The 144,179-nt window shown below is 32.0% G+C and overlaps 14 protein-coding genes and 1 pseudogene across 16 annotated transcripts; 9 read left to right on the top strand and 6 right to left on the bottom strand.

Moving 5' to 3' along the window:
* The first annotated feature begins 36,048 nt into the window (after positions 1-36,048).
* LOC108455368 (protein HOTHEAD-like) lies at positions 36,049-38,642 on the top strand. Its single transcript, XM_017753938.2, has 5 exons — positions 36,049-36,467; positions 36,569-37,210; positions 37,284-37,681; positions 37,755-38,296; positions 38,391-38,642. The coding sequence occupies exons 1-5, from the start codon at positions 36,386-36,388 to the stop codon at positions 38,446-38,448; spliced, it is 1,722 nt and encodes a 573-aa protein (XP_017609427.1). The 5' UTR covers positions 36,049-36,385; the 3' UTR covers positions 38,449-38,642.
* A 1,984-nt stretch (positions 38,643-40,626) lies between these two features.
* Positions 40,627-47,865, top strand: LOC108455855 (MADS-box protein SOC1-like). 3 transcript variants are annotated; one of them, XM_017754421.2, is made up of 7 exons: positions 40,627-41,463; positions 45,766-45,850; positions 46,452-46,513; positions 46,615-46,714; positions 46,819-46,860; positions 47,315-47,351; positions 47,460-47,865. In XM_017754421.2, exons 1-6 carry the CDS (start codon positions 41,282-41,284, stop codon positions 47,348-47,350), a joined length of 507 nt encoding a protein of 168 aa, XP_017609910.1. In that variant the 5' UTR covers positions 40,627-41,281; the 3' UTR covers position 47,351; positions 47,460-47,865. The 3 variants fall into 3 exon arrangements, with proteins under 3 accessions (XP_017609910.1, XP_017609909.1, XP_017609908.1); XM_017754419.2 differs by having other exon boundaries at positions 40,638-41,463; positions 47,310-47,351; XM_017754420.2 differs by lacking the exon at positions 47,315-47,351 and having other exon boundaries at positions 40,631-41,463.
* A 1,768-nt stretch (positions 47,866-49,633) lies between these two features.
* Positions 49,634-50,954, top strand: LOC108455918 (cytosolic sulfotransferase 10-like). The gene has a single exon (XM_017754494.2). The coding sequence runs from the start codon at positions 49,751-49,753 to the stop codon at positions 50,699-50,701; it is 951 nt and encodes a 316-aa protein (XP_017609983.1). The 5' UTR covers positions 49,634-49,750; the 3' UTR covers positions 50,702-50,954.
* Positions 50,955-53,357: 2,403 nt separating this feature from the next.
* Positions 53,358-58,219, top strand: LOC108455367 (cytosolic sulfotransferase 5-like; annotated as a pseudogene).
* A 632-nt stretch (positions 58,220-58,851) lies between these two features.
* On the bottom strand, positions 58,852-60,330 carry LOC108456066 (3-ketoacyl-CoA synthase 5). The gene has a single exon (XM_017754659.2). It carries the CDS (start codon positions 60,328-60,330, stop codon positions 58,957-58,959), a length of 1,374 nt encoding a protein of 457 aa, XP_017610148.2. The 3' UTR covers positions 58,852-58,956.
* Positions 60,331-62,581: 2,251 nt separating this feature from the next.
* LOC108457008 (DEAD-box ATP-dependent RNA helicase 7-like) lies at positions 62,582-67,131 on the bottom strand. Its single transcript, XM_017755800.2, has 14 exons — positions 66,459-67,131; positions 66,030-66,164; positions 65,800-65,940; positions 65,569-65,680; positions 65,401-65,471; positions 65,105-65,259; positions 64,885-64,996; positions 64,687-64,788; positions 64,537-64,597; positions 64,293-64,461; positions 64,117-64,213; positions 63,877-63,971; positions 63,430-63,563; positions 62,582-63,189 (listed from the first exon to the last, which is right to left on the bottom strand). The coding sequence occupies exons 1-14, from the start codon at positions 66,933-66,935 to the stop codon at positions 62,963-62,965; spliced, it is 2,088 nt and encodes a 695-aa protein (XP_017611289.1). The 5' UTR covers positions 66,936-67,131; the 3' UTR covers positions 62,582-62,962.
* Positions 67,132-69,661: 2,530 nt separating this feature from the next.
* Positions 69,662-71,760, bottom strand: LOC108455734 (xyloglucan galactosyltransferase XLT2-like). The gene has a single exon (XM_017754274.2). It carries the CDS (start codon positions 71,305-71,307, stop codon positions 69,904-69,906), a length of 1,404 nt encoding a protein of 467 aa, XP_017609763.1. The 5' UTR covers positions 71,308-71,760; the 3' UTR covers positions 69,662-69,903.
* Positions 71,761-75,867: 4,107 nt separating this feature from the next.
* LOC108456095 (CDGSH iron-sulfur domain-containing protein NEET) lies at positions 75,868-76,731 on the bottom strand. Its single transcript, XM_017754690.2, has 2 exons — positions 76,313-76,731; positions 75,868-76,233 (listed from the first exon to the last, which is right to left on the bottom strand). Exons 1-2 carry the CDS (start codon positions 76,555-76,557, stop codon positions 76,131-76,133), a joined length of 348 nt encoding a protein of 115 aa, XP_017610179.1. The 5' UTR covers positions 76,558-76,731; the 3' UTR covers positions 75,868-76,130.
* Positions 76,732-84,842: 8,111 nt separating this feature from the next.
* Positions 84,843-91,177, top strand: LOC108454136 (LRR receptor-like serine/threonine-protein kinase ERL1). The gene is made up of 28 exons (XM_053022030.1): positions 84,843-85,023; positions 85,091-85,140; positions 85,261-85,398; positions 85,819-85,957; positions 86,057-86,128; positions 86,209-86,280; positions 86,355-86,426; positions 86,520-86,591; positions 86,690-86,761; positions 86,888-86,959; positions 87,048-87,119; positions 87,234-87,302; positions 87,394-87,465; positions 87,580-87,651; positions 87,724-87,795; positions 87,905-87,976; positions 88,052-88,123; positions 88,211-88,282; positions 88,377-88,448; positions 88,551-88,622; positions 88,706-88,777; positions 88,860-88,931; positions 89,022-89,093; positions 89,177-89,248; positions 89,331-89,404; positions 89,483-89,950; positions 90,039-90,409; positions 90,497-91,177. Exons 3-28 carry the CDS (start codon positions 85,287-85,289, stop codon positions 90,869-90,871), a joined length of 2,976 nt encoding a protein of 991 aa, XP_052877990.1. The 5' UTR covers positions 84,843-85,023; positions 85,091-85,140; positions 85,261-85,286; the 3' UTR covers positions 90,872-91,177.
* A 2,475-nt stretch (positions 91,178-93,652) lies between these two features.
* On the bottom strand, positions 93,653-95,355 carry LOC108455959 (protein PSK SIMULATOR 1). Its single transcript, XM_017754543.2, has one exon. It carries the CDS (start codon positions 95,181-95,183, stop codon positions 93,798-93,800), a length of 1,386 nt encoding a protein of 461 aa, XP_017610032.1. The 5' UTR covers positions 95,184-95,355; the 3' UTR covers positions 93,653-93,797.
* Positions 95,356-109,291: 13,936 nt separating this feature from the next.
* Positions 109,292-111,168, top strand: LOC108456370 (carnosic acid synthase-like). The gene is made up of 2 exons (XM_017754964.2): positions 109,292-110,289; positions 110,364-111,168. The coding sequence occupies exons 1-2, from the start codon at positions 109,312-109,314 to the stop codon at positions 110,982-110,984; spliced, it is 1,599 nt and encodes a 532-aa protein (XP_017610453.1). The 5' UTR covers positions 109,292-109,311; the 3' UTR covers positions 110,985-111,168.
* Positions 111,169-115,424: 4,256 nt separating this feature from the next.
* LOC108455366 (carnosic acid synthase-like) lies at positions 115,425-117,409 on the top strand. Its single transcript, XM_017753937.2, has 2 exons — positions 115,425-116,595; positions 116,675-117,409. The coding sequence occupies exons 1-2, from the start codon at positions 115,651-115,653 to the stop codon at positions 117,290-117,292; spliced, it is 1,563 nt and encodes a 520-aa protein (XP_017609426.1). The 5' UTR covers positions 115,425-115,650; the 3' UTR covers positions 117,293-117,409.
* Positions 117,410-129,925: 12,516 nt separating this feature from the next.
* Positions 129,926-131,593, top strand: LOC108455365 (carnosic acid synthase-like). The gene is made up of 2 exons (XM_017753936.2): positions 129,926-130,880; positions 130,973-131,593. Exons 1-2 carry the CDS (start codon positions 129,936-129,938, stop codon positions 131,591-131,593), a joined length of 1,566 nt encoding a protein of 521 aa, XP_017609425.1. The 5' UTR covers positions 129,926-129,935.
* Positions 131,594-135,418: 3,825 nt separating this feature from the next.
* Positions 135,419-136,286, top strand: LOC108456461 (uncharacterized). The gene is made up of 2 exons (XM_017755033.2): positions 135,419-135,475; positions 135,561-136,286. Exons 1-2 carry the CDS (start codon positions 135,419-135,421, stop codon positions 136,137-136,139), a joined length of 636 nt encoding a protein of 211 aa, XP_017610522.1. The 3' UTR covers positions 136,140-136,286.
* Positions 136,287-139,696: 3,410 nt separating this feature from the next.
* Positions 139,697-141,803, bottom strand: LOC108454702 (40S ribosomal protein S20-2-like). The gene is made up of 4 exons (XM_017753243.2): positions 141,727-141,803; positions 141,268-141,398; positions 140,797-140,910; positions 139,697-140,140 (listed from the first exon to the last, which is right to left on the bottom strand). The coding sequence occupies exons 2-4, from the start codon at positions 141,377-141,379 to the stop codon at positions 139,998-140,000; spliced, it is 369 nt and encodes a 122-aa protein (XP_017608732.1). The 5' UTR covers positions 141,380-141,398; positions 141,727-141,803; the 3' UTR covers positions 139,697-139,997.
* Between the last annotated feature and the right edge of the window lie 2,376 nt (positions 141,804-144,179).

The raw sequence follows: 144,179 nt of genomic DNA, 5'->3' as shown, positions 1-144,179 counted from the left end.
GGAAAAAAGTGCTCAGATTTGGTCGTAAAGGCAAATTGAGTCCGAGGTTCATCAGGCAGTATGAAATATCCGAACGAGTTGGGCCGGTCGCATACATATTGATTTTACCCCCTGAGCTTGAAAAGATTCACAACATTTTTCATGTTTCGATGCTTCGACGTTATATATCCGATCCATCGCATATAATTAATCCATCAGAGGTCGAGATTCAATCTGATTTGAGTTACGAAGATGAACTGATTCGTATTTTGGCTCGTGAGGTAAAAGAATTACGAAATAAGAAAATCTCATTAGTGAAGGTACTGTGGCTTAAACATGGGGTTGAGGAAGCTACTTGGGAACTGGAAGACTCTATGAAAGATCGATATCCTGACATATTTTACCGGTAAGATTTTCGGGGACAAAAATTCCTTATGTGGGGGAGAGTTGTGACAGCCCTAATTTGACCCTAGTCAGAAAGTAGTTTCGGGACCACAAAACCGAGTCATAAAAATAATTAACCTTTATATTCTATGCTTATTGTATGTGTACATGCATGTGTGAAATTTTCATGCTTTCATTTTGTCATTTATAAGTGAAATTTATTAAATAGGACTCATGTGAGGCAATTGTGAAATGTGATAGGTAAAATTGAAGTGGTCTATTAATGCATATTATAAAAAGGTTGAACTTGCATGTCAAATATCCCTTTTTGTTGTTATTGGCCGGCCATGATGATGCTTTATATAAAAATATATTATTTATCACTTAAAATGGATTTATATTTTATATTTAATGAATAAAAAAAAAGAAAAATGGGTGATGAAAACAAAGCTTTATGTTTGTTTTTCTTGGCCGATTAGAAAGAAAGAATTTGGGGGAAAACATTCGGTCATTTTGAAGCATAAAGAAGGTTAGTGAATTGTGTTAGATTTTTGAAATTTTAACTTATTTTAGGTTGATCATCTTGATTCTTACTTAGCCCATGCCAAAGCTTTGAATTTTGATGGATAAATTTGCACATTCGGTTATGGTTAACAAAGAAATAAGTTGATTATAGCCTTTAAGTTTTGAAGAAGAATTTGTTGATAAAAGAAGTTAATCTTGTTAAAAGTATGAATTGTCATTGGTTGGCATAGGTGATACTCATACGAAATTGCTACATTGGTCATGAAATGGAATTTTTAAATGGAGGCAAAGTTTGTTTAGTTAGGGCTGAATGGGGTTTACATGATGTCAAGGCATGCACTATATATATATATGTATATTTATGCCTTATGTATACACCTTGCGTCATAGAGACAATTGAATATATATATATATATAGTTAAATTCATGTATAAGGTAACATAATAAGTTATGTAAATCTTTGTTGTGCATGCGAATTAGATAGGGAATAAATAAGTATGAAATTGAGTCATGGCCTATTTTATAAAATATAAACATGTATTGGAGTTATGTATGATTGTTATATGCGACTACTAAGAAGTATAGTTGAATAAGTAATTAAATAAATTCATTTTGTTTAAATTAAGCTCAAGAGCAGGGAGGAGCTAGATCAGATAAGGAAAAGGGGAAAGCAATCATATAGCCTATCCGCAACTGTTCAAAAAAATATCCGAAGTAAGTTTTGAGTAGTCTCATTTATAATATAATTGATGATGCCTCTATATAAGTATATTAGGTGAATTACGACCTTTTGGTTTGTACGTGAATTAGGATGTGAAATAAATAATTCGTGTATATGATTGATAGTCTAATGGTCACTTTGGGTTTAAGCTTGAATGGTGAAATGAATATGTAATATTAGGTATGACTCTTGAGCCGAATTGTATATGATGATGTACATGTTGAGTTTATATCCGAATGTATTAAATGACTTCTAAAGTGATAAGTCAAATGAAATGTGTTCAAATATGACTAAGTATGCATGATACTTGGAAACATATCCAGACTTGAGGTCCGCAGGCTACGTGCTGGAAACATATCCGGACTTGAGGTCCGCAGGCTACGTGCTGGAAACATATCCGGACTTGAGGTCCTCAGGCTATGTGCTGGAAATATATCCGGGCTTAAAGTCTCGTAGGCTTTGTGCTAGAAATTGGACTCGGGTTTTAAAAACCTAGCAGGCTTAATGCCGGTGATTTGAGTAAGATTGTGATTTTGAATGTTCGGAGGAAACCACCATTGAATATGTTCAATGCATTAAGTTGGTCAGGTATGTATTATATACTTTTATATGTTAGATTGATCGGAATTGAATCATGAATGTGAAATGAGAAGTATATGTGAAAATGTCATATGTGTATGTGTGTATTCGGTTAAGGTGAAAGGTTACATGAGATTGATTTGGTGATATACATGTTAAATAATATGAATGCAAAGAATGTGTAATAAATCTGCTTGAGACAGCAGCAGTAACGTGATTTCAGAAAATCACCATAAATTGTGGAAGTTGAGTTAGAGGCTGAATAAATTATGTCATGAAATCTTAATGAGTCTAGTTTCTTATAAAAGAAAACGTGTAAGCAAAAGAATTGCCAATAATGAGATATTTGAAGTGGCATGGAATAGAGTCAAAATAACTTCGAGGTCCTCTGTTCTGTTTTCAGAAAATCATTATAAAATGGTTGTAAGATAAAATTTATATTCTTAGACTCCTTAATGAGTCTAGTTTCAAATGAAATAAACGATAACATATTTTGAATTCTGTATAATGAGAAATTTGATTCGTAGTGAAGAGTGGTAAGAATAGTCAAACAGTGAAACAGCGGAAAACTTCAAGAAAAAATCTGGTATTGATTGGTCAAACGAAAAATTCTGAAAATTTGATGGATGGAAGATATATGAGTCTATTTTCAGGGAAAATTAACGGCACTTGATTTGGAGTTTCTTAGCTCCAGTTATAAATAATTTAGTGACTGTTGCTCAGGAAGATAGCTTGTAGTAAATTTGTGATTTTGTTGCAAACATGGTTAAAACTTGTTAATGAGTTGCTTTTCGAGTTCTTATGATCTTATTTTTTATTTCAATATTTGGTTTTAATTCAGTTTAGATTCAAGTGAGGTGAATTTGCTACATATGCATTATGTTCATGGATACTTGGCCAAAATGGAAATTATCTAGGAATGATTTCTTGAAAATTTGAATAATCGATCTATAAGTAAATTAATTGTTTGCATTGCTTAAAACTTACTAAGCATAGTAATGCTTACTTCGTTACCTTAATTCTCTATTTTGTAGATTTTGTTCGTCAGCTACGGTCTCGGGGATCTCAAAGTCGAAGTCGACCACACTATCTAAGCTTCTTGGTACTCTAGTAGTTAACTTTCGATAATGGCATGTATAGGCTTGACTTTTTGTTGTTAAATAACTATCTTTTTGATGATGTATATATGGGTAGCCATGCGAAAATGGCTTGATAAGTTACTATATGTGTTCCAAATGGTTAATGTGAATGCGTGGTTGAGATTTGCTTAATGTTTTCAATGTCTGATTGAATTGAACTTAAGAATAAATCGTTATACCTAATTATCTTGATATGACTCTTTTGTATATGATAATACTCTTTAACCCTCTGGCGACAGGTACGGGTTAAGGGTGTTACATTTTTTAAAGTTATTGGAAAAATATTTTATGCGTGAGTTTTTTTTTAGTTAAATATTTTTTAGGACCTTAACCTTTTTTTTCAAGTTTTTCTTGTATTTGACAATTGTTTTTATATTTAGGCTCGAATTTTTTTATTCAATTTAGATTTTAAACTTGACAATTATTTTCATATTGAAGGCTTGAACTTTTTTTGTCAAAGTTAACCCTTGATATTTCTTTAAAAATCTTAAAGTTTAAGCTTCAATATGTAAACAATTGTTAAGTTCATGGATTAACTTGAATGCAAAAAAGTTCAAATCCAATGTACAAATATTTACCTAGTTCAAGCTTTAATATAAAATCAACGGTGAAATTTAGGGCTTCATTTGAGTAGAAAAATTTAGACCTCCAAATTTAGTCCAATTTAAACGTCATTCCTTAAATACTCAAAGCTTTAATAAATAATAATGAGAATAGTATGTTGAATGGTTATGAGTCACAAAGTGGTCCTATTTGACCTCATGTACTCGTTCAAAAAGTAGAACAATTTACCTTAAGTACAAAGTCAGGTCGGGTTTATTCCCGTAACCGACCTGCCTCAAATATCATATCCCTCTCGGAATTAAGACAACCTTTTATAACATGTCTTATTGTCACGAGGCTAGACCTTTCATCTTGCAATCCGTGCGGCCTTAGGCGATTTGCTCGTTCAAACTCGCCCAAGTCAGCCTTTACTCGAATGAGGATTCCTTAAGAACTCCTCCAAGGCACCAACTCGTACAGCGGAAGCAAACTTATGCCAAAAGGCTCTCTATTTATACTTAAGCTCCCCTAAAACCGACGGTCAAGATACAATTACATCGACGGACGAGATTAACCATATCCCCTAATTTAAGGGATTTACAAGATATTGCAATATCAAATCCTATCTAATCTTACAAGATATGATTCCCTTTATCTTTAAAGATTAGTTACCATAGTTGCCTAAGTTTCCATATCTTCGCTATCAGGCCAACCAGGCTTCAATCTGACAGGCTTCTCCAACAGTTCCTTGAATTGGGCCAGCTCTCGTGGGCCAAATGATCCTCATCTAAGTAATAGACCTCCATCGGATGCATTTAGTTCAATGGTCACGGGCTTTGAACTTTGGCCCGTGACATTCTCCTCCACCCATTCTCATAACGTCCTTGTTGCGACTCTTAAATGGCACTGACTTGATTCGCCTTGGATCCCACTCGTTGCCTTGGCTCTTCCTTTCCTTCGGGACTTCTGGCTCGGCTTCCGTCTCTTCTTCACTCGAGCCGTCCTACTCGTTTGTACCTCTCGACGACAAGGAGTTATATCACTCCCTTGCCCACATTCTAACTTCCCTTGAACAGAATCCTCGTGATTCACAACACTTGGCTTCGCTTTGCCCACAGTCTCTCGGCCTCCTTGCTCAAGAACTTTGAAAGGGCCCCTACGTTCTCGCCAAGTACACAAGTTAGTATGCAACACACTATTAGAGTGTTTCGAATGTACCTTTGCATTTACTAGAGTCAACTATCCCACATGCATCACTTCTTTTTCCTTGAAGTCCATTGCACCACCCACCTCTCCCATAGGTGGAAGCCTTGTCGATGACTCGGCCAACTCTGACGCTTCACTCGATTCTAGCCTCATTGTAACAGCCTAATTTTCAGTGGTATCGGGAATAGATATTTGAGATCACTAAATCCGACGGGTGAGTTGAAAATTTAATAAATTAATACCTATGAGTCAAATGTAAATATAAAAGCATTTTTGAATTAGTGAATTTGGTGATTTAAAAGAATTAATTAGGTAAATTGTGTCGAGAATGATGTATCGAAACCTCGACTTATAAATCGAGCCATAAATATTTTTAGAAATATTTATGGAGTGTTGGTGAGGTAGTAATAAAATTTAGTTAGAAAATTTTGACGTTTGGGTGGTTAATTAAATAAAAAGGACTATATTGAAAAGGGTGTAAAAGTTACTAAAATGATTAAATAGCTCAATTGTCAAATGAGGAAGGACCTAAAGTGTAAATAAGCCTAAAGGAGATATTTTGGGCGGCAATAGTTGAGAAAAATCAGGAAATGGGTGAAATAAGGGCAAAATTAGAAAATTGCCAAAATTGGCTAAATAAAAATGGGATTAAATTGGAATATCTAGAATTCTCTTCATTTCTCTTCATATTCATCAGTTGAAAAATAGGCATGGAGGAGGGTTCAAGTTGGTTTTCATACTCTAGCTTCATGTAAGTTTAATTCTTGCTTTCCCCTTGAAATTTTTATGTTTTTGGACTTTTACAATTGGGTCCAACTTACTATTTCATTAGTTTTTGATTCCATGTCTAATTTTTGAAGTTGTTATGGATAAGTGCTGGAAGTATATGATGATTTGGCATGGAATTATAGCTTTAAATTGTTTATATTCTGATTTTATTGAAAGAATTGAATAGAAAGTGAATGTTTGGGACCTAATTGTAAAAGAGTTTGAAGTTAGAGTTTTATGTGGAAATTCTGAATTTAAATAGTTATGAAATAACTTATAATGTCTAGAAAAAGTATTAATTGAGAAAATTATCTTAATTGAGGGGTTAATTGAGCAAGGACTAAATTGTATGAATTGTGAAATTTGGGGTAAAATGGAAATCAATATTTTGCACTAAAACTGTTTTGGGCAGCAACAGTAGTTTAACTTTGAAAAATCACCAAAAATTGTAGAAATAAAATTATAGGATGAATAAAATATGAAATTATATTTTATTGAGTCTAGTTTCTTATAAAAGAAATTATGTAAGCAATGGAATTATAAATCATGAGATAGAATAACTTTTGTGAGACAAGGTTAGAATGATTTCGGGTTCCCCTGTTCTGAATTTGTAAAATCATCAAAAATTGGATAAAAATAATTAAAGGCTTAAATTTATATGTTTAGAATCCTAAATGAGTCTATTTTCGAGAGAAACAAACGAAGACATCATTCGAATCTTGTACAAGAAGATAATTAATTTTTAGTGAAAAAGGGTCGGAACTATCAGACAGCAGAACAGGGGAGACTTCAATGAATAAACTGTATTAATTGGCCCAACCAAAAATTATGAAATTTTTATGGTAAGAAGACATATGAGTCTAGTTTCTGGGAAAATTTATGGATCTTAATTTTGAGTTCTGTAGCTCAAGATAAAAAGAATTTAGTGACTATGACACAGATGGACAGCTTGAATATTCACATAAGTAGATAATGAAAATTATGGGTAATATTACCTACAAGTGTGTTGTTTATACTAAGGATGTGGATGGAGAGGAGGAGGAAAATATAAAAAAATATATGAATGACTCGTGTATAAATTGATCACATGCCCGATTATAATCGATAAGTGTTGGATTAGAAATGATATAATATTTTAGTTGGAATATTTATTATGAAATTATGATTATCGTTATAATACAAAAATTGAACTTGTGAGTTTATATGGTTAAGTTTTAGTGATTATTTGTTAATTTTATGAATTTCATAACGTGTTATTTCATATGTATTGATGATAAAATCGTGAATAATGTAAAAGCATAAAAATTGAATAAATGATCAAATTGAGCATTTCAGTTCAGTGACAAGATGAATTGAAAGAAAAGACCATGGTTGGACAATGGCAACAAGTGATAAGTGATAGCTTCGGCTACACTTATCTGATCAAGGATAAATTAAAGTGATAAATAATAGCTTCGGCTACACTTATCTGATCAAGGAAAAGTGAAAGTGATAAGTGATAGCTTCGGCTACACTTATCTGATCAATGACAAATGACAAGTGAAAAGTGGTAGCTTCAGCTACTTGATCAGTGAAAAGTGGTAGCTTCTGCTACTTGATCAGTGAAAAGTGGTAGCTCCGGCTACCTGATCAGTGAAAAGTGGTAGCTCGGCTACGATCGATGAAAATGGTAGCTCCACTACGATCGATGAATAGTGGTAGCTTCGGCTACAAGTGACAAGTGACAAGTGATTTCCGTCTAAGACCATATCTGGGATATGGCATCGGTGTGATATATGCTACTGTATAAGACTATATCTGGGATATTGCATCAGTGAGATATGTGATTCGTGTAAGACCATAGCTGGGCTATGGCATCGATATATGAATATGTGTAAGACCATAGCTGGGCTATGGCATCATTATGTGAAGATGTGTAAGACCATAGTTGAACTATGGCATCGAGAAAACGAAGTACTCAATACCGTAAGACGTTCATTAATTTGACAAAGTTTGGTAAGTGTTACATGGAATTATGTGATACAAGGAAGTACGAGTTGATAAGATACGAGTATAGAACTTGGTTGATAAATGAATTCATTTGTGATTATATGATTGTTCATCTTGAATGTACTGTCCATATGTATTGATAATTCAAATGTTTTAATGTATAAAATTTCGATATGGAATAAATTGAACACGAGACAAATAATTATGAACGTGAACTCGGAATTCATGAAAATGACGGTTATTGATATATGGAGACATGAGACATTGATATATGAATATGGAAAATGTTTGATAAATGTGTTTATTCATAATTATAGAATTATATACCTCATGTGTACTATTTGCATAAAGACGATATTTCAAATACTTTGGTTATTTAAGTTTAAATATGAAATAGTATGAAATCAAGATAAATTGTTATGAAAATATATTTAGATTACAGAGATATGGCTGATATATGTTGTATGATTACATAACGAGAAATTGTGTATATATATGGGAAATTTAATGAGAATTAAGCCCATACACGTTTCTTGTTATTTATATGAAGTGTACGACTAACAAGGGTGATGAAGTTATAAACAGAGAGTTACACGGGTTGAAAACACGAGCATGTGACTCTCTAAAGTGTGAAAATTTTTGAAGTGTTGCAAAAGTTTTATATGTTTACGGTTTGGTCCCGAACGACCCTGAATGTATGTTTGGGCCCCGTAGGCCAAGATAAAGGACATTAAACATATGTATGAAAGTTTTTAATTTAGAAAAAAAATTTTATGGCTGATTTTTTTTACATGATTGATCATATTAAGTTCGGTAATGCCTTGTACCCTATTCTAGGCTCGGAATACGGGTAGGGGGTGTTACACTCATTGGTCCCAGCTTCACTGTTTTCATTGCAACTTCTTCCTCTAAGTTCGATGACAAACTCACCTCTTCCTTGGGTGGAAGCCCCTCCGACAACTCACTATGCTCGGACGTTACCTTTCCTTTGACCACGGCTTGCTTTGGACAGTTTCACAACTCATGTGGACCACAGCACAAGAAGCACTTTACTCGCTTCTTTTTGCTCCTCTTAGCCCTCTTGGCTTCAGCTTTACCCTTGCTCGAACCAAGTTTTTTGGGCTCTTTGTCTGCTCTATCGTTCCCTTCGATGACAGACTTGCTCCTCTTTGCCCTCTTGGCTTCGGCTGTTCCCTTGCTCGAACCAAGCTTCTTGTGTAACAGCCCTATTCTGACCCTAGTCGGGAAGTGGTTTCGGGACCGCTAAATCGAGTCGCAGAAATAATTGAATATAATATTTTATGTCTAAAATATGTGATCATGCATGTGTGAAATTTGAATGCTTTGATTTTTGTCAAATTGAATGTGTTTCTAAATAAAAAGGACTTATGTGAGAAGCTTTGAATATATGTGTGGCTTATTTTAAGTGATTAATTATTGAATGATGCAAATAAGTAGGTTTGCATGCCAATTTGCCACTTTTAATGCTAGTGGCCGGCCAAGCTCATAAGTATGGACATTATATGCATGATTTAATATTATTATATTTATTAGTGGTGAGAAATATGTAATAAAAAAATGTATTAAATGAATTAAAGATGAATAAAAGAGTATAGGTAATAAAAATAATGTGTTAGTGGGAGGAGAAACCAAAGTTAGTTTATTCCTCCATTCTTTGTAACTAGGAAAGGGGAAGAAATTTCCTTGGGTTGTTAAAATTTTCGGCTAAGGAGATTGCTAGATGAAGGGCTGTTCGAATAGAGAGGGAAGAAGAGGGCTGCTGCATGTTTAATTTTAAGCTCACTTAGGAGCTGGTTCTTTAAGAAACTTCTTGAAGGTGGCGACAAGAAGGGAAAAAACCGCTCAAGAGTAGGTTCATTCTTTGTTCATGAAGTCCTTGCAATGAAACTTTGAAAATTTTCCATGTTTATACTGTGTTTAATACATGTTAGTTGTTACCAAAATATTGGTGTTAGAAGTGAAGAAGAGTTGATAAATAAATGTATAAGTTGGTGTTGAAACTTGCTGTTGAAGGCTAATAGTTTCAGCATGTAATTGATGTAGTTTATCGTACAATAAATCCTGGTGTAATTGATCTGCTGCTGCTCTAATTAAGGTAAAATGTTGGTTAATCAATGTCCTGTTTTGTGGTAATAAGCAAAATATAAAGATGGTTGAAATTAACATGCATTACTGTTCGGTTTATGTTTGAAGAGTTATTAACTTTTGGAGGTTAAAACAGTTTAATTTGGGATTTACATTTTCAAATTTCAGTTTTAGTAATGTCCCATTATTATTGGTTGAAGCTAAGGAAATAAGCATTTTTGAAAGGATGTAGGGAACTGAATTGTCGAAAATTATTTCTTGTCGACTAGTGAAATTTTAATGTTCGAATGTATGCTGAATTTTTAAGTGTCCGAATGCATGCCAGAATTTAACATGTTCAAATGCACGCTGGAGTGTTTTGTTTAGGTAGGTTAAATGTGTCTGATATTCAAACCGTCTATACACTAGAGTCGTTGTACCGTTTCAAACAGGACAAGAACTCATGTACTTAAAATTGAGCTATCATGTTGCATAATCTTGTATGGTAAATTAAATGAAAATCGGCGACATTGATATCAAATTTTAATACAAAATATAGGTGAGTACTGGATATATGAAATTATGTAAATATTTAAATTATGATGCATGATTTATGTGTATAGAAATGAAATGTCTTTAGTGAGAACTCGATGATGTGTATTTGTGAGCATGCATGTGCATTAGATGTTAAGTGGGAAAATCGGTTAACATGTTGTGTGTATTATGGCCGAATGTGAATCTGGATAATATTGAGTAATGTTTGTGTTTAAAAATGATAAAACGAAGTTTATGCTTAAGTGAAATTATAGGTATGTGATGATTGATTTGTGATATGCATGTTTAAATAACATGCATGCAAGGTATGTGTGAAAGAGTGAATTGGTAATAAATCTGCTTAGGACAACGGCAGTAACGTGATTTTGGAAAATCACCATAAATTTTGGGAGATGAGTTAGAAGTTGAATAAATTATGTAATTAAAGCTTAATGAGTCTAGTTTCTTATAAAAGAAACCGTGTAAGCAAAAGAATTGCCTATAATAAGAGATGAAAAGTTTGTGAAGAGATGAAAGAAACACGTGAGTCTTGACGTCATAACTGATGCTATTCCCTTCCCATGGTGGACCAACAGTATTCGATCCTCATTGATGAGCCTGGCTATTGCAGAACCACTGTCATGTATTCCTTAGACACCCTTATAGACCTCTTTCAAGATGTTCCTAAGTGCGTCTTAATATGATTGTGCTAAAACATCCTTGAATTCTTGAAAATAACTCAATAGTCTTGCCTTATTTCTGTGGTGGGCTAAGTTTCGATCTTCATCTCTTTCCTAAGCTCACAATGTCAGCTGACCCTTTATAAGTTGGGGTCTGTCTTTTGTCTCATTCTGTCATCTTCACGATCGTAAGATAGACACAATCTCTGTCATCTTCGAAGTCCAGAGATCCTTCTAGACACATATCTTGCTCCAAAGGGAGTTAGTAACAGCGTCGCTCGTGACATTGATATTTGGGGACCTGCTGTGGGTGCGAAGGCAAATTCCAGAGAATAAATGATTCTAAGGAATCATGAATGTAAAATAAAAGAATAAAAATCCAAATAATAAAAGAATCTATAAATAGAATAAAATTTACTCAAAAAGATGCATTTCATTGAAATAAAAATCTTGGACCGGAACCTATTTCCCAAAAGAAGACTTATCACCTCTAGGTCTTAAGGCGATAAGTATGTTTCGAATATTACTCTAGATTAGCTTTAAAAGTACACGGATCTCTTCCACTGTCCCATTGTTCAAAACACTCTCAAGTATGTGAAATTTGGAGGTGGGTGATGGTTGAGTTGGGTACGAATTAGAAGCATAGTGGCTTCCTATTCCCACCACTTGGGTTTCTGGCTCCTTTTTTCTTCATGGGTGCTGCCCTTTTGGGCTCTCAGGGTATTCCATCCTTCCATTTTTGATGGCATTCTCTATAAGTTCCCCGGATATCACAATGTTCGCAAAGTCTTTTGTAGCACTTCCTACCAACTTGTCATAGAATGGTGCTCTCAGAGTATTGATGAAAAGGACTGTTATCTCAGTCTTAGTCAATGGTGGTTCCACTTGAGCCGAGATATCTCTCCACCTTTGAGCATATTGCCTAAAGGTTTCTGCTGGTTTCTTTTCCATCCTTTGTAGAGTCATTCGATCAGGCACCATGTCAGACACATACTTGTACTGTTCACAAAATGCTGATGCTAAGTCTTTCCATGATCGGATCCTTTCTCTACTAAGTTGATTATACCATCGAAGAACCGATCCGACCAAGCTGTCTTGGAAACAGTGTATTAGCAACTTCTTTTTATTCACGTGACTCGTCATTTTTCGGCAAAACATGACAAGATGCATTCTCGGACATCTCGTTCCGTCGTATTTTTCAAAATCTGGTGTTTTAAACTTCGGAGGCAGAACCAGATCAGGCACCAGACTGAGCTCCTTGGCACTTAATGCAGAGAAGACTTCAGCGCCTTCGATTGCCTTGAGCCTTTCTTCAAAACTCCTATACTTGCCCCAAATATCATGATCGTCTAATTTCAACTTGGCTATCTCTACTGGGTCATCCCGATCTGGAATATTGGGATCAATGGGATTACTTCCGGGGTTTGATACAGATATACCTTGCCCTAAATGAGTAGGTGGTATAGGTCGTTGCTCCAAGCCTACAGGCTCCTTTTGAGGACATTTTCTTTGCGTTATATGAACGTGAGGTGGGGTGAATCTCTAGGGATAAAATGGATCCTGATCATGATTAACTCTTGACTGAGGTTCCATAACGTCAAGACTCTGCATAAGTCCCTTCCCTTTAACTAAAGCTGACATCATATCCATCATTTTGGCCATTTGATCCCTTTGCTTGAGTGATTCCTCTCAAGACCTTACCATCATATCTCTTATTTCCTGCTGTGATTTAGCCAACTGTTCTTGTAATTCCCTTTGGGCCTTTTCCATTCTTTCAATTCTCTCATTGAATTCGGCCTCCATAGTTCTAGCTCTTATTCGCGTCTTATATGAATGCGTGATTCCAGACTCGTAGCGTTACAACTGTAGATCATACGGTTTCAGCCTCAGTGAATGATTAAGGGATATGTACATGCAATGAATGGATGAATGAATAAATGGCAGATGAATGTCAGTCATGAATATGCAAAAATTTGGTGTTAATTTCAAGATATCCCCTATTTAGGCATTTCCTTAATCAAAAGAGCCTATTACACAACATTTCGGTCATTCGTATAATTGACTCCTCCATCAGAAACCCGTTTTTGGCAACCAATCTCTAATCAATGCCTTAATGCATGATGAAAAATAGAAATATAGACAAACAACCTTGGTTAGCACAACACATATGAATAGAGAAAAACTGTGGAAAATCTAACAAATTAAGCTACTTGGTCCAATGGGCTCGATTCCCTTGCATAGAAAGTGTAAATGTAAAAGAAACAGAAGGTAAGATGTGTTTTTCCCCCGTACTTATTTCGGTGACTAGTAAACGGACAAAGGTTAGGCATGGCTCTAGTTAGGTGGCTCGTACAGTTCACTATATGCGGTTTTAGCTCTAGATAGGTACTCGAATTGTCCATACTGTCATCTACTAAGATTAGTATATAGCCTCAGTCATTGCCCATCATAGGCTCACGAGTTCAATTCGAGGATTACATTTACTTATGCCTATCGGAGGACAAGTTAACTCACAAAGCATAAGTCATATGTAACCCGAAAGTATTCACTAGCTTTGTCGCGGAGGGACGAGTTAACTCACGAAGGCGTAGCGTTTACTTTCACTTAAATGGACGAGCCGGGTAGAGAGCTCATGTTATGCGAAAATGCAAGTGCATAGTGTGTGGGAAAAACTCGTAAACCTTTACGTTTTACTTAAAGAAACTAAACCAAAATTAAAACCATAAAAATTGAAAACTGAAAAACAACCAAATAAGCAAGTTAGAAGAAATATTTACAGTATGATACAAATGCATGAATTTTGAAAACGAGATTTTCGAATCACGACCAAATATTTACTTTGAATAAGGAAATTTGAAAATTTTGACAAAATGTGTTTAATTCCAGACAAGACTCTCAAAAATGCGGTCCCTAGTGGAGTCGCCAACTGTAGCGACGTAAAAATTTTGGGTTCGGGTCGCTAATTGTGGCGATCTATTGAAAACTTAAAAACTTAAATTTTGATTTTTAAAATAAACAGGGAGTCGCCACTGATCCTTTTTCCTAGGTGGGATCGGACACCTATTAGATCTCCTATTAAAACAAATAAAAGGCTGAGTTTAGGTCTACTTTAAAGTCCAAAGAAAAATTAGGGTTCGGGAGTCGGTTACGCGCGAGGAAGGTATTAGCACCCTCGCGACGCCCAAAGATTGGTATCTCATAAACAAGTGTTGTCTTGATTTTCAAAAATATGAGTTTAAAGTAATATTCAATCGTGATCCGATTCAAAAGATGAAAACTTTCAATTTTTGATTTCCTTTTTTTGAGAAGGGTATACCGATTAAACACGACCCGATAAATTCCACTCAACATAGCAATGGAACCGTCGACTTGGTATTAAACCGATATGTTGCCTTTGATTATCGAAATTAATTTAGAAACAAGAACGTGATTTTTAAAACATGTAAGACATAATGAATACAGAAATAAATAAACAAATGGAAGGACTAGGTATACATATTGAAGCAAATGATAAACATAACAAAAATATTAAAACAATAACCGTGCATGCAAGACTAAATGTAATAATAATATTTAATACGAGAAAACAATGAATATATATACATGATATTAAGAATATATACATAATATAATTTGCACACACATATATAAGTAATAATAATGTTGGAAATGTACTACATATATTATTTGAGCTAGTAGTGATAAAATAAATAATTAATAATATTGAAGTATATACATAGTAATAAATAATTAAAATATATATATATATATATATGTATACATAATTTCAATGTTCAAAACATATTAATATTAGTAGTAATAATATTACATAAAGATGTACTTATATATATACATAAGAGATATATACCTATAGAGTAAAATACATAAATAACACAATATTTAATATATACATAATACAAAAATAGTAATGTACGTAGTATAAATATAGAATACACATAATATATACATATAGAACAAAACACACACTCAGTATATTACAATAGTAATAGTATTGAGACACAAAGAGAACAATATGATATAATTAAAACACCATATACAATAAAAGTATTAAAATAATGGGAATAAACCTACATGTAAGAGTATATATATATATATTTAAGCATACATATAATAATAACAATATTAATAATAAGTATAATAATAGTATTGAAATATGAAAACAAGTAGAGCATTAAAATACTAAAATAAAATAATTAGAAAAAACTAAATATGAATACATACATACATACGCATACAATAAGAGTATATGCCAATATATATAGTAACAACGATAATAATAATAATAATAACAATACTAATTATAAAAATAAGAAGGACATTTAATAAATATATGAAAATAAACGGAAAAAGGACTAAAATTAAAATAAAAACGAAGTTATGGGGCCAATTTAAAATAAAAACAAAGAAAAGGGACTTAATTGTAACACGCGCATAACTTGGAGGGTCAAAAGCGCAATAAATCCGGTATTAAACGCTGCATAGCGTGGGGACCAGGATGAATTCGGGGCAAAACCACGGGGCCAGATTAAAAATAAAAAAACCTTGATTGCAAACCCCCAGAAAAGCGGAAGGGCTAAATGCGCAATTAGCCCTTCCATTCAAAAACACGCGGACCCTAGACTGGACGGGTCGGGTCGACCGACCCTAAGCCAAACGACGTCGTTTTCGCTAAATGGGAGGGACCCAAAACGCACCGTTTTGGGTCCCTATATAAGTTAAAAAAATTTTAAAAAAAATCATTTGATGCCTGGAGAAAGAAAAAAAAAGAGAGAAGAGAGAAAAGGGAGGGAGGAAAACCGAGCGATTTCCGGCCGGGGGGACGACGGTCCGATCGCCCACCTTAGGTCTTACCATTGTGTAAAATTTTCAAAATTTTATTTTTTATATTTGTTGTATATTTTTATGTTAAATAGATAGAAAATAAAGAAATATATATATGTATGTAAAAATCGAAAGGAACAAAGAAAAAAATACAACCTTTTATTTCTTCTTTTTGTTTTTTTACAACCACTGCTATCTGTTTATTGAAGATTGTAAATTTCCCTTTAGTGTTTACAAAGTAGAAAAGAAGAAGAAGGAAAAAAAAAAAGAGCCCCCCCTTTACATTGCTTTTTGAATCGGGTTTTATAACCCATTTTACAAACTTTTTCTATTATTCTTGTCATGCTTTTTGCCTTGGTCTTTGCAAAGTGCGAGAGGCATGGTGGTGGCGAGATGGTATGGGGGTGGTCAAGGGATAGTGCTGAGTTGTCAGAAGTATGGGCAATATTGGGCTTGTACAGCTGCCCCTCTTTGCTCATTGTCGTGTAACGAAAATAGAGCAAAGACACAAAGAAAGACCAATTTTGCCCTATCTTGCCAATTGTTGACTTCTTTGGCACTCTTCTTTTCCGGGCAGTCTCTTTCTAGTCCACCGCATCTTGTGGCTTTGGTTCAGTTCATTGCATCTTCTGATATGGGCCTTGTAGTTTCAATCTACTTCAACGTAGTTTCAAGGATATGAGATTTGTGGCTTCCCTTTGCTTCACTGTAACTTCAGAAGGATAAGATCTACAGCTTCAATCTTCTCTTCTATTGCTTCCGTGAGATAAGGTTTTGGTCTTCTCTTCTGCCACTTCAGAAAGGCAAGATCCGATATCCTCGACCAGCTCCACTGCAACTTCAGGGAGACAAAATCTGGTGCCTTCAATCGGCTCCAATCTTTATTCTTTACTCGGTGTGTGATCCTGAGCTCAACTTATTTCTCGCAATATGAATTGACTTTTAAAAACTAGACATTAAAAACAGAAATTGAAAAATAGCTCAGCACGTGAGCAAAGGCTCAACTCACTTCTCGCAATATGAGTTGATTTTTGAAAACAGAATTTGCCAAACAGATTTTGAAAATACATCGGCATGTGACCCGAGGCTCAACTCACCTCTCGTAATATGAGTTGATTATTAAAAAGCGTAAATTGAAAATACCTCAGCGTGCCTCGAGGCTCAACTCACCTCTCGCAATATGAGTTGATTTTGACGAACAGAAATTGAAAAACAGAAATTGAAAAGACCCTAGCATGTGAGCCGAGGCTCAACTCACCTCTCGCGATATGAGTTGATTTTTGACAAACAGAAATTTAAACTACTTCAGCGTGTCCTGAGGCTCAACTCACCTCTCGCAATATGAGCTGATTTTTTTTGAAAAGTAGGAATTGAAAAGCAGAAATTGAAAATACCTCAGCGTGCCCCGAGGCTCGACTCACCTCTCGCAATATGAGCTGATTTTTGACAAACAGAAATTGAAATTACCTCATCGTGTCCTGAGGCTCAACTCACCTCTCGCAATATGAGTTGATTCTTGACAAACAGAAATTGAAATTACCTCATCGTGTCATGAGGCTCAACTCACCTCTCGCAATATGAGTTGATTCTTGACAAACAGAAATTGAAATTACCTCATCGTGTCCTGAGGCTCAACTCACCTCTCGCAATATGAGTTGATTCTTGACAAACAGAAATTGAAATTACCTCATCGTGTCATGAGGCTCAACTCACCTCTCGCAATATGAGCTGATTTTGAAAAAGTAGAAATTAAAATGTTCAACCCACCTCTCGCCATATGAGTTGATTCTTAACAAACAGAAATTAAAATTACCTCAGCGTGTCCTGAGGCTCAACTCACCTCTCGCAATATGAGTTGAAATTAAAACATAAACTAAAAAATACCTCAGCGTGCCCCGAGGCTCAACTCACTTCTCGCAATATGAGTTGATTTTAGGAAAGTAAAAATTAAAAACAGAATTTGAATAACAGAATTTGAAAATACCTCGACATGTGACCCGAGGCTCAACTCACCTCTCGTAATATGAGTTGATTCTTCCAAAAATAGAAATTGAAAATACCTCAGCGTGATCTGAAGCTCAACTCACCTCTCGCAATATGAGCTGATTTTGAAAAAGTAGAAATTAAAAGGTTCAACCCACCTCTCGCAATATGAGTTGATTCTTGACAAACAGAAATTGAAATTACCTCAGTGTGTCCTGGGCTCAACTCACCTCTCGCAATATGAGTTGATTTTTTTGACAAACATAAATTGAAATTACCTCAGCGTGTCCTGAGGCTCAACTCACCTCTCGCAATATGAGTTGATTTTTTTGAAAAGTAGAAGCAAAAATTGAAAATACCTCAACGTGCCTCGAGGCTCAACTCACCTCTCTAATATGAGCTGATTTTTGAAAAACATAAATTGAAGAAAAGCAAATTGAAATTACCTCAAGATGTCTTGAGGCTCAACTCACCTCTCGCAATATGAGTTGATTTTTGAAAAGCATAAATTGAAAAACGGAAATTGAAAATACCTCAGCGTGCCCTGAGGCTCAACTCACCTCTCGCAATATGAGTTGATTTTTTTGACAAACAAAAATTGAAATTACCCCAGCGTGTCCTGAGGCTCAACTCACCTCTCGCAATATGAGTTGATTTTTTTGAAGAGCAGAAATTGAAAATAGAAATTGACAATACCTCAGCGTGCCCTGAGGCTCAACTCACCTCTCGCAATATGAGTTGATTTTTTTTGACAAACATAAATTGAAATTACCTCAGCGTGTCCTGAGGCTCAACTCACCTCTCGCAATATGAGTTGATTTTTTTGAAAAGCAGAAATTGAAAATACCTCAATGTGCCTTGAGGCTCAACTCATTTCTCGCAATATGAGTTGAATTTTGAAAACAGAAATTGAAATTACCTCAATGTGTCTTGAGGCTCAACTCATTTCTCGCAATATGAGTTGAATTTTGAAAACAGAAATTGAAATTACCTCAACGTGTCTTGAGGCTCAACTCATTTCTCGCAATGTGAGTTGAATTTTGAAAAGCAGAAATTGAAAATACCTCAACGTGCCCCGAGGCTTGACTCACCTCTCGCAATATGAGTTGGTTTTAGGAAAGTAAAAATTAAAAACAGAATTTGAAAATACCTCGACATGTGACCCGAGGCTCAACTCATCTATTGCAATATGAGTTGATTTTGACGAACGGGATTTGAAGAACAGAAATTGAAAATAGCTCAGCACGTGAGCCAAGGCTCAACTCATCTCTCGCAATATGAGTTGATTTTTGAAAAACAGAAATTAAAAGGCTTAACTCACCTTTCGCAAGATGAGTCAATTTTCTAAACATAAACTAAAAATACCTCTGCGTGCCCCGAGGCTCAACTCACCTCTCGCAATATGAGTTGATTTTGGAACATAAATTGAAATTACCTCAACGTGTCTTGAGGCTCAACTCACCTCTCGCAATATGAGCTGATTTTTGAAACAATAGGAATTAAAAACACTTCAGCGTGACCTGAGGCTTGACTCACCTCTCGCAATATGAGTCAATTTTTGAAACATAAACTAAAAATACCTCAGCGTGTGACCTGAGGCTCAACTCATTTCTCGCAATATGAATTGATTTTTGAAAACATGAATTAAAGATACCTCAGAGTACCCAAAACATATCATCTGGTGGAACTCATGTGTCTTTTCCTTTGATTCAATACAACTATCATCACGTCCTTTGCTCTATTGGATTAACTGTATATGCCATGCATGATGTTATCATGATATGCACATGTTTGTCTTAAATGCCTTTATGCCTACATGATTATGCAGTGTTCCTTAAGTATGTTTGTCGTATGTCTTTTTCGTCTCGATTCTTGTGATGGTCCGCATTCATTACTTCGGCTCTTTACTTTCTCTTTACGCCATGTACACGTCTTCAAGCTTCACGAGTAATCGACGTTTCTCAGATGTCACTCTTTTGCCCCTTGTTGAACTTTGTTATTGCTTTAAGGCTCTTTATCAAATTCTTATCCGGGTAATGCTCAACATTTCTTTTGTTTGGAGCATGTCATTTCAAAATACTCTAGATCTTCAATGCATGAACTCTTCCACGTTTCTTAATCAAGAATATTTTTGAGTATGTCTTCTTGCGTATAAATTTTCGAGCTGCTGAAAATGCTTCAAATACTGTAGTCTTGTTGCTTGACTCACTTCTTGAATCTTTTTACTCATTGGGCCCAAACCTGCTTCATTAGGATGCCCTTTCGGGTTTTCATCCTAATTTTTGTTTATCAAGACGCCCTTTTCAGGTTTTCATCTCGATCTTCTTCTTTTTTTTTTAAAGGCGTCATCACTCATTGCCCATCAGGGCTCTATTACTGACGTAGTATGCTGCCCTAATGCTCGGTTGGTATTTTGACCCAAAATCTGAAAAAATAATCGCGTTTTGCTCAACCAGCTTGCCCCACCATAACTTCAGGGTCCATTCCACTGTAATTTGGGGATACAAGGTTGGCACTATCCTTAAACCATTCCACTGCAATTCCTGGCTATAGGATCTGTATCCTACTATAACTCAAGGGTGTATGATCTGTAACTTGTTCCATCGACTGACTTTTTTGATAGAAAATCCGAGGAGATAAACTCAATTTGAGCTCCAAATATCTCTAACCCTTACACTTGGTGAGCTTCTAACCAACCGACTGGTTTCAGGTTCCTGTACTATTTAGAAGCTTTCAGAGTAATACGCAAAAATCCTTTTACAAAAGTATGATTAGTCCATTAATAATTATTTCAATGCGAAATGCTTGAAAAGGATCGAACTGATGGACAAGAAGAAAATTGATTAAGAGCATAGCTCGAAACAAAAAAGTTGAACAATGAGAGTAAATGCAAGTTTTTTTTTTAAAGTCCATTTTGAAAAGAATAAGATAATCAAAGATAAATTCAGAAATGGGTAAAATGAAAAGCTAAGTGCCCTAAATATCGCAGCCTGAGCTTCTCTGTACAAACTCCTTTGAGACCATTTTGAGTTCAACATGTGTTTAGGGGATTCAGAGTACTTTGTCGATGCCCCAAGACGTAGTATACTTCTTCACTGTCAATTCCAGTATAGCAAGACTACCATATGCCCCACCTTTGAACAAAATTTGAGCTGCCTTTTTCAGGTTTTCAACTCAAAACCCCTTTGGTCTCAAGGTGCCCTTTGCGGGTTTTCACCTTGGCCACTCCTTTTCAAGTATTTCTGGACTGAATCCGAATTTAGGATTGGATCAGTGTTCTTTCGGGGGAAGCCTCCTTTACCTCATAAAGTTCTTAAGCATCCATTTCCCTTTGAAATCCTTTCGTATAGAAAGGATCTTCTGCAATACCAAGTTCCAACTATGAAATTCCTTTGGGTGAACCATTTCCACCATAACTCAGCATCATACGCGTTTGACCTTCAAACCCTTTTCTGCAGTCAAGTTTAATGAAGACATTTTACTTCATCCAATTCTTGATTCAATGCCAGCTTGGAGAAAAAGAATCTTAATTTCCATGGACAGAACCACCTCCAATGCCCCAGTGAAGGTCCTGGTCAACTTTAATAAGCACAAAGAGTAAAAGGCAGCTTCTTATGTCAATATTTACAAGTCTCGGTCACCTTCTATAACTTTTCTTGATTTTTTTATCTTTCTTTTGGCAGCCTTTGTTGCATTGTGATATGATATTGTACAGTTACGCATTAAAACATGATTCTTTCTGGCTTTTGATTTCTTTTTTTCTTGTCATTTTTTTCTTTTCGTTTTTTTGTTTTTTTTTCTTTTTCTTTTCATGACTATCGACCTTATAATATTGGCATATGAAGCTACATTCATCTTCTTAGTGAAGCAATTAACGGCCACGACGATGATGTCGACTGGAAGCTTTTGATGAGATCATCCCCAGAACATCTATTCCCTACGTATTGAAAAGTTTGTGAAGAGATGAAAGAAACACGTGAGTCTTGACGTCATAACTGATGCTATTCCCTTCCCATGGTGGACCAACAGTATTCGATCCTCATTGATGAGCCTGGCTATTGCGTAACCAACATCATGTATTCCTTAGACACCCTTATAGACCTCTTTCAAGATGTTCCTAAGTGCGTCTTAATATGATTGTGCTAAAACATCCTTGAATTCTTGAAAATAACTTAATAGTCTTGCCTTATTTCTGTGGTGGGCTAAGTTTCGATCTTCATCTCTTTCCTAAGCTCACAATGTCAGCTGACCCTTTGTAAGTTGGGGTCAGTCTTTTGTCTCATTCTGTCATCTTCACGATCGTAAGATAGACACAATCTCTGTCATCTTCGAAGTCTAGAGATCCTTCTAGACACATATCTTGCTCCAAAGGGAGTTAGTAATAAACGCTCGTGACATTGATATTTGGGGACTCTTTGTGGGTGCGAAGGCAAATTCCAGAGAATAAATGATTCTAAGGATGATTATTTGTATAGGATGATCATGAATGTAAAATAAAAGAATAAAAATCCAAATAATAAAAGAATCTATAAATAGAATAAAATTTACTCAAAAGATGCATTTCATTGAAATAAAATCTTGGACCGAACCTATTTCCCAAAGAAGACTTATCACCTCTAGGTCTTAAGGCGATAAGTATGTTTCAATATTACTCTAGATTAGCTTTAAAAGTACACGGATCTCTTCCATTGTCCCATTGTTCAAAACACTCCCAAGTATGTGAAATTTGGAGGTGGGTGATGGTTGAGTTAGGTGCAATTAGAAGCATAGTGGCTTCCTATTCCCACCACATGGGTTTCGGCTCCTTTTTCTTCATGGGTCTGCCTTTTGGGCTCTCAGGGTATTCCATCCTTCCATTTTTGATGGCATTCTCTATAAGTTCCCCGGATATCACAATGTTCGCAAAGTCTTTCGTAGCACTTCCTACCAACTTGTCATAGAATGGTGCTCTCAGAGTATTGATGAAAAGGACTGTTATCTCAGTCTTAGTCAATAGTGGTTCCACTTGAGCCGAGATATCTCTCCACCTTTGAGCATATTGCCTAAAGGTTTCTGCTGGTTTCTTTTCCATCCTTTGTAGAGTCATTCGATCAGGCACCATGTCAGACACATACTTGTACTGTTCACAAAATGCTGATGCTAAGTCTTTCCATGATCGGATCCTTTCTCTACTAAGTTGATTATACCATCGAAGAACCGATCCGACCAAGCTATCTTGGAAACAGTGTATTAGCAACTTCTCATTATTCACGTGACTCGTTATTTTTTGGCAAAACATGACAAGATTCATTCTCGGACATCTCGTTCCGTCGTATTTTTCAAAATCTGGTGTTTTAAACTTCGGAGGCAGAACCAGATCAGGCACCAGACTGAGCTCCTTGGCACTTAATGCAGAGAAGACTTCAGCGCCTTCGATTGCCTTGAGCCTTTCTTCAAAACTCCTATACTTGCCCCAAATATCATGATCGTCTAATTTCAACTTGGCTATCTCTACTGGGTCATCCCGATTTGGAATATTGGGATCAATGGGATTACTTCCGGGGTTTGATACAGATATACCTTGCCCTAAATGAGTAGGTGGTATAGGTCGTTGCTCTAAGCCTACAGGCTCCTTTTGAGGACATTCTCTTTGCGTTATATGAACGTGAGGCGAGGTGAATCTCTAGGGATAAAATGGATCCTGATCATGATTAACTCTTGACTGAGGTTCCATAACGTCAGGACTCTGCATAAGTCCCTTCTCTTTAACTAAAGCTGACATCATATCCATCATTTTGGCCATTTGATCCCTTTGCTTGAGTGATTCCTCTCGAGACCTTACCATCAGATCTCTCATTTCCTGCTGTGATTTAGCCAACTGTTCTTGCAATTCCCTTTGGGCCTTTTCCATTCTTTCAATTCTCTCATTGAATTTGGCCTCCATAGTTCTAGCTCTTATTCGCGTCTTATATGAATGCGTGATTCCAGACTCGTAGCGTTACAACTGTAGATCATACGGTTTCATTTCATGAATGATTAAGGGATATGTACATGCAATGAATGGATGAATGAATAAATGGCAGATGAATGTCAGTCATGAATATGCAAAAATTTGGTGTTAATTTCAAGATATCCCCTATTTAGGCATTTCCTTAATCAAAAGAGCCTATTACACAACATTTCGGTCATTCGTATAATTGACTCCTCCATCAGAAACCCGTTTTTGGCAACCAATCTCTAATCAACACCTTCCTAACAAGATGCCTTAATGCATGATGAAAAATAGAAATATAGACAAACAACCTTGGTTAGCACAACACATATGAATAGAGAAAAACTGTGGAAAATCTAACAAATTAAGCTACTTGGTCCAATGGGCTCGATTCCCTTGCATAGAAAGCGTAAATGTAAAAGAACCAGAAGGTAAGATGTGTTTTTCCCCCATACTTATTTCGGTGACTAGTAAACGGACAAAGGTTAGGCATGGCTCTAGTTAGGTGGCTCGTATAGTTCACTATATGCGGTTTTGGCTCTAGATATGTACTCGAATTGTCCATACTGTCATCTACTAAGATTAGTATATAGCCTCAGTCATTGCCCATCATAGGCTCACGAGTTCAATTCGAGGGATTACATTTACTTATGCCTATGCGGAGGGACAAGTTAACTCACGAAAGCATAAGTCATATGTAACCCGAAAGTATTCACTAGCTTTGTGGGAGGGACGAGTTAACTCACGAAGGCGTGGCGTTTACTTTCACTTAAATGGACGGAGCCGGGTAGAGAGCTCATGTTATGCGAAAATGCAAGTGCACAAGTGTGGGGAAAACTCGTAAACCTTTACGTTTTACTTAAAGAAACTAAACCAAAATTAAAACCATAAAATTGAAAAGCGAAAAACAACCAAATAAGCAAGTTAGAAGAAATATTTACAGTATGATACAAATGCATGAATTTTGAAAACGAGATTTTCAAATCACGACCAAATATTTACTTTGAATAAGGAAATTTGAAAATTTTGACAAAATGTGTTTAATTCCAGACACGACTCTCAAAAAGGCGGTCCCCAGTGGAGTCGCCAGCTGTAGCGACGTAAAAATTTTGGGTTCGGGTCGCTAATTGTGGCGATCTATTGAAAACTTGAAAACTTAAATTTTGATTTTTAAAATAAACAGGGAGTCGCCACCGATCCTTTTTCCTAGGTGGGATCGGACACCTATTAGATCTCCTATTAAAACAAATAAAAGGCTGAGTTTAGGTCTACTTTAAAGTCCAGAGAAAAATTAGGGTTCGAGTCGATTCGCCGAGGAAGGTATTAGCACCTCGCGACGCCCAAAGATTGGTATCTCATAAACCAGTGTTGTCTTGATTTTCAAAAATATGAGTTTAAAGTAATATTCAATCGTGATCCGATTCAAAAGACGAAAACTTTCAATTTTTGATTTCCTTTTTTTGAGAAGGGTATACCGATTAAACACGACCCGATAAATTCCACTCAACATATAAATGGAACCGTCGACTTGGTATTAAACCGATATGTTGCCTTTGATTATCGAAATTAATTTAGAAACAAGAACGTGATTTTTAAAACATGTAAGACATAATGAATACAGAAATAAATAAACAAATGAAAGGACTAGGTATACATATTGAAGCAAATGATAAACATAACAAAAATATTAAAACAATAACCGTGCATGCAAGACTAAATGTAATAATAATATTGAATACGAGAAAACAATGAATATATATACATGATATTAAGAATATATACATAATATATTTTGCACACACATATATAAGTAATAATAATGTTGGAAATGTACTACATATATTATTTAAGCTAGTAGTGATAAAATAAATAATTAATAATATTGAAGTATATACATAGTAATAAATAATTAAAATATATATATATGTATACATAATTTCAATGTTCAAAACATATTAATATTAGTAGTAATAATATTACATAAAGATGTACTTATATATATACATAAGAGATATATACCTATAGAATAAAATACATAAATAACACAATATTTAATATATACATAATACAAAAATAGTAATGTACGTAGTATAAATATAGAATACACATAATATATACATATAGAACAAAACACACACTCGTATATTACAATAGTAATAGTATTGAGACACAAAGAGAACAATATGATATAATTAAAACACCATATACAATAAAAGTAATAAAATAATGGGAATAAACCTACATGTAAGAGTATATATATATATATATATATATATTTAAGCATACATATATTTAAGCATACATATAATAATAACAATATTAATAATAAGTATAATAATAGTATTGAAATATGAAAACAAGTAGAGCATTAAAATACTAAAATAAAATAACTAGAAAAAAACTAAATATGAATACATACATACATACGCATACAATAAGAGTATATGCCAATATATATAGTAACAACGATAATAATAATAATAACAACAATACTAATTATAAAAATAACAAGGACATTTAATAAATATATGAAAATAAACGGAAAAAGGACTAAAATTAAAATAAAAACGAAGTTATGGGGCCAATTTAAAATAAAAACAAAGAAAAGGGACTTAATTGTAACACGCGCATAACTTGGAGGGTCAAAAGCGCAATAAATCCGGGTATTAAAACGCTGCGCAACGTGGGGGACCAGGATGAATTCGGGGCAAAACCACGGGGCCAGATTAAAAATAAAAAAAACCTTGATTGCAAACCCCCAGAAAAGCGGAAGGGCTAAATGCGCAATTAGCCCTTCCATTCAAAAACGCGCGGACCCTAGATCGGATGGGTCGGGTCGACCGACCCTAAGCCAAACGTCGTTTTAAGCTAAATAGGGGGACCCAAACGCACCGTTTGGGTCCCTATATAAGTTAAAAAATTTTAAAAAAATCATTTGATGCCCGGAGAAAGAAAAAAAAAAGAGAGAAGAAGAGAGAAAAGGGAGGGAGGAAGACCGAGCGATTTACGGCGGGGAGGGACGACGGATCGATCGCCGTGGCCAAGTGCCGCCGCCGTGTAAAATTTTCAAAATTTTTATTTTTTTATATTTGTTGTATATTTTTATGTTAAATAGATAGAAAATAAAGAAATGTATATATGTATGTAAAAATCGAAAGGAACAAAGAAAAAAATACAACATTTTGTTTCTTCTTTTTGTTTTTTTACAACCACTGCTATCTGTTTATTGAAGATTGTAAATTTCCCTTTAGTGTTTACAAAGTAGAAAAGAAGAAGAAGAAAAAAAAAAAAAGAGCCCCCCTTTACATTGCTTTTTGAATCGGGTTTTATAACCCATTTTACAAACTTTTTCTATTATTCTTGTCATGCTTTTTGCCTTGGTCTTTGCAGGTGCAGAGGCATGGTGGTGGCAGATGGTATGGGGGTGGTCAAGGGATAGTGCTGAGTTGTCAGAAGCATGGGCTATATTGGGCTTGTACAGGACCGTCGCAGAGAAAGCATTTCAGCTTGTCCCTTTTCCTCTTGGGTTTCTTCTTCCCAACTCGTGGTTTCCCATTACCACCATTGTTGCCATTGCCATTGTCATACTCATCTGTATCTTCCTTGTGATTCCCTTCACATACGCCCCTTTCCCGAACTTGGAAGATCCAAGCTTGTCTTTCCCTAGACCAAGCTTAACCACAGATATTGTTACCTTCATGGCTTCCGACAGCTTTTGGACACCTCTTTGTTCCATCTCCTGTCTGACCCACGGCTTCAATCCCCCTTGAAAAGCAAGCATTGCTTCTCTCTCGGTCACATCCGAAACTTGGAGCATGAGTTCCTTGAACTCACAAACATATTCCCCCACTGTGCCCCGTTGTGTTATCCCTTGCAACTTTGCTCGAGCTTCTTCCTCAGCAAACTCCAGGTAAAATTGTCCCTTCAACTCATATTGAAACTTTTTCCATGTTCCAATCTCACTTTGCCTTTTATCTGTTGTCCTACCTTGCCACCATAAAAGCGCAATATCAGTAAGAAATAATGAAGCAGTTTGTACCTTACTCGCATCATCCACGATGCCTTTGGCACAGAAGTAGTTTTCCATCCTCCACAAGAAATTGTCCACATCACATGTAGACCTTGTCCTCACAAACTCTTTCGGCTTCAAGACATACTCGTTACTGAGTGCTGCACTTGACACTCTTTCCCCCACCGTTGCTCAACACAAGGCCAGCTCTCCCTCGAGCTCCTCTATTCTTGTGCTTAAAGCCAGCGTCGTGGCCATTGTTTCCTCCTTCAAAGCCATCAACATTGCCTCAAGGGCATCGTTCCTATAACACCCCTCGCCCGCATCCGACGCCGGGACGGGGTTCGAAGTGCTACCTGACTTTTACTAACACTTCCATACTAAACAGGGCCATGAAATCTCAAATAATTAAAAACTTTTCTTTTCACATGCAATTTGTCCCTTATGCGAGCTTACGAGGCCCAATACATGCATTCGGGGCGGTTCGGGACCCAATCGAGAACTCATGAAAAACTTAGAAAAATCTCTTGCGTTAAGGCTTCACACGCCCATGTGCTCGGCCGTGTGGCGAAATAGTCTAATTATCAAGCCTTTTGTCACTCTCACACCACATGCATAGATACATACTTATCCAATAACATACAACGTGGCATAAATGAGCTCTTAAACATCTACAAACATGTTATGCTCGAGTTATTTTCTTATGTAATAAATATTATAGAATTTGCCCATATCATTACCACATACTAGACATAACTATCATTACATCACAAACCATTCATGAAGCATTATTAACTATTTACCAATCACTTAATCCTGCATTAGTTACTAGCTCATCAATGAATCTCAATTCAATCTCTAGGCATACATGTTGTAAGCCACATCACAAGAGATAATAACATACATGCATAAGAATAATCATATGGGCCCATAATGTCATTAGCGACATAGGCCAATTTACATGACTAATACTACCTTAATAACAAGCCAATGCCTTTGGCTAAATCATAATATTACATACTCACATTAAAACCCTATACATGCCATAGACTCGAATCACTTGAGTTTACTTACTCCGATAACGTTAACTCGATAGGGTGATAATATCTCGACGGCCTCCAACCCGAGCTAACACGGAAACTCTAGAAAACATGGGAAAGAAGGGGGTAAGCTTTCGCTTAGTAAGTTCATATGAAAACAATTAGCAACTCATTAACTTGTTTTATCAATGTTTACAACATATTTTACACATTTACAACTCATTTTACAACTTAGCAATTTAGCCCTTTTTAAGGTATTTTCTTGCAATTTCTTTCACAAAAGTTGTTTATTAGACAACTAGGACTTATAATCTTCCATAAAAACACAGCAAACAACACATATATATTCATGGCAAAACCCTAGACTCTTTATCATCTTGCACAAAAGTCCCCTCATATGAAAGCTTATGCTTTAGGAGTTCCAAAAATACAAAAATCATCAAGCAAAGACATTAAAATCACTTACAAGCAAGGGAAATATGTTGCTGAAATTTTCCAGCTTCAAAACTCTTTCTTTGCTGCATATTTCGGTGAAGGGGAAGAGAAAAATGATAGCTTTTTCTTTTCTTTTTTTTTATTTGTTAATAATAAAACTATTTTGTCTAATTTTGACTTTTCAACTATTTTGTCTCCCATGGCCGGCCATCACACTTTCAATGGCCTAATTTCATTTTAAAGACCCTAATTTAAGATACAAGGCAATTTAACACCTTTAGGTATTAAAACACAACTTTTACTTTTTACGATTTAGTCCTTTTTGAAATTGGACTAGAAATCGCTAAAGTTAATATACCAAAATTAACATGCACTTATAAAATCATATTATAACACATAAAATAATACTAAAATAATTTTCTCGGCCTCGAATAGTGGTCCCGAAACCATTTATTCGACTAGGCCTAAAATCGGTCATTACATTTCTTCCCTTTAGGGATTTTCGTCCCGAAAATCTTACCGAAAAAGTTATTCTCTACTTTCACGAGTCACTTATATCTTTTTCTCACAACTTACAAAACAACTCCGCACAAGCTCATACTCAAGATTTCCTATAGCTTTTCCATAGTTGAGGTATAAACCTCGGAGCTCAATTTTAAACACTGGAGACTGACATTCTTGGAACTATAAACTCAGAAACATACAACTCAGTCACATCTGTTGAATAATATATCTGTACATACTAAAATAATCATGCAGACTTCCATCATCAATCTTTCACAATTCAACTTACATCTCTCCTTTTTCCTGGAAATGAGAGACATCCCGATACGAAATTCATAACAGTCCTTTCTCATTTTCTTCCCACTGTCATCACTGACAATAATAATCTCAAATACATTTGATATTCGGCTTTACCCTATAGACAATTCGACATCCTTTGAACGAATAAACAAGATCTCTTGTGAACTCAGACTCAATTCTCTCAGATACCCGAGTTTCTCAAGATCAAATCTTACTCAATTAATAGTAATAGAAACCGAAATCAAATCCTCCCGCAATTCCAAATTAAAAGTCGAATCATCTTTGTACTTGTTTAATTTACCACTTATAGCCACATTTCTATACTCCGATCATCAACTGTTTAGAAACTTTACTAACATGAATCAAATGATTCCAACTTCATAGATGTGGTCTTTTATTAATCAGATAACTATACTTATAACATCTCTCGAACAAGAGAAATCCAACTAATATGTTTCCATAACATACTTTCAAGAATAAAACCCCATCATTTCGATTATCGACTACTTACCAAAGAACACGTAACGGTATTCTCGAACCGAGAATAAACTTAAATGCACATAACTCAGATTTACTTTTGCGAATAACCATTCTTTACCCCGAAATTTTAAAGAAATCTCGACATTTGAAATCCCCACACTTCTATGGTCGAGCCGTAAGCTTAATCATAACAGATTCTAATATCGCAAGTCAAAGATTACTCGTAAAGATAAACTAAGCTTGATAATTCTCAAACAAGAACGATAGAAAAGCCAATATAAGAAATTCCAAGATATAAAGACTATACCGTAAATCCGAGAATATAATCCGAAGAAAATCATAAAGATGATCCAAAAATCCTCGAGAAAACCGAAGAAACTACATCATGACGCTTTAGAATTTCTCATAATAGAGATAATATAATTCTCGCATATATAAACCATAATCAATAGAACATCAGAATAATCTCACATAGATTTTTTTTTTTTTTACTATCAACTTCATTCCAATATATCGAATAGAAATCAAGAGATGGGAAAATGTCAATTATAACTAATCGGACCAATAGAGCTTTTCATCTAATATCACAGTCACTAGCATACTCGTATGATAGAATTTCCATTCGAAAGGGATAACCATACGTATTTCCCCAGAATTGAGGAAAACATAGAATACTCAGAAGAGAAAGATAGCCATCACTTTTATTTGATTGAATCCGACATACCTAAACATCAGTGCAAGTTCGACATTATTCCTCTAACTAATTACGCCTTCACTAATCCCATACTATTCCATTATTATACTTTTAGTTTCACTTTTGCAAGCTTATGCAACATATCTCTCGAGAATCTCATCGTATAACTCTATTACGGTAAGGGGCGAAGATTGTAAAGCCTCTAAACTTTTGACTCTCAAGCAAATACATATTCAACAACAATATAGCTTTACGCATATTGATTCAAACATTTCAAATTTCTAACTTGTTATGAACACATTTTCACATATCTCAGTAATACATGCAACTTTATTCCATGCGAATATTAGCTAAACATAAGTGAATTTATCATAACTCAAACTTTCATTTCTTTTCTCAAATTACCCTTAATGTTTTATCAAATTCCCATATTTAGTCTTAATCACTTGCCAATATTTATCAAATTGGAGAACGTCTTATGGTTTTGAGTACATCGCTACTTGATGCCATAGTTCAACTATGGTCTTGTACTAGCTCTCATCCATCGTGTCGATGCCGTGTCCTGCATGTGTCTTACATCGACACATGTAACCGCGTCTTGACGCATGTCCCGGACATGTCTTACACTAGCACATCTCGTAGCCGACGATGTCCTGACATGTCGACATCGGCTATCATCTCGAGGTCGATGCATGTCCTGGACATGTCTTACACTAGCCCTCGCCTCAATGCCGATGCCATGTCTCATACATAGTCTTACACTGGCACACAAATCTCATGTATTGCCATAGTCCAACGATAGTCTTTTCCGTCAATTCATTAGTGAACGATCGTACTCATTCCCTGCGTTCCACCCAATTTGATCTTTCATTACAACTTTCATGCTATTGTGACATTTATGATTCTGTAACTGAGATTATAAAGCATAACATTATTGCATATTGACTTCATCAATCTAGACATAAATGTCAACCTCATGTATATACTGATTATTAATCATGCAATAAAAGCATTCATACATACATTCTGTCATTTCAAGCAAATTTCTTTCTTTTCCTAAACACTTGGCCAAATCAAGTTGGACATTTAACATCGTATGAATACTAACATGCATAAAAGCGCTTTTCACAACTTAACGTGTTTTACTCCACTATTTCACATTCTTTATCTCAAGAGTATCACATAATGAAAACTAGTTCATATAAAAAAATCATGGATTTCTTTTCATACCTTTCCAAATTTTCAGCATATCATAAGCATGATTCAATAATCTCAACTTTACTCTTATCTCTATCAAGATTTGCTCGGTTGGAACTCATTCTGTCTTAATCAACAGCTTTGTTAGGGTAGAGATATCACACTATCACGAGTAATACTATGGCATGTATAACTAGACTCTCTTACGCTAGGTTAGTCGAGAACCGACTAAACCATGCTCGATACCACTAAATGTAACACCCTCGCCTCGCATCCGACGCCGGACGGGTTCAAGTGCTACCGACTTTTACTAACACTTCCATACTAAACAGGCCATGAAATCTCAAATAATTAAAACTTTTCTTTTCACATGCAATTTGTCCCTTATGCGAGCTTACGAGGCTCAATACATGCATTCAGGCGGTTCGGGACCCAATCGAGAACTCATGAAAACTTAGAAAAATCTCTTGCGTTAAGGCTTCACACCCCATGTGCTCAGCCGTGTGGCGAAATAGTCTAATTATCAAGCCTTTTGTCACTCTCACACCACATGCATAGATACATACTTATCCAATAACATACAACGTGGCATAAATGAGCTCTTAAACATCTACAAACATGTTATGCTCGAGTTATTTTCTTATGTAATAAATATTATAGAATTTGCCCATATCATTACCACATACTAGACATATCTATCATTACATCACAAACCATTCATGAAGCATTATTAACTATTTACCAATCACTTAATCCTGCATTAGTTACTAGCTCATCAATGAATCTCAATTCAATCTCTAGGCATACATGTTGTAAGCCACATCACAAGAGATAATAACATACATGCATAAGAATAATCATATGGGCCCATAATGTCATTAGCCGACATAGGCCAATTTACATGACTAATACTACCTTAATAACAAGCCAATGCCTTTGGCTAAATCATAATATTACATACTCACATTAAAACCCTATACATGCCATAGACTCGAATCACTTGAGTTTACTTACTCGATAATGTTAACTCGATAGGGTGATAATATCTTTGACTGACCTCCAACCCGAGCTAACTCGAAAACTCTAGAAAACATGGGAAAGAAGGGGTAAGCTTTAGCTTAGTAAGTTCATATGAAAACAATTAGCAACTCATTAACTTGTTTTATCAATGTTTACAACATATTTTACACATTTACAACTCATTTTACAACTTAGCAATTTAGCCCTTTTAAGGTATTTTCTTGCAATTTCTTTCACAAAAGTTGTTTATTAGACAACTAGGACTTATAATCTTCCATAAAAACACAGCAAACAACACATATATATTCATGGCAAAACCCTAGACTCTTTATCATCTTGCACAAAAGTCCCTCATATGAAAGCTTATGCTTTAGGAGTTCCAAAAATACAAAATCATCAAGCAAAGACATTAAAATCACTTACAAGCAAGGAAATATGTTGCTGAAATTTTCCAGCTTCAAAACTCTTTCTTTGCTGCATATTTCGGTGAAGGGAAGAGAAAATGATAGCTTTTTCTTTTCTTTTTTTTATTTGTTAATAATAAAACTATTTTGTCTAATTTTGACTTTTCAACTATTTTGTCTCCCATGGCCGCCATCACACTTTCAATGGCCTAATTTCACTTTAAAGACCCCTACTTTAAGATACAAGGCAATTTAACACCTTTAGGTATTAAAACACAACTTTTACTTTTTACGCGATTTAGTCCTTTTTCGAAATTGGACTAGAAATCGCTAAAATTAATATACCAAAATTAACATGCACTTATAAAATCATATTATAACACATAAAATAATACTAAAATAATTTTCTCTGGCCTCAGAATAGTGGTCCCGAAACCACTGTTCCTACTAGGCCTAAAATCGGGCTGTTACAGTTCCTGTCCGACAGTTTATCTTTATGTGAATCAAACAACTCGTTTACCTTATCCATGGTCGAATTAAGAGACATCTTTACATTGTCTCTGGACTGTTCCTTCCAGTTGTCTATGTGACCCTCGAACCCATCGAGTGCCTCCTTTACGTCCTCCATGGATCCCTCGAGTTTACCCACACGTTCCTCTACTGCTGACAAAGTCTCCCTCAAAGACTTTCTCGCCCATCTTTGTTCGAACTCTTCTTTCGACATCCCAACAGTGCCTTCGAACCAATAGCTCTGATACCACTTGTCACGGGGCTAGACCTTTCGTCTTGCAATCCGTACGGCCTTAGGCGATTTGTTCGTCCAAACTCGCCCAAATCAGCCTTTACTCGAATGAGGATTCCTTAAGAACTCCTCCAAGGCACCAACTCGTACAGCGGAAGCAAACTTATGCCAAAAGAAGCTTAAAAAGAACAACAGAAAGGGACGCTCGCAAAGTGTTTGAGTAAATGCTCTCTATTTTCTTATTCACAAAGAATAATGAAACAATTAATGGAGTGAGTACAAATGAGGGGGAGGCTCTCTATTTATACTTGAGCTCCCCCAAAACCGACGGTCAAGACACAATTACATCGACGGACGAGATTAACCATATCCCCTAATTTAAGGGATTTACAAGATATTGTCATATCAAATCTTATCTAATCTTACAAGATATGATTCCCTTTATCTTTAAAGATTAGTTACCATAGTTGCCTAAGTTGTCATATCTTCGCTATCGGGCCAACCAGGCTTTAATCTGACAGGCTTCTCCAACAGTTCCTTGAATCGAGCCAGCTCTCGTGGGCCAAATGATCCCCATCTAAGTAATAGACCTCCATCGGATGCATTTGGTTCGACGGTCACGGGCTTTGAACTCTAGCCCGTGACATTATAATGTGGTAGCTAATCTCAAGCAGTTAGATATATTGTTGGGTTATCCAATGGTATGGAACAAAGTGTTTTCCTTTTGGATTAATTGCACCAAAACACCTTAAATTGTGATACTAATTTTAAATTCATTTCTAAAATTATAACATCCTAGATAAGTTTTGGAAATATTATTGTCATATCAATTGGGTCATTCTATTACCTTAACTAATAGCCTGGACATTAAATGTGAAATATTTTTAAGACATATGGATTACATTGTAAATATGTGTACCCATTGCATGGAGATCAAGAAAATTTAATTGCTTACAAAATAGGTACACACTTGTTTATAGTTTGATCTACGTATTTTAAATATGTTTCATGGTAAATTTGAATCAGTATTCAATATCTAAATTGACAACCAAGCTGATAGAAAAGATTTAATTGATATAATATTGATCATTTAACAATTCAATTAGAATGTTTTGAAATTTAGGGGCTAATTTAAAATATGAACAATAATTTAGGGATGTTCAGTTGAATTTAAAAAAAAAAAAAACTTCTTTTCCATTTATAAGACGTTTGATTGTGTGTACAAGATACCAAAAATATCAAGAGATTCGATCATAGCCAAATTACTGTACTTTCCGTTTGTGAACACTAAAGTAGTAAAGGGTCACCAAAAAGGAAAAAAGTGAAAATTGATCAACACCCAAAATACATCTTCACCGGCAGTTAAGGTTTTACAACAATAAATTCAGACCAGGTTGCAAGCATTTTAACAAGCTTGAATCTTTGGTTCTAACCAGGTTGCAAGCATTTTAACAAGCTTGAATCTTTGGTTCTAAGGCAAGGAACAAAAAATACATTGTTGTTGAACTAGAAATCTTAAACATTGGGGCATTCTTTGTACCTAAAGAACGTTAGGGTCGTAGTAAGAGGAAATGACAGATTATTTAAAAGCAGAGTAGATTGATTGATGTTCCATCTTTTAGTGAACACGACATGGGTTTCGAATTTTGGATGTTTCTTTCACTTGTTTATGTCTCTCATTTTCATTTTCATGGCCTCTCTCTCGCAGAGAAAGGTATTCTATGCATACATACATATATATATGTATATGATCTTATGAACGTAAAAGTTTGAATGTAACACGTAAACAATTGGGTTTGATTGTTTTGGCTGCAGCTCCGTATTACAGCTTTGTTCATGAAGCAGCGATGGCGCCAGAAGTGTCGTTTTACGACTACATAATCATCGGTGGTGGGACCGCAGGTTGTCCCTTGGCAGCGACGTTGTCTGAAAGTGCGAACGTTTTAGTCTTGGAAAGAGGAGGGTCGCCTTACGAGAATCCTAGCAAGCCGGACAAAGGGAATTTCTTCCCAAATTTATTAGACGTCTCCCCCAGTTCGTATGCTCAAGAGTTCACCTCCGAGGATGGTGTGTACAATGCCCGAGCGCGTGTGCTTGGTGGTGGATCGGTGATTAACGCAGGGTTTTACTCGCGTGCTGAACCTGAGTTCTTGAAACAAACCGGTTTGAATGAAGCTTTGGTTAATTATTCATACCAATGGGTTGAAAAGAAGATAGCTTTCGAACCATCTATGTTACAATGGCAATCTGCATTACGAGATGGGCTACTCGAAGCCGGAGTTTTGCCGAATAACGGGTTTACATTTGATCATATTTACGGGACTAAAATTGGTGGAACTATTTTTGATGGGGATGATCATAGACATACAGCAGCAGATTTACTAGAGTATGCTAATCCATACAGGATTAAGGTTTACTTGCATGCCACGGTAGAAAAGATTATATTTGAAACAAAAGGTAAATGGAACTTGTTTTTGTTTATGTCGTAGGAACCCTAACATATATATCTAATATGTTGTGTTTGATTCAGTTTTTTCAAGAACAAGAGCTCAAGGGGTTGTTTTCGAAGACGAATTGGGGAAGAAACATTGGGCGTTGTTGACAAAAGATTATAAAAGCGAGGTGATCTTATCGGCAGGTGCCCTTGGAAGCCCACAGTTGTTGATGTTAAGTGGCATAGGCCCTTCTCAGCAGCTTAAGAAATTTGGTATCAAAGTGGTGATGGACCAACCCCTGGTGGGTCAAGGACTGGTTGATAATCCGCTCAACTTTCTGTTGGTTCCATCTCCGAGTCCTGTTGAGCTCTCACTCGTTTCGTTCGTTGGCATCACCCGGTTCGGCAGTTATATTGAAGCTTGTAGTGGGATAAGTTTCACTCCCTCTTGGTCTCGTAGTGTTGCTAAAGCCTTGGCTGCTATCTTAAACCAGGTTTGTTACTTTTAACTAAAAAAAGGCTCTGTTTATTTAGAGTTCAATTTTTAACTATGGTTGAAAAATGTAGACCGAGCAGAGTAGTACTAAGCTGTTTCAAGAAGGGATACTGAACCCCGAGTCACTCCTCGACACGAGGATACGAGGCGGAATTATTTTTGAGAAAGTGAAAGACCCGATTTCCTCCGGTTATCTTGAGCTTCGGAACATGAATCCCCGTGACAACCCCAAGGTGACCTTCAACTATTTCCAGGCACCAGAGGACTTGATGAAGTGCGTGCACGGCGTGAAAATTGCTATAGACGCTGTATATTCCAAGTCATTCTCGAATTTCCGTTATGAAATCTTGTCGGCTAAGGCTCTCCTAGAACTGATCGTTAACCTTCCCCTTAATCAAAGACCTAGGCACCTTACTTCGGCATTCTCCTTGGAAAAATTCTGCATGGACACCGTGATGACAATTTGGCACTATCACGGAGGCTGCCGCCTTGGCAAGGTTGTCGATCGCGACTACAAGGTCCTCGGTGTGGAGGCCTTAAGGATTGTTGATGGATCCACGTTTACTTCCTCCCCTGGGACTAATCCTCAAGCTACTGTTATGATGCTTGGAAGGTAAACAACATTAGCACATCAATGTGTGTGTGTGTATGTATGTATGTATGATTCAAATTAACATGGGTTTTGTTCAATAAATCATGAGATGCAGATACATGGGATTGAAGATACTGCAAGAAAGATATTTTGGGAAGTATCGGAAGAAATAGTTGGATGTTTGGGAATGTGCAATGCAATGCTGATTTTGGTTTTTTGATAGAAGGCAAGACATGGTCCTGCTTGATTTGTGCTATTTTGGCTGTCTGTTTTTATAGTTTTTGCTGTTTGATGCAAATACTTGTAGCTCTGTAATTTCTGTTTATAAGTTTGATTGATGTGATGCCCATTATTAATGTTTGATTTATACATGTCTTACTACTATACTTACAGTCAACATTCTTTATTAAAGGAGTTAGAATGCTTACAAGCTCAACCGATACGACCATATGCTTAACATGGAGAAGTTCCACAATACATTAATAATTTAATTAAATTTTAATGAATTGAGATATATCGTTTTATTAAAGAGTTATCGTCACAAGAGAAATAGATTAAGGCATTTTTTCTCTAATAATATTTTTATAATTAGATGAAAAATTGAACCAATAAGACAATTAATTTACTATTTGATCAGTTCGTTTTGTTAGATTAAATAAATTATTAATTATTTTATTGATATTTAAAGAACTTATTGGGGTTTTAATGGTAAAGAGAGTCAAAGTTTGGGCTTCCTAATCTTTCTTTTAACATAATCTTGGACCAACCGAATGTATGTATTAATTTGACTGCACTAACTTCCTTTGTTTTCGTATATTTGTAATTAATATATGTTCTTTTACTCTAAAATCTACTATTTCAACTAATTGATTTTCCTATACTTTGATTCAACATATAAAAATATCTCCTTTACTTTTAACCCATCACCTAATGATAGGGATGATTTTTTAAATAAAATTTCCTATATCTTCGCATATTATTTTGGTAAAATAAGTATTTTTATTAAAATTTATTAATTTAGCATATTGATTAAGCTGCATTTATACGACGTGTTATATAATTGACCAAAAATAAATTGGTTAAGTTAACAAATTTTAATAAAATTATCAACAATAATAATTATTGGATTACGATTTTAAAATTGAAAAGTAAACTAATAGTTATCCATCTATTTTAACTTTTGACTTTTTTATTTTGGGTAAAGTACACCAATAGTTATCCAATTATTACTATTCTTTTTCTGATAATTTAATTATAAAAGCTATAAAATGATCGACAATTTTTTCACTTTTATTTTTGGGTCATCCTACTATTTAATTTTTTATTTGTTGGTCATCACCCATTAAATTACTAAGGAAAGATAATTTGGTAACTTATAAAATTGATATAATAGTACCTTTTAGCTCTCAACATTTATAAATTGTATTAATTTAGTATTGGTTTCAAAATCTAACCATCAACATTTATATCTTGTCTAATTTGATTTTTTTAATTTTACTTTTATTTGTGACATTAAAGGCTAATTTTAAAAAACGACAAAAAATAAAAATTATTATATTAGACTTTCTAGTGTTTCCTTTTGGTTGTTCTTGGTCAAATTTAGTTGATATTTTTTATTTATTTTTAACTTTTTAAGTGAAAAGATCATAAAGTAAAGTAAAATTAAAAAATAAATTACATAATTTATAAACGTTGAAGGTTAAATTTTTAGAATCAAGACTAAATTAACCCAATGTATAATGTTGAGGGTTAAAGTTACTATTATGCTTATTTTAAAAGTGACACATCATTTTTATTTAACAATTAGTGACAAAAATTAAATAATTAAATAACTATTTTGTAATTTATTATAATTGAATGACTAAAAAACTTACCAAAATTGTGCAACTAGAAATATAATTTATTCTTTCAATTTTTAAAATACAAAGAATAAACCTCAAATTCTATAAAAGTTGATAGAATAATAACAGATTTTAACGTTCTTGAAATAAATAAATAAAAGTCACAATTCCCGCATCATTGTCCCACACCTACTTCGGTTGTTTTCCTTTAATGCAAAAAATACTCTTTTAATTCAAAAAAAATATAAAATAAGAAAAACATTAGGAAGTCCAATTAAAGCAAACCCCCACACACACTAAAAAATAAGTATAATATTATACATATTTGGTAAAAGCTATGACTGAACTCTCCATACAAGACAAGACACGTGACATGTCTGCTACCAACATATTGGCGTGTCGACACACCATTGCTCCAAACCTCACGTCATTGTACGATGATGTTCCTTTTATATATTTATAAATTAAAATATTTTAATTTTAAATCATTAGTATTATACTTATTTTGCTACTATACTCCTTTCAATCTTTCCTCTTTTTTTCCTTAGTTTTACCAAAAACAAAATGATGCCCAGACCCAGTCTTTTGAATCTCTTTTGATCACAATTTATTTTATTTTTTATTTGGGATTTGAGAGGTTTTTTTTTTTTTTAAAAAAAATTGTTTCCATTCTTAAAGTTTTGGAGATATAAAGAGAAAAATAGACCTTAGGGTTAATTTGTGGTTAGAAAATAAAGAGATTTTCTTCTCTTTTTTTTTTTTGGTCCCAAAATAAAGAAATTGATACTTCAAAAATAGAAAGATTCTAAGCGTTTTTGTTCTGTTAATCCTTTTAGGGTTTTTTGAACTTTTTTTTTGTTCCTTTTTTGCCGTTTTTACAGCTTTGATTATTCCCTTCTTCTTCCTTTAACCTGAAATTTTTTGTTCTATTGACTGTAGTACGTTCTTAAGTTGTGAATTCCATTGGAAAATCTATCTGGGTTTTCCTTAAAATATAATTTCTATTGAATATCTATACATAATTTTCCTTTATATATCTGAGCCCAACTAGAAGAACCATTTGAAGTATTTTTTATCTTTTATTTTTAATCTTTGGTGAGTTTTTTTTTTTTTGGCTGTTTTAAGCTTTTAGGGTTTTGCAGCATTTTTTTTTTAAAAGTAGGAGATGGTGAGAGGCAAAATTCAGATGAAGCGAATTGAAAATGCAACGAGCCGGCAAGTCACCTTCTCTAAGCGACGAAACGGGTTGTTGAAGAAGGCTTATGAACTATATGTTCTATGCGATGCTGAAGTAGCTGTCATCATATTTTCTCATAAAGGAAAACTCTACGAGTTCTCAAGTTCCGAGTAAGTTCATTGTTCATTGATTTCCCTTCATTTTTTTCATTTCCCCATAACGTAGATTTTCAAGAACTTTTGCCGGAGTTAGTATATATGAATTCGTGTTGTAGCAATAAAGTATGGGTTAAGTTTCATTAGTTGAGGATAGTGGTAGAGGCTGTTTTGGGCTATAATTGCTTTGATATATAGGATTAATTTCATGCCTGTCTCTTCTGACTCCTTTTTTCTCGTTTGGTCTTAATCATATCTTTCTGTACCAATTAAGTTTTATATTTTTTGTACGGTTAAGATTTTATGAACAATCTTCAAATCTTGTTCACTTATGGTGAATTTTGTTTTGGTGCTTTGACTAAATATAATTATACCCTATTTGGCAAATCTTTTCTTTTATTTGTTTGTTTTTTTGGTTTTAGCAAAGAAAATTAAGAGCAAAAATTGTATATAAATTCTATGATCAAGTACTTGAATCCTTATTATATTCATGTGTTTCTGCTTTTTTGTTTACGAATTTTTTAGTTCTCTATCCTTGCTTAAGAAAGTAGATCATCTCATCATCCCTTGAAACTCTGTTGACCTGTGTCTTCTAATAAATTGATTGTCTTTTAGGGTTTTGCAAAAGGTTTTTGAACAGCCGGTTGCAAGCCTAGCAAGTGTTGCTGGGAACCATCCATTGACAGAGTTTTGGTTCAATGACTAGATTTTCAGTAGGGCAATCTTAACTTAATTAGTGCATATTAGTAAAATGGTCACCCTTTTGTGCCATAGGATAGCGTTACCAGCAACACCAGCCTTTGTATAAGAGGTAACTAGATTCTAGTTTAAAACAAAGCTTCTTTCATTCATGGTAGTGAATGCTAAGCTCACACACTAATGGATCATAAACCATGCAGACTCTGCTCTTAAAAACAATAGTCATTTCTAATAGCTCACCAACATTAAGGGTGTGTTTAATCAGGGGTGTGCAAATTTCGGGTAAAATCGAATTAATTCGGTTAACCAATCGAATTCGGTTAATCGGTCAGTTAACAGAATTAATTCGGTCGGGGGTCGGTTAATAATTTTTTGGAAGTTCGGTTAACGGTTAATTCGGTTCGAAATCAGTCGGTTAACCTAATTAACCGAATTTAATAAATAATATTATAATATATAAGTATTCGGTTGGTTCGGTTAATTTTTTGAAAATATGAATTAATTGGTCGGTTAAATCGGTTAATTTTTATATGTTTTATACTTGTTTTAACTAAAAATAAAAATATATATATACATTTCGGTTAATTCGGTTAACCGACAGAAATAATCAAAAAAGTTCAGTTCGTTTAATTTTTTTGAAAAATTTTCGGTTCGATTAAAGGTTAAGGGTTTAAAAGGGACGGTTAATTCAGTTAATAGTAGTCCAGGTCGGTTAACCGATTGAACACCCTTATGTTTAACTAGGTGGAAAAATAGAATGATTGGTTGAGGGAGTGATAAAATGAAAAGAAAATAAATTTTGAATATGTTTGATAGGAAAGAGAAGTGAGATTAAGAAAGAAAATAAGAGAGAGAACCATTTTTCCTCATAATACATAAAAATACATCATATAAAATTGGAATATTAAGCACACTAATGAAAAGAAATTATATTTTACATCTTTTTATTTTTCTTTTTGTAACACCTCTATCTGACCCAATCGTAGGGTTCGAGCTACAAGATGTCACATTTGTTATTGGAGCAATTATGATTATTTACAATCAATTTAGACTATTAGATTATTAAATTTAACCAATACATGCATTCAGTACAATATACAATCATTTTCGAGTCTTACATGAGCTTAAGAAAGTCCTAAAGCTAACCCTAGATAGAAATAAGATCAAATTGTAAATATTCAAAATAGAGGGTCGCCCGTCATTGTCCACTATCATCTAATGAAAATGGTTTGATTACCATTTTGGACCTTGATCAATTGCAATTTAAGTCCCTAAGTCTTTAGCCAATTAAAAATATATAGTGATAAGACCTACAATATAGTCCCTATGCCTTAATTACTCACAATTTCGACTAAATCGCTTAATCAAATTTCAATTCATAAATATACTAACTCTGTAAATATGCCCATTTAATATTTACAGATTCGGTTTATGGAAATGAGATCTTGAAACACTCAATTTTCGACACCACTGATTTTCGAGTCATTTTCATTTTTTAATTTTCTTTCTGCTTTACCAAGGAAATTAGAAATAACTGATGGGGTGGTTAAAGACACATCTCCTATTGTTGATTTTCATCCGCAATCTCAGCTTTAAATTTTCCTTTGCTATTGCCCTTTTGTTCTTGCAAACTCTCGGCTTGTGACCCTTTTGCTTGCAAGACCTCTTTCAAAGTGAATAATCTTTTGACAGTGTCCATAAGGTGGATATTTCTTCTTTCCACCATCATTTGCATTCTTTGTATCTTCTTTATTTGTCGCTTTCACCATCATGTTTTCCTTATTGTATGAATTCCCTGGCTATTCTTTGCTCTTAAGCCTGAACTGCACTCTAATTATCATGTTCTTCCTAATTAGCATGTTTGGTCTTGTTTGATAAGATATGCTAGACAAGTCCCTTGGATCTTCAAGATATGTAATGATTTTTTTTACTCATACCTGTAAAATTGTAATGACTTTTTCCACAACTCTTTTTTCACTAAACTCATCTCCAAGTAGCCAGGTGCTAATGACAATGACCATATTAGCTTCATTATACTTTTATCTTCAGGTTCTCAAAATCTCTTCTCAAGAGTTGTTCCTGTCAGGGTTTTCTTTGAAACCTTGTAACTACTCCTTCAGCATGTCCATGCCTCCTTTAACACATTAATATATAACAAAAGATATCACATGTCAAGCAAAATATAACAAAGAAATACGGAAAAATCTCTCTAACAGCAAAGTGCCACAATACTTTAACACATTGGCATTGGTACTCCTTGATGAAGAGGCTCCACTGGCCATTAGCTAAGATATGCTACTCTAGTAGGCAATAATCTATCTATCTATATGTATAAGGAGGCATAGGGAAAGTAAGGATTGACACTAAGTTGTTGTCCTTAGATTAAAAGGTTGTTGATGTTATTACAAATTATCTTGGCCTCCTATAACCCTATAACGTGTTCCATAAATGAGATGATGAGAACTTAGAACTGTAGATAAATATCTTGGTCTCCGTGTCAAATGGTAAATCTAAATCTAGTCAATGAATATGTATTTTTAATGTTTGTAAGAGGAAGTCGTAGTTGTTCATTTGCAGATATATAAGGTTTATGGGTGGTTTTCTACCAAGTAATTAAATTTCATATGCTGCATAGATGAATATGGGTTTAATTAGACTCAAAAGTATCAAATACAAATGAAACTAGAAAATTTATTGGCCTTGCTTGGAACTGTTTTGAGAATATTGTGATTCTAACTTTGATGGCATGCTTTGTTTGTTTTCTTTATTTTTATGTTCCTAGATTTAGGTTACTTCTAGATGGGTTGTGAACTTACTTTTAATGAGATTAAAAATAGTACCATAATTGTAAAATTAAAATGAATGGTTGGTTATGTGATTGAATTTAAATATGAATATAAGGATGAGATGAGAATAGAAAATAATTATTAAAGGTATTAATATGAAAATTTTAAGTGGTGTTAAATTATTTATGTATTTATATTTAAAATTTTAATAATTTTACTCTACACATTATTTACTATAAAAATAAATATTATAATTTGAGTTAAAAATATAAAAAAATAAAACTTGTAATATTTGAAGAAATGATAATTATGATATTTATAAAATATTCTTTTAACAAAGATAATATTAACAATTTGCATCGGTGAAGCTGGAGTCATAACGCACTAGTTAATAACTGAGGGTGCAATGAGATTTATAATTTATTTTTCACCACACTGATACTTTCCGAACAGCTACCTATGGTGGGATTGGATGGAAAGAAATAGCTAAAAGCACCGTATTGGAGTTAAACGATTATCTAAAAGGAGTTTTAGTCTTTATATTTATTTTAATTCATGTAATTTTTAAATTTTTAAATTTCGGTATTTATCAAAATGATTGCAGTATGTTAAGTTAAATATTGCTAGTAATTTTAGATTATATATACATGTGATTTTCTATAAGTGTTATGTAAAATAATAAATTAATATAATATTATACATGTGATTATATGTTAAAATTTTCTTTTATCATTTGTTCATTTTTCTTTATTAAAATATAATGTCGCCATTCATGTATAAATAATATTATAATTTTATTTAATTTATAAATAAAATTTGATGCTTTATGCAGCAACATGCAAAACACCATAGAACGATACCGTCAGTACAAGAAAGATGTCCAGAGTAACATCCCTGAATTTGACAGATACACACAGGTTAAACCTCAACAATATTATTTCCATTGTTTTGTTGGCATAATTTATTTTCTTAATGAGTTTTTTAATTAATTTTTAAATTGATTTGCATATTGTTACGCAAAAACATTTTTATTATCGTGTCTCGTAGTAATTTATCTTAGTTTTTTAAAGTTCTTCTGCTGTATCGTACTCTTGTTGCATGCTTGTATATGTATTAAGAGAGGATAAAAATATGATGGAGACATTTGTATTAAGTGTTAGAGTGTATTTTGTTCTAATTACTTAAAAAAATAGAAAAATTAGTTCCAGTCTATCAGTTCAAAAAGTAAATTAATCATTTCTGTTAAAAATTTTATTCATTTGTACTATTAAGAATTGATGTTGCTCATGGAATAACCAAACAGTGATATGTACGTAGTGTGCCTCGTGTACATGATGATGTCTAGAAATCAATTCTTAACAGTAGAAATAGATGAAATTTTTAACAGAAAAACTAATTTTGTTAATTTTTTTAAAGAATAGGAGGAAAATGTAATTTGATTCCTAAAATACTTTTACCACTAAGAGATAACAGTACATAATGGAGTTTCTGATTTGATTAATGGGATTTTGCATGTAGCAACTAAGGCTTGAAGCAGAAAATATGGCCAAGAAGATTGAGTTCCTTGAGGTTTCTAAAAGGTTAATGATTTAATTGGATGTGTTCTTCATACCTGGTTTTTCATTAAGCAATTATTACAAATATGAAATCTGTTTGAAACACAAGAATTTTGTTGTCTCAGGAGAATGTTGGGTCAAAATCTTGGTTCTTGTTCTATTGATGAACTTCAAGAGGTTGAAAACCAGCTTGAACGCAGCTTAAGAAACATTAGGGCAAGAAAGGTTAGCTCAACAACAATTTATACTTTTAAGATAAATCATTGAAATCTAACATAAACCTAATTGAATTTAAGATATTGAATCTGTCATGTTTTTGTATGTTGCAGGGCTATTTATTCAAGGAGCAGATACTGCAACTAAAAGCTAAGGTATGATATGGCTAAACAAGTATGCAACAGTTTCACTTCTCAATGAGTTATATCTATTCATAGAGGTCCATGTACTAGAAGTTAGATTATATTTTGTCTCTGCTATTAAAAAAATAGACAATTAATTCCTATTTGTTAGATCTTAGAGCAAATAGGTCTTTTCTATTTATCAATTTATACTGTTAAAAACGGGCTTGGCTAGCAGAATAACGATACAGTGATGCATGGCGTGCTATGTGTACTTTATGTTGATGTATAAAGACCAGTTTTTAACAGTAAAAATTGATAAAGTTTTTAATAAAAGAACCAGCTTGCTTTTTAGTCTAAAATACATGGATTAATTTATCTATTTTTTAATAGAGACAACAAAATGTAATTTAACTCCTAATACAAGAGCTTCCATGATACTTTTACTGGTAATAATTTTTCTTATGTTAATCCTAATCTAGGAAAGATATATGCAAGAGGAGAATGCCAAGTTATCTGCTAAGGTGATCTACTTTTTTATATTCGTATCAAACACATGATGCTATGAATATAAGGAATGTCTTTGTATCGGCTAAATACTTGTATCTAACACATAGTTAGCAAACGAACAGAACAATGGTACAACATGCAGCCAGCAGAACGCGGAGGTGGAGACAGAACTGTTCCTCGGGTTGCCGGAAAACCGCTGTTCCTAGCAGGTAGGTCTTTGGATATGGAATGAAAATGATATTCCCTATTGGAATAATGCTTGCTTGTACGTTATCGCCATTGCTACTGGTTGTATCACTTGGATGGATGGATGTATGTATATATATATATATATATCCTCGAAGCTCACCCAGAAACTGGACATCAGTACATGGGACAAAGCACGATGGGGAAAAACAGATCTTAATTCAATGTCGGTTTTTTGCTGATTATTCATCTTCACTTACAACAAATAATGGTACTATATATATGTATGTATATAAAATAATTATTAAATATGAAATAGAATTAAAATTTTACAATAGAAAATATTAGTCTAAATGAGATTGAATTATCTATGTTGAAAGATGGACAAGTATAGATTTGAGATTCATATTCCATATAGAAAAAGAAAAATATTGTTTAAGTCCTTATGTATAATAATTATTCATATTATTTTGTTTAAGTCCGATATAACTCAAAACATATACCTATTTAATACATATTTATTTATTAAAATTTTATATAAACAATTAAGAATTTCTTAAATTTTCAATCAAGAGAACACTAACAAACAAGAGAAATATTATTTGAAATAGAAATGTTATCTTATTCTAATAGGTTAACGGTGTATCATCAATTTCATCTTAAATTTTAAAATTTTATTTAGATTTAAATTTTATTCAAAATAAAAATTAATTTAAAAATAGATTATTTTATTCAATCCTTTCCAAAAAAACAATAATAGAGAGCACCAAAGTACATCCTGCTACATGTCAGCATATAAATTATTAATACCCACATCAAGCATGACACATGCCGTGTCTCCTCTAAACTCATGATAAGTTATGGTAAATTTGTGGTCCCCTGCTATGCTTACCTTTAGGATTTGATCATTTTTAACCATTATAAAATAATGGTAAAATTTCAAATTTGATCCCTCTAGCATGCTCAATTTTGAAATTTAATATTTTTCTAACCATTATAAGATAATGATTTAATTGTAATTTTGATCCCTCTACTGTGCTCATATTTAGAATTCAATCTTTATATTTAAATTTGACATAATTTAGTCCTCTTTACAATGACATTAATTAGTTCAAATAATTAGTAATAATAATCAATGACAGGGTAAATTAGAGTGGAGATCACCCAACTACATGCAATTACAAAATAATTAAATACTTTAGAATTTAAATATTTTCTCCCGTAATATAATATAAAAAGCAGCATGAAGGACCAGCAAATTAATGAAGTTTATATTTATAGAGATTTTACAAATAGACCAAAATAGATAAGTGAAGCTGATGCAATTATATAGTACTCACTTCAGGTATATTATAATTACATCAATATAAACAAACTTCACCTAAAATACTATTTCAAAATTTTAGGAGTTAATCTCTATTAATTTTCCATTTATTAAGAAATTATATTTTTCATTTAATCTTTGGTAATTTAATAGTTTTGTTTTTATTACGTTTTAAAATAAAGATAATTTAGCAATAAATGTTGGGTATAATAATAAGGTATCCTAAAGAGAATACATATTCTAATATTAAAGATAATATTATTAAGAAAGATAGCCATAAATCCGAACATACATCATAAACTAGATGTAGAAAATACCAAAAATAAAAATAATTTAAAATTCTATGTTTTAAATTTTTAATCTATAACTTAGCCTATATAAATAATTAATCTAACCTGAATCTATTCTTAGATATCAAAAATAAAATTTTCACTTCGTTCTCTAATTGTTTTTGGTCCGTATTAATTTAATTTTTGTCAATTGTGTCACATCTTCTATTTTTTAAAAAAGTAAATTTTGTAATTTTTTAAAAATTTAATATATATATTTTAAAATTTTTAAGTGATAATATATCAGTTAAAAATAGAAATTTTAGAGATTAAATTTAAAAATTACTAAATTGATAATTATTAATTTTCAACTCTAACTAGTAGACAAATGGAGTGGAAATAGTATCTTTCAAAGAAGATCGCAAATATACAAGAGAATACTAATTATTTTAGTAATTTATTTATTTTTATATTATCTGTGTATAAAAAAAAAGTCACAAGTTGAGGCTATTTTATATTAAATAAATTTTGATACCCAGAAGTTGAAGATAATGTATTTCATCTTTTGATAGAGCCACTTTTTTCTTTTATATGCAACCAAAGAAATTTTATACTTGGTAGAACCAGTTCATTAATGGAGTCAAGCTCTGTAGATAAATTGTCTGCTTTGATTAATGAACTCCCTAAACAACCATGGTACGGTGCTGATCTTTACAATTGGAAAGGCTTCTGGTATAGGCCTCATCACCTTTCTTCCACCATGGCTGCAAGTTCAAACTTCCAAGCTAAAGATGATGATGTAATTTTGACTTCATCCATGAAGACAGGCACTACATGGATGAAAGCTATTATCCCAACAATAATGAATCCCGTTGGTCGTACTGATGATGATAGCCTTGACCCTTTGCTCAAACATCACCCTAATGAGCTCATCCCATCACTGGAAATTCAAGTTTACAGTGTAAACCCTCATCCTGATCTTTCAAATATGGTTTCACCTAGGCTATTTCGAACCCATATGGCTTACCCTTTATTACCTGAATCCATTAAAACCTCCGGTTGTAAGATTGTGTATATTACTCGAGACCCAAAGGATACTTTTGTGTCAACTTGCCATTTTATGAACTCTGTGATTGCTGCTAGGGGGGTTGAACCATGGCCGATGAGTGAAGCTTTTGAGAGTTTTTGTAAAGGGGTGCATACTTTTGGACCGTTCCATGATCATGTTTTGGGGTATTGGAAAGAGAGTTTAAAGAGACCGGAAAAGATATGTTTTATGAGATATGAAGACATGAAGAAGGACCCAAAGGGGGAAGTGAAGAAGCTGGCATGTTTCCTCGGCAGGCCATTCGAGAAGGACCAAGAGGTGGAGAAAGTGGTGTGGAGGTGCAGCTTGGAAAGGCTAAAAAACTTGGAGATGAACCAACATGGAGTCGACCCTTGGTTGGGGATTGATTACAAGCATTATTTCAGGCGTGGGATTGTTGGGGATTGGAAGAACCACTTCACTGATGAGATGAAAGAGAAGTTGGAGCAGCTTACAGCCATGAAATTTGAGGGTTCTGGTCTGAGTTTGGGGTATTGATTAAGAATGTTACTCATTTCTGTTTTCTTTTCTGAGTTGCTCTATTGTTTTATGTTTTTGTGTAATGTTTTAAAGTGTCATTATGGTTTGTTGGTTATAAGCCTGAATATAATCCATAATTAAGGCTCAAATATAAGGGCCAAAGGTATAATCCACAATCTAGTTTGAAAAACAAAATAATCCACTTTAAATAATATTAGTGATGGGAAATAAAGTACTGATGAAGAACATATATTTAAGTTTTGTAATAAAAGCTGTTTCACCTTTAATTTAATTCCTATTATTATTGCAATAAAAGAGTATATTATTATTGTTAACAATAAATTTTAATATTAAATAATTTATAAATATAATAAATTTGTAATTTATTGCATTATAAATATATGTTTAATAATAATTTTTAAGAAAAATAAAATTCATCTTAAGTTAAAAGGCTCAGCTCAAGCATTCAAATTTATCATTCATACTCTCCAATACACTGATAAAGATAAAATATTATCATTATAAAAATTACGAGAAAGTCATCCCATTTCATGTTTAATAATATTAAACATTATAATATTTGATATTAATATTTTAACTTTTAAAATATTTTTAAAATATTATTAATATAATAATATTATTTTTATTCAAATTACACTTTTTAAAATGATAAATAAAAGAATCTATTTTTCGTTTGTCTATAAATATTTTTGGTTTACATAAAACAAATATATGTAAATAAATAAATAAAAACTCTCGGATTGAGAATTCAGATGGCATTCCTATGTATTTTGGGGTCTGACTTATACAATTGTTTTGCCGGCAATTGGTGTTCGCAGTGTACATAACATTACAGAGAGGGGACCCGCGTCATCTCTGCCATCACATGCATGTGTCCGGAAACGGAACAATAAACTTTAGATTTTATCAAATTTTTGTTATCAATCATATTAGTGTCTACCTATTAATTTCGTCTATGTTGGTTAGGATAAAATGTATCCATCGATATAAAAAAAATCATTTAAAAAATTAGTGTTTGCAGTGTACGTAACATTGCAGAGAGGGGGCATGCATCATCTTTGCCATCACCATTCATGTGTTTGATATAAATTTTGGTTCGTCTCAATCATACTAATTAGTATGTACGTCTATATTAATTCGAATATGATGTATAGATGAATATAAAAAAAATCATTTTAAAAAATTAAACCCAATTGAATTATTGATAAAAATCACTGCTCATTTTAGTGCTCTTACAACTGTACGTACGAAATGCTAAGACAAACAATAGTTGTTTCACCAATCTAATCTAAAAATTTTTTATATTTATAAAAATATTTAAGTTCAAAAATAATCACTAAAATGACTTGAAATAGACAGTAGATTAGAGTTTTGGGAACTCAATAGCTAGCACTACATAATATTTTGGCCCCGTATTACCTGATGATTGTGTCAGGCTTTGAATTATTGATTTTTTTTTAGTTTAGGAACCGAATGGGCCGCACCAGAGTATTTTTTTTAAAATCGTATCAAACTGATATACAAAAATACTAATATTTAAAAAAAAATTGCTGGCCATGTAATGGCCGGCACCAGAGATGTAAAAAAAAAATTTGATGCTGGCCAATAGATGGTCGGCATTAGGTACTTTTTTCGTGTCCCAATGCAAATTTTTTTACTTTGGTACATTGACGGCCGATACCAGTTAAATTAAAAAAATTTTGGGTCTGGCCATTTAATTGCCGGTACCAAAGATGTAAAAAAAAAAATTTGAGTGCCGGCCATCAGAGATATAAAAACAAAAAAAAAATATTGATGCTGGCCAGTAGATGGTCGCCACCATGTACTTTTTCATGTCCCAATGTAAATTTTTTTTTATTTTGGTACATTAATGGTCGGCACCAGTTAAAATTAATTTTTTTTTACATCTCGGGTGCTGGCCGTTACATGGCCAGCATCCAAAATTATTTTTTTTAAATTTAACTGGTGCCGGTCATCTACTGGTCAGCACCCAATTTTTTTTATTTTTATTTTACATCTCTGTTGTCGGCCATTAAATGGCCAGCACCCCAATTTTTTTTAAATACTGATATTTTTGTATACCAGTATGATACGATTTAAAAAAAAATACACTGGTGCCTACCATTGGGTTCCCAAACTCAAAAAAATTAATATTTTAAAGCCTGACACAATTATCATGCAATCATGAGCTCAAAATACCATGTAGTGTCGGCCATTGAGTTTTTAAAACCCTAAAATACTGTTCATTTTAAGTTATTTTAGTAATTATTTTTAAAATAGAATCGTTTTTATAAATATCAAAATTTTTTGAGGTAAATTGGTAAAAGAGCCCAAACAATAATAACAATTAAAAGGAGAGGAAATATTTGCGGAAATAAAATATTAATCACAAGCTAAATAAAATATATTTAAATTCTCCCCAAAGATAAACTCATGCTGATACGTCGGTTAGTGTAATCCAAAGGTCTCAAGCTCAGCTATAAATACTGGGTTTTTTCGATATAGAAATCAGATCAAATAATTTCTCTCTCTGGTTTTCTTTCTTTTTTTTTTTTTACATGTTCTTGGTGTTTTTTTTCATCAGCTGGTCAATAATGGAGTGTGGTGACTTCAGTACGTTTTATACTTTAATGGGTCAACTCCCTAAAGTAACATGGTTTCGTTCCGATCTTTACAACTGGGAAGGGTTCTGGTATTCGAGCGATCACCTTCCTAGTGCAATGGCTACTATCGAAACTATTTTTTTAAAAAAAATAGGGATCGACTTTATATTTTGTAAAGAAAACAAAAATCGAAAATTAGGAATCGCCACCAATTTTTTGTTTAGGTGTGATCGGATCACCTAGAAATTTAGTCATTTTAATAAAACATTTTGATTTACTAAAACAACGATTTTGGTCTACGAAATTTAAGAAAACGGGTTCGGGAGCCGGTTACGTACGAGGAAGGGTTAGCACCCTCGTTACGCCCAAAATTGATACCGAATTGATTAAATACTGCCCTTATGTCTAAGATTTAAAAATATTTAGAATATGATTCTTTTTAAAACATTTGGTTCAAGTTAGTCGTCAAAATTCTTTCATTTCAAAGGCATATAGCATCACATCCAGCACGATAGGACACGATTTTTTATACCTTTAAAAGCACGATTGATTTTTGACTTCCAAAAGCTTATACATTGAAAATTACAACAGGATGCTCGATTATTTGACCTAACGAAAAACCGAAACCCATTACGGTAGGGCACGATTTCTCGAACTTCTAAACATTGAACATAGCCTTGTTTTAGAATTTAAAGAATACGAATGAAATTCTAGAGGAATATCTGATGATTTTGGATAAACGAGAAATCGAAACCCAGCAGGATAGGGCACGATTCTCTGAATTTCCAAGCATCAAACATTGCCTTATTTTAGAATTTAAAAAAAGAGCGAAATTTTAAAGGAAGGTTCGATTGTTTTGAACAAATAGGAAATCGAAACCTAACACGGTAGGGCATGATTCCCGAATTTCCAAACATTAAACATTACCTTCGTTTTAAGGAATTTTTAAACGAGTAATTATAAAACCAGCTTGAAATGTATTAATTTGATTTGAAATAAATATGGAATAATTAGTTTTAAAGAGTTGGGAAACATAAAATGATATTTGTAAACCCAAAAGGAAAGATAAAAACATGGAATAACATGCATGTATGAAATAATATGATGGATGAATGAAGATAATATAGTTCATTTAATCAACTAACAAGATAAACAATTAAATTCAACCAATCTAAAAACATTATCGATTTCCTAAACATGAATGAAGAATAATCAATATGATAGTAATACATTACGAAAACAATATACAACAATAACATACATAGCCTAACACAACAAAATCAAATGCAAAATATGCAAAATAAAATGAAATCAAAAAATAATATGTATCAGACAAATTTAAAAGTATGAACACATAATATATTATAAATGAGTTGTTGAATTTGAAATTATTTGTCAAAAAAAAAAAAAACTAAAGGTATATACGCATTCATTAAAATATGCGTTATAGAATGAAAACTTTTAAATCAAATAATAAATGCATGTAAAAATGTTTATTAAAATACACTTAATAAAGAAAAAATTGATAATATGTAGGATGTGAAAGTATAGCAAGGATACATGATAAGATATAACTTTAAGAAATATACATAATAGGTTCACAAAACATATATATATATAAATAAATTTGGGAATTATTAGTTGTAAAAAAATATGCATGAAATTAATAATGTATATAAGACTAAATTAATTTTTCCATAAGTCATATATGTAATGATTTTAAAATATATATATAATAATATATATAACAAGAAAACTATATGTATAAACACACTAATTTAATAATGTATAAATCAAGTGTAAATACCAATATATATATATATATATACACGTATAAAAGTAATGTAAAAAAATAAGACATGTGAGATTTTTTTAAATAACATCAATACGTATTGTGTAAATAAATTTAAAAGAAATTACGTATGAAAATGAAATAAGATTAATGATATAATAGAATATAGAAGGAGAGTAAATATATATATATATATATAAATATATATAATAAGATATGAGATTAGGAAACACTTATATATAATAGATTTAAAACACATATATACATCAATAAAAATATATGCGAGAACAACATGGGATTAAATATGTATATAAGATTAAACTAATTTTACTATATATTATACATGTACAAACATAAAAACTTTTGAATGAAATATTACATAAAATATTAATATAATATAAGAAAGAACTTAAAATGACGATTTTATAAAAAAAAACAACGTAAAGCTATCAAAATAAGACAACATGTGTATGAAAATATTAAGAACCTAAAAGGTAAGTATTTTAAATGGAAAGTTCAATTAAATAGCATATATGTACAAATATACACAAAATATTTGGATGAGACATTATACAAAATATGATAAAACAAACTTCAAAATAATTATATAGGTGAAGACATAGCAAAATAATTAAAATAAATTAACAAATATACCTAAATTGATTTTAAAATTATTTCCAAATATAAAGCTCAACTAGATTATTATATGTACACAAGTATATAAAATATGTAAACAAAATATTTTACAAAATGCTGAAATAATATAATGTAAAATTTCGAAGCAATGATTCTTTAAACAAAGTTAAAATTATTAAAGTAGCTTTCTTTAAAAATATTAAGTGAATATCCTTAAAACAATGAATGATATAAATGGGAGCTTAATAAAATAAATTTAAAATGAAAGGGACAATTTACAAATAAAATAAACGAATGGAATTAAAACAAGGATCGATACAAAACATGCTCAAATGCTCAAGGACCTAAGCTGGAAATATCCCAGCCCCAAAACGCAGCACCTAGGCGCGAACCAAAATGAAATAGCATACAAATTTTGGGGAAAAATTAAAAGAAATAAATAAAATGCCAATAAGGGTCTACTGAAATGAGGCGCGAAAAAGAGGGGACCTAGCGTGGAATTATCCCATCACCGCGGAAACACGCGGATCCCAGGGGTTTAGGCCTATACGGCACCGTTTTGGAGCCACTGGAACAGGCCCCAAACGGTGCCGTTTTATGCCCTGAACAAAATCAGGTTAAGAAACCCTAAAAATCCTTCATTCAGCCACCTAAAGGAACTGTCAAAAGAAAAAAACAAGGGCCTCTTCCCCATTTCGTTGAGCTTCACCGGACCAAGCCCTAGCCACCGTTGGACCATCGCGAACGGCGAACGATAGAGGGTGATCCGCTCACTCTTTAGCCCCGTTTAGATCCATATTCAAGGATCTAACATTTCCCTCCATGAAGAATCGATAATAAAGTCCCCACCTTCGTCGGATCCGATTCAAACGGAGAAGAACTCCGATGATGCCGACGGTTCAAGGCTCAGGTAGGTGGCTTCCTTTCCTCCTTTTCCTCTTGTTTTTTTTTTTTTTGTAAATAGTTCTTAAAAATCAAAACAGAAACACTTGCTAGAAAGGGTTGCGAAATATTCAATCGAATTAAACAAAATCACCTTTTTCTTCTTTTTTGATTGCTTTTTTTGTTTCAATCTCTGTGTGTAAGTAGTAAAAACATTGTTTTTGTTCTCTCGGCTATATAGCCGAATACATATTTCTTGGTCTCTGTTGCCTTTGCGTGTTACATTGTTTCTGTTCCTTTTTTGGTCTACTTTGCAGGTTGGGAGGAATGTCAACGAGAGGGGCTTCCGTTCTGGTGCAAAAGACGGGCAGAGCCGGTCCTTGAGTGCCGAATGCGCTGCTGAAGCACGTGGGCAGAGGAAGGGAGGCGCGGCGCTGAGGCTAGTTAGGGTTTCGGCTAGCTGAGATTCGGTTTCGGGTATTGGGCCTATTGGGCCAATGGGTTTAGGAATTGGGTTAGGGGTTTGGGCCATTTGTTATTCGGCTTTTGTTTTTATTTTATTTTTTTGTTTGGGCTGGTTAATGGTTTTGGGCCCGGGTAATTTTGGGCACTTACAGCTGCAAAGTCCAACTTCCAAGCAAAAGACGACGATGTGTTTTTGACTTCTTCTATAAAGACGGGCACCACATGGCTCAAGGCTATCATCCCAACAATCATGAACCCCAAAGGTTGCAAAGATGATGATAGCGATGACCCTTTGCTCAAACACCACCCTAATGAGCTGATGCCATCACTGGAACTCGGTTTTTATAAGGTCAAGCCCAACCCTGATCTTACCCATATGCCTTCTCCAAGATTGTTTCGGACCCATATCCCGCACACTTCGTTACCCGAATCTGTTAAAACCTCTGCTTGCAAGATCGTGTACATCACTCGAGACCCAAAGGACACGTTGGTGTCATCGTGGCACTTCCTCAATGCTTTGATTGGTGATCAGGGAATAGATCCATGGCCTTTCAAGGACGCTTACGAGAGCTTTTGCAATGGAGTTCACGCAGCGGGGCCTTTCCATGACCATGTTTTAGGTTATTGGAGAGAGAGTATAAAGAGGCCTGAAAAGATATATTTTATGAGATACGAAGACATGAAGAAGGACCCAAAGGGGGAAGTGAAGAAGCTGGCTTGTTTCCTCGGCAGGCCATTCGAGAAGGAAGAAGAGGTGGAGAAGGTGTTGTGGAGGATAGGCTTAAAAACCTGGAGGTGAACCAACATGGGATCGATCCCTGGTTAGGGATTGAAAACAAGCATTATTTCAGGCGCGGGATTGTTGGGGACTGGAAGAACCACTTCACTGATGAGATGAAAGAGAAGTTGAACCAGATTACAGCCATGAAATTTGAAGGTTCTGGTCTGGATTTCGGATATTAAATCTTGGATCTGGTTTGTGTGAGTGTCTATTTGATTTCATGAGTTTAGGGTTGGTTGTGTTGTGGTTTTTCTGTATGAAGAAGTGGTGTTGTATTGAGGTATTGTCGAGTAGTCTGTCATGTTTTAAGTAATTTTGTGCTTCGCATATTAATAATCAAAATGAATTAAATAAAATGCTCTAAATGTGAAGATTCAATATTAATATTAATTTTACAAAAAATGAACACCTAAAATCAATTGCATTTATCTCTTTATCTCTTTTTTTTTTTCTTTTTATTGGTTATTTTGGTATATTTTGTGTTTAATAATTATTTCAACGTATGATAATTGAATTCCATTGTACAAAATATAAAGTTATAAATTTTATGAATTTTAAATAGTTTATTTAATTGAAATCGGACCAAAAATCAATTCAGTTGAACACAAAATCCATAATCTAATAAGTTTAACCACTAATTTAATTTAAAAATATAATGCCTTAACTATTCACTCACACTTTTGGATTGTTGACAATTAAAATAATAAAATTAAAAATTAAATACTATAACACCTTTAAACCTCATTATTTATATATATATTCTAATACATAAAAGAATAAAGAGGTGAAAGCACCAAAGAGAATATTTATTATTTTATAAAAAAAGTAAACTCTTAGTAAAAATTCCTTTGTCAACTATCAATAAAATTTTAATTATGTCAGATAAATTAGCAAAATCTATTTTAATAAAACATTATAATTTTTTAACTTGTTACGTTAATTTTCACTAACATAAATCAGTCACTTTTAAAATATAAATTTAACTTAATTGGTATAACATTAGAAAATGTAAATTCAAATACTCTAAAACGTATAAATCCTGATACCAAGAAAAAAAAAGTAAACATAATGTAAATGATTGAATTAGACATTACTAGACCTGAATAGGATACTGTTGAATACAACAACTCCATGGGCTTTTCTTGTTATCTTCAACAATGGGTCTCAAACACTCCAAAACCAAACTACAACACTTAATTCCAGTCCCCAATCCAAGAACCCAAATCTTATCGCCTTTCTTCACTCTCCCCCTCCCTTCCATGTAACCCAATTCATACCACCATGAAGACGACGACTGGTTCCCGAACCTATGTAATGTCATTAAAGCAGGCTCAATATCCCTTCCATTAAGATTCAACTCTTTAGCCAACTCTCTTATCAACGGTTTCCCCGAACTCGGCAAACAGAAATGCTGTACTACGGTCTTGAAGCTCGGCGTGTAAATTTCTGCTGATTTATCGATGAGTTTTTTACGCAGGATCGAAATAACATGGAAAAGTTGTTCAGTAAATGGTAAGATTTGGGAACCGAGGAGTGTTATGTGTGACCGAAGAGTTTCACTGACGGCTTGTAGTAAATCTTTATTGAACGTGACACCGAGTATCCCACGAGAGTCTTCTTCACGGTATGCGGCATAGTAAGCTGTATCATCGTAAGCTCTTTGGGTTCTTAAGCTGTGTATAAGCTTATATTTCGATGTGTTTTCTGCTTGTTTTTTGTTTGACAGTAAGATTCCGGCGCCACCCATTCTGAAAAAGCAGTTGAGGATTAGCTTGGGTTTTTCGTGACCGGAATACCAGCCGGTGGATAAGATTTCAGTGCTGAGAACAATGGCGGTTTTGTTTTCATGTGTTTTGAGGTGGTTTTGAGCTAAATCGACACCGATGGTTCCTGCACTGCAGCCCATACCGGAGAGATTATAGCTTTTGATATCACTTTTCATGGAGTATTTATTGATGATGATGGAAGAAAGAGAAGGTGAAGGGCAAAAACCACTACAGTTGACGATGAGTATATCGATGTCGTGAGGGGATAGTTTTGTTTTTGATAAAAGATCATCCATTACAGGGAAGAGTACCATTTGAGCTTCATTGATGGATTCTCGATGATGCGTTTTCGGTGGAATACAATGTAAAGCTGGTGGAAGATAAGTTGCTTGGCTTAATCCCGAAGAAACCAAAGTTTTGGCCATGAATTCGACACTTTCAGTATCGAAAGCTTCGATCATGGAGGCATGGTGTATGAAGGAAGAGAAAGGGACTTTACATTTGCTCGGTGGCTTGTAACACGAGAAGTCTACGAGATAAACAGGACGAGGCTGCTTTGACTTCAGAAAGTAGGTTTTAATGGCGAAAAAGAAGTAAGATAGTAGCAGGAAGTGGAAAATAGGATGCCGCCATTGTTGAAGGATGAATAAAGTTTCAAATGCTACGATAATGAAAGCAAAAAAAGTTGGCCAAGATAGCATGGTGGATAGAGGAAGAATGTTGATTAAATTCAGAAAGAGCAGCCCATATTTATGCTGAGATATGGCAGCCATTATATTGGAAAGGTTGCATGAGTATGTGTGATGGACCGTTGGGTTGATGCTCATTTAATCAATTTTTTTGCCCCAGTAATAGCTTACTGTAAATTTCAATGTAATATACAATAGGGTTAATATATTTCTTTAATATTAAAATCGGTATTTGAATTTAGTTTTAATATTAATTTTAGTATCTAAGTATTTTCAATTTGATATTTGAGTGTTCTTTATCTCAATTAAATATCTATTTTAATTTTAATGTTAGATTTGGTTCTCAAATTTTTTATTCGGTTAAGTATTTATGTTGTTTTTATTAAGGTATATTTTATTTAGATATCAAATTAAACATTAAAATTAAACTTATATAAAATTCATGTACCAAAATAAATATTAAAACTAAACTATAAATCTTATTCTTATATATTTATTTTCTTAATTCTTATTAACAACAAATGTTTTGGAACTCACATATCTGTAACTATCTGCTAGCCTAATGAATCAATGCAGGCTTTTGAATGCAAAGAGACATACAAGTCAAAGCTCATTGAAGTCTGGCATTATAAAAAAATGTTATTTGACGCATTCTTAAAATATATATCTTTTATTATTTGGTTGGAATTTGTGAGAGAAATAAATTTGGTTGGTCGAGAGATAAAATGAGCAGGATGATGCCACAAATGGGGCTGAAAGTGATGGAGCAGTATCAACCCCCATTTAATATTTTCAATATTTTATAGTGGCTTAGAGAGACCCCAAGCCAGTCGTTATGAAAGGAAGCTTAGCGTATGCCAATTTCTGACTGAGATCAGATTTCTAGATGCCCTCTAACTCCTTTTATCAAAAATATTGAGATTTATTTGCATTAATAATTAAAAATTTTTGAGTTCTATATACACTCTCTATGTGGGTGAAATAAAATGACTTTTTAACAAATGATATTTTTGAAAAATTAGAAAAATAAATAAATTAAATTAATTAGATTTTGATTCTAGGAGACATTGTTGTTATGTTTTCCAGTTATGAGCCATTGTTGTGTGGTCCCTTTCGAGCGGTTCCTTCTTTTTTTTTTCGATGATTTAAAGGCGACAGCTCTTTTCACCAAGGAACTGGGGCTTAGAGCTATAACACATACGCAAGAAGGAAGAATGCCTTAATGGACGGGTACGCTAAGGAAGGGGAGTCGCTTGCTTGTATTAAGAAAGCAAATCTTAAAACTTTATCCTATTAAAATAATGTTTCCTCAATACTAATAAATTAAATTAAGTCAAATTTTATCATTTTACAAATGAAATCATTTGTTAATTTGATTTGTGATTTACTTTTTAAATAATAATTATTTAAATTTTAAACTTATTTAGTTTATTAAAGTAATATAAGGTATAAATTGATTCAATTAATAACAAACGCTAACTTAATTTAATTTCTATACAAATATTTTATCTAAAAATAAGCATAATAACTTATTTGACCTTTTAATTTTGTAAAAGATTATTATAACCCTTTATTTATTTTTATTTTTTGTCTTTTATGACGAATCACCCTAAAATAAATAGAATTTTTTTAAAAATTTCGCTTACATTGCATACAAATGAACTATCACGTATGATACATTAACATTTAATTAATTTTAAATTTTAAAAATAAAAATTCATTAAAATCATTAAAATTATAAATAAATATTTCTTAAAATTTAAAATAAATAATTATGTGTCAATTACGTGACAATTTAACTGTATACCATGTTAAAAGTTGACAAATACTAACTTTTTCTTTCTTTTTAGGGTAATTTGATAGAAAATATGAATTCAAATATTAAAAAGATAAATTTAAATTGAAAACTAAGATAAAAATTCTCGTAAAATTAGAAAATCAAAAATTATTATGCTAAAATAATAAACATTAAATTGCATAAAAAGATTGAAACAAATTTGTTTTTACCATATTACTATATTTGCTAAACTCAATTATTCAGTTTTCTATTGAGGTCTATCTTATAAATATACTAAATTATATACTAAAATTTATCGTCTCAATTAGGTAACCCATAATGCTGTTGTAAACCTAATTGGTCCCCAGTATAAATCAATAATTCAAACCTTCCCAATTTTTTAACAAACCTCCTTGAGATGTAAAGTATATCCCTTCTCAGTGCATGAAACAAAAATTACAATATTCATATCCATTTAATATCAAATTATTTCTATCGCCAAAACTGAATTTCTCATCATATCAAATGCTGTTCGAACATAAATACTCAGTTCACCATGCTTAAATATTTTTTATAATTCTTTTCTCCTGCTAATGTTTTTGGTCGCAGGCAAGGATTACGTATTAAATGTATTTTTCTTACATTTCTAGCAAAACATAAGAAATAAAACTGGGGAGGAAGGCAAAACCCCCAGGGATTATCATATAATTTAAAAACGAAAAAATAAATTAAAAAAATACAGATTAACACAAGTAGATTAAATGTTGCATGGGTTGATATTAAGCATATTATCTTCTTCATCATCTTCAGGTGGTGCCATTTCCCTCGAGTACACCCTTATTACATTGGCTTTAGTCAAGAGTTCACTCACCATCTCTTACTATTATAATGACCTCGCCCACCTCCATTCCTTCTATCGGAAAATCCACCTCGGCCACCACCTCTGCCGCCAGAGAACCTGCTACCACCACCATTTCTATCACCAAAACCACCCCGTCCACCACCAAATCTTCCTCTTGACATGTCCCTCTGTTGCAAGGGTGGCAACGCAACCTTCAACACCTCTAAGTTAACATTAGCTGCATTTTCAGCACCTGAAACCATAAAGCAAGTAAAAAGTGTAAAACTACAACCAACATTACAAACCAGTAAGAAGCCAGAAAATCGAATCCCCAACATTCAATAAGCCCAGCAAAACAAACACTTCGGCATAAGAGAAGTATTATACATTATATCTTGTGAAATTAAGCTACAACAAAGTATAACAACAAAATGAACAAGCGGGCAAGGTAACAACAAAAAATAAGCAACAATATAATCGCGGAGAAAAATACCAGTAAGAAATGTTTCCACATCATCTTCTGCAACATCAAAAACTGCACCCATTCCATCAGCAGTAAGGGTCAGACCTTGCACTGACTGAACCTTTTCCTCGGGCAAGAATCTTTTCAAGACACCAAAAACAAATCTAATACATGCAAAAAAGATAGGGTCAGGAAGTGTTAATTGAATTTAAATGGCTCAGGATCAAAAGATGATGATAGTGAAAGGTGATACAAGAGGAATTTCAAAGTCCAAGAATTTAGGACTTGAATGAGATAATATCGCATTCTGTAGATTCAACTCATTTGACATTCATACATATAGTACTCTAGGTTATTTAATCAGGGATTTGGATACCTAAAAAAATTAAAATCTCCTTTGAGTCGCTAGTGATTATGTTTCTTTGAACATGCTACATCAATTTAAAAAATAAACAAATGAGAACTTCATGATCTTACGAAAGTGTGTAAATAGGTTTTCCAGCTTCAAGAAGTAAAGTAACATGGTTCTCCATAGACGTTAGAAGGGATCTACTCTTTATCTCAGAATAACCCTGAAAAACCATGCAATAATTAGGTGCTTTCAACCAAAAACATAAACAAAAGAGTCAAATAATTAGGTGCTTTCAACCAAACAAGAAAGCATTCACAATATAAAGCGAATAAAAATGTCTGTTATAGGGGTGGAACAGGACTCACTGCAGCCTTGGCAAGTGCTTTGGCGAGCAGATCTTGTGCTGATAGGCCAGAAGTTTCCAAAAGCTCCTGAGCAACGTCCTTGAAGGCAGGGATTACACTATAATTTCATAGAGGTTAAAACCTACTGTTGACAATACATAAAAAAAAAAATCAAATAACAGTAGTAGCAAGTATACCTGTCAGAGACTTGGGTTATTATTTTTGCTGCTTCTACACCAGCAGATTTCGCAATATCGACTGGCTGAGGAGCAGATATGTGCTCAAATTTTACACCGGATTCTCTTTCTATCTTTGATATGCTTGACCTTTTAGGATCATAAAGCATGACAGCAACTCCAGTATTGCCTGAATTTCATTATTCTCAGTATCATATCAAATTTTAAATACCAAATTGAAAAGAAGAACTGAACTGTTTCATACCTGCTCTGCCTGTTCGTCCAGACCTATGAATGTATGCTTCTACATCACGTGGAGGCTCACACTGGAATAGATAAATGGTAAATGTGAACTTTCTATGTATAAGCATAAACAAATCAGCAACTTCAGTAAAACAAGTGTATTGGAACATACCTGGATGATTAACTGCACATCATTGATATCTAATCCCCTAGCTGCCACATTGGTAGCCACTAATGTCATGAACTTCCCTGAGCGGAACCCATTAAGAGTGACCTACAAGCCCATAACACAGTGAGAAATAGTACATACATGGTATGTTTTGCTGTAGGAGAGCATGAATAATTATACACAATCCATATAACACTCTACCTCACGTTGGGCCTGCTGTATGTCACCATGCAAAGCCCGGGATCCAGGCAATAAGCCAGCAAGCTCAGAGGCAGAATCTTTTGTCTCAGTAAATATAATAGTTCGTCCACCACTGAATCAAATTCATCAAACAAAGAGGATAAATTAAAAAAAGGCAACTCGGACAAATCAAATGGAATCAAAATTGTAGCAATACTGTTATATTAAAACTACATCAAACCTGCTATAACAACGTATAATATCTGGGATCAACTGTGACCTTGCAGATTTAGAACAGGGCAAAACAATATGCCTAACATTGGTACTAGCCTTCATCTTCTCATTACCAACTAGATCAACAGTCTTCTTACTTGGTTTAAGAAACCTTGAAGCAATCTGTCAATTAGAAAAACAAATGTTTTCAATCAGACAGGGCAAATAAACAGGAATTGTATTAAATTAAACATCAATTCTTTTAGATGAAGATATCTGAGCTCAAAACAAAGATAAATGAATACTAATAGTTAAGAAACATACACCCTTCACCCAGTCTGGCAAGGTGGCACTAAAAAGAACTGTCTGAACTTTACTTGCATCCGCTACCTTGCCTGGAAAATTAAAACCATGACATGCATAATCAGACTGCAGTGTTACACATAGGGACCACTGCCTGCCAAGAAACGTAACATTCACAAAAACACATACCTAATATAAGTTCAACATCATCAACAAATCCCATTCTCAACATTTCATCTGCTTCATCAAGAACTCGGAATGTCAATGACCCTAAGTGAATATTGCCCCTCTCTATGTGATCCTGCACCAGTTGCAATAGAACATCAAAAATCATAAAATAACATGGCATTTTAAGAGCTATAAAACTTAATGTTCTCTAGAACTAGCTAGACTGCATGAATTATTAAAACATCAGGCCACCTTTACACGTCCAGGAGTCCCAACAACTATGTCAACCCCTCTCTTCAGTTTCATCTCTTGGGTGTGGTAAGGAGCACCTCCATATAAACAACATGATGTCAACCCCACTGCCTCACCATAAACTTCAAAGTCCTCAAAAACCTAGAAACAAATGATTAATTATCATAAACTTCACAGACAGAAGACAGGCATTATCGAAGAATCACACGTGTAGAGAAATAGGCAAATACCTGTTTAGCCAATTCCCTGGTTGGTAAAAGTACTAGAACACTTGGTGCCCTTCCATATCCAGACGTCCTTGATGATTTTCCAGGGCCATTTGTTAAGGACTCCAATATAGGCAACACAAAGGCCAGTGTCTTACCCTACAAAATATCAAACAAGGCTAATGACTACAAAGAATAGAACTTCTAAAATCAATCACACGACAATGGTTGAATTATATTAACCAATTTCAATAAGACCAACAGACTAGCAGCCATAACTAATTAATCACGGATGGACTTCAAAATTAGGCAAATGGAGAATATAAACAAAGCACTTCGTATGATATTTTGGTAAATCTCCTACGTAAGCTATAACAACAGGACAATCACTTCAATAGCAACACCGTCGTCCATTGGGCATTCATAAGATATCAACGGTTACGAAAATTTTACCTGACCGGTTCGTGCTCGTCCAACTAAATCAGTGCCATCAAGAATCATATCAAAAGTCATGGCTTGAATAGGGAACAAAGCCTCAATCCCCTTGGACTTAAGCTTTTCCCTAAGCGCTTCCGAAATCCGAAACCTCGAAATCGCATTAGGATCCTCACTTTTCCCTTCATCTTCATCTCCATCTCCTTCTTCCTCGACCTTAGCTTTCTTTTTCTTCTTTTTCTTCTCCTTTGGATCCACCGGCTCAACAAGCTCCGAGCTCGTCTCGCTCCTCTCCTCCTCTTCTACTTGGAGCTCCGAGGCCTTACGCTTCTTTTTACTCTTCTTCACAGCCGATTCATCTTCCTCTTCTCTAACCTTAGGTTCCTTGATCTTCTTCGTTTTCCTCTCGGATTCAGGTGTTTCGAGAGCGATCTTCTTCTTCATCATTTTCTCTTCTTTCTTCTCTTTGAGGTCAGATAAAGCCAAAGAAGGCATTTGGATTAAGATTGTTATAAACTAAAATCAAAAGCTAAAAGGATGTCTCAGAGAGAATGAGAGAGCTCCTTCTGCCGCTGCAAAATATAGTATTTTGCAATGAGAGGCGGGCAGAAACAGAGGAAGAGAGGAGAGAATTAGGGTTTAACGGTTTCTTTTATAGTGTTGCCATGTGGTAATCTTTCAATTTGACCGTCAAACCCTAATGTTGCTTTAAATTGGACGGCTTTGATTTGACTTTGAGTTGAGTTACGTCTACATTTGAGTGGTATGCGAAACGATGTCGTTTGCATCTAGATAGTTTAGTTTTGCTATGGTAAAAAGCCCTCTCCAATCCTTCTCAATTTTGAAACTGAGCAAATTGATCCCTCTCAAACAATTCAAAGTAATTTAATCCCTGTCAATTTTGAAAGTGAGCAATTAAGGACAATTAATCATGTTCATGGCATTAATTTCTTCAGTCAATTGTACATGATTTTGTTTAGTATAACAACAAATTTAGCTCTCGATGTTTACATGTTTTATCAATTTAGTCTATAATCTAAAAAATTTAACAAATTTAACCTCACCATTTACACGTTTACATAAATGTTAAGTCATTATCAATTTGATAGAATATGTAACTTTTAGGACTAAGTTTGTTATTACACCAATCAAATTATGTACAATTGACAAAAAATATTAACATGGCGATTAATTATTTTAATTACTCACTTTTAAAATTAATAATAATTAAATTACTCAAACTTAACCAATTAACTCAATATCAAATTTGAGAGAGATTGGAAAATCATTTTACCTTTTACTTTAAATATCTTGGTTCAAAAAGAATTAATCACTTATATCCACACTGAATCAATAATTTCAACCAAAAATATCCACAAAATTACAAAGGAAAACAATGTTATTTTTCTATTAAAAATTAAACTCAACTTTTATACTTTTATCTTGACTTCAAACTTTACGATGTTTAAATTTAAATTTCAATTAATTTTTAATATTATTTACACATTTATAATATTAAAATTAAAATTGTAAAAGATATAAACTGATCAAATTCTTAAATCAAGTATTAAAAATTTTATCATTTTATCAAAAGAAAAATGTATAGGTGAATGATTTTTTAAAGTATGAAAAATAAATTCTAATATGAATATATATCCAATTAATTATAACATAATATAAAAAAATCTAAATTAAAAAAAACCTGAACAATATACACATATTGCAACTAATAGTCTACAGTTATAATGAAATATTAAGAATGACGAGGCATGTATTATAATTACAAATATTTAAATGACGGGAGATCCAGAACCTTTCAATTAAAGGAGGGGTAAAATTATTTTTACTATTAAAATAACAATTGTAGTTGGGGGTAAGATTTGTGAGGCATTCAATTTCATGGGCCTGGATTACTCTTTTCCATTCTATTAGCTTACATGATTGTTCTGGAAAGTCCATAGATTATTAAAGCTAGTTGAAATCCAATTAAGGGTAAACCAATTCTTTATTTATTAATTCTGGGGTTTGTAAGCTTGTTTGGTGATTGAATAAAAAATCCATTATTTAAGCGACTTAACTACTATCCCATTCTTACCCAACTAGTGGCTTTATGTTTTAACTTCATCTATTTTCAGCATCACATGTTTTAATACCTTGGACGATCCACTAGAGTTCTGAGACCACTTTTTCTCCCCCAAATGGTACTTCAAACAAAACAGTGAACTCCAAATTATTGTCTTTTGTAATAAACAATTATTTGTGGTTAACAATAAATGATTCCCCCATCAAAAGATGTTGTATTTTAAATGTTTTCCTTTTTTTTTTGGTTGAGTAAGATAAAAGAAAATTGTAATTCCAAATAAAAGCAAAAGGTGATGTTTTTTCATTGTCCAGGGCCTACTATATATTTTATTGTTTTTTATTACAGGAAAAAGCAGCGCAGGAGTAAAGAGAAATTAGATTCCCTGTTGCGTTTTTTTAATTCCACATTTCCCCCTCACAGGCCCACCACTAAAGATGTTCAAAAGGTTGTCATTCCAATTCATTTTTTATATTTACCAAACACTTCCCTTGCATATGATAATCATGGCAGTAGACTGAAATTTAATTGTTTTGACGTGTGGGAATTGCAAAGAGGAATAGACGGCGGTTCACTCTGGTGCCAATGTTTAAAGATGGAAGAAAGGTGACGAGTGTGGTTGAGAGAAGCAGTAGGTTTAGTGTTTATTGTGTATATTGTTTCATCCCTTTAGTGATATAAGAGATGTTTCGTTTCTGGATCTCATTAGCGATTAAGTTATATTTATTTTTATTGTAGTGGCATTGCGTGTCAAATCTCACATGCTCCTAACAGAAGTAATCTTGTGTGAAGATCTTTTGGGTTTGTTGTGGAGTTATCTGATATTGGAAGTTCACTTAGTAAGGACACATGTGAAGCCTGCAGCGGATGACAATTTGTGTATATACATGTTTTAATTTTCTAATCTAATTGCCTTTAATGTTTTTTTTCCTCGTTATAATTCATTTCACTATCACCATAAAGTTTCACGGTGTTCTCAATTTTCATAAAATATTAATAAATTAAGATAAAAATTCCTTTATTTTGATAAAATTTTGAGTTAATTAAATATTATATTAACTTGTTCTCACCTCTATTGGAAGTCACAAAAGTGTCGAATAAACTCAAACATCATTTATGAGCCAAGCTATATTAATACTGATTTCTAAATTCTAAATCATCAAAGCCAATCTCTTATTATTCAACACAACATATTCAGTAACTTTCACCCTCAAACCATTATTATTATATACAAAAAGATAACAGTGTCAGGGGGTAGTCATGCCCCTATCCCATTCTTTAAAAATGAAAAAAATAAATAAATAAAATCTATATAAATTTCTGTATATTCTCTGCATTTCTATTTGTTTTTTCACCGCGAGCTTCCAATTTCCATTGAAACCATCATTTCCACTTGTAACCAGGCTGCTCATGCTCCTTATTTCTCTTTAACACTCCATCAATGGCGACATCAAATGCATCTTTAATACTCTCCAAACCATTCTCAGGCTTTGCATAAATTAACTTGGGAATGAATTCAATCACTTTCTCCCTCATTTTCTTCACTTCTTCTCTACTGTAACTTTGAAGCACGCTTTGAATGCTCGTCCCATTTTTCACCTCGTCCCGGTGGATAAAAACCGAGTAACTTTTGGGATCATTCGGTAAAAACCATTGGTACTGGAGATAAGCCGTTCGGTGCCAGAAGAAGACGGGGATGGAACCGGCGACCATGCAGTCGAAAATTGACCTGCGGGTGAAACTGTCGCCTCTGGGTTGCAAGCAAAAATCGGAATTCAAAAATGTTTCGAGGATCGCCGATGTGCCGTTGGAGCAACGGGTACCGGCGCAATCAACGGCCCGGCATAACCCGGAAGCGTTCATACATTGGTTCAACAGCAAGCCTCGGAAATCGTTCTTCACGGCGCCGCGCGGCGCTCCGGCAAAGCAGAAGAGGGTGTCGCGTTGGCGGTTACGGACGAAGTGCTGCCATTGGAAGATGTCGGAGTCGGACCTGGGGTGGAATCCACTAGGATAAGGTACACCGACGTCAAAATAGTCCCAGGGGTTTCGTTCAATCAAGAGACGCGTGATGTTCCTCATGCCCGGCATGTAAATACATCGGGAACCCCAGTCCTCGTTTTTGGACCGCCGGAAATCCCATGTGATGCGTCCCATGGTCGTGAAATGATCCCATCTGTCGGAACTGTTCCAATACGGTTGATCTCGGACCCAGTCTAGTATCATCTCGCAGTACTTATCACGATCTTTTGTAGTATAATTGGACCACAAGTACTTCCCGACGGCGAGTCCAGCGTAAAACGGGATATAAAACGCCGTAGCGGAATCCGGTTCCATGGTGCGACACTTGTGGTTCAAAATACGGTTGTGGTAAATAACTTCCATGGCGAACTGGTCTGTCCAGTACCAAGCCGGGATCAACTCTTCCGGTACGACGCCGGATAATCCCGTCGCCTTCCTCCCTAACCCACCGTTGGACAATGCTTCGCAACGTGAATTCCATGGGTCCAGCTCGTGGCAATTATCCAACAACTCTTCGTTGAAAACAGGTGGCAAGTTGTAAACGAAGATACGACCCGACGAGCACGGGTCGGATACTGGGTTCGGGAAATGGGTTCGGCGATTGTAGAAAGGGGCGGCGCGAGCCATAAAGAGAATGGTTACCTGAAGTGAGACGATGAAAAGGAGCAGCCATAGAAATGAAAAAGGTTGAAGATGGAGAGAGGTGGAGGAGCTGTTTGTTTTTTTAGGAGAGTGTATAGCGGCGCTGCTGGAGTTCGGAGGCATTAAGATCTCTTTTGAGGGCGAAGTTTTGTGGAAGTTCCCGGCCGGAAAAGATGGTGAGAGGAGATGATGCAGCTTGGTCCTTGAGATGGAAGGAAGGAAGTAGGAACCTAATTTGTATGATGTAGAGGGGAAAGTTTCCAACTTTGAAGAGAAATCAACTATGGCAACCGAGGAGAGGGGGAAGGGGAAAAACACGTGGCTTGTGGTTATTGGCTTTTAGGCCTACCGACAAAGTGTGGATATCGAGCCTTCAGTGAACTCTCACATGGGTTATTGCCTGTAGATTAACTGGAAAGCGTTTCGCTTGGGAAGTATTTCAGTATAGGTTAACGGAGCAAAAATAATTTTATTTTTCTGCCGTGCCAAGAAATATTAAAAACATGATCCAAATTTTAAATTGTTTATCAAATTATGGGTTAAGTTCAGTCTAATCGTAACAATAAATCTCAGCTTAAATCTAGTTTAAAATATGTATCAAGTTATGATTATATGTATATTTATTTATAATTATATTATTTTAACGAATTATATATAAAAACTTTCTTTAAATTAAATATTCATGTATTTATAATTTTGATTAAGATGAAAACACCATATATATATAATTATTATTACTGATATACTGCAAGAATGGGATGAAAATAAATAACGCGATCACTGCCCTAATTTAGCTCCATTGCTATATATATATATTTCTTCAAATGTATTTATAAAAATACTCTTCATTTATTTAAAAATAAAAATTTATTTTTACTAAAAAAATATTTATTTTTATTATTAAAATTTAACATCAAAAAAATAAATATAATCCAATTTTTAATGTTAAAAAAAAAAAACTCTCACCATACTTTCACCCAATCAAATTTCCTGTCAAAATAAATATTCACTATCCTTCTCTTGAGTTATGACCACGGGTTCACGACGATGATAAACATAAAAAATCAAAGATTCAAAAGTCCAAATCATGACGCAAAGTTAACCGCGTGGATATCGGATTGTGGGCCCAAGAATAAACCTTTAACACCTGTTAAATTCTTGAACCGTTAATCTAAATCAAATGGTTCGAAAGTAGAGCCACGTAAGTGGGCCTCAAGAAGAATCCAATTACAGTTACGATTAAGCTGGCACTAGGAGTTTCGGTGCGGTCCGTTTTGCAGCGGCAGCGGCGGCTAGCTGTAGGGATAATACGTAATGTATTCCTCTCTCTCAGCTCTGTCCCAATAGAAAGCTGGGGACCTTAGCGTTCTTTTTTTTCTAAAAGATCGGAACGGCGACAAAAAAAAAAATTCAAAGAAATCTTGGCAGTTAAAAAAGGTATCTCAAAGTTTGAATTTGATCGAGATTGGTGAATGCGTGCTTTAAATTTGTGACAAAATTTTATCACTGATTTGACACTTGGATGATTATAACCGGGGAACTGGCCGTCTCCCAGAACCTCATAAATGTTCTGCACATGGTTTTGCTTCTTATATTAACAAAATTATTCAATCTATATATTATATAAATTCAATTCTTAAAAACATCCATAAAAGCACAAAATGATTTTTATTTAAAACATATACCTTTTTCATTTTTAGAAAATAAATAAGGTTATAATAGAATTTTAATATATTAGAATTTATATATCTATATAATTATTTTTATATATATACACATAGCTCTTATTTGATTCATAAGAGTTAATAGGCTTAAATTCATCATTTAATCTTAAATTCTCTTTTACTTATAAAATATATAAAATCAAAATATTCATTTAATTTTTGTTATTAATTTTATTAGAGTTAATAATAAATTACAATTTTTTTTGTTATTCTACTTCTATTTTAAGTAAATATAAAAAATTTAAACTAATAGGTTAAGAGTTTGATACTTAGCAATATGGTGAAAACTTGATTTATTATTAAAATGGATTATATGAAATGAGAAATAAATAAAAATAATGTGAGAAAAAATGAAGAATACGGGTATTAAAATCTTGAGTGTTAAATTTAAGTCTCATTATGTGTAAATTATATACTAATTCTCTTTAAATTTTTTATTATTTACTTTAAATTAAATTATTGAAATATATTCTTAATTTTTGTAAAATATTTCAAACACGATAATATTTCTAGTTAATTTAGTTATCAACATTAATTTTAATTAATTGCCCCGTATGATCTCATACTTTCTAATTTAAAAATTGGATTGGTTTTAATTCAACCTCTATTGTTGATGTGTAGCATATTTTAGATTACAAAATGAATGATTTGTAAAAGATTAAATATTTTAAATTTGATTCGCACTATATTTTTTTCAATACGTGGTATCAAAGTTGTTAAAATTTTGAATACATGTTTTCATTTAATTAATTTATATTTAATGCTCAATTATTATCTAAGAAAAAAAACCTTAATTGATATAATTTATACTTTGATAAACGTTTCGTACAATTAACTCGATTTTTTATATAATCTTTCAATTTGCTTGTTAGACGTCCCAAAGTCGTCTAGAATAATTAGAATAAATTTTAACATTTTTATTAAAATGTCTAATTTATAAATTTATTAGATTATTATTAATTTGATAATATATTTAGATATTTGCAAGACAGATTTGTCAATACAAGTAAAAGTTTTGCACGATAAAATAAATAAAGTAATACATTAAAATGTGGTTACATAATTTAGTCAGCTTTTGATTCTTACCATACATACATATATAGATACAATTGATATTGTCTTTTTTAAATGTCGTATTAATGGCATGACCGAAAATAGTATCTAAGACAAATATTGAAAATAATTAACAAGTTAAAAGAAACTAATGGATGAAAAACAAGCTTGAGCAATGGGTCATTGTTGCATCATGACACTTCAATAATGTTTGATGTAACTTGATGATAGTGATATTAGTATTTATAATTTTGTAAATTTAAGTAACATTTCATACAATGAATACATGATAAATCTTCATCATTTAACAACAATAAAGTATCATATCATGCATATGTAATTTAATTTGGAGGAGTTGGATAATTCAAATTGAATACATGATACATTTCGTTATTTAGAAAAATAATAATTTATTTATTTAAATGTTTATATTTAAAATAAATGTTACACAAATGATTAAATTGTTAAAATAAATATAAAATATGATATACTATCACTTAAATCATTGATAATATATACAACCGTATATTGCAAGTGTATTAAATATCGGATATACAAAATTCCAATTGTTATATGGTTGGTGGGATCTTAATTAAGAAAATTCTAAGTTGTAATTATTGTTTAAATAAAGCTCGAATATTGTTAAAGTGGTAAAAATAAATAATAAATTTTGAAGATCAAAATATAATATTATCATTATATTAATTTATATTAGTATAAATTTTAAAGAGATTAATTGGATAACTTTATCACGTGGGGGAAGACGATTGTGAGTGGTAGAGTAATTTACTCATACTTTATAACACCTCAATTTTACTATTAAACCAAATCATCTTTGGCTAATATGATAATTTTGAATTTATGTTTGTATTTATATATTTTATCATATTATTATAATAGTTAATTGTATGAAATATTTTCAAATTATGATCCTCGTTCTAAATTGGTTCTCAAACTTTAAAACATTTTAATTACATCTTCAAACCATCAATGTTTATCAATAAGATCCATTCGTTACTAAAATTATTAATTTAATCGATAAATGAGATGTTAGATCTAATGTGACATAATTTACGAAAAATTTAAAGAAAAACAAATATTGTAAAACATTAATTTATCTCTTTTTTCGGTTTTACTTTACTTTTAGTTTTAATATTAAAAGTTACACAACAACATTTAGCTTTTCTTTAAAAAATAAATTTCAATTACTTTGCATAAGATTACATGTCATTTAATAGTTAAATTAATGGTTTCAACAATTAAAGGACTTGATTGATTTAACATCAATAGTTTGAGGATGGAATTAGAAATCTTTGAAGTCTTGGGACCAATTTAGAATGAGGATCATAGTTGAGGGATGTCTAATGCAATTAACTCTTATTTAATCATGCATATGAACTAAGTTTGAAAGTGCTCTTTCTGCGTGTGGGAGCGTTATCTTCCACTGAGATCGTTGAAATGAGTATTGGGTATGAAGTGAGAGCGGTCATCGGTGGGACTAGTTCGGAAGCTGGCGGATGAGGTTGTTTTCGCAGAATCAGAGTAGAGGTGGGTGGATCGATATAGGCAAACCGTTGAGCACTGTTGTTGGAACTACCTCTGCTTTTGTTTCGACTGTGGTGTGGTGTGCTTGGTTCATAACTAATAAGTAGATTGCATAAAAAAATAAGATAAAGATCAAGAAGCAGAATCTGCTGATAATCAATAGCATAAATCAAAGCGAAGCAACTTTTAAGTAAGGCAATTGATACAGATAATCGGAGATGAAGGGACAAACAGAGGATCCAAGCTTGGTCAAGAGCCACGAAACTGTTTGTATATGTAAGTACGTGAATATACTACGAATGTGGGGATTCGTGACTATGGTACCTATCATCATTGTGCCCTGAATCTGACTCCAGTAAAATAATGTTATAATCCACACTCCATATAATTGGTTAAACTCTAATACACAATGGATTCATCGTTTGCTTTGAAAACAAGGTATAAAGAATACCAATATTGCTTTGCAGCTAATGGTATACGAAGAAAATCATAACTGAGGAAACAAACTCTTCAAAACAAAATCAAACCAAACACAAACATAAGAAGGTTCTCATTCATACGATTTGATAATCAAATTTAACGTCAAAGCCCAAAGCCATGATAGAGAAAAACCAAACCAAAGGGTCACTGTTTCTTCAAGAGCAAAGGACCAACATTGTCCCCTGTAGCCTTGTTGTGTTTAACATGTCCTCCATCGCAAAGAGGGAAAGTACCTGACCTCCAACATCTGCAAAAAACCAACATAAATAAACCTTCGTAATATAGTGAAACTCAAGACACAACGAAAACAAAGAGAACCAACCAACCTGCAATAAGCTGTAAGGGGCTTAGAGAGTTCAGTGACTACAACTGAGTCGACCACCTTCTCTTCCATTTTCCTTATCTCTGGGTTTATGGTTTGACCCTCAGCTCTGACTACCATAGCCGACGAGCGGCGAGGCTTTGGAAAAATAATGGTAGCGACACCAACAGTGGGGCTTGGCTTGAGGCTGCTCAACCCCAAAGCTGTTGTTGATACGCCGGAACCGAATGCGGTCGTACTGGACGCCATTGAAAGGGTTTTGGATTGTTGAGAGAAATTTGGTACTGCGTTTGTGTGTCTGGTTAATAGAGATAACACGAACACAGGGGGTTATCTTTTGGGATCGAAAAGTAGGTGCGAACCTGTGGCAAACACGCTCTCCTTCAACTCCCGTGGATCCAACAAGCGACACGTTGCTTTGTTTTGTGCTACGCTCTAGAGTTGTTTATGACCAAGGCCGGGCCGCAGCCCAATTTTAGAAATGTTTCCAATCCCGGATACGAGTTCGACTCAGGTTATTCAAATATTTTATTTTATTATATTTAAAAGATAATAAAACATAAATTTTTATTTATATATTTTTATAATTAAATTTAAATGAATTCTTTATCTAATTTAAATTCATCTAAGAAAAAAAAATTCATTCCCAAACACGATCCAAGTTGGGCCAAAAGGCCTATACTATTCTTCAATATTTAATTTGATACTTTAGTTTATTTTATCTCAATTTAGAATTTAAGTTTGGTTCCAATGTTCATGTAGTACCTAAGTTTTTTTAGTTATAGTTAAGTACTTAAATTTGACTTTAATATTCAATTTAATACACGAGTTTCTTTGTATCCTAATTAAGTACATATATTTTTATTACTGAAGCACTTGTGTCAAATATTCATTGATCCAATATTGTTTGGTCCGATCACCAAATTAAACAGTAAAACTAAACTCAAGTATTGAATTATGACAAAAGGAAAAAAAAAAAAAGCTCTCAGTGAAGCACACTCAAGTATTAAATAGTATATTAACCCATTTTATTTTTGTTTATTATTTTCCTAAAGTTTCCATTTTTATTCTAAGTTTTAGTTTTCCTTATACAAACTACGTCTATAATAATATAAATTGAAATAATAGTATTTAAAACTTAAAGCATAATAAATTAATTTACATATTGCTCTTGCATAAAAACGAAAATATCCAACAAAAAATGCAAAACTACGTAAGCAAGTAGCTTTGATCAACCACATTAAAAAGATTCAACAAAATATTATAAGGTTTTCATCTCTTACGTTTGAAGAAAACTTGAAGCCAAATCGTCCTATGTTTCTTATTTCATGGCTACCTTCTGATGTTGCATTAAATGATCAAAAGCAGCAACAAGGGATTCCCCGTTGAACTCCTCCATCGACATCATCTGCTCGTAAAGCTGTGTGGCGTTAACTTCATCATCACTAATAAGTTTCCCTATGGCATCTGCGATCTTTACGAGTGCATTCATTACACTGTTGATGTGTTCATTTCCGACACTTGCTCGAGCATTTTTCCTTCTAGGACGCGACCTTGATTGTGCAGTTCTAGCTGGTGAAGATGCTTTTCCCGAGTAATATCAGCCTCGGAATCAAGCAAAACTTCCGGTTGATATTTCTTCCTCAAAAACCAAAGCCATCTCGAGTTTCCTGTTCAAAACCCATTCGTATTTGGGATGTTTCTGTTTCAAATCGTAAATACGAGGAGAATAATTAAACTATTGCAATAAAAACGACTACTGAACGAATAAAGTTAAGATATTACCCTCATTGCTTCTTTGTACGTTTTTTTATCCCAAGTTATAATCTTATAATTGTCTTTTAATTGTCATTTCATTCAAATTCATTGTCCTTTCAAATTTTGGATATAATTGTTGGAACTGGTCCGTGGGAAGGTGTTCCGTATTCCCACGTTTGGTGGGGTTATTTCCACATGCCTACATTTTGTTGCTCACCACCTTCACACCTTAGTATGTGTAAGAAGTGTGGTTGATGGTTTTGAAGGAAAATCACAATTATATTATAAATACCGATAAACATAAGGTTCTTAGGCATCGAAAAAAAAAAAACAAACAAAAAATACAATTTAGTAAAGTTTTCGAAGGTTTAAAAAATTTTAACGGTTTTTAATTTTTCGTAAGTATCACAATAAATTAATTTTGATATTTGATTCAAACAATAATTAAAATTTATGTTTAATTTTTTTCGCTACATTATATTATAAATCGTTATTTACGCTAACAATAATACCACGTCTATTTTTTACCCTCTTAAGAGGATTGTCCACGTGCTGAAGCCGACATTCAACTTTGAATTTTTCAGATATAACTTCAGCAACATGAGCAAGTGCAGGTGTATTGAAAGCATTAGATGACTTGTTTCTTTTCTGAGCCTCTTCGACAAGTAATCCTTTGATAGTGCCCACTAAAATTGCTTCCTTCGATTTACCCATTTCTAGTAACTATATTAAGAAGCAAATATAAACAACTAAAAGAAATTATGTACTCCAACAATACCAACAATCAACTCCAAGGTCAAACAACTAACATACTAACATAGAAGCTATGCATTTTCTGGAAATGATAGTAAAACCATGATATTACTGTAAGCATAAACAAAATAATATAAAGTGATTACGTTTTTCCCATTACGACTATAAAATCTTTTTTGAATCTTAAATGATACAAATGAACGAATATGGTTCCATCTAATGCTCGTACACAATCATTAAAAAGTTAAGCTTTTGCAATGTTATTATTTCTGAAGTAATTGATACATTTAAGCAATCTAATGGGGAGTATCAAAACAATTCCAAAATACAGCTGATATGCCTCAATTGATTTGAAAAAATTGCAACCTTATATACGGCTAAGTAAATACACAAAAATTATCACTTGCCCTCTACGTTCACCAACCTAGTTTATCAGTATAAAATGCTGTTAGGAAAACTCTTCCATAATTAACTCAAAATGCGCAAATTTTATACTAAATTAGCTCAACAGATAGGCCTCCGCTTATTAGCATTCAATTCTCAATTTTGAGTAGTTATGTGGTGGAATCACTTATTATTTTCGATCCAGTGACAAAATTTATATAAAAAAGTGAATATATATAATATAAAAATTGGTTCAATCACTAATCAAAATTTTTTGCTCTAGATTAATATATTGACTGGTTCTCAATCTGATAGACCAATTCAATCTTGTTTCAATCAACCTTGGTCTTTTCAATATGTTATTATTAATTTTTTAATTTTTAATTAATATTAAAAATTTTCATTTTGAGTTAAGAGGTGTAGACGAGATATTAGTACTTGTAAACTATTTGAGTTTGACTCGAAAAAAATTCGAGCTCAATTCGGTAATTATGGAACCAAGCTCGAGCTATTAATCAAGTTGAATTCGAGCTTAGTAATACTTGACTTAAATAGCTTGTAAGCCTTATCAAGCATTTCAGTTTTTTATTAAACCATATTATTACCTTTAATATATATCATTAATCGTAAGCTTAATTTTTAAGTCTAGTTCAAACATGAGTACAGAAATTGGTAAAAAAGTTTAATTGGGTTTGAGCTCAAGTAACTCAATTATATCTCAAGCCGAGCTCGAGCTTAAATACAAAATGTTTGATTGAGCTTAAGCAAAATATCAAACTTCAAATTTCAAGTCAAGCTTGATCTTCGTAGTATTTGGACTCGACTCATCTCAATTACACCCGTTTAGAATTTAGTAAGTCTAATTATTAAAACTATTAAAATTACAAAATTAATTTATTATTTTTAATTTAAAAATATAAATTTACATATTAAACTATTAAAATTATTCTATTAAATTATATATTAATAAAATTATTTTTATATTACATAATTATCAAATAAATTATTACTATTTCAAGATGTGATAATAAAAATTTAATAAATAAAATTCGTTGGAGAAAAAAAGATGAACTTTTATTATAAAATAATAACAACAAAAAATAAAAAGAAACTAGTAACTTTAAAAGGTATTAAATATGTTCTCTTTCGTTAAAATCAATATTTTATTTATGAATAAACACTAAACTATTTCTTTCGTTTAAAATAATATTTAAATTTTAAACTTTTTATTCACCTTAATCTCTAAAACTCAACAATACTTTTTAAATTTAAATTTCAGTAATATGTAATGATATGAAATTTTAATATTATATTTTAAAATTTTATATAAAATTGAAAAATAAATTATTTTTAAATCATGACATAACACAATTTTAAAGTATTACATCATCATATTTTAGTGAAATTTAAATTCAAAAGACTTATCAAATTTTTAAAATTAATATAGACAAAAAATCAAAAATAAAAATAAGAAAAGGGTTATATTTTTAATTTCAAAATTTTAGTTTATCTATAATTTATATTTTAAAATTAACAAAATTAAAATTATTTTATTAAAAATTTTAGTGAAACATTTTAAAAATAAAAAATACTCATAGTCAATATGATGGAAATATAATATTATAATAAATAAAAATTAAATAACCATCAAATTTAAGGACAACCTGTTATTTTATCTTTTTAATTTATTAGCCGAAGTCTCACGGTGGGCTCAGCAGTCCCCCCATACTACCCCTACTTAGCTAAGTAGTAGCTCGGCTCAGCTCAGCTATCTGTCAGCTTTTATTAGACCACAACAATTACTAGGTGACCTATGATTTGGCCACGTGGCTTTTAGTTTGTTGATGATGTGATGGATAGTGCCTCGGTTACCTCAACGTCTCTACCTCCCTCAAAGATAATATATATGCACCTAAAACGGTCATTAAGAAGTATTAATTATTTTATTATTTTATCTATTTTCTTGAATTATTTCGCGACGCAAGAGATAGTTAACAGTAATTTTAAATTTTGTGAGTTTTCGTAATTATTTATTTATTTATTTAAAATAATAATTCACAATTAAATTCAATAAAAATTGTCAAATAATTAAATTTAAAAATGAAAGTCTGAATAAAATGAAGAAATCATTAGTTAAAACATAATATATTTATATTTTAACTTTAAAAAAAGTATATTTTAATTTCAGTCCTCTAAAATTTATATTATTTATTTCCTAATTTTGTGTTCTTATTCTTTGAAAGCAGGGGACAATCTTTTATGCAGAGGGAGCTTTGGAAACAAACAAAACAGGATCAGACGGCTGGGGATATATCTTAGATTTTGGACCATAAGTCAGAAAGTGGGACCCAATCCCAATAAAGATTAACAAAAAAGATTAATTAATGTAACTAATATTTAATTATAAATAATGAACGTGGCAGGAGAATGCATGGGAACTTTTAAACTAAAATATGCTCCAAGTGTATATTTTTTTTATTTTTTATTTTTTGAATTAAGAATTTAATCTCCTGTTCATAATTCGGGTTGAGTATCTATAAATGAAATGTTTTATGTTGGTCTAAGTTTGATTTAATTTGGAATATTTAAAATTTTGTTAAACCCTGTTTGTATGTAATTGTCTATCCTATGTTTGTTTTAAGTTTTCTCATATTAATTTTAAATATATTTTTAACTTAATATTTAATATTTTAGATTATTTTTATTTATTAAAATTTTTAATTTTGACGATTTAAATATTTGTTTAATATTTACACAGCTTTGTATTATTATATATTTATTTTTATGTGATATAAATTACATAATATATAAAAATAAAATAAAAAATATATTATACAATTATAATATGGGTCAAGATAGATTTGAGTTTCATATTTTTATACGAACTATCTATATTCAGCTTGAGCAAGTATCCCAGCATATAAATCTTTAAAATTCAAATTCAATTATTAAACTTGTTAAAATTCTTCGACTAAATTAATGTTTATTGCTACATCATTTTAATGGTTATATGAATATCAATTTTTTAATTTTAAAATATTACTCTAACATATATAAAAAATTCAAAAATCGTAAACCCTGGATGAACTCTTTAGGAAACAACATTTTATTTCACCACACGTAAATTTTATTAAATAAGTAAATTGAACACTTTAAAAATAGTGATATAATGTAGAAAATTTTAAAAAGCAATTTGTTCACCATCTACTTGCTCAACTAAATAAGGGAATAAGAAATGAATGGAGTCAAAGTTAGGAGGGCCATAATAATAAAATATAGTGAGGACCATAATCGAATTAATGTGAACCAACAACTTCGTTGTATTATTCGTCATACGTAAAGTAAATTTCAGTAATTTTTTGAACCCTAAATTCAATCATTGTAAAATTATTGAACTCTATTCATTTTGAAAATATAGAATAAGGTAAAAGTCCCCCCTTTTGGACCGACCTAATTTTCTTGAACTTTTTTTTTTTTTTTAGCTCACTTGTGTAGGGATCTTAAATGCACTTTCCAACAATACATTAGCATATTATCTGTGTGTTTAGTTTCAGAATTTATTTCTTGCAACATAAGACAGATTCCACATACAAATTTACCCTCTATTCGTTAAGGAAGAAATATTCATATTTTCTTGTTTTGTTTTCAGGCCAATTCGGCATTCCATTAATGCTTCCATAACGTTCCAAAATTCAAATCACATTTTATTTTATTTTTAGTTTTTAATATAAGTCTTTATAAATAATAAAATCTGTACATGAATTTTAATTCACTATATAATGTCGTGTATGAATTTTAAATTTGTGTAATTTTATACATAAAATTTTAATTTATTCATTTATATAAATCATTAATAATATTATTGAATTAACACCATTTTAAGTTGATGTATTGCATATACAAACAATTGCATTAATCCGATATGAAAATAAATGAATCTATTCGTCTCTTTAAATGTGTACTATTAAATCAAAATCAAAATCAAAATTTTATATATACATATAAATCACAATTCAAGTATCATAAATATTATTGTACAAATTCAAAATCCATGTTTCAATTGCATATTGAACTAATATTCATATATAAATGTGATATTTATCTTTATTTTTAAAATTTAATTGTTGTTTGATGAAATAAATATTAATGGTTTGATTTTTAAATCGGATTTATAAAAATTGTTGGGTAAATTAGTTAAAATTAAGTACCAGACATATGTTTTTAAAAAAACAAGTATTGATATTTGAAAGTTTATTTTATTATATACAAGGAGTTCTATCACTATTAAATTACCTTCGCTTTGAACTATCTTTACCATTCTAACTCTTAGGTTCCATTAATCTAGTTTTGAGAGAGATACTATTTTACTTAGATTTAGAGAACACATAAGTCAACTAGCCCTGATAAGTGGGTTATACTAATATGATAATACTCAATTGTCATTTAGATATCTTGCAACCTAGATAATGGCGTATTATGTAGGGGCAACCATATATCTCACATGATCAACTTATATAATCTTTCTCTCACCTTAAGAAATAACATGTTCACTCATTTCTTACCCCATACTCTCACCTAACTCATTACTTTCACGATCCTTTTTTTCCCTCTCGTCCCCTCATGGTCTAGTCATCCATTGTTCTTATCACTAATAAGATTAAAGCTATAAAATTTTTTGAGAGGTTGGAATTACATTATATATTTTTATAAAAATTAAAATGTAATGTCATTATTGTATTAATTAATATCTTTATAAATTATTAGAGAACTAAATAAAAATTATCATTTTAGAGGCTATATACTAACTTACAATTTAATACATTTTAAAAAGTAGAAAACTATAAATTTATCCTTTTTAAGGAGTGCCTCCCGTGGCACTATCCTAATCCTCGACCATTAATATAATACGCTTGTTGACCTCAACAAGATGAACAGTCATTAATCTTCAAATCAAATCCTTCACCAATATCAATATATTTTTTATTAGTAAAACATTTTACATTATTTTAAATAAAATAAAATTGATACTTTAAATATCTCAATTTTTATATAACATGATAAAATATTATAATTAAAATAATAACATGGACTCATACACACTCAAGCTGAGTTTGAGGTGTTTTATTTTGTGACTTCACTCACATTAAATATAATTAAAAAAGCATTATATGTTAGTATTAAATTAAATAGCCACAATGTGATCAAAAGAAAAAAGATGGTTAAAATTATATCATAAGTTGTTATATTTTTCATAAATTTGAAATTTAATTTTTAATATTTCTACTTTTTAAATTTTAAATTTTAGGTCTAAATATTAAAAATATTTTGTTAAATTCAAGTTAATTATAATATTATTAATTTTTTATTTGAAAATGTCCGAAAAAATTTAAATAAAAATTAACAGTATTAAAAATTGAACTTAAATTTTAAAATCCGAAAAGTAAAAGGATTAAATGCATGAAAATATAAGTACCGAGATGTATTTACAAAGTTTTAAAAAGTAGAGGGACCAAAGTTACATTTTAACCAAAAGAAATTGGTTTAATTGCCAACGTACCACGGTTAGAAGACATTATCCAAACGTCGAAAATCCAAAAAATAATAAAAAACTCGGAATAAAATCCCATTCCGTTAAATCAAACTTGGTCTGAAAGACTCAGTAGTAAATTTTTATTATCTGAAGTGAAGTCGCCAAACGTCCCTTCACCGCCGTTTACAACGTCTTTTATAGTTTCTTGTGTCTTTCACAGTCTGTTTTGAGATAGACAGACAGACAGACAGATACAGCTAGAGATAGATAAAGGGAGAGAGAAACACAAAGTGTGTTTTGTGTATTGTACTCTGTTTTTGTTTTCTCTCTCTTAATAACATCTCTGTTTCCTTGCAGTTCACGGCTTCACGCTAAAAGCCTGTTCTTTCTTCCTTCTCTCTGTCTGCGTAATAAACCCAACCCTGTTTTTTTTAAAGCTTTTTTCTTTGATTTGTCAAAACAAAGTAGCAACCTTTCTTTTTCTTTGTCTCTTGGCTCATCGTTGTCGTTATTGGATTTTGTTTTAGAGCGTTGTCGGGTGAGGTTTTGAGAAATGGAGGAAGGGGTGTTGCTGAAGAAGATAATGAAAAGGCAGGAGCCTTTAGTAATGGTGATAGCGTTTCTTCTTCTTCTTTGTTCTCATGCTTCTTCACTCAATGACGAAGGTACTCTTTTTATTTTTCCTTTCCTGGGTGGTTTAGTTAGTGAATGTGGCTATTGAGCTTGTTACAATGTGTTTGAGAGCTGAAATCATTTGGGGTAATTGTTTTCCTTGTAGGAAAACGTTTTTCGCTGTTATAGCTTGTGTGTTTAAGCTCAAGAGCACGTAAGAAGTGCTGTAAACTAATATTCCTTACATTTTGGAAGCATTAAGCTCGGAATTCGATTTCCTTCTTTCTTGGTCCGAGTGTTTTCTCAACATTCGTTGTCATTAACATTACCTGTTATGGGGACAGAGGAAATAGTGTGTTTTAAGCCACTAAGACGCTTTACATTAGAGAAGTGTTTTGACTTCTTTACATTTCCAGCTCTTGTTACTGTTGTGCACCAGTACTTGATATATAGAGTATAAATGCTGGGTGTAGGGAAGGCGTTGATGTCGATAAAGGCATCATTTAGCAATGTGGCAAATGTACTGCTCGACTGGGATGATGTTAACAATTTTGACTTTTGTTCTTGGCGTGGTGTTTTCTGTGACAATTCTAGCCTTGCTGTGGTTTCCCTGTGAGTTTTTTCTTTATTTGTTATGCTATTTCTGGGTTACCATGCTATGTGTTTGAACTGATGTTGATATTGGTGCCTTTTTTTTATGTTTGGTTTAAGGAACTTGTCAAATTTGATTCTTGGCGGGGAGATTTCATCGGCCATTGGTGATTTAAGGAGCTTGCGGTCCTTGTATGTCTTTTTTAAGATTTTTTTTTTCTATTCTAGCTGTTTATTAGCTTGTTGATAACCTTGTGTTTCTATCATGGCAGAGACTTGATGGGGAACAAATTGACAGGACAAGTTCCAGATGAGATTGGAAACTGTGGTTCGCTTGTTTATCTGTATGTCTTTGTTTGTTCGGTTGTGTTTTCATGGTGTTTGTTTGGTTATGTCTGATTTTTATCATATAATGCAGGGACTTATCTGACAATCTTTTGTATGGTGACATACCTTTCTCCATATCCAAGCTCAAGCGGCTCGAATTTTTGTATGTATACTTTGCTGCTTGCTTGTCGGTTTTTTTTTCTCCGGATAATGCATTAGGATATTTGTAGCAATGTAATTGTGATCTTCCATTTAGGAATCTGAAGAACAATCAGCTAACAGGTCCTATTCCTTCGACCTTAACCCAGATTCCGAACCTGAAAACTCTGTGAGTTAATTATGTTCTATCACATTGTTTGATAATCTCAGGGACTTTGTTAAGATGAAAGCTTGCTATAAGTTTTTTATGTGATTTTGAACTCTCAGTGATCTAGCAAGAAACCGGCTTTCGGGAGAGATACCGAGGCTAATCTACTGGAATGAAGTCTTGCAGTATCTGTAAGTTTTAGTTCCATGATTATTGAGATTTTTTTATGTTGGATGCCTTACATAACTGTAAAGTCTAAATCCGAGATTCTTTTGAACTATTGCTTGTATTCATGTGGTATTGGTTGCTTTATACAGTGGCTTGCGCGGCAATATGTTGATTGGAACTCTTTCACCTGATATATGTCAATTGACTGGCCTATGGTATTTGTAAGTACCGATCAGCCATAGCTTATTTATTATTATTCTTTTTTTTTTTTGTTTTTCTTGTAACTTGCAAAAATCTAATTGCTTTCAGCGATGTTCGGGGAAACAATTTAAGCGGTAGCATCCCGGACAGCATTGGTAATTGTACAAGTTTTGAAATCTTGTAAGTTGAATGGGTACCTCTATCATTTTGTGCTGGTTTATTATGATTTACTGGCATTATTGGTTTATTATTAAGTTACTTTATTTTTTAAACCTACATTATTTGCAATTTTAGAGACATTTCCTATAATCGGATTACTGGGGAGATACCGTACAATATCGGTTTCCTTCAAGTTGCAACTTTGTAAGTTTCTTCGAGGAATTTTTATTATCTTGTTCAGGGTCTAGCAAATTATGTATAGTTTATCCACACAAATCTAATATTCTCATGATAGGTCACTACAAGGAAATAAGCTCACTGGGAATATCCCGGAGGTCATCGGTTTAATGCAGGCCCTTGCTGTACTGTAAGTATTTTGTTTTTCCAAAATCTGAGTAGAATTTTGTTGGCCAAAAATTTCTGATTTAGACATGTTATACTAAGTAGCTTAAGCATGTTCTGATCTTTTCTTTTGTTCTAGGGACTTGAGTGAGAATGAACTAGTCGGGCATATTCCACCAGTACTTGGCAATTTATCGTTCACTGGAAAATTGTGCGTTTTTATAGCCTAATGAACTTTTTTTTTATGCTTTCTGTACACTGAATTGTTGGTATCCCGAGGCAGGTACCTTCATGGAAACAAGCTGACCGGTCCAATTCCACCAGAGCTGGGCAATATGTCAAAACTTAGTTACTTGTGAGTTGCCATACCTTGTAAATTTCAGCAATTGTAGCCGTTGTGTAAGTGGTAGCATTCACTTATCCAAGATGTTTATTGGACTTTCACAATGTAAATCGTTATGCAGACAATTAAATGACAACCATCTCGTTGGTTCTATCCCTTCCGAGCTCGGGAAGCTGGAGCAGTTGTTTGAATTGTAGGTTTTTATCACTTTACCTAAAATTTATTTATTTCTTGCTATTATCCATCTAATTTACCACTGCTTTCTCAGGAATCTTGCCAACAATCATTTAGAAGGACCCATTCCGCATAACATCAGCTCCTGCACTGCTCTGAATAAGTTGTAAGATACCATTTGAATGTTCAAAGTCTTTATGTGCATTTCATTAAAATGTTAAAAACTGATTCAGCTCAACAAATTTTCATGCAGCAATGTGCATGGTAATCGCCTAAATGGGACTATTCCACCAGGCTTCCAGAATTTAGAGAGCTTAACCTATTTGTAAGTTTTATAATTGGGTTAAAGCCCAGAATATTTTTTCATTTGTCATCAAAGAATCGTCTAATTAACAGATTGATCATCTTTGGGTGTTCAGAAATCTATCCTTGAACAATTTCAAAGGCCGGGTACCTGTTGAACTTGGACATATCATTAATCTTGATACTTTGTAAGTGAATTAGCCTTTTACCCCCCCCCCCCCCCTTTCCAAGAAATAAGTTTAGGTTTCTGTTCTATATTGAACTTCTTTGTGAGACGGTCGTGTTTGCAGGGATCTATCCGGCAACAACTTTTCAGGCCCTCTACCTGCTTCCATAGGTGAACTGGAGCATCTTCTTACACTGTGAGCTATGCCAATGTATTATTTTTCCAATCCATGTTTTTTTCATACTAGTACGGTTCTTTAGTTTATTTTTAAATTTGCAGGAACTTGAGTGATAACAAACTTGATGGACAACTACCTGCCGAGTTTGGGAATCTCAGAAGCATACAAATCATGTAAGAAGGTTTTGCGACTTTAAGACCGGTTTCACTGCCTATTTGATACTCTGAATAAACTTATCCGCATTTGCCCTTGCAGTGATCTCTCATTCAATTGTATAACCGGCAACATTCCTGTAGAGTTTGGTCAGCTGCAAAATATTGTTTCTCTGTAAGTTTGTTTCTTGTGCTTGATGCAGTATTTATGTTCAGTGTTCTAGTTTTAAAGCTAATGCCATTAAGTCATTTTCTGAATTCACAGAATACTAAAGAACAACAAGTTGCAAGGTGAAATCCCTGAGCAGCTTACGAATTGTTTCAGTCTTACTAACCTGTAAGTGTTCTGTTTTTCTTCTACTTTAGTTCATTCTACTTTTTTTCAGAATTGTTTCTGAATATGTTTAACTACTCCCCCAGGAATGTGTCGTACAATAACTTATCCGGCGTCATACCTCCGACAAGAAACTTCTCCCGGTTTTCATCCGATAGGTATGCGAGTTCACTCTTTCTTTTTTTTGTTTTAAAAGCCCTCTCAAATTAGTTTATTAATTCGTTTATATATGGCTGTCAGCTTCCTAGGAAACCCGATGCTCTGTGGAGATTGGCTGGGATCAATATGTCGCCCATCTATGCCAAAGTCTAGAGGTATCAACTTGTGATGTCATTGAGCTCATTTGAATATCCTTTCATTAACACTTCCTCTTGCTTTATGTTCTTGAGCAGTTTTCTCCCGAGCTGCTGTTGTTTGTATGACTTTGGGCTTCATCACTTTGGTGGCTATGACCATTCTTGCAATTTATAAGTCGAACCAACAGAAGCAAGTGATGAAGGGTCCTATGAAATCTGTTGCGCATCCACCGAAGCTGGTTGTTCTTCACATGGATATGGCTATTCATACCTTTGATGATATAATGAGATTCACTGATAATTTGAGTGATAAGTACATCATAGGCTATGGTGCTTCTAGCACGGTATACAAATGTACATTGAAAAATTCCCGTCCAATTGCAATTAAGAGACTCTACACCCATTTCCCGAACAACTTGAGGGAGTTTGAGACTGAACTCGAAACCATTGGCAGCATAAGACATAGGAACATTGTCAGCTTGCATGGCTACTCGTTATCTCCGTACGGGAACCTTCTGTTCTATGACTATATGGAGAATGGCTCATTGTGGGATCTTTTACATGGTTTGTTGACATGCCTTTAGGTTTTGTTCGATCTTGTATAATTGTACTGTTTAGCAATTTCTGATTCATGTCAATTAATGCGCTGCAGGGCTGTCCAAAAAGGTGAAGCTTGACTGGGAAACAAGGTTGAAGATTGCTGTTGGAGCAGCACAAGGGCTTGCTTATCTTCACCATGATTGCAGCCCTCGAATTATTCACAGGGATGTCAAGTCCTCGAATATTCTTCTAGACGAAAATTTCGAGGCTCATCTGTCTGATTTCGGGATTGCCAAGTGCATACCAACAACAAAGACACACACCTCTACTTATGTTCTGGGAACCATTGGCTATATTGACCCGGAATATGCCCGTACCTCACGTCTTAATGAAAAATCAGATGTTTATAGTTTCGGCATTGTTCTTCTAGAGCTTCTGACCGGGAAAAAGGCTGTGGACAATGAATCGAATTTACATCAACTGGTAAGTTTAACTTGAAGCTTTACCCCACTGTCAAAACTCGGGCCAGGGGCAAGCCTATTAATATTTTTGGTGTTCGTTGTTATTTAGATACTGTCTAAGGCTGATGATAATACGGTGATGGAAGCGGTTGATCCAGAAGTCTCAGTTACATGCATGAACTTGACTCATGTCCGAAAGACATTCCAACTTGCTTTGTTGTGCACTAAGCGACTCCCGTCTGAGAGACCAACCATGCATGAGGTTGCAAGGGCTTTGGTCTCCCTTCTTCCATCGGCTCCAGCGCCTAAGCTCTGTTCGGCTCCAACAAAACCAGTCGACTATGCTCGGTTTATCGTAGACGAAGGACTGCAGCGGTCACAAAAGGAGCAGCAACAAAGGCAGCAAGTCCCACAGGAGACCAACTCATCTGATGCTCAATGGTTTGCTCGGTTCCGAGAAGTCATTTCTATGAACACCCTTTAAAGCTATCTGTCTTGAGAGGATTCCCACTTTTGTATGTTTCGAGGGGCTATTTTCCGTCTCCAGATCCTCTGAAAGTATATAAACATAGGGGCGACCGAGCAACTGAGTTTTGGCTTTTTGTTAGAAACCCTGTTTTGCTTTGCTTGCGGCCAAATCGGAGCCAGTGATATATTATAATCAAGAAACTGGATTAGATACTTAAATTTGTACTTACTGTATTTCAGGTATTACAATGTTCCGAGTATTTTTATAAACAAATTTAAGCCAACTTTTCATTATCTATCGAAAGTAGTCTTTCAAATTCAAGCTGATTGCATTGATCAGAAGAATGTGCTGGCATGCAAGGTTGAATCTTAACATTTGACTTCTCCCATGAAGTTGTTAGAATGTTGGTTGCATGGCTGCTTTTAGTTGCATGGCTGCTTGGCCAAGAGTAGCCATTTGGAAACCAAATGTTCTGAGATCAATTTCGAAGGCCACTAGTTCATCGGTATGGTTGCAGCCATCATGATAGGGTAATAATGCTGGTTTCCTATCTTTGTTGGCGAATCCTCGCATCGCCTCCCAGAGGAATGGAGCTGAAGGCGGGTGCTGGATTTCTCTTTTGTTGGAATGCCCTGCCATTTCCCTGGTAGCTATAGCTATAGATATAGCTTAAATCCTTCCATGTACGTTCATTCGTCTATATATAATTTTTTGTGGTAAGTGGATTAGAAGAGTTTGCTACAATACCAAACCTCCGAACTGCTCCATTCCTGGCCTTGAAAAGGATTGGGCCACTACTCTCTGTGTACCTCTCGTTAAAGAGAGATTTGAGAATATAAACATATGTGCCTAGTAAAATATATAAAAAGAAAAACATCAAGTAATGTGCCAGAGTTTTGACAAATCATAATGAAATAAGTGATTCCAGTGACTCTTTATTTTTGTTTGGTATCCTTCGTGTTTTTATGTTCGGGTTTGTGGTTGTCTTCTTTGTTTTTATGTTTGGGTTTGTGGTTGTCTTTTTTTTTAACGAGAAATTTCTTTTAATTAAAAGTTGAGTCGGTGGGAAACAATCAAATTGCATTACATTGAAGTTATATGGTTTATAAACAGAAGACAAGAGGTGGCAGGGATAATAGAAATAGAAAATTGGAATAATTTAGAGGTATTTATGTATTGAAAAGAAGAGAGGTTGAAGGGGTATTGAGCCATATTACAAATCGCATTATGTTCGGATCTGGTCCATGTCATCTGTCTGAACATCCTCACCCAAATTGGACATTGATTTGTGAGTTTCCAACTCTTTCAACAGATTTTAAGAAAATAATAATATAATTAAATTCCTTGGGGTTTTTAAGAACCAAATACAGATTTGTCAAACTTTTTACCAACATTCCTCACTACCAATAGCAATGTGGTCACGATGCTAAAAACAGCTTATTTACAACTTGCCATCCCTTCTTGAAACTCTTAACCCTCTCACCCCCATGATGTGAATATTTATTTATGTTTCGTTGCGTGCATTGTATTGATTCACATATAAAAAAATAAAAAGAATCCCTTCGCCCCACTACTTCCGGCAGGGGGCAGCCAGTGGTGGCCGTTAGCAATCAAATGTATGTCCCATAGAATTGGTCCAAAGATATATTTGCCGGTTGGCTGGTTTTTAAATTTTAGCATATGAAATCACCCCAAAAGTAATTAATAAAGTAAGAAAAAAAGAAATTCATGGAATAGGAGGTAGGGGCTAATATGTATCTGCTCATCACATCTCTCCCTTTTTAACACTTAGATATTATTATAATCTAAATTGTATTTGTGAAAGTATTTGAAAATTTTTAAGTTGATATAATACTTAGAATTATTCATAATCCATTCCAATCCTTTAATAGAAAAATAAACACACTTCAACACGCTTAAACTCACAACCGAACTAATACTCAATCAGCATAGTTTAATTAATTTTTATCATATTCTTATTTAAAATGTTTAATTTAAAGTGTGTTATGATGAGGGGCCAAAAGGGGAGACAAAAGGTGGGAACATTTACGAGAAAACTAAATCTTAATTAGCCATATGTGATACTATGAGCTGTACAATCAACAAAGTACATACATATAGATTATATATATATATATATATATTTGCACTAATTAAAAAAATACAAAAAGACATGAACAAAATGGTCCATGGAGATGGCAAACAGAATAATGGAGGAGTACTTTTTCTTTATAGTTTAAGCTAAACTAGATCCTTTGTGATAATTTAAAAAATTCCAACTAGTCCTTTTTTTTCCCCATATTTTATTGCTACATAAATAAAATAAACCCAACTAGCTTTATAAAGTACATTCGAGCTTCAATAATAATATTTATTAATTAATAACGAAGTGTACCTAAATGCTTTACCAAAATTTGTGGAATTACAAATGCACAAATTTTTTTTTTATAGTGTTTGCCTAAAGTTGAAGAATCTAGCGTGTGCATATACTATTCACATTTTCAATCATTAAATATAAAGAAATTGAAAAACATATTATTTATTTAGTATATGAAATGTTGAATTTATAAAGGAATATTTATTTTCATATTTCATGATTTATCATTAATAAAGAATTGAAATAGCATTATGGAAAAGAAAGCAAATGTAATAAATAGTTAAAGTAGTGTATAAGGTAATGAATCTAGATCGGTCCCAATAATAACAACAAAACAAAACAAGATCAAATATTATGAGTTAAAAAAAAAAGGAATATTTTCACATGCACTATAAGCCATCGATGAAAAGCCATGCAAATTTTCACTCAAATTCATCTCTATAATATTATATATTATTAATTATACCATTTACAGAGGAACCCTTAGAAAGATCTGAAAACCCCCCATTGACATAAAATTTTGCAGAAATTTTCTCAAGTTAAAATTCCCAGAAAGGGAAATTATCAACTTTGCACATTAAAGTTGCTACATTCGAACAATGCTTTTGCTGTCATTTCCCTTTCGAATCTCCAAATGTAGTTCAAGCCGACCAGCAGCTCAGTTATGGCTGCTTCGGTCTTGTCTTTGTTGGCGAAGAACAGTGTTTGTAATAAAAGAACATTTGTTTTAGGCAACAAGTTTTGTTGTTCGAAACTTCTTTCACTTTGCCATTTGATCATGTTGTGTGCTAATGGTGATAACCAACCCAAGATCCTTCCTAAAGCTGTTCTCCATTCTCCGGCGAGGATTGGGTCACCGGCTGAAAACCCGACTCCTTTTAACCTACCCCTTAAAGATGACCGGATGCTGTTCGGTAACATGGAGTAAAGATCATCTCTTGCATCAACGCCTACCAGTTGTGGTGACTTGATCATTTTTTCAATGATGATGATCAAGTTAGCATAGTGTAAAGGTAAAGCTGCCGCACCTAACGTGCTCGCCGGAGGCTTGAGGAGCTTTGTGTTCGACTCGAAAAACCCGAACCTCGAATCTTTGTTTTCTTCTTCGGAAGGATTTTTTAATGGACCTGACATGAATCCGTTAGGGTTTTCAGTTGGATGAACAGTTGCAGAAGCTGATAGACTTCGTGGTAATATCGAAGGACCAATCCCAAAAATAAGTTTGATCCTTGCTAAGATAGTGAAAATTGATCTCACCGCCATGGAAACAACCATATCAAAGCTTCGATTCCATAAAGATCTCTCTTTTAAATACTTAACTTCTTGTCTTTGCCAGAAAAGCTTTTGCTGCAAATCAATAATCTTTTGCTCTTTAATCGAAGAAGAAGGACAAGAAGAAGATTCGTATTCTTTTAAACACTTCCTCAAACTGTTCTCCACGGTCGATAGTTCCTCCATTTCTTTATACAAAGTGGCTGTGATCGTCACATACCTATCCATCTTCTTGTTTTTAGCTTCCATTTCTTTAGAACTCAAAACCCAACCATGGGTATCATGACCTGAGTTAGCGAACTCATTGAACCACCGATCAAAACACTGAAGACCCGAGTCTTGACACCGTGTGCTTATCCTCGAAATATACTTAGCCAACAGCCTAACATTCTCGGCGATCTCCGCACAAGCCAGCCCCAACAGGAAAGACTCGTCGTTCGACACGATCTTACGGACTCCTTCGAGAGATACCGATTCATCGCGAAGACGAATTACGTTCTTATCGGAAAGTGAATTCCAAAGGTGAAGAAGCTTCGACATAAGGCCGGCGATTTCAAAAGATAAAACTCCGACGGTGGATTTAACATGCTTTGAAGCTTTTGAGTTCTTTGGAATTGATATCTTGGCAGTGTTAGAAATCGTTTTCTTCACTTTTATTAACCAAGTTTCAAGAGCCATGGGGGTCAAAGTGAAACAAATGAAAAGAAAAAGGCAAAGCTAAACCCTTTGAAGATAATGAAATTTTTCAAAGAGAAATAATTGAAAGAGTGGTGTTTGCAGCGAGATATAAAGGATATAATGGAAAGAGATGAAAGCTTCTTTTTTTCAGATATGAGGCTCGTGGGATGTTGAGGCCATTATACAAATAGCAAAAAGAGTTTAATTATTTTAATTAATAATAATAAGAGATATACAATAAAATAAATATGCACTGACAGGTGACAGCGCGTGATAAATGAACTGATGAGGGTTTTTATTTGTCTTCATAGGGTTTCAATTTCAATCGCTCTGGATGCGCGTGGAAGGATTAAACAATACTACAAGCGTGTCAATATTTTTCTTAATATATTTATATAGATAAATTATAATTACAAAAATAGAATTGATTAAATTATTTGAAAGTTTTATTTAAGTTATTAATTGTTTAAATTTTTTAAAAGTTTGATAAATTAGTTTCAAGTAATAATTTAATAATCGATATGGTTGATCAAGACCTATCATCGAGTACAAAAATATATATTAGATTCAAGTCGATTTAATATTCAAAATTATTTCATTAAAAAATTGAATTGTAAATGGGGAGTGAAATGAAAGCTTTAAGTAGTGTAAGTGGTGCAAACGGAAAAGATCATACAACAATAATTTTAACATCTCAATGTTTTAAATAAATATTTTATAATATTTTTAAAAATTAAATGATTATAATGTAAAATTATTAATAATTTATATATGAATTTATCGATTTAATTGATATGACTTAATGAAATCAAAGGAAATAAAATCTGGGTTTTTGGTAAAAAGAAACTTTATGTGGTGTGTATGGAAGCAAAGAAACAGTTTTGGTTAGATGCTGTTGGGTTTTTAATTTAATTTTCCAAAAAGAAAGAAGGCAAAAGTCATATAATTATTGGTCATTTCCTTTTGGAATTCTTATGACATCGTCTTTTTCTTATGAGTGGCTTTGTTTTTGTGCACATTACTGATCTCATCAACCTTTCCTTCATTTGGCAATTCCTTTTTTTACATGTAAGTAGTATTAAAATGATTAGATAAATTAATTGAATTATGCCATGAATTCAAACCTACTCTTTTCATCTCTCTCCCTTGTTATCAAATCAATATTTTTTTTAGGACACTACTTTTGAGATTTTTTTTAATAATACTATTTCTTTGCTTTAATCATTTACAAATCTTTTTTTTTTTTTGTTGCATGGGAATGCTATGCCATGAGCATCCTAAGTGAAAAGACAAATTTTAATGAAAATAACCACCAAAAAAAAAAAGAAATTATCTCCTCTCTTTTTGAGTTTTAACCTAAGGTAAAAGTTGAAGAATATGGATTTGTGAATTAGATTGATTCGATTTATTGGATCGATAATCAATTGATATATCATTTTAAATAAATGAATTGAATTAATTTTTGAACAAATTCTTTAAAATCAATACAAAATAAAAAAATTGGAGTAAAAAGTACTTGTAATTTTTAATAATGAAATAATTTTAAAACTTTCAATTATTTAAATAATTATTATGAAATCAGTGATTGAATCAATTAAACAAAAACTGATCATTTTATTAATTTGATTAACGGTCTGATTTTAAGAACATTGTTTATTGCTTGAGATCGCTACCTTTCACAATGTTTTTAAGATATACAATAGAAACAAGTTTGACAGTTTTGACTAAACTCTCAAAAAATTAATCACTCTTACTGATCAATCCAATTATGTTTTTAAAAAAATGATCATATAATCAAATCTTTATAAAATCTAAATTTAAAGATTAAAATAGATAATTTAAATACTAAGATAATAAAAAAATAAAATACTAGAATGAACTTAATTACCAAATTTAAGAGCTAAAAATTATATATATATAAACAAGATCCCCACTTACTCATTCAATCACATGGGATGGTGAAAATATTTTGGGTGAGTGTGGGGGTCATCACTCATCAAATACAAGCGAAGACAGCCTGAGATTTGACAATCGCCATTTCTAAAATTCGTGTGACAAACACTTCTTTCTTTTCTTTTCTTTTTTTAACTTTGGAAGGGGGCGATCCATTGCCTTTGCTTTTGGGTACAAATGGAAAGGCAGTGAAGACTGGCCTTTGTTTAATTGTCGGAGATGAATAGGCAACTCTCCTACATTTTCATGCCTCGATTACTGTGCCTCTTATAACTATAACCCCATCACTTCCCACTTGCTTTCTTTCTTTATCAATATACTAAATCAACCCTTCATCTCTCTCTATTAACTTTCACATTCCAACTTGTGCTTCTTTAATTCTATTTTACTTCGCCTTTAAACACGTTTAACAGTGCCCAAATTAAGAGACCCCATTAGTGCTCTAGAAATATGAATTTTTTTGGCTTAATATCGAATTTAATCTTCAATACTTACATTTTTTAGTTTAATTCTTAATATTTTTAGTTAAATTTAATTATTAAAAGAGCCAAATTATTTCTTTTAATGAAATTATTGACATTCCATATGTACTTCATACTAACATATCATCATTTGTCTTATAAAATGCATCAACAAATAAATCTAAATTTATAAAAATATTAAAAAAGTTCATAAAATTTAAAAATATAACGTGACCATGAGAGCTGTCATGTTTAAAAATGTAACGTTTCAGTCAATATTTTCTTTAAAAAACAATTCGACTAATTCTAAAAGATTAATCGTCAAATTCAACTCATTTTTAAAGGTTAAGGATTAAATTTAATTTTAAAAATAAGAACTAAATTTAATTTTTAAAAATATAAATTAATTTGACAAAGACAGTTAATGTTAAAGACTAGATTTGTCATTATATTTTTTTAATAATTTTGAGCAAAATTATTTTGTATTTGTAGAATTATTTACTAAATTAACTTAATTTAAAATGAAATTTAATTCAATAATGTTCCTTCATTAATCCTTGTTAAATATTGATAAACATCAATTAATGGTTATGATTATCACCACATGATGAAATTCTTTAAAAGAATCATCGATATGTATGCTTGTTTGAATGGACATCATTTCTCTCGAAGGATAATTGGGAAAGGAAGCCTCCCCAATTTTATTAACATGCTAAAAATACAGACATTAATGGCTAAATGCCAAAAATCCAAATCCAAATCCAATGAAATTAACCAAAATCTTTCTCTATCTCAAATACACATTTTAATATTATGGATATTATCCAAACATCAATTTCGTTATTCTAAACTGGATTTTGTCCCCATTACATTTATTTAAGTGTAACCATACATTTTACTATGGATATTATCCAAACATATATTTTAATATGCTTGTTTCTTCAATTTTCATTAACTAAATATATATTTTATGCTAAGATTGAGAGGTTTAGATTTAAAATAAAATCAGAAAATGGAATTGATATGTATTTTAGATGAATGCAATGTACTTAGGTCTCTAAACTGTAGGAAGATCTTAGATTCACTACCGACTTATAATTTTGACCATGGGGTTTTATGAATCAATATGGACTGTATATAATAATACATCAGCATCTAGCTGTTGTACAATATTGACTCTATTCACATGATGCGACCTAATAAGTAAAATCACACCTATATATTTTTTAACTTTTTGAAAAATTTTATGTTTCGGTGATATAATTTAAAAGTGATTTTTTTATAAATATATACAATAAACACTTAATCTAAACTTATAAATTATTCTTAGAGAGTTTGATAATCTATATTATTTAGAATTTTGTAATTTATGAATAAAGAATAATATTTTTTAAGTATATTCAAATTCACATTTTATTTATGTTATAATAATAATAATTGTATTAATTGAATTAACACTTAATTAACATATATTGTAATGTATCATAGAAGCTTTTGTATTAGGAGTCGATTACATTTTATCTTCTTTTACTAAAAAAGAGATAAATTAGTCCTTATAAGTTAGATTAAAGAACAAATGAGTCTTTTTGTTAAAATTTGCATCTATTTCTATTGTTGAAAATTGGTTATTGTATGCCAACATAAGGTATGCATAACATGCTACATGTAATTGTCTAGTTATTTTGTTGATAACACTAATTTTAACAGCAGAAATTGATAAATATTTTAACAAAAAAATTAATTCATTATTTGATTTAACGTATAGAAACTAACTAATTTTACTTCTCTATATTCAATATTCTAAAAATCTTTCCACATAATCCCACCTTAAACGACATCACCTAAAAGAGAAATTGCTTTAGCCATACTAAGACACAATAGACAAAACTAAAAGGAATTTATTAGGGAAAAAATCTTGAAATATCACTTTATCAAATTGAATCCAGCTAGAATCTCATTTGTTTAATTAAAAAAACATTTTTTTGTTAAATCACATGACATGAAGCTATCGCTATATAAAGTTTTGAAGTGGAAATTGTGTGCTAAAAAAGAGTTTCCTTTTAAAAAATTGTAAAAGCTTTATTTTATTGAACCATGCGTGCTAATGTGGAGTCACGCCATGCCATGGGCAGCAGCATGCTGGCTAAGGCCGAGCTCCCCGTGCTGCCACACGGTCCGGCTGTCGCTCAACATTAAATCATGAATGAATATATAAAAGGCTTAGACCGAGGACCTGTTGTTATGGTGTGTGACTGTGAATGTGATGCCATCATCATCATCCATATACATGAAGCGTGGCTCATGATTCCACTCAACCCATATAATTAATGCATCATTTAATGGAGACATTGCTCTAAAAGGTAAGGTTTTAATCGATGTCTTAAGCCAATTAATTGCACGAGATTAATTAATAACCAAGTTGGGTCATTGAGATTGTTAAAGGTTAATTTTTTATGGAAGTTATAATAACATCAACAGTTTTAATCATAATTACGAGAGTTGCAATGCAGGAAAAAATTAATCCATAATTTATACACAATAAAATTCGAATTTGAATAATGAAATGAATTAAATACATAAATCAATGATTTAAAACCGTATATTATAACTGTCGGCACAATTCTTTACTAAAACTATTCCGAAAGGGAAATAACCTACTTTGCAAAAATTTAGGTAAGAAAGAAACAAAGAATAATAATGTACAACTCTTGAAGCATATAGTGCCCGATTCTTGTCCAATAATTTTAAAGATGCTGTGGAAAGAGAGATTGAAAGGGAAAAGTCCTATTGTCTTCCATTGTTGCATCTTTTCTCATTCATTTTTATCCATGGTCACCCAAACTAAATTTTCATGCGTCCAAACCCTTCTTTTCTAGCAGTTCTTATAAATACAATAATCTCAATAATTATTTAAATGATAGGAGATAAGCCTTTAGTTCTAAATTTATAATTAGCTAAAATGGAAGATTTCCATATCAATGGACTCACCCAACCGGTGGAGTGGATCCAGGTAGGGCCAGGATAACCATGGGTCAGGTAGGACCGACATGAAGACTTTCTTAATTGGAAGCAAATGAAAGGCTCTGTTTGGCTTCTTGTTTATGTGGACCAAATTAGAGGTGTGCATTTACTAAGATCCCACTACGAGTGCTTTTACTATCAAATTAACTCCAAATAAAATAAAGAGGAAAAATATTACGAAAAAAGAAAAAGCAAAAATAGAAAAAGGTTTTAGAGTAATAATAATATTGGGTAATGAAAAAAAAAAAGGCTTCTTATTGATCAGAAATGAAGGAGCACTGTTCCACTTTTGCTCAACATTCCTTAAAGAAAATGGTCCCATTACCCTACAAATTTGCCAACAATCTCTTTACATTAAGATGATGTTTTTTTTTTTCTCTCTCTTTATGTTTTTAGAATCAATGTATCTTCTATCTTTAATTTATAGTCTATGTCCATGAAAATTAGCTTTTTTTTTAGATTTGTAGTTGTTATTTTTAACAACTTCCTATTCAAACAAACAAGCATGAATCTGGAAATTTTTATGAGGAGTGAGAATTAAATTATAAATTTTAGGAGGTTAAAATATAATTTTATCATATATTAATTTATAATTTCATTATTTTTAAAAGAACTAAACATACCTTTTTTTTTTTCATTTTAAGAGGACTAAAATACAAATTTATGGAGAAAAATTACAATTGCCCATTTTGAGGGCTTGACTGCCTACTCTATATTCATTCATGTATCCAAAGTCATAACCAATGTTGTTGGAGCTGAATTGCACCGTGAACTGATGAGTGCACCGATTTGGACTAAAATATTAAATCAAGGTTTTGAGCAAAGCACTTACCTACATTGAACCAAGAATCGGAACTAGCTAAGTTGGTAAAAAAAAAAAAACAATTGAATTGAATTTTTTTTACTCAATTATTAGTTAAAATCTGATCTAAACCAATAAAACTCAAAAATAAAAAAAACCCAAATAAAAAAAACACTCTAAAAAGTTAAATATATTAAAATTGTTATTTGTTTATATTTATATTTTTTTAGATTTTTTAAATTTGGACAGTTGAATTGATGATTCAGCTAATTGAACAAATTGAATCAATATTAGTGGTCTAACCGGTTCAATTATTGGTTCGTTTTTGAAAATATTGGTTCTAGTCTTATAATATACCATGTCATTACTTTCAATACTTGTTGATTTCCAATGATTTTGAACTAGATTGACCGATCAGATTGGTTGATGTACTAATTGGACTAAGAATCTATTGAAATATAGATAAAGAGAATGGTATTGAATCGATTAAACCAAAAACCAACTTGATTGAACTTAATTTTCTTTTTTCTTTTTAAAATTGATTAAAACGATTAAACCTATAAACCGATGACATGAATTATTCAAATTCTAGGGTTTTTGTATGGATTGCCTTGGCTTTGGTTTTGCCTTAATCAATGAACTATGTGCACGTGTGTAATTATGATTGTAGGTACGTGGTAGACCTAATTATTCACCCACACGCACGTGCATGCGCCCATCTACCATCATGCTAAATTGGTAACCTAATGATGCAGTAAAATAATAGTAATAACATTTAAAAAAGGTAGGTTATTCCAACCCAAAATTTGGTTCCATATTTCTTCTTAAAAGTAATTACTAATTATTACAAATCAATAAAAAGATGCAGTAAAATTTAAATACAGAAAATAATCATAATATTATCTGAAAACGAATTAGAAATGGCAAGGGTCTTGACCCTCTAAAATGGAAAATTATTGTTTCGATATTTTAGAAATTTTTAAAATTTTAAATTAGTTAAGGTAAAATTATACTTTGGCCTTCTAAAATTATGAGAATTTAATTTGATCCTTTAAAATTATAAAAATAACAGACTATTAAAAATTAAAATTTTATTTCGACCCTAAAAATTTTTCTGATTTTGCTCATGATATTGTATATATAATGTAATGTGTTTAGTTATGAGTGGTTAAAAACTTAATTTAAGGTATCATAGTAATCATGTGATAGTTAAAGTCATATATATATATATATATGTATATGTTTCCTGTTACATAATTACTTCAGATTCTCTAAGGAAGACCACCTTTAATTATTACATCGTGTCCCTGGTGAATTCAAAATGAAATATACTTTTGGGGGCATTAATTAACCTAAAAATGATGTCTTTTTTTTTTAATCTCATTAATACATTCTTTTTATATGTTGGACTGTCCAATTAGTATTACCTTTTGTTTATGGATTGGATTTGAATCAGGAGACACCATTTTTTGGATTTTTTTTTTATAGTATCATGATTTTTTAGCAAATGTTATTGGCACAATTATTGTAGCCAAGACACGACATAGACATGAAAGTTAGGTATGTAAAATTAAAAATTATTACAAACGAAAATGAAACTTGTGTTTTATAGTGTAGATAATCGACCCAAATCTGTGGCTCAACATTTTTAGTATAATCCTTTTAAACAATATGCAAACACGATATTGGGGCATATTAGAAAGTGAAATGCACAAATTGGACCCTATTAAAGTATATGGAAGGTAATTGGGTCATCTTGGCCTGCAAATCTTGGACCATACGGCCGTAACGAGCATATGATATGGACCATATGGGATCATAAGGCTTCATTTTATTTTTATAATTAATAAATATATAAAATCAAGAATCCTTTAAACTTTATAAATAAATAAAAATAATAAATTTTACAGAAATTATTTTTATTTTTAAATTTTAAATTTTATTAGTTAATCTTAAAATGCAAATTAATGTACCAAAAGTTTACCTATAAATTTATAAGTTTTATTAACAATTAATTTTAGGCATAATGATAAATTTAATTCTTAATGTTTATTTTTTTGTCACTTTAGTTTTATTTATTTTTATTATTTCTGCATTTAATCTTTCAAATTTAATTAAATTATTATATTTTTAACGAAAAAGATTATTGGATCATTAACAATTTAATGATATTGACTTAACAACCCATATGACAATATATGTGTAGATCATACAAGTACCAAATTAAAATTAGAAAAAGTGTTTGTTAAATATAATAAAATGAAAATGAAGTAAAACTGAAATATATATTGTTGACACTGCCAACGTTTTCCAATCCCTTATCCCACGGCTTTTCTCACCTTATTCCAAGGTGCAAGGTCATCAACGCTCGACTTAATGTCATAATTATAATTTTAGTGCCTCCTAAATGTAAATTGATCAATTTAATTATTTTTAGTTTTTGTTTAAATTGAACAATTTTAAATTTGGCCCTTCTAAAAAATTTAAAATTCAATTTAAGTTATTTTAATTTTTTTTTTTTTACCTTTGGCCCCTCCAATTCTTTTAATTTTTTCTCGATCCCTAGTATATAATTCTTGACTTTGCCCCTGCATGTTTGTTCCTTTTTTCTTGCTGGTTTGTACGAAGTTCACTGAGATATTTTCTGCCAAAAAAGTTATTGGCATTGAAATTGATGGTGACAGAAGCTTCGTCACTACAAATTGAAAAATTAATTTCCGTTGATATAAAAAGTATAATTTGCTATTTCCGTCGAAGAAAAGTCTCCAAGTATATCACTCAAAATCTGACTTTAACATTTTTTTGGTAAAAAATACAAAAAATTATCTGTCAAAATGTAATTCATCTCTAAAAGAATCCATTCTTGACTTTTGGGAAAAAAAAAATCTAAGTTGGCTATGATAGTAAAATTATTTAAAGATAGGGTTACTCGTTTAAATTTAAAAGTTCTTTCGAAATTTAAGAAGATTTGAGTAAAAATATTAAGAGTTTGAGTAAAATTTAAGTCGTTTAAAATATGAATTAAACTTAGATTCTAATATTTAAAACTTGACTCGTTTTCAAGTTTATGATTTATTATTTATTTTATTTGTATATATATATATATATTCAAATATGAAAAATATATATGAAGTCATAGATTTAATAAAAGGAAAAACAAATATAATGGTAGTAAACTATAATTGTAATTAAACAAAATAATCGCCTTTTCTAAAAAAAAAAGTTATAGTACGAGCAGAGATGAATAGATTAATTTGAACAAAATTTAAAATTTATATTTTGAATTGAATTGAACTTAAACAATTTTACATGATATTAATATAACCCGATTTGATCCATGAACATCTCGATAGAGAAGAGGGAAATGAATTGATTTGCGTGCTTATGATTCATACTGCAATATCTTTTTATTATTATCATTATCACAAATTGCATGTGTTGGTTGAAGGTCACCTTATGGATACATACAGAATTGCAAATTGAAATGCTTTACTTTCATTTTCCATATTCTTTTTAACTGCCGACCCTTATTTTATTCTAACTTTATATTATTATTATTGTTAAATAATCCTGTCTAACATATATCTGTGATACGTTTTTTTTTAATATATAAGAAATTTAAAAAATGAGAATATTTGGTAGTCGTCAAATAGTAATGTATGTGCAATTTGAAGGTGGACATTAGTGGCATTTTGTACTTTTAGACACTATTCTCTTAATTTTATTCGTTGAATATTTCTTTTTCTTTCGTACCATAAATTCACGATAATAACCTTAGATTCTTCTTACATGTCATTGTATATATCCCCTTTTTAGGGTATGAAAAAATCAAAAGTTTAAAGAAAATCTTCCAAGTTGTCTTTGATTTCCCTCAAATGGTGTTCCACCATCTCTAGGAACAAAGCCAGAACAATCTTTTAGGAGGTCTGAATGAAATTTTAATTTTTTTATAGTCTATATCTTTTTAATTTTTAAAAGATTAAATCAAATTTTTATAATTTTAAGGGGGCCAAAGTACAATTTTACCTTCACTAATTTAAAATTTTTAAAAAATTTTAAAGACTTAAATAGTAATTTTACATTTTAAAGGGGGTCGGTGCCCATGCTAGTCCCCTCTCTAGATTCGCCATTGACCATCTCCTCTCGTTTTTATCAACCTACGAAAAGTCTTGTACGAATCATAACCCTCTTGTCTTTTCTGCCCTTTCCAAATAGCCCTTCCCCCGATACATCCTCCTCCTTCTTCCCCAATGATTTGAAACAATAATCGTTAACTTCATTAACTAAAATAATATTACTTTTTATGAGTATTATGTGAAAATAAAAAATTGATATAATTATAAATTATTAGACTTTAATACACTTGTTGATTGTTTTCCTTAAATTGTGATGTTGGAGATAGACTTAAACTTTATGATGTTATTCATGTTGACATATATTGTCTTTTAAGTTGAATGGTCACTCTAATTGTGTTTTTAATGTTGATTAATTTACTGTTTTGTACTAAATGTAATGACAAGCTAACATAAAGTTATTAATAAATTATGGAAATATATATTTCTATTAAATAAATTATCTCTAATCTTTCTTAATTAAGACTCAAAACGTAGATGTCACTCTCTAAATTTTAAGAGAGACTTTCAATACACTAATTCTAGCACATGGGTAAAAAAATTAAAAACTTTAATTAACTAATAATTTTCTAAAGAAATATTGATTATTGATATAATTTTGATATTTATTATTATTTTTAAAATTTATCAAGGTTTCATTTTGATTTTAAATCATGTATTTGAAAAGATTGTCCAAAACTTGACTCACAAATGAGTTTAATAAAATGAATCAAACTTAAATTATTATCAATTATAATTAAAAAAAATCAGAATATATGAATAATAAAAAAGAATGCTGGAAAAAAGCATGCAGCCACATGCGTAAGCGAGGGCGTAAAGGCTATAGTCTTTAGTAATTTAAGCAGCCTTTGTTTACTAACATAGTATTCGCACGTATAACCATATTTATGTCCATTCTAAACCATACAACATATTTAAAATAGTAGTTAAATGATGAAAATTAATGAAGAAGTTGAAGAGACACAGTATCATTGTGGTACGTTTGAATGAAATCATTGACTGGTATGCATTAAATTTGATTCAGAATACCATTCCACTTTTATAATGTTCGTCATGCTGAAATTTTGTGGTTTAAGTTGAATGGCGGTTACCATAATTGTGATTTTTATGTTGACTAATTTGATATTATTGACTGTTTACTTTTCCTCCACTTTATTTTAATATTTCTACATGGATTAGCATTTCATTTTATGACATATACAAATTAATTGCATGTGTTATTGTATATTGTTCAATCAGTCAATGGATTAAATCAATTGAATCTTTTTATAATCTTTTGTTTATTTTAAATTTTCAATAATTTTTCATTAATTTTAAGCTACTTGTTGTGCAATGTCTTATACATGAAAAACTTTTATTACAATTGTTTGATCATTCTTTTATGGAATTCATTTTCACTATTTTAATGTGAAAAATTAGAGAATAAATTATGTTAAAATAAATGGTGCAAAATAGAAAGATATGAAGTAAAAAAAAAAAAAAAAAGGAATAAAATAGAAAAATAAGGTTAATAAACTTTAAAATGCCAGTGATTTGATTAATTATTTTTGTTGTGTTTTATCATGTCTGCAAGAATTTTTTGGCAAGTATTCATACATGCATAAAATCAAAAGAATAATATTGGACTTTGAATACTAATTTTGTTTTATAAAAATTATTCCTTAATTGTCGTAGTTTTATTTCTTTTAATTTTTATCTTAATTTTTATAATCGATATTTAGGAATTTTCTATTACTTTTTACATTAACATTAAAAAGTGATTTATTTTCTTTAATTTATTTATTGTGTATTTACATTAATTTACTTAAAAATTGAACCTTTGTGTAACAACTTGCCTGACGGAGACTTAATATCACATTATTGTTTGGTGTATAAGTTGGTTAAGTCAAGGGTAGAATTGAGTAAGTAAAATATTTATTTTGGCAGAGTAGTATACTCTATGGGATTCGCCAACTAGCGAACTCTATGTATCTGCAAACTCGAGTTTGACAGAATCTTCTGTTAATTAGTAATTCGCCCACCCCAAATGTTTTGGGAGAACTTGTTAAGTTTTCAATTTGATAGATTTATTTCTATTAGTGCATATTATGATGACTTAGTTAGTCATGTTGGGGTTTGATTGAGTCCTAGTTAGAAAGCTAGAGTATTGTAAATGATTAGACTTAAAACTTGTTAAGTGCGTTTAATAACAAGAATCAATGGTGCTAGTGGAATTATCTAATTTTTCCACTGAACTTGTCTACGTTGCATGAGTGTATAAACTTAAGCGTAGAGAGCTTCATCAAAGTGGGTTAGCAGAGTCTAGCTAACACCTACGTTTGTACCAGTTTACTGGTAATTTCTAGTACACCCTTAGGTTATTATTGAAAAAATTCATGTGTTTATTGTATTGCATGCTTAGACCTTAGAACTGTTTGTGAGGAAGGAAACTTTTTGATTCTGGGTTATTTGATACCAAGTCTTGCATGCATGTGTGCTCGTCCAATGACCTTATTATAAGTGTGTTACCCTCATAAGATATTTTTAACCTCTTTGGTTCTCCCAATATGATCCTATTTAAAAAAAAGAAATTAAACCCCCTTTTTCTTTTGGCACTTAATTAGATATTTGAACTGTTAAAATGCATAAAAAATACATAAATATGCAAAAGAAATTTGAAGGCTAAGTTTATTTTTGAACTGGTTTAATTTAACTCAAAAACTCGTTTCTTTTTAAAGGACTTTAAATATGATGTTTTTTATTTTTGATGAATGAAATTTCATTGTGATAGAGCCTAATCTTCAAACATAACATTCAAAAATTTGATAATGACATGCACATTATAAGTAAGAATGAAGAAAGAATTTAGAAAACTTTAATTAGATCCTAACCTTGATATCCCAAGTTTTAGTTTTATTGCGTAAATAAAAGTCCCTTTTAAATTTATTCTAATTAATTTGAATACAATTCAGTGCCTAATTAATTTATACACAATAACACTACAAAATCAGTAAACAAAACACAAAAGAAATAGTCTACTCTTCAAAAACAACAAGGGAATGTCTACAGGCCCTTTTTTTTATTTGAACATAGGTCTAGAAGCCCTTGAAACCCTAATTTTTCAACATCTTATAGCACTGTACATGTGATTATATATATAATACTTCTTCTTTTTTTTTTTGTGAAAAATTGGACGGGAATTGGCTGAAGATGAAGGGGGATTTCAAATTTTGATTAAGGATATTAAAATATAATTTTATCATTTTTATAGTATCTTTATAATTTTAAAAGATTAAATTAATTTTTATTATTTTTAAAGGGTCAGAATGTAATTTTAACTTTATTATTTTAAAATTTTAAAAGTTGAAATGAAAAATTTTCTATTTTAATAAGGGAATCCTGCTAGTACCTTAGCTACGTTCATGCTAAAGAGGTTTAAGGATGCTATTATTTTGAATATAAAATATTTATTTTAGTTAATAAAGATTTAAAATTAATTATAAATTAAATAAAAAATAGATTTCGATGTAAATTTTTTTAACTTATATTCTCTATTAATCGTCCAATGCATCCGTTGTAAGTCTATATCCAACGGCTCAAAAATTTTCTTGGATGGGGTTTGGTATGGCAGAAGGAGAAAGTCAATATTAAATATTAATGAGGTTGTAAAAAACTAATTAATGTCAATTTAAATTGTATAATTTTATATTATCTATACATGCAGTCCCTCTATATATATATAACTCCATTTTCCCTACGTTTGATCATCGAAAACAAATATGTCTAACATATACAATAACCTAGCAGTTCTTGCTTGCGAAGGCTGGTCATGGGGTTGCATCCATGCCCATGGATTTGCTCCTCTTATGGCGACGGCGCTAGCAATTTTCTTCTGTGCATGGTGGTGGTGGGTTATGAAAAATTCCAAAATAAACCCGCCTCTACCACCTGGTCCTCTAGGCTTGCCTATAATAGGAAATCTTCCCTTCATCCAACCCGAATTGCACCGTTACTTTTTAGACCTGTCTCGAATCTACGGTCCCATCTTCAAACTTCGCTTGGGGAGAATGATTGTAATAGTCATAAGCTCACCTTCACTTGCCAACGAGGTCCTTAAAGACCAGGATGCCATCTTCGCTAACCGTGATAGTCCAGCAGCCGCCGTAGCCGGCACTTTTGGTGGTCTCGACATTGCATGGAGATCCAATGGCCCCGACTACAACCGACTGCGTAAGCTTGTTATGCGTGAAATCATGAGCAAACAAGGCTTGGATGCTTGCTACGTGCTTCGTCGACGTGAGGTACGACGAATGGTGAAGGAGATTCACGAAAAAGTCGGTTCCATAGTTAACATTGATGAACAATTATCAGCAACTGCTCTACGAGTGATGATGAGTACGCTATGGGGTGATGATCCATCAAAATTGATTGGAGAGGAACGACGAAGCAAGGATTTGTTTGAGTTGAGGAAACGGTTGGATGAATTTGTAAAAACATTTGCTGCACCGAATGTTTCTGATCTTTTCCCAGTTCTTGCCCCATTTGATATACAAGGAATTGAATCCAAAGCGAAGAATCATTTGTCGTGGTTTTATGGGGTTTTTGAATCAGTGATAAAGAACAGAAGAAACATTGGAGAAGATGGAAGAGAAAAGGAAAAAGTTAGCAAGGATTTTATGCAGCAATTGTTAGACCTACATCAGCGAGGAAATGATAAAAGCTCTTTATCCATCAACGAAGTCAAAGCTTTGCTTCTGGTAAGTAACTTTAACTTAGTATCACAAAACTACCGATATTTCCATTTTACAATATTAATCTTCATATCTCATAGGATATGATGGTCGGAGGAACGGATACAATACCAACTACTGCAGAATGGGCAATGACCGAATTGTTACGTCATCCAGATAAAATGGCAAAACTCGTTGGGGAATTAGATATGGTGGTTGGAAACCAGGACGTGGTGGAAGAATGTCATATACCTAAACTGATTTATTTGGATGCTGTCATAAAGGAAACACTTCGTCTTCACCCGGTTGTTCCATTGCTATTGCCTCACGTGCCCAGTGAAACCTCCATTATTGGTGGATATACTATCCCTAAAGATTGCAGGGTTTTCGTTAATGCATGGGCCATGCAAAGGGATCCTAAGTTGTGGGAAGATCCTCTTCGGTTTCAGCCTGAGAGATTCTTGGAATCCGACATTAGCTATCGAGGCAACAATTTCAGGTATTTTCCATTTGGGTCAGGAAGAAGGATTTGTGTTGGGGTTTCAATGGCGGAGAAAATGGTGGCGCTGCTCTTAGGCTCTTTGGTGCACTCGTTTCAATGGGGATTACTGGAGGGGACCAAGCCTGGTTTAGAAGACAAATTTGGGATTGTTTTGAAGAAAACAGAATCCCTTGTTGCGATACCCATTGCACGACTTCCTAATTTAGAGCAATACCAATGAATGTGTTCGGTTTTACATATCCATAAACTATATATGATATGCTATGTGACTATGTACGTGGGTGAAAAAAATGTAAGAGATAAATAAGGTTTTGGTTCAAATAGTAAAGTTGAGCCATTAGAGATTATGGTGTGTTAGATTTAAATCGCATGTAAAATTTTATATAAAAATATCTTTACAATAATATTTGTTACTTTTTAACTTTTAATTAGTTCATGAAATTATGGGTAGTTCAATTTAATTCTGAATGAATCAGTAGACATATAAGATCTATTTATATATATAAGTATCAGATAAAGACTTAGTATAAATATGTTCTAAATGAAACATATATAATAGTGTCACGAGTTATGGATCGAAGCCTGTAACGAATGCACATAGAATGTTTCATAGATGTTAACTAATTAAATGAGACTTATTTGATCCACTTAAATTTATTCCATTCATGAAACTTATGCAAAATTAATCTACTTACAACCTTTATGGTCCAATGGTACATTCCATTAAAATTAAAGTTACTATAATTAAGATTTATGGTTGTAATAGATAAGATTGTAGATAGGCTTAAAACTAGATATGCCTTTTACAGTATCAAGATATTCAAGCAAATATTATTTGCATAATTATAAGACGCAACATAATAAATATCGTATGTACATGAAATGAAAATAATTAAACAAAATAAAATAAAAACAATATGAATATATAAATATTTTAAGTTTCATTATAAATATAAAATATTCTAAATACGATTATGTTACGTCATGATAAAAGATATTTATAAATTGAAAAGTATACGCTTGGGTTACACAAAGAATATAATCGAGCTTAGCTAGAAATTTATGGTGTTGATAATCGACCCAAAGCTGACACAACATTTTCAATATAGTCCTCCACAAATGTTTAATTTATTATATTGGGTCTTAATAGAAAGTGAAATATGCACAAATTGGACCGGATTAAAGCGTATTGAAGCAAGGACTGGACACAATATTTTTAGTATAGTCTTTATATTTATAATTTATAAAAAGTTAAATCAATTTATAAAGGGACTAAATTAAAATTTTACCATTTTAAGGTTCTTTTAGTAGCTCCGCCACTGGTACTATGTTGACTTGTAGTTTTCAAACTTAGGTAACATTTAGGTTCCAAAAGAAAAGTTCAGTTATCAAATAGATATAAATTATTAAATTTAGATATATTTATATATATTAACCCTTCCTATGGTATGTATGTGGTTGAAATGTAATTTTCTTTTTCAACCACAAAATACTAATGAAAAAAAATTATATTTAAATAGTAATTAAAAAATAAGTGTAAATTATATTAGGATATCCTAAAATTATAATTTTAGACACCAATAAAATAAAATTATGTGATTCATTTTAAGCACATACAAATTTTATCATACTCTCAACATCTATATAATCATTCCCTTAACTCAAATTTCTTTTTATGGCTACCCAAATCAATTTAACATTGATGAAAGAGAAGAGATTGCATAATTAAAGAAAATAGGAATACTGAACAACTCTTTGAGGATTTAGTGGAAAAATAATCACCAGTCAAATTTCAATTCAAAAAGGTACAATCCTATTTATTTTTATATTATTGATTTATAGTTTTAATCTCTTTTCTTTGATTTGATGTTGTTCTAGGTTTGAATTAGGAGAAATTACAAATTCTCACTGTATTTACTTACATAATCGGAGAAGAATTTTAATTGACTTGGTTGGATTTCAACAAATCTTTAAATATTTTATCTTAAACCTTTATAAATTTTCTATTTATCTTAATTGTAGGATGATTTCAAATGAAATTGGGGTTGTATTGCATATAATATCTGAATTATTACATTATTATGTAAGATAGTAGTTAGAGTAGTATTTCAGTCCTGAAGACATAGCTAAGACTAAGTTGGATTTCAATCTAATCTTAGGGTTGACAGAGAAAATGGAAGGTAGCTAAAATGTGAGGAAATCAAGAGAGCAACACCATGGATGGAGTTTTGGTGTCAAAAGCATTAGTTTGGCGGCTCATCAACCGCTAAGGTCTTTGAACCATATGGATCAACTTTTGATGATTTCATAATAAATTTTTTATTTAATTGGCATCGGTAATTCAAATTTAACGCATCAGGTAGCTCGTGTCTTTGAAGAAAAGTATAGTTTGAAAGTGTGCGTTTGTTTTGTGGAAATTGGTTTTTGCATTTTTGGATGTTTCTTCAATAAAGATTTTAAAAAATATTTAAGGTCTTTGTCTCCTATCTCCTTATAAATAAAATGATTTTTAAATTAAAATTGGAGAAATTGTTTACCGTTATATATTTTTGGAGGGCGGAAATCAACGTGAAAACATGGGAAAATGAAAAAGCAAAAACTTGGTTTTAATCTCAACCTTACATTATTAATTCTTTTATTTTGGATTATTATTTTAACTCTAGATTAATATTTTGCTTTAAAAATCTTTAATTATGGAATAAAAATTTTAGGCCAAATACATAAATTTTTTTTTTTAAATATTGGGTTGAAATGCAAATTTGGTTTTTCAACCACATGGAAATCTTGTATTTGAAAAGTAAACGGAAGAAGCTGTTGGACAACCGGCATCTAATTACTGTGCAATGTTGATTCTACGAGTGTACGTTCACGATTCTCTGTGGCTATTCTCATTTTATCCCTTTATGTTATGTTATTTTAGTATTTATATAATTTTCATATTTCTAATTATAATTTTGATAAAAAATATAAATTTAACTTAGATTTTATTATTTAATATAAATATATTTTTCATAATTTTATTTATATTATATATCTTTAATATTCATTTTCATTTTCATCTTACTGCAATAGTTGCGTTTATATTCAAACATATATTTTATTAGAGTGTGTTTAGAGTTATTCATGGGTTGGGCCGGGCTCTAACAAAATTTTAGGCCCAGTTGATAGGCTCGACCCAAAAATGGGCCTAAAATTTTGCCCAATTTCAGTTCGGATAAAAATGCTAAAACCTCGGCCCGACTCGCCCGTATTAAATTTCTTTATATAATTTTTTTTAAAAATATATTACATCAAAAACACTAAAAACGCTAAAATAAATGTTTTCCAATGAATTAAAAATAATTTTAAAAAATCTTTATACTTAAATAGTAATAAGATATGTGCAATTTAACAATCAAATGTCTCTAAAATAATAGTAAAATTAATAATAAAACAAGGGCTGTACAACTTGCAAATAATAACAACAAAATAGTAGCATAATAATAATGAAATCACAACAAAACAGTGAGGAACAATAACAAAACAGTGGAAAAATAACAATAAAACAACAGTTTTGTTTGCAATTTTATTGTTTTAAATTATTTTAGGAACTAATTTTTATATCTGTTTATATTTTAAATTTTTATTGATTTTATGTTTTTATTATGTATAAAAGCACGAGTTTAGAAAAATTTTGAATTGATGAGAAAATCATTTATTTTTCATCACATTCTTGAATTCACATTTAAAAATAATTATAATATTTAATTTAAAATTATTAGTTAAAAAGTTAAAATAAAATAGAAGTTGTGATAATTACGGATTTAAAATTAATTAGAATATAAATTATAACTATTAGTTTAAAATGTTGTGCTAATTTTAAAATAGAGTTGTTACTTGAATAGAATTCTTAAGCATAAAATATAGGAAAAATTGTGATAACTATAATTATAATTTACAATTATTAGTTAAAATTTTGACTTCAAAAAGTTGTGTTAATTTTATTTATGTAAAATAGATTTTTAGCTCCCAACATTTATAATTTTTTTATCAATTTCATCATTACCTTTAAAAGTACATAAAAATAATTTTTTAAGTATAATGTGAAAAAAAAAAGTGCATGACTTATATATGAAAACATGTTTCCTCCATAAAAGTTCAAAATGGTATAATTTAGATTATCGAAATTAATAAAGAATTGTTTGAAAAGTTTAAGATGCATATAAACGTAATGTTATTTTTGAATCTATATACTTTAAATAAAATAATTGACTCAATAGATTTGTTTCCAAAATAATTAACCATAGCTTACTCTTTATATATATATATATATATATCATGGTATTATTAATTGATGGTGGATGAAACTCATACATTAACAGCACACTGAATATTCTCTTATAATTTTATATAAGCTATTTTCTTATGAATTTGTACTTATTTTTGTATAACCATAGGTATTTTCATAAATTCAAATAATCTAGAGGTTTTATCTCATCTTAATATGAGAAATTTTATTTTAACATAATGTCTAAAATTATCTATAACTCTTTTCAGTGAGGACAATGCACTTTAGAGCACTCAAACTTACATCCTCCTACATTAACAACAATACTCATACCAATCGAGTTAAGACTTGATCCGCAACAATCTTAATTAAACATTTATACGTTTTGAGTTAATAATTTTTCTCTTTTAGTTAAAATATCAAATATAACTGAAAGCATATAATTTTTTAATACATTAAACTCGGTGTCAAAATTAATAAAGAATTGTTAATTAATAATTTAGGGTGCAAATATCGTTTTCTGGATATAGATATTTTGACTAAAATATTTTACAAGTATTTATTAAGTTCATAGTCTCATAGAATCTTGGAGAGATAAGACAATTGTTAGGGTCCAATTATGACCAACTTATACAACAAGCACACAGTTCTTGCTTGCGAAGGCTGGTCATGGGGCTGCCATGCCCCTGAATTTGCTCCTCTTACGGCGGCGGCACTAGTAATTTTCTGCTTTGCATGGTGGTGGTGGGGTATGAAATTCACCAAAATAAACCCACCTCTACCACCTGGTCCTTTAGGCTTGCCTATAATAGGAAACCTTCCCTTCATTAAACCCGAATTGCACCGTTACTTTTCAGACCTGTCTCGGATCTATGGTCCCATCTTCAAACTTCGGATGGGGAGCGTGTTTGCAATAGTCATAAACTCGCCTTCACTTGCCAACGAGGTCCTCAAAGTTCAGGATGCCATCTTTGCTAACCATGACGTTCCAGCAGCCGCGGTCGTCGGCACATTTGGTGGACTCAACATCTTATGGAGACCCAACGGTCCTGGATACAACCGGCTGCGTAAGCTTGTTATTTGCCAAATCATGAGTAAACAAAGCTTGGATGCTTGCTACGTGCTTCATCGACGGGAGGTTCGACGAATGGTGAAGGAGATTCAAGGAAAAGTTGGTTCCTCAGTTAACATATATCAACAATTATCAGCAACCGCTCTACGAGTGATAATGTGCACGCTATGGGGTGATACATCGCCAGATTTGATTGAGATGAGGAAACGATTGGATGAACTTATAAGAACATTTGCAAAACCGAATGTTTCTGATCTTTTCCCAATTCTCGCCCCATTTGATTTACAAGGAATTGAATCCAAAGCGAAGGAGCAATTGTCGTGGTTTTATGGGGTTTTTGAATCAATGATAAAGAACCGAAGAAAAATTGAAGATGATGGAAAAGAAAAGGAAAAAATTAGCAAAGATTTTATGCAGCAATTGTTGGAGCTGCACTACCGAGGAGATGATAAAAACTCTTTATCCATCAACGAAGTGAAAGCTTTGCTTCTGGTAAATAACTTTAACCTAATAACATCCACAAAATTGTTGATAGTTTCCATTTTACAATATTAATCTCCATATCTCATAGGATCTGATGGTCGCCGGTACGGATACAATACCCACTATTGTAGAGTGGGCAATAACCGAACTATTACGCCATCCAGATAAAATGACGAAACTCATCGAGGAATTAGATACGGTGATCGGAAACCAGAACATGATGGAAGATTCTCATATACCTCAACTTGTCTACTTGGATGCTGTCATAAAGGAGACACTTCGTCTTCACCCGGTTACTCCATTGCTGATTCCCCACGTGCCCAGTGAGACCACTGTTATTGATGGATATATCATCCCTAAGGGTTGCAAGGTTTTCATTAATGCATGGGTCATGCAAAGGGACCCTGAGTTGTGGGACGATCCTCTTCGGTTTCAGCCCGAGAGATTCTTGGAAACCGACATTAGCTATCGAGGCAACAATTTCAGGTTTTTTCCATTTGGTTCGGGGAGGAGGATGTGTGTTGGGGTTTCTTTGGCGGAGAAGATGGTAGCGCTGCTCTTGGGCTCTTTGGTGCACTCTTTTGAATGGGGATTGCCAGAGGGGACCAAGCTAAGTTTAGAAGATAAATTTGGAATTTTTTTGAAGAAAAAAGAATCACTTGTTGCTATACCCGTTGCACGACTTCTTAATTTGGAGCAATACTGATTAATATGTTAGGTTATTGCGTATTCATAAATTATATGTCATGCTACGTTAAATAATTTTACTATGTGGAAAAATAATTAACTATGTGAGAAAATAAATAAGACTTTAAATAATAAAGTTGAGTTATTATAGTTTACCATCACTAATAGAAATATAAGGCTTAGAGAATATTTATTTTTATTAGAGTTAATATAGATGAATATCTGAACTTGACAATTTATATTTATTGTTATCTAAATTATTTAAACCTAATTGGTACCTAAATTTAAAATTTATAAGCCAACTTGATATTTTTTTTAGGTACCAAATTAACACCATTAAAATGCAATAACATGGCATTGACAATTGATAGCATAATGATACATTTTGGCACTTGACAAAAAATAAGAATGAAGTTGATTTTTTGCACTAAGTCCTACATTTGGACCATGCAATATTAATCTTCATATCTCATAGGATCTTATGGTCGTTGGTACAGATACTGAGAAAAATAAAATAAAATAAAATAAAAATAAAGAACACACAAATTTTACGTGGAAATACCCTTTTGGGAAAAACTACGGGCAGAGGAGAAGAAAATTCACTATGTCAAAAAATTGAATCAATACAAGAGGAATAGACTATGTCTATTTATAGGCTTGTAAAGCCATATTCTAGTAGGATTGAAACACCTTATCCTAATCAATATAAAATAGATGGAGTTTAATAAGGTTTAAAAAACCTTTTCTAAAATAAAATAAAAGAAGTCTAGTTCTATATAGATTTTACTTTTATTTTATTTTCCATCTTATTTTATTTAAATAAGAATTTGGGTCACTTAATTCTAACAATCTCCACCTTGACACAAATTCTCAATGAACAAGTTCTTCATCGCGAACTTTCAATAAACAAGTTCTCCACCTCTTCCATAAAACCCCTTAAGGGTTTAACTTCAACAATGAACACCAACCAAGTCTAAGCAATGCTCAAACTTGGTTATAGGAAGTGACTTAGTCATCATATCTGTAGGATTTTCACGAGTACTAATTTTGCTCACAACAATATCACCACGAGCAATAATATCACGAACAAAATGATACCGAACATCAATGTGTTTTGTTCTCTCATGAAACATTTGATCTTTTGTACGAAAGATTGCACTCTGACTGTCACAAAATACTGTGCTGATTTGAAGGTCTTCATTGAGTTCACTAAAGAGTCCCTTCAACCAAATAGCTTCTTTACAAGCCTCAGTAATCGCCATGTACTCAGCTTCAGTGGTAGACAAAGCGACTGTAGACTGCAAAGTGGCTTTCCAACTGATTGCACAACCTCCGATTGTAAAGACATAACCTGTGAGAGATCTTCTTTTATCAAGGTCTCCAACGAAATCAGCATCAACATATCCTATGGCTTCATCTTTAGTTCTTCCAAACTGTAAGCAAACATCAGCAGTACCTCGTAAGTATCTTAGAATCCACTGAACTGCTTTCCAGTGTTCTTTACCGGGATTCTCCATGTATCTACTAACTGCACTGACTGCATATGATAAATCTAGACGTGAACAAACCATAGCATACATGAGAGATCCCACTGCACTAGAGTATGAAACATGTGACATGTACTCAATCTCATCATCTGATTGTGAAGACAAAACTGATGAAAGTCTGAAATGGGCTGCTAAAGGAGTACTAATAGGCTTAGCACTCTGCATATTGAACTTGCAAAGAACTTTCTCAATGTACCCCTTCTGACTTAGGTACAATTTACTTGTTTTTCTATCTCTGAGAATCTCCATTCCAAGTATCTTCTTTACTGGTCCTAAATCTTTCATCTCAAATTCTTTACTTAGTTGGGTTTTGACATTTCTTATATCTTCTTTATCTTTTGTTGCTATCAACATGTCATCAACATAAAGAAGTAGATACACAAAAGAACCATCACTGTTTTTCTTAAAGTGAACACAACTATCAAAACAACTTCTTTTGAAATCATGAGAAGTCATAAAGGAATCAAACCTCTTGTACCACTGTCTTGGTGACTGTTTCAAACCGTAAAGGGATTTTTTCAGCAAGCAAACATAGTTCTCTTTTTCTGAGACTATAAAACCCTCTGGTTATTACATGTAATATCCTCCTCAAGTTCTCCATGCAGAAATGCAGTTTTTACATCTAACTGTTCAAGCTCCAAATCATGCATGGCCACAATACCAAGCAAAGCTCGAATCGAACTATGCTTAACAACTGGAGAGAACACATCTGTGAAGTCCACTCCTGGAATTTGACTGTAACCCTTTGCAACAAGCCTTGCTTTATATCTGGATTCTTCAACTCCTGGAGTCCCTTCTTTCTTTTTAAACACCCATTTACAACGAACAGCCTTTTTACCTTTAAGAAGTTTCACAAGGTCCCATGTTCTATTTTTGTGGAGTGATTCCATCTCTTCTTGCATAACAAACATCCACTTTTGTGAGTCTCCACAGCTAACCGCCTCAGAATAATTAGATGGCTCTTGATTCGCATCTATATCTTCAGCGACATTTAAAGCATAAGCAACTAGATCAGCCTCGGTATACTTCTTTGGAGGTTTAATTTCTCTGCTAGTTCTGTTTTTGGCGATAGAGTATTGTGGTGAAGAAGCAACTCTATTCTCAACTTTTGTTCTGGCTTGAGGAGTTGACTCTGTATTAATCTGATGCTCCACCTGCTTTTGATTTTCTTTATTGGAAGAGTCTTTAAGAGATAAGTTAGGTAGCATAGCAGTTTCATCAAAAACAACATCTCTGCTAATCACAACTTTTCTATTTTCAGGACACCATAACTTATACCCATTTACACCAGCTTTATAACCAAGAAAAACGCATTTAATGGATCTCGGTTCCAATTTTTCATTATCAACATGAGTATACGTAGGACACCCAAAAATCTTTAACTCAGAATAATTAGCAGGATTACCAGACCATACCTCTTATGGAGTCTTTTTCTCAATGGCAACGGATGGAGATCGGTTGATTAAAAAACATGCAGTAGAGGCTGCTTCTGCCTAAAATGACTTCGATAAGTTGGCATTTGACAACATACATCGAACCTTCCCTATGATCGTTCTGTTCATTCGTTCTGCAACGCCATTTTGCTGTGGAGTATGACGAACTATCAAGTGTCTCATGATCCCTTCTGACTTGCACAATCTATTAAACTCATCAGAACAGAACTCTAAGCCATTGTCTGTGTGGAGGTATTTTATCTGTTTTCATTTCTGTTTTTCAATCATAATTTTCCAATACTTAAATGCGGAAAACACATCGCTTTTCTGCTTCAGGAAAAACGCCCAAACTTTTCTGGAAAAATCATCAATAAAGGTTAGTATATAATTAGCTCCACCTCTCGAAGGCACTCTAGATGGCCTCCATAGATCAGAATGAATATACTCCAATATTTCCTTCGTGTTATGGATTCCTCTAGTGAATCGAACTCTCTTTTGCTTCCCAAAAACACAGTGCTCACAGAAATTTAGTTTACAAATTCCTTGTCCATCAAGAAGTCCTCTTTTACTCAATTCTACCATTTCATTCTCACTTATATGCCCTAGGCGCATATGCCAAAGTTTAGTAATATTATCATCTAACAAGGAAGAGGAAGCGACAGCTGCATCACCAGTAACAGTAGAGCCCTGCAAAACATATAACTTGGAAATTTTTCTTTGCCCTTTCATCACAACAAGGGAACCTTTGGAAATCTTTAAAATCCCACTTTCAGCTGTATATTTGTACCCTTTTGAATCAAAAGTACTCAACGAAATTAAATTTCTCTTCAATTCTGGAACATGTCGAACCTCATTAAGTGTTCTGACAACTCCATTAAACATCTTAACTTTAACTATTCCAACACCTGCGATTTTACACGAAGCATTATTTCCCATCAAAACAACACCTTCAGACACTGTTTCGTAAGTTGTAAACCAATCCCGATTAGGACTCATGTGAAAGGTGCGGCCTGAATCAAGTATTCATTCCTCGCTTACTTTAGAATCATTGATAGAAGTAACTAGAAGTTCACCATCGCTGTAATCTTCTACAACATCAGCTTCACCAAAATTTTCTGGTTGTTTTTCCTTTTTATTCGCAGCCTCTCTTTTAATCTTATTTTGTAGCTTATAGCTCTCAGATTTAATGTGCCCTTTCTTCTTGCAGAAGTTACAAGTTTTACCTCTGTTTGAAGACTTCGATCTACCTTTAGATTTACCACGAGGATTCCGTTCCTGTGTCCTACCACGATCATCATCAGCATTTCGATCTTGTCTCCCACGAACAATAAGACCCTCTCCCTGAGAGTTGAGTTTAACCACAAGATGCTTCATCTTATCATACGAGGTTAAAGAATCATAAATCTCATCAACTGTGAGAGACTCGCGGCTATATAAAATCGTGTCTCTAAAGGTTGAATAAGACGGGGGTAACGAACAAAGTAGAATCAACCCTAGATCTTCCTTAACATACTGAACCTCCATGGCCTCCAAGTTTGATAGAATTTCTTTAAACACTGTTAAGTGTTCGTGTACAGACGCACCTTCCTCCAAACGATGAGCATAAAGATGCTGCTTCATATGCAACTTGCTTCTTAGAGTTTTCGACATATATATTTGTTCTAGCCTCTTCTATAATGCAGCGGCAGTCTTCTCTTTCATCACATCGTGTAAAATTTCGTTGGACAAATGCAGATGTAATTGTGTTAACGCCTTTCGATCCTTACGCTTTTTCTTTTCATCTGTTAATATCGAAGGCATCTTATCTATCCCTAGCAAGGCATCCTCCAGATCCATTTGTGCAAGAACTGCTTGCATCTTATTTTACCACAACGCAAATCTGGTGTTGCGATCCAACAGCAGAATTTCATACTTCAAAGACGCCATTACTGTGATTGAGATGAATAACCTGGAAGCTCTGATACCAAGTTGAGAAAAAATAAAATAAAATAAAATAAAAATAAAGAACACGCAAATTTTACGTGAAAACCCTTTCGGGAAAAACCACGGGCAGAGGAGAAGAAAATTCACTATGTCGAAAAATTGAATCAATACAAGAGGAATAAACTATGTCTATTTATAGGCTTGTAAAGCCATATTCTAGTAGGATTGAAACACCTTATCCTAATCAATATAAAATAGATGGAGTTTAATAAGGTTTAAAAAGCCTTATTCTAAAATAAAATAAAAGAAATCTAGTTCTATATGGATTTTACTTTTATTTTATTTGCCATCATATTTTATTTAAATAAGAATTTGAGTCACTTAATTCTAACAGATACAATACCCACTACTGAGTGGATAATTATCGAACTATTATGCCATCTAGATAAAATGCCGAAACTCATCGAGGAATTAGATACGGTGGTTGGAAACCAGAACACACGATGGAAGATTCTTATATACCTCAACTTGTTTACTTGGATGCTGTCATGTGAGACCACCATAATTGGAGGATATAATGTCCCTAAAGGTTGCAGGGTTTTCATTAATGTATGGACCATGCAAAGAGACCCTGACTTGTGGGATGATCCTCTTCAATTTCAGCTCGATAGATTCTTAGAAACCGGCATTAGTTATCGAGACAACAATTTTAGGTATCTTCCATTTGGGTCAGCTAGAAGGATGTGTGTTGGGATTTCTATGGTGGAAAAGATGATGGCTTAATAATAAAATTTTATTTAAATTTAATAATAAAAACACATTTTTAATAATTGGCCGTCAAATTTAACGTATCAGTTAGCTCAGCCTTAGAAAAAAGACAAATTTAAGTGTGTGTTTTTTTGGATGTTTCTTCATGAAGAATACTTCTGATTAAAAAAATATGATGACATTTAAGGGTGCACATATCATATTTTGAGTAAAATAATTGGCTATAGTATGCATTAAGTTGATCAGAAAGTTGGAGATAAGACCATTAGACTTTTGTAATGTTATTCATGCCAACATTTTGTCTTTTTAAGTTGAATGGTTCCTATGTAGGTACCAAAAAGCAAAATTAGTCCTTGAAAGTTTTGGTTATGTACAATGACTGTTTTCCATTTTGATAGTAACAAATCAGCTTAAAATATTTGAATGCTTCCAGGATTTGATTCAATATAGCTATGGAATTTTGAGATTTGTCCCGCCATGTATTAATATATATGAGTTTTCTTTCGTATTTTTAGATTGAGTTGATTTGTTACTTAATTTATATTAATAATTTATCAAATAATATTCCATGCGTTGTTTATATTTGAGTCTCATTCATTATAACTTTATAAATAAATACTAATAATTTTATTTAATATAATTAAATTTTAATTAATTATAATTTTTGGTTAAATACAATTACTAGTACTATATTATATTATATTATATTATACTATACTATATGTTTAATTATAGATTTAACCCAAATTCTTCAATTGGATCATATTATGTTCTTATACTTTTCAAAAGTTTAAAATTTCAAGCTTGACGCAAATGTTTGACGTTAATCCATTTTAAAGATTTTAAGTGACTAACATGTGGAAATAATAAACTGACGTGACATTACACATATGATAATATGTTTGCCATGTCATATTTTAGAAATATCAAAACTTAAAGAATTTAATAGTTATTGTTGAGTTAAAAGTATAAAGATTAATAACTAATATGAGTAGAATTTAAATTATGGAAATTAATAAAGAAATGTTGAATGGTTTAGGGCGTAAATGGACATACAATTACATTTTGAATAAAATAATTGACTGGAATGCATTAAATTATTGTTTTCCCTTAAATTGACCGGAGATAGATTGTTGTTTCATGTTTATATTTTGCTTTTCTAAAGTTCTATGCTTACTACTTAGTTGCTGCTGTCGACTGCTTGTTTCTAAATTATTGGTAAGGATAAGTAATTATTAATTAAAAAATTGATTGACATAAACGAGGTAGTAAATAATTATAAAATCTAAACCTTAAAACCAAAAATTAAATAAATTAAGCTTCTCGATTTAATCTATCGTAAAATTTTTATAATTTATCTGAATTTTTTAATTTTATATAAAATTTAAATATTTTTATAATTCTATAATTTTAATATTTTTATTAGAAAATGAAATATTACAATTAACGTGGTAAAAGACAGAAACCATTAATGAACCAACTTAATTAAATTTTTAATTAATAAGAAATGCTCAATAATGTGGGAATTAATTTAATTAGCTTAATTGGGTTTTAGTTTGTTCTTAAGGATTTTTGTTTATTATAAAATCGTTTAATATGTATGAATGCCTAAATGGTACGCAACTCTACAAAGTTGATATAAAGACAGCAGCGGCTCAAAAGTAAAAAACATGAGGATTAGATTTTTTATTGTTATGATTAAATTCACACAGTATTTAAAGGATTAAATTTGTTATTTTGTTAATTTTAAAATTGTCACCATTAGTTAATTAGTAACAAAAAAATACAATATTGAATAGTTGGTGATCATTTTGTAACTTTTCATAATAAGGTGGCCAAAAAGAAATTTACTAATATTTGGGTGACTACTTTGTAATTTTTCTTAATCGAGTGATTAAAAAATACTAATAGTTGGATAACCACTAGTGTAGTTTACCATTTGCTTTTTAATTGTGTTTGATAACTATGTTAACTTTTATTTAATATAAAATTTAGTAATTATAAAATTTAGTACTTAACTTTTAAAAGATTAACTTTTCAATTTATCAAAACACATCCATATATTTTATTAATAGTCGAATACATTTTAATAAAATAATATATGCGTATGCTTGTGGAAATTGCTTATTTAGAACACATAGATATGTTTAAAATAACATATAATAAATAATGAAACAAATGATTTGAAACTAATTAATAATAAGAGGAGTATTTGATAGATGACAATGTACTTTTTTTATTTCATAAGCTTTAAAAAGTTACATGTGTCTTTTTTTTTAAGTATTTAATTTTTAATATTTTACTATGCCTCTATAGAACACTTGGACCACTGACCTTGCTTGTGGAGTCTAAAAACTCTACTGACAGTATACTAAATAGTTTTCTTTAATAATAACATATGAAATGTAACAGTCAAATTTTTTAGTGGTATTGGAAAACAGTGATTCGAGATTACAAAATCCAATGAGTAAGTTTAGTAATTTTAATAAATAATAATTATGGGCCAAGCGCGAATTTAAAAGAATTTTTGAATTAGTGAATTTTGCGATTTTAAAAGAATTAATCAAGTAAATTGGTTAAAAACGAGGTATCGAGACCTCAAATTTATAAACCGAGCCATAAATATTTTTAGAAATATTTATGGAGTGCTAGTAAGTCAGTATTAAAGTTTAGTCAAGAAATTTTAAGGTTTTGGTAGTCAATTGGGTAAAAAGGACTAAATTGAATTAAGTGCAAAATTATGAAATGTGATTAAATAGCTCTAGTAATAATTAAAGGAGGACTAAATAGGAAATTAAACACCCATTATTGGGCTGGACGGCATGTGTGTGCAGGAAAAATAAAAATCAAGTGTGAACAAGGGGCAAAATTGGAAATTTTGCAAATTAAACATATAAAACAAGACAAAATTGAAAAATCTAGAGATATCGTCATTCTTCTTCAGCAAAAACGCCATGGGAGGTCTGAAAGTTGCTGTTTTTCATAGTTTGACATATGTGAGTTCAATTCTTTCCCTTTTCTTTGAGATTTTTATGTTTTGTGACTTTTACAATTAGGTCCAAGTGTTTAATTCATTAGTTTTTGATTTTATGGACAAAATTGAAAGCTACCATTGATAAGTGTTGGCTGTTTATGATGAACTAAAATATATTTGCAGCTTTTACTTTGTTGTTTAATGATTTTATCAAGTAATTTCAATAGAAATTGATTTTAGAACCTAATTGTGAAAAAGTTGTGAATTAAGGTTTAGTGTTGAAATTCTGATTTTTAAAGGTTGTGTAATAGTTTAGAATGATGGAATAAAATGTTAATTGAGAAAAATTAGCTTAAGTGATGGGCTAATTGAGCAAGGACTGAATTGTATGACCAGTGAAATTTAGAGGAAAAATGGTAATAAACATCTTGAACTAAAACAGTTTTGGACAGCAGCAGTAGGTTAACTTTGAAAAATCACCATAAATTTTAGAAATTGAATCAAAGGATGAAAAAAATATTGAATTAAAGCTTATTGAGTCTAGTTTCTTATAGAAGAAACGCTGTAAGCAATTGAATTGTAAGTTATGCGATATAATAAATTTTGTGAGACAAGGTCAGAATAAATTCGGGTTCCCTTGTTCTGACTTTGAAAAATCACAAAAATTTGGAGAAAAATAATTAGAGGCTCAAAATTATATTTTTAGAATCCTTAATGAGTCTATTTTCAAGATAAACCAATGAGAACATTATCCGAGTTCTGTACTGTGAGATAATTAATTTTAAGTGAAGAGAGGTCAGAACTGTCAGATAGTGAAACAGGGGAAACTTTAATGAATAAACTGGACTAATTGGATAAACCAAAAATTCTGAAAATTTTATGGTGGAAAGATATGTGAGTCAAGTTTTAGGAAAAATTTACGGATCTTAATTTGGATCTCTGTAGCTCAAATTAAAAATAATTTAGTGACTATAACACGAATGGATAGCTTTAAATATATTTATAAGTAAATAGTGAGATCATAGATAATGTTACTTATAAGAATGCTATATACATTTAGGATGTGGAATGGAGAGGAGGAGGAGGAAAATAAACATATGAATTTTCAGCTAGCAAGGGTTTTGTTGGGTTTTTCACACAGAAAAAAAAACATAACTAAGTTATCCAGATAAAATATGAAGCTCTTGTTGAAGTTAGAGCAACAAGGTAATAATTCCGGATGAAGTATGAAGTAAGTTTGAGATTCAAAGACTTAGGAGTTGTAACCAAACGAACAGAAGCAAATGGGAAGAAAAATTTAGAGAAGTATTTCATATTTCATCCGGGTAACATACATACTGTTGTTTGTTGCCACCCTTAATAGGTTTACATTTAAAATGGATAATTTGTATGTTTTAGACTCAGGGACTAAATTGAATAAAAGAAAAAAAAACTGTAGGGGCAATTTTGTAAAAATGTCAAAAATGACCAAAATAAAGGAAATGAATTGTTTTATTATTTAAATTATAAAATTGAATGAAACTATTAATTTAGATCAAGATCGGGTGAAAACATGTTTTGGGGATTAAATTAAAAAGTGTTGAAATTGTGGAAAATTTTGTTATTTTATAGAATTTATGGGTTTTTATCAATATATATATAAGAATAATTAGGTTCGAAATAAGGATTTAATTACAAGAACTTTATTTTTCTTCGTCTAAGGATGAAATCGTCATTAATTAAAAGTTTAGGGGTAAAATGATAATTTTGCTTAGAGATTAATTGAATGTATTAGAATATGAAATAAATAAAAATGATGATCAAATTTATTTATAAAGATCCGGGTGGCTCAAATATGAGACTTGAATGTGAAAAAGAAAAGTTTTGGATTAATAAAACTATAAATACTGAATAAGCAATGAAGTAAGTTCGTGCAACTTGAATTGAGTTATTGAATGTTTAAATTATACATTTATGTGACATGAATGTGAATTGAATGTTTAAATGTATGTTTTGGCTTTAAGGGCCCAATAGAGGGACATTATGATTATTTTCAGAATATGAATAATAAATTATTCAGAATTATCTGAAAATGCTCAGTAAACTCTGGTAATGCCTCGTACCCTATTCCAGCAACGGATACGGGTAGAAGGTGTTACATGAAATATATACAATATTAAAATGAAAAAAAATAGATTAGATGTGAGTAAAATAAAATTTAAATATGCAAATAATATTAATATTTTATTGACGTAAATAGCACAAGTTCAAATTCAACGTATGTAAATTTTTTATTGAGTTATTCTAAAAATAAAAACACTAAAATACCATTAAATAATATAACTTATTTAATCACGAAAAGAAATTTTTATAATTTTTTAAACTGAGCCGGTGCTCAATTCACTTATGACACCGACGCAACGAGAAGTTAAATAATATTTTATTGAAATAATATAAATAGGGTATTAATATCATGGATGCATGTTCCTTTCCGTTGCTTTAAATTTTTTTATTTTTATAATTTTGGGGTAGTTGTATAATATTTTTTTTATTTGTTTTATGAAATGAGTGGTTCATGCCTTTTTGCACAAAGGGTTGGAAGAAAAGCATTTTCCTTATGACATTTGACTTGGTGCATTTGTAAGCTGGAATGGTAATTGTTTTGACAATAATGTCTGTTGGTTTTTTTTTATAAATTTTTACCTTATAAATAAAATTCTAATTTTATTAAAGGAATTTATATAATAATAAATAATTCTAATATTAATTTACTTTATATTTACTAGATCATATTTAAACTATTACGTTTTCATTAACAAAAAGAAAAAAGAAAAATATATATTACTTTTTGTTTTAAATCGAAATTTTATAGTATTTATATAATATTTTTCAAGCATACAATTTTATAAATAATACATTTATGCTAATATTTCATAAGTATATTAATTATACATTATCTATGAAAATTATGATGAACTTATTGAGTATTAAGAAAAGTTGAATGATGAACACTTTTTAGGGTTTATTTTATTTATTATTATATATATATACATTAAGATAGTAGAAGGGTAGGCGCAGCACCTAACAAAAACTATTGTTTTTTATTTTTAATATAAATTTCCTTTATATTATTGTATGTTCTTGTTATTTAAATTTATGAAATAGTTTTGATCTAGTTTTAGGTTAATTTTTTATCTAATTTCTGGAATCATGAGTAAAAATTTTTATTCTAGCGGTTGTCATTTTTCTGGTTAAGGATATAGGTATCATTATTTTAGAAAGTTGTATTGGCATCAAGTAAAAAATGATTCGTTGATTCGGTGTTGTACGGCGTATTGGAAGAACCAATACGATTGGTTGTTGTATTTGATCTATCAAGGAACACATTGGCACATCCAATTGAGTGGTTTGTTGGATCCGTCAAGGGAAATAGCAATCAAATTTAAACAACTTGCGCGGTTGAGGTCGTTGGCCCAGGTTGGGCCATTATAAGTCACAAGGTTGCCGAAGGGCTAAATCATGGACGCTTGTTTTGTGATTGTTTGTTTGGTAAAAGTTAGTTGTTGGATATTTCTGCAATTAATTTACACATAGAATGGTTGGAGATCTAAAGTGTCATCGAATACTATTATTGACTTATCAGTTAAAGGAGAAGACTTATTATCATGATGGTTTGATAAGATTTATTTGAATTCAAAACCCATATCACTTACTTTTAAAATAAATTATTTCCTCGTTTAATTAAAATTAAAATATTCAAAATTTATCTTTAATTTTATTTAAAATTATGAAAAATAAATTAAATAATATCATATTAATAAGATTAAAATTATGAAATAATATATTTTTAAGAAAATCGAACTTTTATCTGGAATTGGAATTATAATATATTATACCAGGTGATTAATTTAAACATTAAAGAGGCTGTAAGAAATTAATAAATGCCAGTTTGAATTGTAGTACTTTTTTTCCTAGCTCTACATACAGTTGCTTTATATATAGCTCCATTTCTTTTGCATTCTATCATCAAAAACAAATATGTATAACTTATATGATAAGCTCGCAATTCTTGCCTACGAAGGCTGGTCATGGGATTGCCATGCCCTCGCTCCTCTTATGGCGACGGGGCTAACAATTTTCTGCTGTGCATGGTGGTTGTGGCGGGGTATGAAATTCACCAAAATAAACCCACCTCTACCACCAGGTCCGTTAGGATTGCCTATAATAGGCAACCTTCCTTTCATCCAACCCCAACTGCACCGTTTCTTTTCAGACCTGTCTCGAATCTATGGTCCCATCATAAAAATTCGGATGGGGAGAATGATTGTAATAGTCATAAACTCGCCTTCACTTGCCAATGAGGTCCTTAAAGTCCATGATGCCATCTTTGCTAACCGTGATATTCCAGCAGCTGGCGTGGTCGGCACCTTTGGTGGACTCAACATTGCATGGAGACCCAAGAGCCCTGGATACGACCGTTTGCGCAAGCTTGTTGTTTGTGAAATCATGAGTAAACAAAGCTTGGATGCTTGCTACGTGCTTCGTCGACATGAGGTTCGACGAATGGTGACGGAAATTCATGGAAAAGTTGGTTCATTAGTTAATATTGATGAACAATTATCAGCAACAGCTCTACGAGTGATGACGAGCACGCTATGGGGTGATGATCCATCGCAAGATTTGATTGAGTTGAGGAAACGATTGGATGAATTTATAATAACATTTGCAACACCGAATGTTTCTGATCTTTTCCCAATACTCGCCCCATTTGATTTACAAGGAATTGAATCCAAAGCGAAGGAGCAATTGTCGTGGTTTTATGGGGTTTTTGAATCAATGATAAATAACCGAAGAAACATTGGAGATGATGGAAAAGAAAAGGAAAAAATTAGCAAGGATTTTATGCAACAATTGTTGGAGCTGCACCAGCGAGGAGATGATAATAGCTCTTTATCCCTTAATGAAGTGAAGGCTTTGCTTCTGGTAAATAAATTTAACTTAACATTGTAACATATTAAAATCCACAAAACTGTTGATATTTTCCATTTTACAATACTAATCTCCATATCTCATAGGATCTGATGGTCGCCGGTACAGATACAATACCCACTACTGTAGAGTGGACAATGACCGAACTATTACGCCATCCAGATAAAATGACGAAACTAATCGAGGAATTAAATATGGTGGTCGGAAACCAGAACACGATGGAAGAGTGTTATATACCTCAACTTGTCTATTTGGATGCTGTCATAAAGGAGACACTTCGTCTTCACCCGGTTGCTCCCCTTTTACTGCCTCACGTGCCCAGTGAGACCACCATAATTGGTGGATATACTATCCCTAAAGGTTGTAGGGTTTTCATTAATGCATGGGCCATGCAAAGGGACCTTGAGTTGTGGGATGATCCTCTTCGGTTTCAACCTGAGAGATTCTTGGAAACCGACATTAACCATTGGGACAACAATTTCAGGTATCTTCCATTTGGGTCAGGAAGGAGGATGTGTGTTGGGATTTCTATGGCGAAGAAGATGGCAGCGCTGCTCGTGAGCTCTTTGGTGCACTCGTTTGAATGGAGATTGCCAGAGGGGACCAAGCTTAGTTTAGAAGATAAATTTGGACTTGTTTTGAAGAAAAGGGAGTCACTTGTTGCTATACCCATTGCACGACTTCCTAATTTGGAGCAATACAAATGAATATGTTGGGTTTTGCATATTCATAAACTATATGATATGTAGTGGAGTATCTAGGGACTTGTACGGGGCTCAGCCCCTAAAATAGAAAATTGTCCATTTAAATATTTTAAAATTTTAAAAATTTAAATTAATTAAAATAAAATTATACTTTAACCCCTTAAAATAATAAAATTTTAATTTAATCATTTAAAAATTATAAAAATATGGACTATTGAAAATTAAATTTTAATTTCGTACCACTTAAAAATTTCAAGGCTTCGCCTCAGATGATATGCTATGTTAAACGACGATGAAGTGGCGGAGGATCTGAAGTGGTGGTCGTATACCCTCAGGGTGGCCTACGCTCAAACAAAATAGAAAAGAAGGGACTTTTTCTTTAGAAGGATTAAGATATGGAGGAAAGAAGACAGGGAACGAAACGCGGAGCAGTAGAAAAAGCTGGCCCTGGGCCGTGGAATCGAAGTCCAACAACGTACTCCAATTCAACGTTTCGGGCCTTTGGGTATAAATGTCTTCCTTGTTTCGTTGTTTTAAGTCTGCCAAGAATTGCTTCACCATTTCATGTAATATCGAGCATGATTGTCGCTTACCCTTGGTGGTGTTTAAAAACATGTTAGTAGCTCCCACTTTTTATGTCTGGTAATGTTGATGGAAATGATGGAATTTAATTTTAAAATGTTTGTAAATATATATGTTTCAGCTCATACTGTTGAACAAGAAAATTTGTTTTAGCTCAGTCCATAACAATGGACACATTTAATATGCTTATGTTCATTCCTACGATTTAATTGCATTTATATTGTACAATTGTTGGTATGTGTTTGCTTGCTTATGATATTTATTCTTATGAATAGATTGAATTAAATATGACTTTAATTATCGCAATGCCTTCAAATTAATTGGATCGATGAATTCTCTATCATTTCAGGAGAGAGTTTATTGATGCTACTAACGACGGGATATCCTTTTTCGAGCGAAGGAACTTAAATAATTAGTTATAATAAGTAAGTTTAAATAATTTAATTTGTACAAATGATAATATTAATTAAAATTATAAAATAATTCATGTGCCTTTAATTAACTAGTTCATATATCATGTGCAATATATCATCTGCATTGAACATGATTATTTTATTATTTTAAATATTAAATAATATATTTTTATAATTTAAAATATATTTCCTAATTAAATGATAATTGATTTAACTTTAAAAGTAATGAAAATGAAAAGTTAGAAAATAGATTATAGTAAATATTAAGTAATTAGATAGAATTATTTATGATTAGAATATTAGTCAAATTTTCACCTACAAATAACTATTATTTTAATATTTCATTGCTTTTAACTTAATATTACTTTTATATAATATTTCATTACTTTAATATTAGTTAATTTTAAAAAAAATTATATATAGTATAGGTATACATGTGGCCCTTGAAGTTAAAAGTTTTGATTAAGATTACAGCTATCCAGGGGAGGGATTGGGTTGCAACAAAGTTTCAAAAAATTTCAAGTTTTGAATAATTTTGAAAAATCTAGTCTAATCCAAAAATTCATTTTTTTATTTAAATTCAGTTCAATAATTAAATTAATTATTCAATTTAGTATCTACCCACGAAAACAAGAGCTGACAAAAGAGAGAGAGAGCTTACGTCATTAACAGAAGCAAATATAAAAATTTTAACCAAATTAACGATAGAAATACAATTTCAAGGTCAAATCCTAAATAAAACATTAACTTTTAGAAACAGACAAATTGGGTAGCATCTCATAATGCATGGCAGTGAGGGAGGAAATATGAATGGATTTGGTATAACATGAATCCATGTGGGGGAAGGGCGGGGGGGACATCTTGATCTGATCTACATCTGTAGTGTTTGGGGTTTGAGGGGGCAAATTGCATCAGAGTTTTAATTTTACAGTCTTTGTTCGTTTATTTAATATTACAAAACAAAAGAAAAAAAAGGAACAATCTTTGGATGGCATTAAATGGACAAATTTGCATGTCTATGATTCATATTGCAATATTTTATCACAATTTCCTCTTTAATATTTCGTAATCAGATTCCAAGAGCTTGTTTTCGTGTTGGTAGAAGGTCATCTTAGGGATACCTCTATTTTTGTAATAGCAACATAACAGCATTCGTCGGCAAAAAAAAAAAAAAAAAAACACTAAGGCGTCGGGTAGGCTCATGCATTTTCTGCAAATAAATATGTATGCAGAATCATTCCCAACCATCTTATTTTATTCTAACTTTTATTTCTTTAAATTTTTTATGTCTAATTCGTATTTTTCAAATTAATTAAGAAACCGTGAGTTTAAACGTATTTAAATACATTATAACTCTCGTTTATGAACTAAAGATATATGAATAAAAATAAATAATACTAAAGAAAATATATATGCTAAAGGAAGATGGATGCATTTTAATTTTTTTCGTTATAATATTCGTTTTTCGTTCTCAATAATATAAAAATAACAAAAAAAACTATATAAATAATTATGAGGAAAAGTACAGCTCAAAGTACTTTATTCCTTGTTTATAAATGATAGTAATCAATTAAATTATAAAAACTGTTAATGAGACATTAGTAAGTTCAAATTTTAAAAACATTTAGATTTCATGTTTAGATTCCAGTTTCAAAAACACGTCAATGTCAAGAAACAACAATGTAGAAGTTGTCTATTAATTGTTGTTGTAATTATAAAATTTCTTAAAATATCACTTTTAATAGGAGATTTGTTGGGTTGTGAACAGAGTTAAACATGGGAGCCTTGTCTTTTTTTCTTTTCTTTTCTTTTCTTTTTTTTTTGTAAGAAATTATCAACACAATTTAATGCTTTGCTGTGTGGGTTTTTTTTTTTTTTTCATTTGAAAATTTAAATTGTCTCTTCATAAAGGACACAACAGCTTATCTAACATTAATTACTGACTTGTGCAGATCATTTCCGAATTTATTATAATAATTGTATATCAAGTTGCTTCCACGAAGCTTATATTAGATCCCTTTTATTTATGTTAAATTTTAACAAATTTGGAATTGAAAATATATATTAGAAGTTAAAATACGTAAGTGATACTAATATATAGTTGCAAAATAGATATATATTTTAAAATCAAAACTAATTAGGTTATTATATTAATTTAGTATTTGAGTTCGACTTTAATGTTTAATTTAGTATCTCGGGTTATTTGTCTTAATTTGGTACTTATATTTGGTTTCAATGTTCACTTTGATACTTGGTTTTTCAATTTGACACTGAAATTTTTTCCTATCCCAATTAAGTACTTGAGTTTAGTTTTATTGTTCAATTTGGTATTTAGTTTTTTTTTTATCTCAATTAATTATATTTTTTTACTAAACTACACGTGTCAAACATTCATTGGGTGACATGATATCATTTGATCTGTATACCAAGTTAAACATTGAAACAAAACTTAGGTATCAAATTGAGATAGAAGTATCAAATTAAACACCAAAACTAAACTCATTAACCAAATTTTATATTAACCCAAATTACTTTCAAGTTTAGAAATGGCAAAATTGATGTTATTAACCCAAAACAATCCACTATCTTGAAATTTGACACAATAGTTGGATTTATTTTTTTTTAAATTTAACTAATAGACATGGCCAGTTGGACTTAAATTGCACACTTCAAAAGTATATCATCCTCCTTAGATTCCTCCTATATATATATGTGTGTGTATATATATAAAACCCATTCTCCATTAACCAACACATCTCTATCAATTGAACAAAGGCTTGTAAAACCCTTTAGTCGCTTCAATCCAAAACCTGCAACAAAACAAGAAACGAAAATGGCTTTCTGGTCTGCTGAGAATGCCACAAAAGCATACCTCAAAACCTTGAAAATGGTAAGTTTCCTTCATACATACATACAAGTTTTGCTTTGCAATTGTCTAAGAGTTCCCCATTTTGAGTTTGGTTTCATGTATGCAGGGCCAAAACGCTAAAGAACCAAACGCAGCCGAATTCATATCCGCCCTTGCAGCGGGCAACAACGCGCAGCTAATGGTCGCAGCATGTGCCGATGCTGCCGATTATACCACATTAGCTCTAGTAGCAGCCGCTCATCAAACAGGCGGCCGTGTCATTTGCATCCTCCCCGGCACCGAACAACTCCGATCATCGAAGCAAATCCTCGGTTACGACGCTTGTCGTGTCGAGTTCGTAGTCGGTGATGCTCGAAATCTACTGCTAAGCCAATACACAGAAGCCGATTTCGTGCTTATTGATTGCAACCTAGAGAATCATGAAGGCATGGTTCGAGCAGTGCCGGCTGGCACGAAACGAAATGGAGCTGTCGTTGTGGGTTATAACGCATTTGCTAAAGGTTCGTGGTGGTCCGGTGGATCGAAAACTCAATTGTTGCCGATAGGAGAAGGGCTGCTGGTCACTAGGATCAAACCAAATGCTTTGGTGAAGAGAAGCCAATGGATTGTAAAGGTGGATAAATGCACTGGGGAAGAACATGTGTTTAGGGTCAGGTTTCCACAAGGGAAAGGCATCAAAGCTTAGATTTTCATTGTTCCACTGCTTTTCCCTGCAAACCAAACGGAAAAAAAAGGGGGTTAGCATAGGTTAAAATTAGTTTATGGAGAGTTTTAATTTGTATATAGCGATTAATATATAGTAAATCATTTGTCTCGAAGTGTTAATTAAAAAGATTGAACATTGCACTGTGCTTTGGTTTTGATGGAGTTAATATTAGCTAATTTTTCATATGATCGAAAGATAATCATTGGATTAAATTCTAAAAATGACTATATTTTTGGCCCATTGCAAAGAATTTCTTGAAACAACACCCTTCACAAATTATTAGAGCAATTTTAAAGAAAGATTCAGGTTTGAACCTTCTCAATCACATTACAAAAAGAAACAATCATAAATCTCAAAAGATTAATCTCAATTAATCATAAAATGATAATAAAAATATCTTAATTTTACCAACTCTAATTTACCTGCCTAAAGAAATATAAAATTTTGGATATAAAATTAAAAATTTTGTGTTGAAATATTTAATTTAATTATTAATTTTCAAAGAAGCCAAAATGAAAATTTTGCATTTAATCAAATGCTAAACAAATCTGTTTTAATTTTGAGAATATCTCTTAAAGCCAAAGCTCCTATATTCCCTCTGGCTATGCCCTTATTTTGGAATAATTAGTTACGGGCAAATAGGGTCTTTGGTCCCTTTAGTTAAGTGGATTAATATAAACTTTAGTCCCTCTTAGTTATAAAGAATAGAATTTAAAACTTTTGTAAATAAATTTCTTATTTTGACCCCTTTGATTTCCCCTTGATACTAAGCTATTATTTAAATTCAAGTGGATACCTTATGTAAATATATATTTAAAGAATAATAGTTCTCAATATGAAAGACATAATTTAAGACAAAGCTATTACATGACAATGTAAAGTTAACCTATGTTTTGCTTTTACCTTAATTTAAAATCGATATTATAAACTAGAAAAAGAAAATGTTAACGTATAATTAAGTAAATTATATAAAATGATGATAGAACAGCTCAAACATAGAAAGACCAGCTAGATTTTGCAGAGAGCTTTAAGTTTCAATCTTATTTTAATCTTTAATTAAATATAGTGATCAAATTTTAAATTGGGTTTGTCTTGAACAAAAGAACGTGGGGGTGGTTTGCTTAATCTATCTTTAATGGAGATTAACAAAAGTAATTAATGCACTGTTGGAAGTTGTTTATTTTCAATGTCCCTCTTATTTTGGACATCACATGTAAGTTGATAACTATTTTAGCAATAGATTTTTAGAATAGATTAAATATATATGTAAAATAAACAAGCTATACAGCTTTTAATATGTTTATAATAGTGGATTATGAACAACAATGCTACAATTTAGTCACAAGGTTATTGCATGTTAGCATTAATGATCAGGAAAGCATTAAGGAGGGTAAAAGTATTATGGAATTTTCTGCAGTAGGAGTTAGATTACATTTTTTTTTTATTTCAAAAATTGGCAAATTAATCTCTGTATGTTAGATAAAAGAGTAAATTGGTTCTTTTGTTAAAATTTTCATCTATTTCTACTGTAACAGCCCGTTTTCAGTGAAATCGGAATAGTGGTTTTGGGACCACAAATCCGAGTCCGGAAGGAAAATTATTTTAATATTATTTCATTATCTGCATTATGATAGTAATATTGTATAAAAATTTCGTTAAGAAAATTTTACCGATTACATGTTTAATTGATAAAAGGACCAAATTGCATTAAATGCAAAAGTTGAGTTCTAGTAGCTATAAGTATCAAATAGCTATGAAATTCAAAATTTGAGGTCCTTATATGTGAAATAGACCATTAAGTGGAGTTAGTAGATAAACATAATTAGTCATCATGGGAAAATCTAATAAAGAAAAGGACTAAATTGAAAAGTGAAAATAATAAAAGATGATAAATGATTAAATAACAAAATATCATATTTTTCATCATCTTTCCCAAATTATTTTACATAGAAATCATAGTTAGAAGAGCTTGGAGGTAGCAAGCTTATTTGGCTCAATTAGATCCGAATAGACCAAATACGGAGTTAGTTCGAGGAAAAGAAAAAGTGTCAGATTAGTAAGTTTTGCATACAAGAACAATTATCGAGATAAGTTCGTGTAACTAAATTTTGTATATTTATATGTTTGAATTGAATGTTGTATATGTAAATGGTGTAACTAAATTAGGAGAAAACTTATTATCAATGATGGTTTGATAAGATTTATTTGAATTCAATATCCATCACTTACTTTTGGCATAAATTATTTTCTCATTTAATTAAAATTAAAATATTCAAAATTTATCTTTAATTTTTATTTAAAACTATGCAAAATATATTAAATAATATCATATTAATAAGATTAAAATTATGAAATAATAAATTTTTTAAATAAAACTTATATCTGGAATTGGAATTGGAATTATAATTATACCAAAAAAATGGGGAGTAACTATTACCGATAAAATAACTATATTTAGTGATTAACTTAAACATTAAAGAGGTTGTAAGAAATTAATAAATGCCAGTTTGGATTGTAATGCTTTTTTCCTAGCTATACATACTGCTTTATATATAGCTCCATTTCTTTTGCATTCTATCATCAAAAACAAATATGTCCAACTTATATGATAAGCTCGCAATTCTTGCCTACGAAGGCTGGTCATGGGATTGCCATGCCCTCGCTCTTCTTATGGCGACGGGGCTAGCAATTTTCTGCTGTGGATGGTGATTGTGGCGGGTATGAAATTCACCAAAACCAACCCACCTTTGCCACCTGGTCCTCGAGGCTTGCCTATAATAGCAAACCTTCCGTTCATCAGAGTGATAATGTGCACGCTTTTTGGGTGGTTCATCGGAATGGGACGAAGAGGAAAGCAAGGATTTGATTGAGTTGAGGAAACGATTAAATGAATTTGTAAGATTATTTACAGCACCCAATGTTTGTGATCTGTTTCCAGTTCTTGCCCCGTTTGATATACAAGGAATTGGATCCAAATCGAAGAACCATTTGTCGTAGTTTTATGGGGTTTTAGAATCAGTGATGATGAACCGAATACAGATCGGTGATGATGGAAAGAGAAGGGATGAAATTAGTGTGATTTTATGCAGCAATTGTTAGAGCTGCATCAGCGAGGAGATGATAAAGACTCTTTATCCATCACTGAAGTAAAGGCTGTGCTTTTGGAAATTAATCCTGTTTTCTGTGCTTCTGGAAATTAATCCTGTTTTTCTTTTGGTTTTGAGTTTAATTGTTGTAGTTAATTTTATTGCCGGATATACATTCCCTAAAAAACCCCGGGTTTTCATTAATGCATGTCCCATGCAAAAAGACCCTGAGTTGTAGGATGATTTCCTTTGGTTTCAGCCCAATAAATTCTTAGATACCTATATTGATTACCAAGGGAACAGTTTTCCGGTATTTGCCATTTGGGTTGGAAGGAGGATTTGCGTCGGTAATGAGGATTTGTGTCGGAATTCTTTTGGCAGAAATATGTGTAATCGTTCGAATGGGTATGACAGGAAGGGACGAAGCCCAGTTTAGAAGAGAATTTCGGGTTTGTTTTGAAGAAAACAGAACCACTTGTTGCCATATCCTATGCACGCCTTCCTAATTTAGAGCAATACCAATGAATATAGGTTCATGTTCATACATATGATAGTTAATGTGTAGATAAAATGAAGAGGTCAAAATGGTAATTTCATGATTTTTTTCAATGTCAAAATAATGCATAAATAGAGAATGCAACCATAATCTTTTAAATAACAAAAGAAAACAAAATCTGCAGTTGTGACACGAAAGCCCTTTGAATCAACTAAAACTAGTTAAGGTCCGAAAAAGGCAAAATGAGGCACACATTTAAGAATCTGCAATGGTGACCTCGACCTCAACTCCGGGTTCGATGGTGATGGAAGTAATTTGTTTAACCACGTCGGGAGAGCTGAAAAGGTCAATAACTCGCTTGTGAACACGGAGTTCAAACCGATCCCATGTGTTAGTTCCTACAAAGCACACAAATAGTATCATTACTTGTCCATACAAGTTATTCACTATACATGAAAACCTTGGAGCATACTTCACTTTATTGGCCTGCAAATCAAACCCCGACCATAGCCAACAATCAACAATACAAGTACTGTGGAAGCCCTTATACTAGGAGTCGAATTGCATTTTACCCCCTTCACTCAAAAAATAAGCAAATTAGACCCTATAAGTTAGATCAAAGAGACACACCAATTTGATATACAAGAACAAATTTGCCCATTTTTTGAGTGAATGGGGGGAAAGTGCAATCTTTTACCACAATCAACTGATATAATTGAGAGTTACAGTATCACATTCACTAGTAACCAATGAATATATAAACTCCATGTTATGTAGGGGAAAAAAAATGCACCAAGTAGCTCAAACATTAAATTCTTCCAGTACCAAGGCAAGTTTGATGTGTTTAAACATGCAAAAACGAAGAGAAGGCAGTTCTTAATGATTTTTCTAATATAAAATAATAATAGAGTACAGATGAATAATTCAGATTTGCAGTATAGAGCAGGGGAATCATAAACATTATAAGTTCCCAAAGGATGCTTTCAAGATAAGAAACAAAGTCTACATAAAAGTAAGGTACAAAATACCGCAACATGCAAGGTAAGTAAAATACCTTCACCACAGGGAGACTTCCTTGTGGTGATGTGAAGAACCTTGGTGGGCATTCTCACTGGTCCCTTAACCCTCAGTCTCTTATCCTTGGCACCACGGACCAAGTCAGCACAAACTATAAATCAAAAAGAAAAATATTAGGATAACTAATGCTAATTGAATTGGTATCATCAATCTATCGAAAGTACTATCATATTGAGGTACTTCCTATACGATTTTACACCGAGGATGTGCAATGTCACACATGAAATTTGATTTGCGATTTTATACATGAATTTTTAATTTGATTCAATTTTCACAAATCACTAAAAACATTATCGAATTAGCACTATTTTACATTGATGTATTACATACACGAACAATTATATAAATCCATTATGAAAATCATTGTAAGTATTCATTTCTTTAAATGTGTACAATTGAATCAAAATCAAATTTTCATCTATACATATGAACCAAAATTTTATTGTACCTTTCTCGAGGTTTTTCACATTCTTGGAGGAGAGAGTGATCCTGATTTTGTGAACCTGCTCTTGGGATTCCTCCAAACCAGGCTTGGTCGGTTTCATAGCAGCATACGCCATCGTTTTCGACTCTTAGTTTCTATTCAAGAACACCCAATTCCAGTAAATTAATAAAATATCCCAATCTAAAAGAAAATCACAAAGTTGATAAAATCTTAAAGCGATGGAAACAAATCACAACATGGGATTCAATATTCAAATAACTGAGTTCAAAAGTACAAGAGATTGAAAAAAAACTTCACTATATTCATTACAAATCCAGTAAAAGAATATAAAGCAAAAATCTTCTGGTTTATGGAATAACAAAGAAAAACCAGAATAAAGAAAAAAAAATCTATGCCACTAATTTAATGAAAGCATTTCGTATATAAAAAAAAATACGAAGAAAAAAAAAGTGAGAGAGAAACCTGAAGAAGTGAGAGATGGGAAGTTTCAAGCTATGTTCTGTGCTGCCGCTTTGCTCAAAAAAACAAACGGCGAAACGAGAAAGAAGGCTCTGTAGAAGATTTATATACGTGGAGGTGATGAGCTTGGAGTTAGGGTTTTTTGCTCAAGGGAAAAAACAATATTTAGTTCTTAAACTTAGTATTGTTTTTCAATTTAGTCTCCAAATTTAGCAAATATTCTCAATTTGATCACTGAATTTGGATTTCGTTTTGGTGTAATGACATAGTTCTCTCAGATTTTCTTAGTCACCACTTGAAAATTTTATATAAAATATATTTTTAATGAAATGATACAATCTCATTATTTCATGTCATCCTAATTTAATAAAATCTAAATTTAGAGATTAAATTGAGAAAAACTGTCAAGTTTCAAGATTATATGGGCTAAAAAAGTTCATAGATCAATATGGAAAAGGTTTTCAAGTTTAGGGACTATATTTTAATTTATCCCTTTTCTCAACTTGACTGGGTTTGCGGGTCGGATGCAGATATTTCTTGAACGCATCGTTTTAAATTTCACGGCCCAAACGAGCCTTTTGGGCTCCAGGGGCAAGCCCATTAAATTAGGGTGTTTAGTTTATTTCAAATTTCATTTTTTTGGAAATTTATTTCAAATAAAATTTCAAGCACTGTGAATTTTTTTTTAAAAAAAAATTCCTAATATATTGAAAATCTTCAAACACTTTATCAGACAAACTTTCATTGGCATAAAACAAATTTAACATTGCATAACAATACATATTAGATTAAAATTCATGTATAATTTTAAATTTTATTTCTATTTAGTAAAATTGTAAATTATTTTCTTCATAAATATTTAAAAATAATTTTTCAATTAAATAAATTTTAATTATTCTTTATCTAGAAATTTTAAGTTATTTTCAATATTTGTATATAAAATTTATTTTTATCCTGAAAGATAAAAATAATTATAATTAAAATAAAAAGTAAGCACAAACTTGAACTTATATCTCAAAAACCCTTCAAACATTTCGAGTAAGATTTTTAATTTTTCAATTTTCCTTTGTCAACCCTTGCATTAACAGGCAAGGCATAATGAAATTTTCAACGTGTTCTCATTGTTATGTGTCTCATTTTTCTACTCTGCTCGGGATTCTGACATTGACCAAATTTTCATACTGAAAAATACTTTTTAAAAATTTAGTTTTTTCTTCTCCTTCTTTTAGTTTTAAAATTTAAATTTATTCGTGTGATATTTTAAAATTAAAAAATATTCAATCAATAAATATATAACTAAAAGATAATATTTTCAATAAGCTTAAATTCAATAAAAATAACAATATTAACTATTCAACTTAAATTTTAAAATTTAAAAATATAAAAATTAAATTTATAATTTTTAAAAATATAACAACTTATAAAATATTTTTACGAAAAAAATAAAAGAAAAGTTTGATTTAAGGAAAACGTCACGTACCGAGATTGAAGGCAGGAATCAGCACATGAACAGTACGTGACAAAGAACGACCGTGTTATGTCACATCCTGCTTTATGATCTTTTCTGATTGCCATTTTCCTTTTGATTTTATTTATCACTATTTTTCTTTACCAATTGGTTTTAACGTATCAACACTTGTGCTATTTGATTCTTGTTTTACTAACTTTATATTATAAATTAACTCCATACTTTATTACACTTTTTGAGTCTTACAAAATCTTGCATTCTTTCATTTCGGGGATATGTCCCTTTAGCAACCACTCTAACATAGTCAAAATGACATTTACCTATATTCCATTTTTTTTTATTTGCAAATTATGACCTTTTAATTACACCTTTAAATTATTAATTTTAGACTAATTAAATTATTTTATTATTAAAATTATTAATTTAAACGATAAATCAAATCTTTCATAACAAAATTTAAAATGAAAAATTAAAGAAATAAAACATTGTCCATAATTAAGTTAACAAATTTTGGTAATAAAAAACTTAATTAATAAACTCAATAAATGTAATTAAAATATTGAGTTCTAAAATTTTAATTTAAACTGAAAGTTATAATTTAGAAATATTTAGTGTAATTAACTTAAATTTTTTCCTTATAATATCAGTCAGGTCAGATATAATTCTATGTCAAGTGAATTCTTATATATTTGTTTGTTATAAATGCAAAATTACTAATGGGGAAAGCTTCCTTGATTTCTGGATTTTTTTCATGATTTCTCGGTTCTTTTCTTTTCTTTTGGTCTGTAATCATTATTTGGCTTCAACATGAAGCTAAACATCCAAGGATCTGCTCACGTATCAACTCATTTTTTTAGCAAAATAAAATGATACAAATTTATATTTATTTTTAAAAATTATAAAAATAATAAATTTATATATTAATTATAGTAAAATAAATAATTTAATTTCGATGAATAAAAGTAAGTTTTTCTCTTTGCTCGTGAAG

Source organism: Gossypium arboreum, chromosome 11 (genome assembly GCF_025698485.1).
Source record: "Gossypium arboreum isolate Shixiya-1 chromosome 11, ASM2569848v2, whole genome shotgun sequence".
NCBI lineage: Eukaryota > Viridiplantae > Streptophyta > Magnoliopsida > Malvales > Malvaceae > Gossypium > Gossypium arboreum.
The sequence above is the reverse complement of the archived record's forward strand: the minus strand, read 5'-3'. Positions and strand labels throughout refer to the sequence as shown.

What these genes read in the sequence shown, in the direction of transcription:
- LOC108456066 (XM_017754659.2), bottom strand. Translation starts at nt 60,330, where the DNA reads ATGCTATCTTGGCCAACTTTTTTTGCTTTCATTATCGTAGCATTTGAA.
- LOC108456461 (XM_017755033.2), top strand. Translation starts at nt 135,419, where the DNA reads ATGGCTTTCTGGTCTGCTGAGAATGCCACAAAAGCATACCTCAAAACC. An exon ending in ACCTCAAAACCTTGAAAATG is followed by an intron (nt 135,476 to 135,560) that starts GTAAGTTTCCTT and finishes TCATGTATGCAG; the next exon opens with GGCCAAAACGCTAAAGAACC.
- LOC108457008 (XM_017755800.2), bottom strand. Translation starts at nt 66,935, where the DNA reads ATGCCTTCTTTGGCTTTATCTGACCTCAAAGAGAAGAAAGAAGAGAAA. An exon ending in TGATGTTGAACTTATATTAG is followed by an intron (nt 65,472 to 65,568) that starts GTATGTGTTTTT and finishes TTAATTTTCCAG; the next exon opens with GCAAGGTAGCGGATGCAAGT. An exon ending in ATTATACGTTGTTATAGCAG is followed by an intron (nt 64,997 to 65,104) that starts GTTTGATGTAGT and finishes AATTTGATTCAG; the next exon opens with TGGTGGACGAACTATTATAT.
- LOC108455365 (XM_017753936.2), top strand. Translation starts at nt 129,936, where the DNA reads ATGTATAACTTATATGATAAGCTCGCAATTCTTGCCTACGAAGGCTGG. An exon ending in AAGTGAAGGCTTTGCTTCTG is followed by an intron (nt 130,881 to 130,972) that starts GTAAATAAATTT and finishes CATATCTCATAG; the next exon opens with GATCTGATGGTCGCCGGTAC.
- LOC108454136 (XM_053022030.1), top strand. Translation starts at nt 85,287, where the DNA reads ATGGAGGAAGGGGTGTTGCTGAAGAAGATAATGAAAAGGCAGGAGCCT. An exon ending in TTAGAGAGCTTAACCTATTT is followed by an intron (nt 88,283 to 88,376) that starts GTAAGTTTTATA and finishes TTGGGTGTTCAG; the next exon opens with AAATCTATCCTTGAACAATT. An exon ending in TGTTTCAGTCTTACTAACCT is followed by an intron (nt 89,094 to 89,176) that starts GTAAGTGTTCTG and finishes CTACTCCCCCAG; the next exon opens with GAATGTGTCGTACAATAACT.
- LOC108455366 (XM_017753937.2), top strand. Translation starts at nt 115,651, where the DNA reads ATGACCAACTTATACAACAAGCACACAGTTCTTGCTTGCGAAGGCTGG. An exon ending in AAGTGAAAGCTTTGCTTCTG is followed by an intron (nt 116,596 to 116,674) that starts GTAAATAACTTT and finishes CATATCTCATAG; the next exon opens with GATCTGATGGTCGCCGGTAC.
- LOC108455918 (XM_017754494.2), top strand. Translation starts at nt 49,751, where the DNA reads ATGGAGTCAAGCTCTGTAGATAAATTGTCTGCTTTGATTAATGAACTC.
- LOC108456095 (XM_017754690.2), bottom strand. Translation starts at nt 76,557, where the DNA reads ATGGCGTCCAGTACGACCGCATTCGGTTCCGGCGTATCAACAACAGCT. An exon ending in CCCCTTACAGCTTATTGCAG is followed by an intron (nt 76,234 to 76,312) that starts GTTGGTTGGTTC and finishes GGTTTTTTGCAG; the next exon opens with ATGTTGGAGGTCAGGTACTT.
- LOC108454702 (XM_017753243.2), bottom strand. Translation starts at nt 141,379, where the DNA reads ATGGCGTATGCTGCTATGAAACCGACCAAGCCTGGTTTGGAGGAATCC. An exon ending in TGTGAAAAACCTCGAGAAAG is followed by an intron (nt 140,911 to 141,267) that starts GTACAATAAAAT and finishes TTTGATTTATAG; the next exon opens with TTTGTGCTGACTTGGTCCGT. An exon ending in GAAGTCTCCCTGTGGTGAAG is followed by an intron (nt 140,141 to 140,796) that starts GTATTTTACTTA and finishes TGTGCTTTGTAG; the next exon opens with GAACTAACACATGGGATCGG.
- LOC108455959 (XM_017754543.2), bottom strand. Translation starts at nt 95,183, where the DNA reads ATGGCTCTTGAAACTTGGTTAATAAAAGTGAAGAAAACGATTTCTAAC.
- LOC108455368 (XM_017753938.2), top strand. Translation starts at nt 36,386, where the DNA reads ATGGGTTTCGAATTTTGGATGTTTCTTTCACTTGTTTATGTCTCTCAT. An exon ending in TGGCTGCTATCTTAAACCAG is followed by an intron (nt 37,682 to 37,754) that starts GTTTGTTACTTT and finishes TGAAAAATGTAG; the next exon opens with ACCGAGCAGAGTAGTACTAA. An exon ending in ACTGTTATGATGCTTGGAAG is followed by an intron (nt 38,297 to 38,390) that starts GTAAACAACATT and finishes CATGAGATGCAG; the next exon opens with ATACATGGGATTGAAGATAC.
- LOC108456370 (XM_017754964.2), top strand. Translation starts at nt 109,312, where the DNA reads ATGTCTAACATATACAATAACCTAGCAGTTCTTGCTTGCGAAGGCTGG. An exon ending in AAGTCAAAGCTTTGCTTCTG is followed by an intron (nt 110,290 to 110,363) that starts GTAAGTAACTTT and finishes CATATCTCATAG; the next exon opens with GATATGATGGTCGGAGGAAC.
- LOC108455855 (XM_017754419.2), top strand. Translation starts at nt 41,282, where the DNA reads ATGGTGAGAGGCAAAATTCAGATGAAGCGAATTGAAAATGCAACGAGC. An exon ending in AATTTGACAGATACACACAG is followed by an intron (nt 45,851 to 46,451) that starts GTTAAACCTCAA and finishes TTTTGCATGTAG; the next exon opens with CAACTAAGGCTTGAAGCAGA. An exon ending in GAAACATTAGGGCAAGAAAG is followed by an intron (nt 46,715 to 46,818) that starts GTTAGCTCAACA and finishes TGTATGTTGCAG; the next exon opens with GGCTATTTATTCAAGGAGCA.
- LOC108455734 (XM_017754274.2), bottom strand. Translation starts at nt 71,307, where the DNA reads ATGCCTCCGAACTCCAGCAGCGCCGCTATACACTCTCCTAAAAAAACA.